At 45.3% G+C, this 121896-nt stretch overlaps 3 protein-coding genes and 3 long non-coding RNA genes across 6 annotated transcripts; 4 read left to right on the plus strand and 2 right to left on the minus strand.

The window, feature by feature from the left end:
• Positions 1-10342: 10342 nt before the first annotated feature.
• On the minus strand, positions 10343-15445 carry LOC126517422 (uncharacterized). The gene is made up of 3 exons (XR_007596197.3): positions 15040-15445; positions 12999-13073; positions 10343-10833 (listed from the first exon to the last, which is right to left on the minus strand). It is a non-coding gene; the product is annotated as an uncharacterized lncRNA (long non-coding RNA).
• A 3279-nt stretch (positions 15446-18724) lies between these two features.
• LOC126517419 (uncharacterized) lies at positions 18725-23710 on the plus strand. Its single transcript, XR_007596193.2, has 3 exons — positions 18725-18922; positions 21719-21806; positions 23616-23710. It is a non-coding gene; the product is annotated as an uncharacterized lncRNA (long non-coding RNA).
• A 12124-nt stretch (positions 23711-35834) lies between these two features.
• Positions 35835-45336, plus strand: LOC126517418 (uncharacterized). The gene is made up of 4 exons (XR_007596192.3): positions 35835-36077; positions 41621-41706; positions 44306-44417; positions 45217-45336. It is a non-coding gene; the product is annotated as an uncharacterized lncRNA (long non-coding RNA).
• A 14858-nt stretch (positions 45337-60194) lies between these two features.
• Positions 60195-75403, plus strand: LOC126517415 (membrane metallo-endopeptidase-like 1). Its single transcript, XM_050167134.2, has 10 exons — positions 60195-60298; positions 61494-61597; positions 62869-62930; positions 64514-64565; positions 64949-65016; positions 65758-65888; positions 66803-66868; positions 70630-70725; positions 73593-73669; positions 75103-75403. The coding sequence occupies exons 1-10, from the start codon at positions 60278-60280 to the stop codon at positions 75206-75208; spliced, it is 783 nt and encodes a 260-aa protein (XP_050023091.2). The 5' UTR covers positions 60195-60277; the 3' UTR covers positions 75209-75403.
• Positions 75404-75924: 521 nt separating this feature from the next.
• LOC126517417 (prolyl 3-hydroxylase 1-like) lies at positions 75925-93906 on the minus strand. Its single transcript, XM_050167137.2, has 7 exons — positions 93697-93906; positions 92015-92158; positions 88033-88128; positions 87248-87398; positions 85908-86028; positions 80436-80511; positions 75925-76952 (listed from the first exon to the last, which is right to left on the minus strand). The coding sequence occupies exons 1-7, from the start codon at positions 93904-93906 to the stop codon at positions 76710-76712; spliced, it is 1041 nt and encodes a 346-aa protein (XP_050023094.2). The 3' UTR covers positions 75925-76709.
• A 2852-nt stretch (positions 93907-96758) lies between these two features.
• On the plus strand, positions 96759-118059 carry LOC126517411 (sodium-dependent proline transporter-like). The gene is made up of 14 exons (XM_050167118.3): positions 96759-97365; positions 100807-100938; positions 102305-102509; positions 105140-105283; positions 106977-107109; positions 108058-108192; positions 108700-108803; positions 109618-109742; positions 111238-111350; positions 112857-112985; positions 113376-113475; positions 114247-114347; positions 115815-115970; positions 117506-118059. The coding sequence occupies exons 1-14, from the start codon at positions 96759-96761 to the stop codon at positions 117911-117913; spliced, it is 2592 nt and encodes an 863-aa protein (XP_050023075.1). The 3' UTR covers positions 117914-118059.
• The last annotated feature ends 3837 nt before the right edge of the window (positions 118060-121896 follow it).

Consider the following 121896-nt stretch of genomic DNA (forward strand, 5'->3'; position numbering starts at 1 on the left):
TGCTGAGGTTTCGACAGAATCAAACGCTTTCTCGTAATCAATGAAAGCTATATATAAGGGCTGGTTATATTCCGCCATTGATAGTATCTTTTTATTTTTCTGTTGGCATGTTGCAAATTTAGGTGTGTATTATGGAGCGACCAATTATGGGGATAGTTTCACTTTCGCGAGACTCACACCCCCGACTCATTGATGTATACAGCCGACAGCACTCTTGACACCTCGCGAAGATAGCCAGCTTTGCAGAGCGCCATAACCGCCCTCGGTCGTGTGCAGGAAACAGGCGAAACCGATCGAAGCACGCAAGGACAGTACCAGCTATCAACAAATGAATCAATATGAAAAGTCACAAATACATACTTTGTCTCATTAAAGCAAAAAAGCAAAACGCACAAACAAAGCGCAGTATGGCAGGTTATGAAGAAGGGCCTAAGCCCCAATTCCGCAAAGGCCACGATACCACAACTCCTGGCAGGAGGCAACCGAATCCCTGCAATGCTAACGCATCACAAACCGAAGCGCCGCAGTTTACCTCAAATACATCTCTCTCATTTTATTTTATTATTATGAATATGCAAGATTCGTGCGAGTCTCTAATTTCGACGATGACTGCGGCTGGAAGCTGGACGGCAACATATTCGTCTGACATATTGCTTACGCTCATTCGACCTTGCTTAACGCACTTCGCAGATTTTCTTACGTGATCCCCGATTGTCGAATATCAGAGTTCACCTTCCACCTATTCCACATTAAGGACTGCAGTGCTTGTGATAAAATTCGCTAAAAGGATCGAGTCGGGGCTATAATCCCACGAGATTATTGGTGCCAAAATTATAACGTGCATATCATTACGCTATGCAATTCTTTTTCGATTATGGGAATTCGTAAGTAACGTAATGCATGACCGCTATGGTGTAGCTCAGCCGACAGATTAAGACGAAGGTTGAATATGAATGGGCATTAAGGAAATGGGATAGCCTAACTGACTTTGATCATGGCAAGTAAATTTACAGCAAAGTAAAATCAGTTGGATCCCATACGGTACGCGTTGCGAAATCATAACAGCTTACCGCTATCCTTGAAAAGGGTATGGGCACCAATATAAGGAGCACACTTGGGGATTAACAAACTTGTGAGGAAAAATATTAGGAAAATTGTTCAGAGACAAGAAGAATGAGATGTGGATTAGTTAGCAAACATCGGGCAGCCAATATATGCGTAAACATTAAGAGGAAAATGTGGAGCTGGGCGGTCCACGTAATGCGTAGGGGAGATAACGGGAGGTGCATTAAAGTTTACAGACTGGGTGCCAAGGGAAGAGAAGTGCAGTCGAGAACCGCAGGAGATTAGGTGGTGTGATAAAAAATGAAAGTTGGGGGGCAGACTTCAGATGCAATCAGCTGGCGCAAGTCAAAGGTTATGAAAATCTCTGGGAGAGTACATAAATAGGCTGATGGTGATGACTGCTATATTTTTTTCCTTGGGTATGGCTGCGGTCATGAAGCATTTTTTATGTTGCAGTACAGCTTCGTAAATATTGTTACTCTGCATTTGGATCCGTTTGCTTGCTTATTTTATCATGTTAAACTTAGTCGTTGCTCCATACAGAAGCCTGTAAGGTATGATGGATAAATAAATATATAAATAAATAAATAAACAAATAAATAAATAAAGATCGTAATATTCACAAGCTATGCTGCAATTCAAACACTAAATCAAGTAGCTGCACAGCGTCAAACATCAACGGAGCGATGTTACACGGTCAAAAATTTTCTTATGCTTCTCGAGGGAAATATGGCGATAAAATATGTATGCACAAAGAGGTATTACGCATGTCTAGTTATATTAAGGATCGGCCGAGAATTGACACGCCTAGTGGCGCATACACAGTGTCATATAATCAATCAAGTTCCCTAAGTGATCACTAAAAAATAATGTGCCAATCATATCGACGTCTGTGAACTTCAAAGATACTTGAGTGCGTGTATTAGATGTTAAGGTGTTATGTAGGAATTTAATCACTACTATCTTACTACTACAGAACAGGTATTCGGCTTTAACTCAGGAAGAAGACCTTAGTGTTGAAGCAATGAACGACAATCTCATGGGCATCATTAAGGAGTGCGCAATAGAAGTCGGTGGTAACGCCGTTAGACAGGAAACCAGTAAGCTATCGCAGGAGACGAAAGATCTGATCAAGAAACGTCAATGTATGAAAGCCTCTAACCCTACAGCTAGAATAGAACTGGCAGAACTTTCTAAGTTAATCAACAAGCGTAAGACAGCGGACATCAGGAACTATAATATGGATAGAATTGAACAGGCTCTCAGGAACGGAGGAAGCCTAAAAACAGTGAAGAAGAAACTAGGAATAGGCAAGAATCAGATGTGTGCGTTAAGACACAAAGCCGGCAATATCGTTACTAATATGGATGAGATAGTTCAAGTGGCTGAGGAGTTCTATAGAGATTTATACAGTACCAGTGGCACCCACGATGATAGTGGAAGAGAGAATAGCCTAGAGGAATTCGAAATCCCACAGGTAACGCCAGAAGAAGTAAAGAAAGCCTTAGGAGCTATGCAAAGGGGGAAGGCTGCTGGGGAGGATCAGGTAACAGCAGATTTGTTGAAGGATGGTGGCCAGATTGTTCAAGAGAAACTGGCCACCCTGTATACGCAATGCCTCATAACCTCGAGCGTACCGGAATCTTGGAAGAACGCTAACATAATCCTAATCCATAAGAAAGGTGACGCCAAAGACTTGAAAAATTATAGACCGATCAGCTTACTGTCCGTTGCCTACAAAGTATTTACTAAGGTCATCGCAAATAGCATCAGGAACACCTTAGACTTCTGTCAAGCAAAGGACCAGGCAGGATTCCGTAAAGGCTACTCAACAATAGACCATATTCACACTATCAATCAGGTGATAGAGAAATGTGCAGAATATAACCAACCCTTATATATAGCTTTCATTGATTACGAGAAAGCGTTTGATTCAGTCGAAACCTCAGCAGTCATGGAGGCATTACGGAATCAGGGTGTAGATGAGCCATAGGTAAAAATACTGGAAGATATCTATAGCGGCTCCACAGCACACCGTAGTCCTCCACAAAGAAAGCAACAAAATCCCTATAAAGAAAGGTGTCAGACAGGGAGATACGATCTCTCCAATGCTATTCACACCATGTTTACAGGAGATATTCAGAGGCCTGGAGTGGGAAGAATTGGGGATAAAAGTTGATGGAGAATACCTTAGCAACTTGCGATTCGCTGATGATATTGCCTTGCTTAGTAACTCAGGAGACCAATTGCAATACATGCTCACTGACCTGGAGAGGCAAAGCAGAAGGGTGGGTCTGAAAATTAATCTGCAGAAAACTAAAGTAATGTTTAACAGTCTCGGAAGAGAACAGCAGTTTACGATAGGTAGCGAAGCACTGGAAGTGGTAAGGGAATACATCTACTTAGGGCAGGTAGTGACCACGGATCCGGATCATGAGACTGAAATAACCAGAAGAATAAGAATCGGCTGGGGTGCGTTTGGCAGGCATTCTCAAATCATGAACAGCAGGTTGCCACTATCCCTCAAAAGGAAAGTGTATAACAGCTGTGTGTTACCAGTACTCACATATGGGGCAGAAACCTGGAGGCTTACGAAAAGGGTTCTGCTGAAATTGAGGACGACGCAACGAGCTATGGAAAGAAGAATTATGGGTGTAACGTTAATGGATAAGAAAAGAGCAGATTGGGTGAGGCAACAAACGCGGGTAAACGACATCTTAGTTGAAATCAAGAAAAAGAAATGGGCATGGGCCGGACATGTAAGGAGGAGGGAAGATAACCGATGGTCATTAAGGGTTACGGACTGGATTCCAAGGGAAGGGAAGCGTAGCAGGGGGCGGCAGAAAGTTAGGTGGGCGGATGACATTAAGACGTTTGCAGGGACAACATGGCCACAATTAGTACATGACCGGGGTAGTTGGAGAAGTATGGGAGAGGCCTTTGCCCTGCAGTGGGCGTAACTAGGCTGATGATGATGATGATCTTACTACTACCTTATTGGTCAGCATACAGAGGTTATATAAGCCTGTTTGATGGTGCCTGCACTCGACACACATACGGGGTGATCATTCGTACGTTTTACAGAATTTCTAAAAAACTCTTGTGGTAGATAGCGTAACTTTATTCCGCCATCTGAAGTATTTCAAGAAGCTGACAATAATTTCACAAAGAACCAACATACAATCAACTAATCGGCGAAAGTTCACGAAGATCAGTTTATGGCACATGTTGTGATTAGGTTGCAAGGCATATCCACTAGGAACCAATCTTGAGGATGGCATGGGTTTCACCATCTGCCGCGGACGATGCTTAAAAAGTTCTGTAAAATATAAAAATGATCACTCGATATTAGTTTTCTTTACATATATCCACAAATATGTCCGCCCTACCGACCGACTCAGCAGCAGCAGCCACGTTAAACCCGGGCGAGTGGGCAGTGGAAGGTTCGCTTTAACATGCATATCTAAATAATTCCGAAAGCTTAGAAATGTGAATATCAAAGCTGCTCCTATTACACTGTTTAAGTACTTAAGGTTATCTGCTCGGCGGGTTGCCGCCTGCCTGCCTGCCTGCCTAGTTCTCTCGAAACCTAATTAATAACAGTGTGCGAGTGTGTGTGCACATGAGTGTGCGCGCATCTGGCCTGTGTGCGAGAGAGAGAGAATACGAAGGTAATGGTACGACGACGTCCACACAACCTCAGGAATGAAAACGGCGTTGAAGCCGGACAAAAATGACGGCAACGCCGTGGTGACAGCGACAGCACAAACACTGCGATGATGCCACAAGGACGAACACTGCAAAACAACCGCGCGGCCCACTCGGTCATGACGATAGCGACAAAGCTTGACTATGACGTCAACATGACGGCGATGACAACTACTTCAGGGGCTTAAAGAATACAGCACCGTAAAGGCTACACAATGAGATACGAAAACGATGACACGATGACGATGACGGCATGACGACAATGACAAAGATGACGATGACACCAACATGCTGAGCATGACAGCCAATTACAAAGTCACGACGACATGATGACGATGTGATTGTGACTGTGACGTCGGTCGCTGAAGTGCTTAACTGCAATAGCAGGGAGAAAATGCAGAAATCATCGGCGACGATTATCAGCGTGTAAATAGCCCAAACTAAGAACGTAACGAATGACTGAAGGAGCAAACTAACAAAAGAGTGAACGAATGAACGAACGAAAGACTGCAGGAGCGAACTAACGAACGAACCATCGACTGAATGAATGATTGAAAAAAACGAACGAACGAACTAAGAACGAACGTTTTCTTTGCCGAATCCGAAAACCAATCATCGACCACCGAACAACGACGAAAACGGTCGAAAGGGAAGGAAAGCTATTCGTATAAAAGTTGCAACCAGACGTTCTATAGTGCACAAGGCCGTTGTCGCCCCCTACCACTGTTAAGCATCATCCTCAATGACGACGCATGCGCTATTCATGCCCAACCCAAAGTGGCCATTTTCTCCTCCCACAGATGTTTAGTTATGCCACCGACGACATAGTCATCACCCCGTCATCATGTCATCGTCGTTGTGTGGCAATCTTGTTGTCGTCCTCAGAATGTCGCTGACGCCTATTAGTAGTGGTAATCGTATTTTACTAATATTACTATTGTTATATTATTATAGGTTGTTAACAGATTGTAAGAAAATAACTGAGTATGAAACGACAAAGAAGTGAAAATAGAGTTTCCGGAAGCTACAAACAGACGTGAACACAGGACAGAAAGTCAGTATTGAACACAATTGTTTCAAAATTTGTCCACAAAGAAATGAATAGAAAAGAAAGAAATGGCCACGTAACCTCGATCGTTCTAAATTTTTTTCTATTGCTTTGACCTACGGCGAAGAATCTCTTCCTTCCCATAATGATACGATCGCTTTTCAGATATTCAGAGGCCTGAGGACGTAGCTTATACAGCAGAGGATACATGGTCCTCTGGGACCACCTTCGCAAGCAAAACCACGCTATCTCAGGATTACGAGTGTCTCTAATACGACCCGAGTACATATGAATACGAATGTGTCGTACTTTTCACTGCATACCCCTGTCGTTACCGTTCTACTCGAAAAGCAACGCACATCACACTTGTCCTCGTCGCATCGATACACGGACAATAACACTGTGCACCCATCTGGTTTGGTGTTTGCATTTCGGAATAGCTTGCGAGCGCTGCGACGCAACAATATACATATCGTACGAGATGAAGCCTATGCATAAATATTGCACGAATTTACTCATTGTATGAATAAAATTCAACGTCGCCGTTAGTTGTATAGCGTTTAATGAAGAAAGCGTTGCTTCAAACAGATTTCAATATGAGTCTTGAAGATTATTATTATTATTGTTTTGGATGACTCACGTTTTTCGGCGTATTACGGATTCGAAATTTTTTCCCACCGATGGTGCCACGAAAGCAATCAGTAAGAAGGCGAAAGCTCGGCAGATGTATAGCTGCCCACAGTACTCCTTGAATGCACTATCAGTTTGGAATAGCGTTTCGTAATACGGAAGGAACAGGTTACTTCTTCTACGCGTCAACATCAAATTAAGCGACGTGCTGCACTGAACAAGAAGCTGTAGTGCATTTGACTATCCATTGATACACGTACTTCACAGGCACCAAAAATAAAACGCTTACAGCACAAAGCAGCGTAATAGAACTTCGCATATAGTGGCTACACAAAAGGTTGATTGAGCGTAATTACGTCAAAGTAGTTGCAAGCATTGTGCTCACCTCATCAACTGGGACACGAAAGTTGACTCGGCTACGAGTTCCCGAGCCGCCTGAACCAAGCCCAAAATTCCAATTCCAATTTACGTGCAAAATCCAAGATATAATTATGAGGCACGGCGTAGTGTCAGGCTCCGGTTTAATTTCGACCACCTGGGGGTTTTCTAACGAGCACTCAATGCTCACTACGGAGGCATTCGAGTATGTTGACCTACCAACTCGTCCAACTTGCCGTTTTTGTAAAGAAATTATGATAGAAATAAACAGACTTTTGCCCCATGTGAATCCTGAACGCACGTGCATTCTTATGATAAGCGGTAGATCAGGCCGCTAGAACAGCTGATCACTAAGCCGGTAGGGTGGATCGAGAGATACCAGGTCTTTACAACAGCTGGCCATTAGGCCCGTAGAATTGACAGCAAGATACCACTTCGCAAGAACGGGTGGCACAAGGCTGACGGCAAGACACCAGGCTGATAGAAGAGTTGGCCTCTAAGTCTGCTGTATGGGCAGCAATACACAAGTAGGCAAGAACTGCTCGTCACCAGGTCTGCAGGGCGGGAACCAAGACACCAGGCAACTTGAGCACCCCAGTCGCCCTAGTTGACGTAAAAAAAACATTAAAGAAGCGGCGCATACCTAAAGGAATATGCACACTGACTCAAGATAACATCAAACAAGTTCATTTAGGAGCGGCGCGTACCGTTAAAACTCAGTGACACAAGTCGGTCTGCAGGCTGATAACGAACCCTGTTCCCTAAGCAGAGCAATCCCATCCTCTACGCACCGCACCTTGGACTGCCCCGTGCCCTAAGCTGGCGTAAAACAGATCAGATAAGGATTAACAGACCAGCAGACAGGCAAACATACCGTGAGCTGTGTGAAGTTCCTAATTAGCTAGCCCGGAGGAAGGGAAGTTACGGATGTAATATGCCACTAGGGCGCACATAACTGATCGCCTCGTTGTTTTCGCTCCTAATCTTTCTGTATCTTTATTACTTCGATCGCACTTTACTCCCTTTACGCCTTTCCACAACACAGGGTAGCCAGCCGGTACTTTTACTGGCTAACCTCCCTATCTTTCGATGCTTGTCGATGCAAAATTGGTGATGACAGTTGTATGCACAGAGAAGTATGACATGTTTATAACATTTGGGATTGTGTATCTCTCGTGTCCCAGTCGCACACGTATTTGAACGTGCCGAATAGCTATTTCAAAGAAAATCAAGTGCACTAAAGAATCAATTTGTTGAAATTTGCTAATTCATCAACACGTATGTGTGCTTCAGAGATACTAATATCCAGATATTATATGCTAAGATATTACGTAGGAATTTACTCTTTATTACATTGAACAGAAGTGCACATTGGCACTACATTGCCGGTTCGTATACTGGGGTTATGTATATGCCATTTGCTGGCACTGCCACGCGAAGCACGTGTGACACTCGCGCATGCATATATATGACGTATTCATGAAGGCGAGGCCCCGTCCAAAACGTCAATAACGTCCTGTTATTTTCCTACGTGCTTCTATTTAAACCATTTGTGTGCCGGATGCTGTGATTCTACGCTCTATCGATATATATATATATATATATATATATATATATCTTCACACGCGCACACACACTCCTAGTTGCCGAACGACCAACCAGCAGCAGCCACGTAAACACATGAGGTTAGACAAATAAAGCTTTGGTATAAAGTATACACATCTGAACAAATACGCAACCTGTGGAAAGCACATATTAAAGCTGCTCCTACTACACTGTTTAAGGTGTTTAGGTGGTGGTTACGTTATCCTCCGCTATGTCGGTCTGTATGCCTACCTATCTACCTATCTCGCTACCTAAAAGGAACCTTCGTGCCGTGTTCCAAGATAATTCCTCTTCTCGTAAGGTGTGTGTGTGTGTGTGTGTGTGTGCGTGTGTGTGCGCGCGTGCGTGTGCGTGTGTGTGAGAGACAGAGAGAGAGAATGAAAAGTCGAGGTCGCAACGAACGCCAGACAATGCTAGGGATGACAACGGCGTTCAAGTATATACAACAATAACTACGAGGGTGCCAATAGCCAATACAACAGCTGTGGCGTTGACATTGCGACAATGTTACGATGGCGACTATGGCAAGACGGCAACACGGCGGCAGTGCCAGTGACAATCGCGACGAAACTCGGCTATGAAGCCAACATGGCGGCGTTGACAAAGCCACCACAGTCGTGCGACGAAGGCATCACAATAACGACAGCGATGGCATAGGGACAGTGAAACGTTTCGACGACGACACTGACATTCTGAGCTTGACAACCACAGGATTATAAAACGACGGCGACATGACGAGAATGTGATGACAATGACGTCGGTGGCATGACTACTTCAGTGTTGTGGGAAAAATAAACTGTTCAGAAACTATCTACGATGATCGCCAATGTAAACTTATAACCTGAGCGAACCAACGAACCTAAGTGACCTAACGAACTAACGAGACTTTCTTGATCAGTCCGACCATCGACTACAGTCCACTGACCATCTATAATCGAGGTAAACGGGCCAAAGAGGCAAATAAAGCTAAAAACTGCATGCATAAAACTTGGACAGCGCGCGCTGTAAATTTTTCCTGCCGCAGCCCTTAAGTCATGCCACCGACGACACAGCCATCACCTCGTCATGCCATCATTGTTCCGTAATCATGTAACGCTAGGCATTTAACTGATTATTATTGTCGTTAGTATAGTATTACAGGTTGCTAACAGAATGTAACAGTTCCCTGGGGTCCACAAGTAATTCAGAGAGAATGTAGTCAAGAGAATTAAAAACAGTGCCCGAAAGGCACAAAAAGTGAACGTAAGACGGAATCTCCACATTGCCCACAAATTTTATGCGATAACACTGGTCTCGCCGAGGAGGCAGCATGGGCCACGTAAACACGATTGTTCTAAATTTTAACATAGTGCATCGACGAACGTTGAAGATACTGGTATTTACCCAGCTGATAAGATTACTTTTCAAAGATACCAACGTAAGCACAGAGTACACCCTTGCAATTTTCGAACATCGCGGGAGCGCCAATCAGCGCCGTGCTAAGGAGTGCATCAGCGAAATGTGAGAGTATATGCGCGTGCGTGCAAAGCGCAGTACACTGGAAGTTTCCTCGACTGCGCTAATCTGCTAGACGAAATCTTCCCGTGCTTTCTGCTGCGTTATCGATTCCTTTTATTTTTAAGTTCTTATGAACGCCTTGAACAAGTAATTGCTTAAAGCAACGAGGAGCAGCGACCCAACACAGCAACGACGCACGCCCACAGCTAGGCGTGCTTGCCTCTAATCTGTTTTAAAGGCTTGTCAATTTGCACGGTTTTCATTTTAATTATGCATGCTTTCGCGGAGAAGAAAATATGCACGTATTGGGACACCTCAATTCATTTGCGGACTCGCGTATATTAGGATTTTGCTTTATCCAATGTCTTCGCATGCCTGCGGCCACGATGACATTAATGGAGACACGTTGGAGTCAGGACAAACAACTTTATTTTGCTGTTTATTCAACTTAAAAAATGGAGAGAATGCTTCATTCCGTGCATTTGTATGATCTGTCAATACGAAGAAAGGTCACCGGCAGAGTAGACGAGCTCGGCAACACGACGCGGCAGCGAGTCGTAGAGTGCTGGAACGGTGTCGGGGTTCCGTTTTCAGGGCCTCCCACTGTTCATTCGCAGCCCACAATTCGTCACAACTTGCGTGATGGGCCTACATCCTTGACAGGTTGAGTTTCCTTATGCCCCAAATGTTTTGAATAGTATTCGTATGTGCTGCTAACGGCCGCCAACCTACAGTGTCATGACGCCGAGATCTTGCAGTTTCACTCGCAGAGAGCGCGACGTGTGGGCGGGTGACAAGTCTTGCCGATGCCAGCAGTGTCCGGCTGGAAAATGACCACCTAGAACACAGGGAAGCAGGCCTTGATTTCTATACAGGCCTCAATGCACATTCGTCCTTGAGTCCTGCGTAGAGATTGAAGGCCATCCTTGGTTATTCCCCAAACGTTGACACTCTCTCGCCCACTGGCCCTGATTTGCTGAACGTAGACTACTACCTTCTCTGCATCTTCTGCCGATCATCAACCGACTGGAAAGGCCTGGCCCGTCACATAGCCGAAACCACCTGTTCATTGACGTTTGCGGATAAACTTAATATTAATATTATTCATTGAACTCATGTGGCCACCAATTAGAATAAACATTTGTGAACCCCACCCCTTATGTAATCCACTCAGTGAGGGGTCCTTAAGTAAATTAAAGGGAAGTGGAGGGGGTCCTGAATATTATCGATTACTTAGATGCAAAATTACAGCGCTTTTCGACGCATGTGTCTGTGGGCATGATGTCGTAAAGACGGATCACTATACAATTACAGTAAGCAGGATGCATGGAAACGGGCGGAATTAAACTTAATAAAACTCCGAAATAATATGCACCTCCCGAGGTCTGGTCGACTGACCTGTTTTTGGCTGCACTGGGTACAAAACGTGGACTAGTCAAGGAAAGCAAAGTTTCGTCAGTCATCTGCAATCCAGTGAAGATGGGCTGGAGCGAACGCGGACCTGTCTGCCCTCGCCTCATCGGAAACTGCGATTTCTTGGCAGCACTTCGGTTCCTGAAACATACTTCGAAGAGGCCGTTGTCGAACCATCTCTGCGGTGACGTCGAAGCCGACCGAATCTCTGACCTGACCAGCTGTCGTGGAAGGACTAGCATCAGCAACGGCAGCCTAGGCAGCGTCCTCTTGTTCAGTAGTATGATGGACAGATTTCTTGCAGCATCACCAATGCACCTGTATCTCTGAACGCCTGCACGATTAACAGTGGGTTGCGTTATATCTACTGTGCTTGCAATCTCCCTGGGATGCACTGTGCAGCGACATACATACCGCAGCCTCTCAGATTTCTTTTGGCACTCGTGGAGGCATTTTAAACCCAGCGCGAAAGTTACTGCTGAGACAGGCTGTATATATATGCGTTATGTATTGTCCGATGCTGCGATCACAACAGCTCTTTACTGTGCCAGATGGCGCGATACAGTTCCATTTCGTATCTAGTCCAAAAACAACATCTGTGGGCATGTCTCGTCTTCCTCGATGCTCCCACTCTCCACGTGATTGTGTTAGGCGTTCACAAAAAAAGCAACAGATAATGCAGCAGAAAGCACAAGGGTTGATTGAGCCTACTAGAACAGCTAGCCGAGGAGACTTTCACTCGGCTTTGCTTATCAGTCATGCGCATACACTTGATCATTTCGCCGATACGCCTCGTGGTACGGCGCTGATCGGCTTTCCGGTCACGCGATATTTTAAAAATTGCAAGGGTTTATGCACATGACCGTCTCTAGGCAGAGCTGCTGAACCGCGCTTTCTTGCAAGATTACAACTGTCTCGAATACGCCCATAATAGCCATGTTTCGAGGCAACAACGAAGCGTCATTGCAAATGTCTCCCAGAACTCTGAGCACTACTTGTAAACAGCATTCTTCCCTTGTCATGCATCACACATCGTCCTCGTGACATTGCTAGGAAAACGTCTCACAAAGTGCATCCATGTCAATTGCTGTTCGCGTCTCGGAATAGCTTCCCAACGGTGTAGTGCAAGACTAAAAATCGTACGAGGCAAATGTTCTGCATAAATATAGCATCGATTTACTCATTGCATAGGATCAAATTAACTGTACGCAACGCCACGAGTCGACAAGACAAATATAAGGGTTCGCTTCAAATACATTCAAACATGTGCCTTGAATCTGCATAATCTTTCTTTCTTGGCGTATCCCTGACTCGGCATGTTTTCTGCCGACGGGGCCACGACAGAAACCTGCAAAACCACGGCAAAATGCCGGCAAACGTAAAGCTGCCTGCAATAGCAACTGAACGCGCTTTTTTCACGTATTGATTTACGTTTCGGAATGTGGAACGAACAGGTTTTTTTTCATTAAATTCATTGGCGCGCTGCACTGAACTGTCGGCTGTAGTTCACTGGTCTAACGATTGGCACGCGTACTTCTCGAGCCGGAAAAAATCGTTTTCGTGCAGAAATGAGCGGAAGACACTTTGCATAGCTGCTACGCTGAATGTCGACTGTGCGTAATTACGTCAATACAGTTGCATGAAGTGGTCTCACCTCGTCTGCTGGAAAACGCAGCTTGACCCGGCTGTTCATCCCTGCTTTGTTCGAACCACGAGCCACCGGAATGTCCTACATAAATGGGGAGCCAGCATCCTTTCAGTCATTCTGTGGTCCTTTAGAAGAAGCGGCGCTAGTTGCGGCCTCAGCGAAAAGGCTTATGCTATTCATGAAAACAGGTGGGCACTCTTGCACGTAACTACACGCACGAACACATAGCAAAATGGCAGCCAATGTCAAGGCAAGCCGCGATAACAGCGCAGGCTACAGCGCCTTCTACTGCGGCGAAGGTAACGTCCAAACGAAGAAATCAAACAGTGCGACAGAATGACGACAAAAACGTCGATTTGGACGGTGCTAGCCTATCAATTCACGCAATTTGCCGTTTTGATAAAGAAATCGCGACAGAGAGAGCGAAACAGCCTCTTGCCACCTTTGATTCTATAGCATGCGCGTGACTGTGATGACCAGCAGAACGACCGGCAGAGAGGCCTTATCTGTATTTTGTGGTACGTACTATCGTCATCTTTAGGAAAGGGAACTGCTTCGTCGTTTCTCGACTAGCTGCCGGAACGAGATGAAAGCGCCTTCATTGAACTTCGCAAAACCGCCGCAATATTCCTATCGGCAGAGCAGTTCGTTCAAATAACGTTTTCCTTCTACAAGGTACAAGGAAAACAATACCGTTCCTGGAATTCCGTTCCTAGAACCCCTTCACAAACCAATTTCAAAATAATTTTATTTCATCAAGAACGGTGCCACTAATTTGAGATACGGGAATAGACACGCACAATTACCTCGTCAGTTCATATTGCAAAAAAAAAAAAAAAAAATACTCATCCGCAAGGCGAAGCATCCATTCTGATAGTTTTATCGGCCGTGCAAACTTTTAAACACTCTTACACGCATAGAACCACGCGCGCACAGGCAAACACTAACACGTCTCACTCGACGTCCGCTGACACTGGCTGTCAAAACGCTGGCGTTTGAAATAGTGGCAGCTGCAGCAGAGTGAATTGACCCGCGTGCCGCCTATCGCTTCAACGCGAACTACGCGGCGAGAACGCAGGGAGCGCAAAGTTATCTGCCCTTAGCAGGCCTCGACTGTTCCCATTACAGATCGCTTTCGAGATGGGGCCCGCGCTCAGCTGCGACTTATGCAGCCGCCGCCAAGGTAGAACGCAACCTTGCCCGTCCCTGTGCCTAGCGCGTGACTGAATATGGCGCGCTTTATATCCGCCTTCCTCGCACGCGCCAAATCGAGCCGCCATCCTTGGCTCATTCTCGCACGCATTCACTCGCCCCCGCAGCACGCGGCGCGCGGCCACGATGTTATCAGACTTGGACTTCATTCGGAACATCACGGCAACGACGACTGAAGTGCGCCTGGAATGTCCATGCAACTGCTGTCGCAATAAGAGAAAACGTGATGTAGAGAGCAAAGACCATATTCCAAATTGAAGCGCGCACACTCCCACACAACTCGTCGGCTTTGCCCCAGTAAGGTTCAGTACCTTATCGCTAAGCTTTTCCCAGTAAGATTCAGTACTAGCCAAACTATCCGCGCCATGGCGGCCAACCTATCTTTTGCTAACTGCGTCACATGGCGGCCGGCATGCGCTAAGAAGTCCCAAAATAAGTTGGATATTGTTGCGGGCCATAGAAAACGACAAAAAGACTTGTCCCAGCAAGAGTTATGAACTGGGCTAGTTGGTGTGTATTCCTTTTTCTCGCGCTAAGTACTGTACGACGCAAGGGGAATGAAATGGACACTGGGCATGAAGCGGACACGAGGTGACACAGGGGAGCGGTCCTCTGCGTCACTTCGTGCCCGCTTCATATCCAGTGTCCTTTTCACTCCCGTTGCGTCTTACGGTACTTAGCGCTAGAAAAACATTACTTGTCCCGCTAACATTCAGCAAACGCCGAACTAACTTTGCGACAGCGGCCGACCTGTCCTTCGCCAACTGCGTCTCAGCCGTGCCCTAAGCCTCAATTGCTCGAAAGGCAGAGTACACTGCCAAGCAAAATTCCTCACCTTGCCGTCGTCACATACCGCAGGAGCGCCGCGCCGAAGAGCTGCAGGGACCCACAAAGACGTCGCAGAGTTTGCGCGATTTACGCGAAAAAAAAAAAATACAGCACGTCTAACGCGCGTGCGGCCGCGCACGCTTCCGTCGTGCGTCTGTCGCATGTCTGGCCTGCCATTGGCTCGCCGCTGGGTGACGCAAGAAAGCCGAGTCATATGGCCGAGTCACAAAGTATAACTTCTTTTACACGCAAAACTTTTTTTGCTTTAGTGAAAAGGAATAGAAAATAACATAGTGTGTCTTAACTTTATTTCAAATTACTTCTCTTTCGTTTTGATACTCGCGTCAGCTAACCATACCTACGAATTAGATAAATTTCGTTTGGTTTCCTCTGTTCGCCACCATGTGGCGCATTCACCTTAAAGAATTTGAAATTCGCGCCTTGACGTATGTCGTGACGCACAACTAAAGAAAACACAATAAAAAGAAGCACACCCTGAGACTGTCGCATCACCTCGGTATCTGGAATCGAGTGCGCTCATGCGTATGCCTTATCTCGAAGACGGCTACCTATTTGCTCGGCTGGCAATGACTCGACAATTTTGCTAGACAACTGGCCACACCGCTCTCCGGCATTCCGGATGAGATGTCTGGCCGAGATAACTGCCACACGAGGCTCCCGGTGAATACTTCTTTTTTAGGCTTTCTTTTTTTATGCTTTTACGCGTATACCTCAGCGTTCTCTTTACGGTAGCGCATGCGCTTAGTCACGTGGTTTCATTACATATTTCGCGGACTCTCTTTAAACGCCGGAAAAAAATCACCCCCCAATATGCACGTTGCCACAAAAAATTGGATCGGTCGTTTTGGAATGCCCTCTACAGTGTAGCAAAACGCACTCGGCGCTAAAGTGTATGTAATTTCTTTGCGTAATAGACCTTAGTTAATTACCTAATTAAGCGCAATATAAGAAATATTCTAAGGAGCACCACATGACGGCAAACCATACGTCACTGGTTTCATTCAGTCGCGGTTAACCACTATTTTTTTAATGTGGTCCGTATATCTTGACCAACACTGCGCCACAATAACGGTCGTTTACCGTGTATTGGGTGCACTTTAATGAAACTGACCCGGAGTCACTCACTACCCGGCGGGCTTCTCATTCAGATCGTACATTTCGCAAGTATAACTCGGTAATTTCTCTTTATTCTCCTAGTTGCGCTATTGGTAAAGCGGTCACTAGTACCCCGGTCACACTAGGCACTTCCGATCGCGATTGAGCCCGACCGGGATCGAATTTGTCTGTCACGCTTGGCCCTATTTCGCAAACTGCGGAAGTGCGCAAATCACAGCCGACCGAGAAATTTGATCCCGATTTGGTTCAATGGTCCTCGAAAGTGCTCCGTGTGACTGGCACATTTAGTTGCAAGGGAGCCCGCTCTTCCACAGTTAACAAGAAACTTTTAACAAGAAACAGTTAACAAGAAACTAACAAGTTCAGCCTGACACAAGGATCCCAGCGCCAAGAATTGCTTGCCATGGTGAGAAGAGTGGCTAGAGCCGCGGAAAGAACCAAGAAGAAAAAGAAAGAATCGTAAGTGACGGTGTTTCTTGCCTGATGGCGAGTGGTACATCCATTCCAGCGAGAAAGCCTCACCTCCAGAGGATTTCGCAGGTTCTGAAGGATAACGACCTTGTGGTGCTACAGGGCGATATGGAGGGCCTCTTTGCTGTTATGCCGACTGGTGTTTTTCGTGAAAAGGCCTTGGTTGCTATAAAGGGATAAAAAAGGCGCCGGTCCTCTCTTTTGTGTCCTTCTTCAATCCTGGTCTTTTGCGACTTGCCTTTACTCATTCAAGAAACTTTAGTTGGGGGCTCCTATCTAAATACAAGCGAACGGAGAAATCGTTTTACTCGGTGTTGAAGCGGTTTATTGTACTTAAAAAAAAACTTGATACATAATGACTTTAGAAAACAGTTTTTTTTTTATTTAAGCAGCCAGTTTCCTTACGAAAAAGAAATTTAAGGTTACGAGTTTCAAAATGTGTAACTCAGTAATACTAGGATATTATAACTATATCTTCTGCATTTATTAAGAGATATAAAGCGGAAGAAATTGATGTGTTATAGGCCACTTTCATGTATAGCACGAAGTTGTGAGTAGGACTTCTTGCAAAGCGCTCAAGAGCATTATAACTACCTTCACGTAAGCTGTAAATTCATATATCAAATGTTTTCGGCTTATACGCTCTGACTTGTTTAGTTTACAGTGCTGCGATATCTGTTTCTCGCGCGCACTCAGGGATTCTGAAAAGTTTTAAAGAAATTCAGGCGCTGTACGTGCGAAAAGCTCGATCATGCCTTAGTGGGGAACTCCGAATTAATTTTTACCACCTGGAGTTCTTTGCCGAGCGTTTATGCATTTCTGTCCCTGAAAATGCGGCCACCGCGAACGGGATTCGATCCCACCACCTCGTAGTTAACAGCGCGACGCCATATCCGCTAATCCACCAAGCACGTGATTCTTAAACATTGTACTAGTAATTTTACTTGTACTTGCAATGCAGTACTGGGTTAATACATGCCCCTAAAAGCACGTAATTAGGAAGTTAATTAGTAAGCCTCAGTTATTTACGACCGTATTTACGATCGCGCTAATTCGCATGTCCACCGGCAAATCTTGCCCAGTAAAAATTACCATTTTGTTTCGAATCTCCTACCCTAATAATCTGAATCAGGCGCCGAAAAATATACGGTATAGAAAGGTCCTAACATGTGCAGCTGTGCTGCCCTTTACTTTTTTCAGTTTTTTTTTTCGCTTACACCACCGCAGCTGACACGTAATGGCCTCTGTACAGCAGGCGCAGATAGGGTCTGTTTTTCGCTTATTTCTCTCTTTCTTTCCCTTTTCTTTTTTTGCGTCGAGCTGGATACATGCACAATGGAATCAACCTCATAGCGAGAGATTTTTTTTTTCAGTTTTATTATTCCGTACTATGCATGTACGTTAGTTCATTATTAGCGTGCTGTCAGGAATTATGGAAGTAATAACTCTCAGAGAGTCCGACTAACAATTAGTAGGCGAATATAATACAACATTCAGTAGGTACTGACAGGTTGCATATAAGGAACATACACTAATATTACAGCGTCGAAATAGCCGCAAATAAAGACAGTTGGTGCTGAGAAAACGTGCAAACAGTTCAAATCCACTAAAGGGACCAAGAATTTTCCTGTTATTTTCTGCGTTTCTTAAATGGGCAACGATTCCACAGCGTCATTTCTTAATGGTATTGCACGTTTCTACTAAAGTGCGGAAAGGCTTTACCACATGTAATCTAGCTGGCTACGTTTATAACGCAGCGCACGCCGCTTACATCACAAAAATGAAAATACATGACACCAGGAAATTGTGAAAAACGAAAGGTATAAATAGTCCATCTTGAACGCGGTCCTCCCGATCGCTTCTTTGTTACATCAACTTCTCGCATTCTAGAGGAGGCTATTGTTCAGGCGCAGCTGCGGGTAAAATATTTTTTCCCGACCTCCGCAAGCTACATTAAAGCTGCATATTTCTTTTCCTGTCCCCTACGCATTGTTATTTTTAGCAGGTTCCGCTACTCTGCTATGGCAGTCACTGCATTCTTTTTTTTTTTTCATATCAAAGGCCGCGGAACAATCGACTTAAGACTGTTTTCCGCAGTACGAAAACAGCCTTGCATACGTGGTAGCTGACGCCATTAGGGTGACGTCACTGCTTTTACGGTGGCTGGTTGGCGCTCGGTTGCTGACGTTATCGATTCCGGTTTTGGGAACTTGGGGCATCTGATCGACGAGGGCGCACAGAAAGGCAGCCTATACACTGACGCGTTCAACGTTTCGTCACAGGTGAGATGCGGAACGCGTCACAGAGCTCCTGATGAAACGTGGGGCAATGATTTATTGAGTCCTGTTATGGCGGAGCAGTGCTTCTCTCGCGAGCGAAGCCTAGTCGCCATATTTGCACCATATTTGCGCCATATTCGCGCCATATTCGCGCCATATTCGTGCCATATTGGTGCCATATTCGCACCATACGTTTCTGGTGACTTACAGGAAGTATTTGAAGGTTCTTTGAAGGTTCATTCAGCTGGCGTTGAAGTTTCAGCACTTGAGCGCCCATTGTGCAGGATTTCTCTTGGGTAGCAAATTTTTAGCTACATTCCGTTTTTTTTATTGCTGTTGCTCATGCGCTTGTTTGTACTCGGCATCGCTCGTATAGTGCCTATCTTTTTTTCTTTTTTTTACCTACGGACCCCTCACACAACTCCTAGAGGAGCACTCGTAATGCACATTGTAATGCATTCGTAGAACACTTTGTAATGAACAGCTGTTTAATTGGTTCGCCATCTTTTATAGCAAGTAAATCTTTTACGGTGGGCGCAACAACACAGACAGCATTATAGCTATGTCCGCCGTTGTGTGCATAATGTTACGTGCAAATATGACTGCAGCTGCCATTAGATGTTCCAGCTTCTGCAGCAGTAAGGAAACAAGTTTAAGTCGAAGCTGTCATGTTACCTTGAAACAGGGTAAAAAATGTAGCTCTCTTAATTAAACATTGAAATACTAGAAATAGCCGACTCAGATCCAAGTCATATAAGTCGTAAAAATGTTTGACGATTCCTCTTGGCATGCAGTTTGATATGGTGCGGCGAAAAATAGTCATCTAGCCAGCTTGAGCTAATATGACTTTCCTAAATCTGTTTAATGGCTAGTATGAACTAGCCCATCTAGTGGGTACGCGTGAAAACGGTTGTTGAAATGCCGTTTTTGCGAATGTGTTGATATTGTTCTTTCTTTCTTTTTCTTTTTTTCTTGCGTGAGTTGCCGATAGTTACCGAGGAAGGAAATGATATCGAAGCATGGACGGGGTAAGGAGGTGGAAGAGGGGGGAAGGGAGGAGGCACTTCATGCAGGTACTGCGAGCACATATAACACAGACATGAATCACGAATGTGGTTGAGAGCGTGAATGTTACCGCCTACGTTTAATAGAAGATAATAGAAGAGCGACAGCAGTTTAATAGAAAGCTGTAGCTCAACAATTCCTTTCTAAATGCCTGGGAACGGAGCAACTCTTCACGACAACGACTGCACAGATCTTGATGAGGTCTCTGGCATTTACGTCCAAATGGCATTTATAAATCAATTCATGCCCCTCAATTTTTTAGAAAGCTCTCCTAAAATTTCAAATTAAAAATAAGAACCTTACGTTGGAGTATTCTGTCTCGGAGCAATAAAAGAGCGATATTCCAGTTATGTAAACGGCACCTAATAAAGCGTCTAAAGCTGACAAAGTTATTGTATTGGACATCGTTGTTAAATGCACCACTATTTCGTGGGTAGCGCTTTTGTAAAACTGCACTAAACAGTGTAATAATTCCAATAAGCTGTGAACTCACATATAAAAGTTGTCCGTTTGAAGTGTTCTTACAGGTGCAGTTTACAGAACGGCGACATCTGTTTTTCTGACAGATTTAAACAGTTGTAGTCTTTGTACATGCTTTTTCGTTTAAACTTTTTTTGTAAAGTTTTTGTAAAAAAAAAAACATCGTATGTCCTGAATCCAAATTTCCTGGAGTTGCTATAAGTTACCTTTGCCTCTCACAACAAAACTAAACTCAAACCAGTCCGGCAGTTGCCTAAAGAGAGCATTGCTGTATTTTGCATACGTTTGAATAAAAAAAACTTCGAGTTGGCTTCAAGCGAAAGCTTGCTTTTAAAGTATAATTTGAACACAAATGCGAGCGAAGTTCGAGCTATTGCACTCCGTGGAGATCAATGAATTTCGTGCTGAACTGAACGTTAGTAGATATGAACGTGTATTTAATGATGTTTAAGCGGCGAACCTGAATGAAATGTCCAGATTATCTCACTAATTTGAGATATTCACTTTATCTTAGTTGATGCACATCATTTCTACCAATCTTTTCTACTGTCTTTGAAAACAAGAGTGTTCAGCACACGACCACACCCACGCCCATTGAATTCATACCTTTAACCACCTTCATACCTTTCTTCATTCATACCTTTAACCACCCAAAGAAGGCCATTTAAAAAATGGCACCCTAGAAAAGTAACATTATTTTTGTATTATGCGTTTAAAAATAAGATTAACTTGGTCCGAACACTGATATTGTTTAGGCGACGAAATCAGGCAATTTTTTTTTACCGTGTCTCTTGACCACTTTATACCTTTTATCAAATATTTACCAAACTTTTTTTACCTTCTACAGCAGTGCTCCGTCCACAGGCTGTGATAGAAACATCACAACAGCTTACGTTTATCAGAATACGGCTTCAACACGATCAGATCATCTAATTTCTTAGAAGAGGGTAAGCCACCAGTAAATTTCGACAAATAAAATTTGTCGGGTTAAATGTTAGGCAAACATGCACAAGAAAGCCCAAGGCAAGCGTGAAGATGTCGGACAAGTACTATTTTTACTAACATTAAACATTATGCCCCGCTCTACTACACGTAACCTAATCAACGATCAAATTGTTTAGCTTTTGAGCGTTGTCATGAAAACCAGCGAACTCTGAGATGACATTGTTCAGATTGAAGGCTTCGGTAAGATTAGAGATTAATATGGCGGGCGCTGTACGCACCAACTTGTTTTTTTTTTTTTTTTTTTTTCAGGCACACGGGAGAAATCGAAGTGACAGAGGCGTAATCATGCTTTGTGCTTACATTGCCGCTACATTCCTTTGGGGATGGTTTTGCGGAAGTGAGTTTTTATTTCGTTTTTTTTTTCGTAAACAATTCCTTCCGGTCCGATGAGTTGCTGCTCAAGCGTATCGCAAGTCCAGTATGACAGCCATACACATAATAAAACATGACCGAGTGTGACTGCATTCGAAGCAAGGCACTCATATTTGTGTTTAGCTTGTTGAAGTCACTAAAGTGTGCATGTAGAGATGCCGGTATGCTGACTGCTCATAGTTACATAAAAATGACTAGATAGCAATTCTTTTTCTTGATATTGCATGAATAGTGTAAAAGGAGCAATGAAGTAAAACTAAAAATTAAATTAGGAATTATTCATCTTCTCAAATAGTATAATCAGAGCAAACTTGTAATTAAGAATATTTTAGGCTATCATGAGACATTCCCTACCCATATTTCCGGCGCTCTATAAGTACTTCATAAATGTCTTTTTTAGAAGCCTAAAAGAAGCCTGCAAAAGCACGCGAAAACTGCCAGGCAACGAGTCGCACGGCCCTTTTTAGTGCGTGCGTGCGTGCGTGCGTGCGTGTGTGTGTGTGTGTGCGTGTGCGTGTGCGTGTGTGTGTGTGTGTGTGTGTGTGTGTGTGTGTGTGTGTGTGTGTGTGTGTGTGTGTGTGTTTTGCGGGCTTTCTTTAACGCTTCTTAGTTTGCTAATTATGTAATTAGACGAAATACAGCAAAACTAATCTGACTTGCTCTAAGCGGCGCCAAATAAAATTGCCTTGGTTCTATCTAGCTACAGGCCACTCGCATGCTTTTAAACTTACGGCACAGGTTAGGTTACGGTTAAAACATATAAGAGCGTGTTCACTCGTGTTATCGTGTGTTAGGTCTTTATTGTACACGTTTCTTTATATAGATGCATGAAAATCAGATTCCCTTTTGTAACTAAGGCGACTTTTACTTCTCAATGAAATACTGCCTGGGAAAAGTAAGATGAATATAAGACCACGCATAATGCACGTTGTACATCCTATTGCATCGCGACGCATTTACGTCACTTCACAGATACACAGAAATTAATTCCTCAAGTAGACACAGACTTGGACATCATTGGTCAAGGGAAGCGCAGGCGTTTGTAGTTCGGATTTCAGTACAGTAGCCATTCACAGTTCTCACAAACAGAGGCCTATGCGGTCTTTGACGTTACTCGAAAAATTATTGACGTGCCGCCGTCGTCGTCTTTTTGACGCTGACGTCGTCGTTACGCAACTATTGTCGGTACCGTGCCATCGTTGTCTGATGCCGCCATCTGCGTCGCGGTGATAGTCATTACAGCAGTTGCCCCCATCCTGGGCGTTCTGTAGTTGTCCTGGTGTTAGCACCTTACTGAGTCAATGATTTGTGGATGTGAAGTAGGTCTAACTCTCTTGTGTTTTATTTTTCTTCTTGTCCTTCTTTTTTTTTACCAATTAACGACTCCGGTTCTGCCAGTTATGCTGACGAATGAAAAAAAAATAGCAATAATAAATAAATAAATATTACTTTTATCTAAAGCCGCCGCGGGAGAAATTGGAACAATGAATTAGAGGAAGGTTGCTGTTATTTAAGAAATTCATGTAAATATTGGCGTCAAATTGTAAAGTTGAAAGTCTATTTCCGAACACACCCAGTCCGTTCTCGATCATCGTCCCGAATGGATGTTTCGGCGAAAACCTTTTGCTGGTGTCCGTTTCAAGCAGAGATACGGATGCCAGACGTAATAATCGTTTGTTTTTTTTTTTGTTGAAAATGTTGTGTAGTTTTTGTGCGATCAAATCCGCACATCCCGCATGTGATAACTTCTGACTGGCGTCATTTTACCATGTAGATCATTGTAAGCTGCCGCTACCAAACAAAGTTATTATCAAGGACGGAACGACTTACAATTCTACTGATCCCTGTGTGCAGTACCGATGCCACAAAGGAGCCTTCACGACAACAGAGTGAGTATAGAGAAGCATAAGCGTAATTTAAGCATAACTTAAGTATAACAAAGGCGCACTGCTTGACTTCCACCCTATATAAAGTCATCCAAACATTCAGTTGAAATTTCGCTCGTATCGTACACAAGACGGACCACATCGAGAAAAATTGTCAGCCATCCAACGACCAATTTTTCCTTTCTTGAAACTTCCTCGACCTTGCGCATTTCGGCAAAACTTATACGCCACAAAATATACATGTTGAGAGGCGATTGTACCGCCCAATAAATTCAAAGCCTATTTTCATATAATTTGTCAGTGTATGTGCTTTAGACATAGCCTAACTTCTTTCCAATACTTGATCTTTGCTTGGAATGTGAGCATGCGTATTTTTTGGGGCAAGGCAAATATATAACATATAAATCAATTGTGTTTCCATGGCGTATTTCACCACTTAGAGAACTTACAATCAGTCACGCATTGAATGCCTAAAAGTTCATGAACCCCTACCCAGCTCACACAGAGTGCAGTATAGTGATGAGCAGGGTCCGTTAGGAATTACCGGGATTCCCATTACTACCGGTAATCCTAACTGTATGATAGGCGTCTGAGCCATTAATCCTACATGAATACATATACTGGAAACGCCAATACTCGGCGATGGCCTTTGTACGTCGCCAAATTTGTGTGCGCCTTAAAAAAGAGTTCTCTGTCTTCATCAAGGGGATACGAAATAGATAAAAATTAGGACACCAATCACAAAAAAAACCTGTAATAGTTGTGCTCCTAAAGGCCATGCTTTCCGCCGAATAGCCAGTGAGACAAGTCATGTATGATTGAGTTATATAAACGCCTTATAAAGAAGTTGTTTTTTTTTTTTGTAGAGCATATCATATGAACAGTGGTGCTAGTGGAGGATTGTCGTTGATCGTATTGTTGATAACGTGAACATGCGTACATGTAAGAAATGTTTGATGATGGAAGGTGCTCTTCAGTTATACATAGGTGACATTAGCCCCCAACCAGGAGTTCGACCAGGTCAATCATCAGAGAAGGTTCGGGCATTTACGTGAAGCGGGGTAGAAGAACGGGATGTTAATTTACATTGTTTGCACAAATGTGCGGTCCGCACCAAAGAAGCTCTTCGAGAGCGAGAAGCTAGCGAACGCGAAGGTTCTGAGCAAAATTACGCGTTGGACTTTTGTGCCCTCACAGTAAAGCCCTCGTCCACGTGAAGAGGAAGAACCGTGGACCTAAGCATGGCGCGCTTGGTCATCGCGTCTTGGCTCGCACCAGTTTCTCCACCACACTGGTGCATTAATTGCACCCTGCGTAGAGCATGGCTCGCTGGAGGCCGGCCTCGATACCTTAGCCCGCGTGAAGCTCTCTCACTCTCACGAGCAGCGCGCGATGGAAAGAACGGGAAGATGTTTTGCACTGGCATGAATACAGGCGCACACAAATTCGCGCACGGTGGTACCCGTTTACTCGAGCCGCCTGAAACAAGGGGATATTTTGTGTGTTTTGAAGCGTTCCAAACCTCTTTGTTATGTGAGCAATAGTTCAAGACACTTGACATTGCGATCTCCCTGGTTCTGCTGTAAAGGTTTGCTTGTTAATTAAAGAAAGCTCTGTGGCCAATTTCATCTACCGTTGAAGGGGAATTGCGCCATTTTAGCATAGAAGCGTAACCATTGCAATCACTGAGGTTTTTCTCCACCACGCTGGTGCCTTAATTGCACCCTGCGTAGAGCATGGCTCGCCGGAGGGTGGCAATAGCCCCCAACCAATTGCAATCATGCATGCAAAAACTACCATGCTAATAGTACCCGACGCACTTTTTATGTGTATCTATGACACGTAGTTCCTTTTTTTTTGTAATGCAACCGTCCTTACTTGCGAATGTTTCACATACCGTGCTCGTCGAGCAGTAATGACGATGTTATGAAGAAATTTATACAATGTACTTCCTCATAACTTAAATATATCGTGTCCTAAGCAGAAAGTTGAATGTTTCAAGTGTTCGATTATTCAGTCAGTGAATTATCACTATGACTTTAATTAAAGCGGATATATAAAATGGGCTACGGCATCAGATGATTCTCTCAGACTCGAAGTGAAGCTTCAGAGGTCATCCATGCTACATACGGGGGCTGCTACTCTGGATCGTAAGAACTGAGGAGAAATGAATCAAGGTGTGCGAGAAAACTTAAAATAGGGGAAACATGGAGCTTAAAGCGTAAAATAGGGGAAACATGGAGCTTAAAGCGTAAAATAGGGGAAACATGCAGCTTAAAGCGTAAAATAGGGGAAACATGCAGCTTGAAACGCACATAAAGTGCACCGCCTACAAGATCGAAGCATTCCCTAATACTCAGGACTTCTATCACACTTGGATGGTGATGAAATTTCAGCTGTTATCTGAAGGCCTTTATCGTGTTCATACACATGATAAACGCCATTAGTTAAAAATTGTGATTAGTAAATTCAACGAGCCAGCCCTCTTGAAAGTTCATGTCGAAGTAATTACTAATCTTGCTTAATTTCTGAATAAGGTGTCAAAATCAAATTATGTGTGCCGTGAGAGAATACGCAGTTATTTTTTTTAACAACAGCTTTAGCGTACAGGTAAACCTAATGCCTGGTGTCTTCGCAACACCTCTTCATCAGAATCCAGCAGCTGTGGCTAAAAACTGAACCTACAAATCCCCCCCCCCCCCCGTGCTATAGACGGGCATGACGGGATCCTTCGGTATGTTTAATAAGCACTGAGTGTGCTCCTGTAGCACTTATTGAGATGAAGTCACTCGGTATACATATTTCACACGCGGAACTTGCAACCGTCTACTTCTACTCACGAAATTTCGAGGCAGCACAATGATCAAGGAATCCAGGACGACGAGATTGCTCGGAATGAGTTGTAATCGTGGTACACAGTTGAAGGAGCACCAGTATTTGTTGGTAGCTTGTTGGCAGAATGTGTTCAGTTCTTACGTCAGCCTCGTTTCTTTTTTTTTTCATATCGAGCTTCTCACAACGCGGAGTTGACACGCAGATCTTTCGGGCCTACCGAACGTTATGTCGAGTACCTTGGCCTTTGCGACCGTGTTCGAGCTTCAATCCGAAAGGCACGCAAGGCTGCAAACACAATTTCAGACGATTTCACATAGCACAATGCCATGGTCATTAAGCAACAGCAGTCGCTCACGTCAAAATTTAGTTTAACCAATAACTAATGCGCATGAGAGTAGTGTAAGTGAGCACGCTGAGATGACCACGCAATTTTTCGCTCTTGAAAGCTGGCTGTCATTTTTTACTGCATTTTCGTATTGCCGGAGACAGAGACAGATGACGCGGGAGTCAACATCTTGCGATCGTTTGCTCAGCCAAAGAACACAGAAAAAGAAAAAGAATTCGACGCGCTTACACTTCTCATTTTTCAATGCCACTTTCTCTCTCAACAGGTGCCTAGGAGCGAAAATCGGCAATTGCAAAATACCGGCAACAGTCATAAGGCTTCCTTATCCATCTTGCTGCGGTCAGATGATTTGTACGTGACAATAATTAAATCAAGATTGAAACTTGCCTTATTTCTTCTCTCTGCTGAACAAATGAAGGAGGAGCCGTGGGACCCGCTTTTTCTCAGTCACAATCTTATGAAGCCAACAGACAACGAAACCAAGAAGAACCTAGGGTTAATTGACATTTTTAATTTAAATGTCCGAATAATAAAGTAAAGGGACGAAAGAACAACTGGCTGCAGGTAAGATCACGTTCAGATCTCACCTGCGACAAGTTGGGGTTTTTTTCGTCCACTTTAACTTTCCTTTACCTTATTATTTCTACATTTAAGCTCTAAGAAAAATACAATTTATCGTAGGCTATGATTGGTTTCATTGTCTCTTAGCCTCACAAGTTTCTTCTCTGTGCGTGCTTTACCGATACCACTGCCATCTATAAAAGATGTGACCAACAACACGAATACTAACATGCATTTTTAAACATATTGCTACGGCACAATATGCGCGATCACGAAAGGCCAGCAGTGTGAAGACGACGACGACGATTAGAAGCTAGCGCGGGCTGTTGCCTCTTGGCCAAGCGCAGCGTATTTTCCTTGTAAATATATTTGTACATAGCTTTTCGTCTGCGTCTTCCTACGTAACATATCTGGTGGAGGTGGACGTTCCCTGTACCTCGTCACGGAGCTTCGCAGTGGACGGTACGTCGAGCCTTCCTTCATGGCTCCCGGCGACGACAACCCGACTCCGCCGGCTCCGACACCTGCTGCCACTTCGACGACCTACATCACTCTCCCCGCTCCCCGTGATCCTGGCGTATTCTCGGGCCAAGATGGGGAAGACGTCGATGACTGGATCAGCCTGTATGAACACGTCAGCCGCAATAACCGGTGGGACCCTACTATTATGCTCGCCAACGTAGTCTTTTATCTCGGTGGCACACCTCGAGTTTGGTATCGCACGCACGAAGATGAGCTCACCAGTTGGGATTCACTTAAGACAGAGCTTCGAGACTTGTTCGGCAACCCCTACGGTCAACAACTTGCCGCGCAGAAGGCGCTTTCCGGCCGTGTGCAGACGTCAACAGAGCCCTATGTCACGTACATTCAGGACGTCTTGGCTCTGTGCCGCAAAGTTGACACCCACATGACTGAGTCAGACAAGGTTTCCCACATCCTCAAAGGCATTGCCGATGACGCCTTCAACTTGCTCGTTTGCAACAACGTAGCGACGGTGGATGCTGTTATAAGAGAGTGCCGCCGCCTGGAACTCGCCAAAAGCCGACGTATTGACCAGCAGTTTGCCCGTCTGCCCAACACCCCAGCGACATCTTCCTGTGCCGACGCTCCTCGTCCCAACAACACTGCCGATGTTACCAGGATCGTCCGGCGTGAGATCGAGGCCGCCTATCCGGCTGCCTTCGACTCCAGTCCCACCAACACATCTGCAGTCACGGTCTCACTGATCCAGGCAGTTGTCCGCCAGGAGTTTGAGAACATGGGTCTTCACACCATCTGCTCGGCCCATCGCCCTAATACCCGCCCGGCTTCTTCGATTTCGCCCCGTCCCGCATCTTCTTACCCACCACGTTTCCGCAACCCATCTGAATGGCGCACTGCTGACGACAAGCCTATTTGTTTCCACTGCCATCGAATCGGGCACATTTCTCGGCACTGTCGTAGTCGCTGGAGTTCCCCGAGCCGGCCTACTTATACTGCCTACTCTCGCCCCTCAGGTGGCCCTTCTCGTCCCTATGCCGCACGCTCCGATAATGCCGCCACTGATTCTCCTGCAACGAACCGCCCCTATTCTCGTTCGCCTTCGCCCCAACGACGACAATCTCGCTCTCCCCAGCCCCGTCGCTCCTATTCGCCGACTCCCTTCGGACGCCGCTCCCAGCCGGAAAACTAGACGATGCAGCGCCTCGAGGTGACGCTGCATTGCTCCCTACGCCGCCAAATCCTCTACTGACTTTGCCCACTCATCTGAACCTTCTTGACGTGCAAGTCGACGGTGTTTCTGTGTCTGCTCTCATAGACACTGGGGCGCATTTGTCCGTAATGAGCGCTGACCTTCGTAACCGGCTCAAGAAAATTATCACGCCCGCCACGACGCCTGTTGTCCGTGTCGCCGATGGCGGAACAGCGCCCGTAATTGGTATGTGTACCGCCCGCGTCTCCTTCGCCGATCGCTCAACAATCGTGCTATTCACAGTCATCGCCCACTGTCCCCACGACATCATCCTCGGCTTAGACTTCCTTTCCGCACATTCTGCTCTCATCGATTGTTCCGCCAGTACTCTCCGCCTTGACCTGCCTGTTCTGGATCCTGCTGAACCACACCCCAGTCTTCCTACGTAACAATATTAAAGAATACGAAGTACAAATGTCTAGAAATAGACAGAAAAGAGGAGGCCTGGAGAGCCTAGGATCCAGACCTAGAATCAATGATTGTCGTAAACTCCAGCAGTGCTTGAGTGGCATGAAATTCAAAACTTCACAGCCTCTGCATCTTTTCTGACTGTCCAAATTGCGACCCGTGTGTATTAATTTTGAGTTAACGATTTTATTGAGGAGAGATATGGCGAACTAACAGCTGAAAATAAAATGTCACGTCCTATAGCGTTAGTATAGGATTTGAAAGAAGGCTGAATAGGGCAGCGTCAGAAGTAATATCAGACAAGGAGCTTACTAGTTATGGTCGATTTAAACTTTCTTTTAATCAATGCGTAAATCAAGCTGAAATGTCCTGCAGTTAGGAGAGCGTATCCCTCTTGAAACTGCCCGAAAACGCTGCTGTGCAATTTAACGAGTTTCACAAGGTACACTGCAGTAAAATAACACCTGCATATAATTATCAATGCAATTATTAAGGTTGAACAAAACGGGGTTGCCGATACCAGTACATAACCAGACACACCAGCTGCTAACTACACTGCTTAAAAAATGCGATGACACAGAAGCGCTTCTTAAGAGTCATTCGAGTTATGAACACCTCGCGGGCAAGCGAGCGTGTCGAAACGATTGGCCAACGCCTCCTAGATAGCATAAGGCCGGTGCACTTCGATCCGTGACGTCATGCCACCTTGCTCGACTGATGTAGAATCTAATGGGGACGTTCCCCTGAAAGTCGCGGAGGCTTTGACTTCACGGCTTTCGTCACGCCGGGCTTGGCAACGACAATTTCGGCCCAAGTAACTTGATGTCGTGAAGCAGAGTGCACAGCCCTGCCATCTAGGAGGCGCTGCTTTAGCCAAGTGGGTGTCCCCCAGGGCTCCGTGACCTTTCCCGTTTTATTTCTATGCTTAAAGAGAGGGAAAACACGTGACTTCAGAGGGGACGGGACGGGACGAAGGCAGTGAACAGGACGAGCTGTCCACTCTTTCGTCACGTCCCATCTGAAGTCGCGGTTCTTTTCCTCTTGAAACATGTCGGACCAACTGCTCCCAAAGTTCCTCCCTCTTGAACCTGATTTCTATGCCATATCACTTACAGTGCAGATACAGCTTCCTCGGATGTTACGGTTCGGTTATTCGGGGATGATTAGCTAATTTACTCCCACATAACACGCAAAGAAGATCAAGTTACGTTAAATATGGCGTTAAGTACAGTGTTCACGACCGGCGCCCGAAATGAAAGATGAGAATATATCGTAGTAAAATGTCACTTATAAGAATAACAACAAAATTAGAGATATGCTTCCGTTTCACTACGAAATTGAAGGACATAACCTAAGGAAGGCAGGCCACTTCAGATATCTAGGTGTAGCGATAGCTGAAAACCTGAATTAGAATAGACACATTCAGAGTTTATGTGTTGCAGCCGAGAAGAAATTCCTGACTTTACGCCGAAAACTGAAGCAGGCAACCACGACAGCGAAACTAACCGCCTATTTAACACTTGTAAGACCCACTTTGGAATATGGCAGTATGGTGTGGGACCCCCTTACGAGAAACCAGATAGAAAGAATTGAAGTACAAAAAAGGCAGCTAGATTGATTCTATCTAGACACAAGTCCACAGATTCAGTCTTGCGCGTGTTATCAGAACTCAAGTTACCTTAATTGACAGAGCGGAGAAGAGCTGCTAGATTGAAGTTTCTCCACCTTTTGCACAGTAGCTTCTTTAACTTGGGCACTAGACTGTACGTAAAGCAGCACTCCACCTGAACATTGAGAAGCAGTCATAATCAACAACCTACACATCTTCAACTCAGATAAACACATTCATATGCTCATTCTTCCCGCGAACAATCGAAGAATGGATCTCACTGCCCCAACACATAATACAAACACACTGGCCCAGTTACTTTGAAAATTGCATACATCTTTGCCTTGAACTTCCAAATTAACTACGACCGTTCTTTGTAACGACGGTCCACTACTCAGTCATAAGGGTGTTGCTGTGTGTGCGCCTACTGCCTTCTTTGTTTGCCGTTTTGTGCCTCGGGTTGTGCACATATGTTTAAAGCGAAGCGTTATTTGCCTCCAGTCCCGACTCTCCGGGTGCTGCTGCTGTGGTCTTGCTGGCGCGTGCCGCTGGGTTTCAACTGAGATCCATACGGACGCTAGCGGTGTCGGGCTCAGCGCTGTTCTTGCATAACGCAAGGATGGCTTCGAAGAATACGTCGTCGCGTATGCCAGCCGCACCTTTATCAAAGCCGAGGCGAACTATTCGGTTACTGAGAAGGAATGTCTGGCCATCATTTGGGCTATCGGAAAATTTCGTCCTTATGTGTACGGGCGTCCATTTGACATCGCGACCGACCATCATTCTCTATGCTGGTTATCTTCACTAAAAGATCCAACTGGTCGGCTTGCCCGTTGGGCATTGCGCCTACAAGAGTACGACATCCGCGTTGTTTATCGCTCAGGCCGAAAGCATTCAGACGCAGACGCTCTATCCCGGTCACCCCTGCCCTCTGGTCCTGCCCACACGTCTATTTCCACCTGCGGTGCCTTCGCCCTCAATATTTCCGACATGCCATCAGAGCAGCGCAAGGACCCATCGATCTCTTCACTTATTGACTTCCTGTCTAGACAGTCATCAGCGCCGATCTCTCGGACGCTCCATCGTCAAGCCGCGCACTTCATCATTCGGGATAACTTGCTGTACCGCCGCAACTACAATTCGAGCGGCCGCAAGTGGTTGCTTGTTATACCGAGCACCTTCACCAAATACAACGGGGGTGTTTGCCCAACAGCACTAGTTCTAGGTTGCAGCGGCAGGCTTAAACAGGTCGGTACTATGGTGAAACGGGGAAGCAAGCAATTCTCGTCGTCTTCTCTTTCACAAGCACTATGCCCACTGCCCAGTGCCTTCAGTACAATATATACAATGTACGCATACAATTCTAAAATTTATTGGTTTACGTAAAGCCCCAAAATTCAATTAAAGTTTGACACTTCTGCCACGTCAGTCAAAGCAAACAGCATACGAAACTTGGCTTAGATCGATTGGCACGGTGCGCGGGATCCGCAGATTTTTCTTTTGTGTGTGCGTGCCTAGGGGCTTCTTTACTGATGTTCTTTTTTTTCTTGCTCTTATTGACGCTCTATTTCCATATCCGTAACAAATCTTTACGACCCTGTAACGGCCCGAATAGGCTAACAGCAGGGTGCAGAAATTCCCTATATCTTTCTTTGGAGACTCGGTCCCATGCCGATAGGCGGCGGCAGCGCCACTTCCACTACTCGCGGTTGCCGGATATCCAACTGGAGATAATTCACAAACTAAACAATGCTTCCATGACGTCACCGATGAGGTCAGAAGGTAGCGAAAATTAATCATCACGGGCTGGTCACGCGGAACTTAACTATCACGACAGTTATGGACGGCGACACATTTTTTTGTGGCGTACAGAAAGAAGGTAGAGTTCAATACGTGTATTTCATTGACGGTATGAGAAGCAAAGACCCACAGAATGTTAAACTGGCATCATGCATCTGCATGAACAGGAAGTAGCCTATAATTGCTCTCATTATTTGAACTACATGCCGAATGAGGGAGCATATTTCTATAGCTCTTGCGCATATCATCTGCCTGTTCTCATACTTTGCGTCATATTCATATATAAAGAAAAGCACGGTGAGTACTGGGACGCTATTTTGACACAACAGCAACGCAAAAGAACCAACCAATCATAAGAAGACTCAATAGCACTTTCCATCGCAACGGGGATTACCAGTTCGTACCTAATTAGCATTAAATACTCTATGATTGCATTACTGGTATTGTTAAGTACATTTTGCCTACAAAACAAATAACGTTGCGCCTCGTCTATAATACAGGTGCTCAAAAACTTGCACACACCGAAGCTGAGCCTAAAGTAAGGTATCTGAGCCTACGGTACCGTCTACACTCCGAAATTCATATAAAATAGAGAGCTTTAACCTTCTTCAGTACGATATCTTAGTAATGGTGCATCAAAACGCAACAAGCCGTTACATGCGTGCATCCTATTGCCGTCATTGCTCTTGAAATTTGATAATACATTCCGGCTGTATCTTTCTTTCTTCACTTCAACCTTGACTGTATGCGTCGACAAAGAGTGCACAAAATGTAGAGCCCAACAAACACGCACTCAAGCCCTTCAGTACAAGTATTTCACCGACAGCAGATGGGCTACCGTCATGACGAATCGGTCGAGCGACGCTGCTCCTATGTCAGTCGACTCAGGCTTGCGCAGAACTGGTTTACTCATGCAAAATTAATACCTGCTCAGAAAGTAAAGTGAAACACTTGTGCTTACCTGCTGTTATTAGGAAACCTAAAAAACTTCCCAGAAGTGGAATTCCCGGTGTTATAACACCACAGAGACGCGCAGCACATGTGATGCTCCGTTTTAGCCATCTTCGTCTAACGCTTGGTTCACCTGGTTTCCTGCGTCTACCGCTCATTGCACGCCTGATCAAGCTTCTCTGTCTTATCTTTCCCATCTTCATACTTGGGACGGCAACCTAAGTGGATGACCAAGCGCGATCAGGCTTGTGATATCGCTGAGCGAGTGACAAGGGTGGATGGAGGTAAGCTCGACGGATGAACGAAGACATAGTGTTTCTCACTATAACACCTAGGGGAAAATCTGGCGCCACCGTCTATGGAAGTTTCTTAAGGGGGCACCGTGCCGTCATGGGAATGACGGTATATATGTCTGCGAGGCTCGTGTTGGCTGATGTTGTAAGAAGCTTCGTCTAAAACGTGGATATGGCTACACAAATAACGCGTTCTTAAAGTAAAATCTTCATAAAATGTTTCCAGTCACGCATATTACATCTGTACTCACCCACAATGCATGACCAAGCGAAGGAAAGCAAGAACAGACGACAAACTGTTTCAAAGCGAGCGCGAATCTTGTCGTCTGTTCTCCAACTTTAGCGGCCCGCTGATACTTTTTACGTATCATATAATTGTACATGCCATAACAAGCTCTCATTGTTAAACAAAACATGTTTTTGTGTAAGAATAAAGCTAAAACAGCTTTTTACGTGCTGTTTCAGTAGAAAATGAATCATTGTGACAGAAAGAATGGTGCTTGCCTGGCTCTCCGAGAACGACGCCAATCCGAAGTCATAATATACCGGCATTCCCATGCATACCACAGCGCAGCAGTGCCATATTTCCCTCTAGATAGTATAGTGAGAAACTCTATGCACGAAGACAACCACTTCCCGTGCTTCGGTCGATCTAAATTTCACCCCCCCCCCCCCCCCCCCAGTAAGTGAAATTAAAAAAAAAAAAGTTAGGCTGTCCGACAACCATTTGGAGCGCGCATGTTCCCTGAAACCGAAACTAGCACTCACATTCCGGGGGTTGCTAACAGTATTAATAAATGAAATGAATTAAGACACTGGGCATCTGACCGTGGGGTCGTAGGCTCGAAACTCACTACCGGCAGTGTTTCTTTCCTTTCGAATTTATCCTGTTTTTCTTATACAATAATTTATTTAGAGCGATTGCCGAGGCGGAAGTTAGAATGCAGGCGAGAACTTGCGCGGACGAGGATCGCGCGAATAACACAGGATTCTGAAAGCGACGGTGACGTGGCGTCGCGGCAATGGCACGTCACCTCCTCTCTCCCCTCACGCAACACCTGGCGCGCCAGCTAAGTAGTAGGTGTATCCTTCCGCCAGCTCGAGGCGCGCACGTGAGGCGAATGGGAATTTATATGCCGTTTCCCCGCTACAGGCGACAGACACCGCCTTTTTCACTTAATGAGCCATTTGATGCGTTCGCATCAACACACAGCATATAGAGCTTACCGGACTTCGTTCGCATTTTTTTCATTATTTTTCAGCTCAGCTTCCGCAACTAACCAGTCTATCGTGACTATTGAAGCCAGAGCAGAGAAATGTATATATTTTTACGCCCATCTATGTAACGACGCCTTCACAGGTGAAAATAATGTACATTCAACGCAGTCGACCATCAGGCAAAGTACTTTTTTTTTAAATTTATTGAGCTGAGAAGCCCATGTTTGTTTGTCTTTTCTTGCGTTACGAACAAGCCTCTTTTGTTTTCACTTCGACTTCCCGCAGGGAAAGTATGTGCTTTCTGAAAACACTGCTCATTGTTTGCAAGAGCAGCGACGGTTCGCTGGTAGCGCCCGCATCTTCTGGAGTAGAATCGATCAGTCGACGCGCAGAACAATCGACAAAGACCGTTACGCAGTAAGGAAAAAAGTGAGCGTTCATAGCAAACCGACGCCCTTCGCGCAACGGTAACGTTAAGACCGACATTGGCGCTGGACGATCGACGTTGCCTCTTACGGTTTTCTAAAACTGCTGCTTCAGCTTCACAACAGAACGCTGGACTGATCCTGTGCTGGTACAATCTTCGTTCTCTCTCAGGTGAGACGCGTTGCCTAGCTTGCGAAGCATGTTGAGAAGATTTGTACGAAAGAAGTGGCACGTTAGCTAAGACTTGTTATTCTCCAAAATAGCCTGTTGAGTCCTGCGTGGTACCTGTCGCATCGCAGCATGGTAGCATCTTCTAGTTGCTGTATTGAGCCGGCATAGATGTGGAACGATAGAAGCGTGAGAATTGATGGAAGCATTGGATACCTGGCTAGTGGCGGTCTAAGTGAGATTGCCACTACGCAGAACAACGTAATTGAGAGATTAAGCTAGGAGAAAATGAAAAAGCGAGCCCCAGAACTGCCAGTAAAACTACCAAGCATGGCGTCAGCAAGGATGCTTGAAATTCTGCACAACCTAATATCACTAGTTGAATATACATTTTTTACTTACCTTACTAACATTTATTCATTCTCATTATTTTAGGCGACGCTCACAAAAACACAACTGCAAGTTACGTTAAAAGATTCTGCATTTTCAAAATGTCACTGAGTAAAAAGAAATGTTATGTATTATACTAAGTTGCTGGCATACCATTACTGTCGAATAATCTTATTTTTAGGTGCCATAAATATCAGAAAGTAAACAATGGAGGAGCGAGACATAATTTTTGCTATCAGCGTGCCCCATTTGACCATGAAGTGCTCTTTTTTTACGTGACTTGCAGTCATAATGAAGAGATTGCAGGTTCTTCACGTAAGATCTGATGCGTTGTTTCTTTTTCTTTATTTTTCTTCTTTTTTTACAACTAAGGTGTTTATGGTTAAGGTTCCGTGGATTTTTCGTGTCCGCCAACAAATCTGCGCGTGCAAAAACTCGCCTCCTAAATTTGATGCAAAATCGCTTCATTCTATGCAAAAGCTTATACGTCTCATCCCTCGGATATGCATTTTCAGTAGATTAATACAGGTAGACACCATTTTCAAGATCAGTAGACTCTAGGGTAGATATTTTCTCTTCTTTTTTTTTTCTTTTTCTTTTCCTTTTCTTATCTTGTTTACGGTTGTGGGACGTGTCACAAACGCGAGCAGCGAATTCCCGAAGATACATTAGCCGACGCTAAGCAAGGCAAAACAATCGCTTTTGTCCCGTTGCAGCCACGGTACACAATATTGTATGACAACGCGTTCCAAAAGCTTCTTCCCGTGCCTAACAGCCACAGCGGGCGTAGCGAAAGAAAGCGCTTTGTACGGTCGCATAACGGGGCACACAAATAGAAATCGATGCCAAGCGGGAATGAGCAATTGCCTAAAGGGCATGAGTCATTCATTGTATTACGTTACCGACAAGCTCCTCGTTGGGTAGGCATAGAAGTGCTTACGAATTTAATAACAGAGGTGATACGAGAATGCGTGTGCGTACCTATCGTCGCGATGACCACCGATCTGGACAATAAATGTGTTCGTATCTTTGTTCAAGATTCCGTGTCACCTCTGTGCAGTGTGCTAAACGGCTTCACTGGTCATCGACCTTGACAGAGTGGATTGGCTCATGATTTTTATATTAGTCTTTTATTGTGATATAAAAAAAAATATGGGGTTTTACGTACCAAAGCCACTTTCTGATTATGAGGCACGCCGTAGTGGAGGACTCCGGAAATTTCGACCGCCTGGGGTTCTTTAACGTGCACCTAAATCTAAGTACACGGGTGTTTTCGCCCCCATCGAAATGCGGCCGCCGTGGCCGGGATTCGATCCCGCGACCTCGTGCTCAGCAGCCTAAAACCGTAGCCACTGAGCAACCGCGGCGGGTCCAGTATTGTAAACTGATTACGATGCTAAGGAGACTACTATCCTTAATGCGGATACGAGAATGGCTTGTGTAGGAGTGATGTCTGTTTTAGACAGAGTGGATGCCCAATAGCGCGTGTGGCACTATAAAAGTCATTTTTTTTAGGTGCCAGAATAGGCTTGATATTCGGGAACTATACACATTTTGCATAATGCCTACAACCCCGTGTGCTCGTCCTGTTTCCGCCGCCATCGAGAGGGATAGACGGGATAGACGGGCGTATGAAGTTTGTGGGTCGCACAGGATCTGCTACATACTACACATACCATTAAGTTTGCACGCTTATTTTAACTAAAACGCTAAAACGGGATGTGTACAGCACGCACACGGCTTGTCATCCGTTTTTCACGCTCATAACCTACAGCGCCGTCGCGAGCTGCGCATCAGTAGCCCAAAGCCGTGTATAGGCGACAGCTGTAACGTTTCTTGACCCACTGATGATATGAAGGGCAGTGCTGGCTGAGACAAGCTGACTCGTCTTCACTCGACTCGACTCGACTTGACTCGATCGTGTGAGCGAATACAGCGTAGCGCTCGCGAGGTTACTTCGGCCGTGCTAGACGTCGGCGCTGCATTGCTACGCCAGTGCACAGACTATCGCAGAATGCCACGCTTCCTTTTTCGCGCAATTCGCTCGAACCGCATTAAGAAAGACGTAAGACTGGACGAAAGTTGCAGCTCCTGCAGTCAAAGCCTCTTCGCGTAGCTGCATTTTTTTTTTTTTTTTTTGCGTTGCAGTATTGTCAACGACGCCTTCGTGGCGCAAGCACGGCGACCAGCCAGCGAAAACGAAACTCCACAAATTTCAACAAAGATTTGACCCCGTTTCATCGTCCCGTATATAGGGTGACCAAACATTTGAAGCACTGCACTATGGTAAATTAAATCTCAGGGTAAAAAAATAAGCTGCAGTTAATACTTAAACCGTAAAATATGGCGTCACTTAAAAGAATTATTTAAGGTTTTTATCTCAACTGCTTAATTTTGTCTGTTTTATAGACTCGTTCTTAACTAAAAACATTGCGTAGCCTTTAAATATTGAAAAAGCGTGGCGCATTAACTAACCTAGCCCGATCGCAGAAACACACCACCCCTTGTAACGTACGTTATTTGGAAGCCTGGTAAGTCACCTAATGCCGAACAAACTACGGGATACAAATGTTCAAATATTCATTGCTGACGGTTCTAAATCATATTTTTATGGAAACACCACATATCCACAATTTCATCAATGATATTGCGTGCCATGTTTGTATAATATTGTTCATTTTTGTTCTTTTTTCGCCTGCCCTGGCTTTCTTTTATTTTTTTGCTTGCTTTTTCATTGCAAATGAGCCAGCTTCTGTTCAAATGTGTTTAAATGTGCGAAGAACGCGAACTATTTACGTTAGCAGTTGATCAGAGCTTACCTGAACGAAAACATAGACACCCCCACGAAAACATAGACACGTAATGTGGCACTAATTCGGCTGAAACTGTAGCCCTGAATGTAACTTCGGTGCTCCTACCTAGGGATATAGTGGGCCAAACGAGGTTACGGGGCACGAAATTTGCGAAAATCGGAAATTCCCGCCAAGCCTGAATACATAGCCTCAAGTTCAAAATTTTCATCTGTGCTAGATTTTGTGACCTACATAATGCATGATCTATTAAATTGTCACGCTTTAACAGCGCTAATTCGCGTTTTCTGTGGAATGAATGTCTCGTACATTTTAGTGGCCGACTATACGTTCCTGTTGCTCATTATCACCACCGACGTAGTCTGATGTTTGCTAAAGCACGTTTGTCCCGGTTCGAACGTTTACCGAGGCAAATTAGCTTTTGTCCCATAGGTAACCCAGGTGTCTTATAGGGCCTGGTGTAACGTCAGCCACCTTTCAATGCAATTAGAATCACGAAAATGAAATTCGACAAAGTTCAACAACGATTTTAGCCAATGTCATCATCACGTATATAAGGTGACCAAACATTTGAAACGCTACACTATGGTAAATAAAATCACCGTGTAAAATAAAGCAGCAGTAAAATATGTCACTTAGAATTATTTAAGGCTTTTATCTTAAGTGCTTAATTTTATGTCTGTTTTCCAGATTCGTTCTTGCACCTAAAAAACTTTGCATAGCCTTTACATTCTGTTGAACAAACCAGTATTTCATGATGTACTCTTCTTATTATCCCAATATCCCGAGAAATTGCTTCTGCGGAATAAGTCATTACTCCCAATTGGTTGGCGAAATCCAGAAATGCTCGGCAGTACTGCGGTAAAGGCTGTAAAGTTTCGACAATCTCGGAATATTACAGCCGAAATATAAAGAATTCAATATTGCCGTTTCCGATATATGTGTGTTTATGGTAACGTTTGAAGTGAATCGCACGTCATGACATCAATCCACACTTGCTGATAGTAAAGTCTGATATTGAAGAAAGGAACTTAGGAGGTTTCATCTCTCTCTCTCTCTCTCTCTCTGTATATATATATATATATATATATATATATATATATATATATATATATATATATATATATATATATAATATCCACTTTAATTTTCATTATTTATCACTTCTTGAATTCATTTAGAAAATACAATTTCCGCTATGTTGTCGTCCTTGGTGCCATTGTTTGTTGTCTTATGCGCTATATATATATATATATATATATATATATATATATATATATATATATATATATATATATATATATATATACGTGGAACACACTTATGAAACTTCCGAAACACTAATATAATTTATACTGATGTGGCCTCACAAAGTCGTCTCGTCTCGCAGGCTAGGTATGTTGACGCTGTTGTCAAAAAAATAAAAGAGTCCTGTGTGCATTTCTTCAGACCGTGTGCATATGTGGGTAGCTGCAGCCCCAAGCTATTTGCCAGAATTTTGAAGAAAATCTTGGCAGCAAATATTTGTGAACGTTAGTGAACGCTTTTAGTAGGTTTTTGGAACGAAAGTGCCCGGACTGAACGAAATGTGTAGCTAATTGTGCAGTTTATTTCTTTTTTTTCTGGCTATCAGGCGTTACACACTCACGAATGTTTATTAAATCACCTGTAAGACTCGAACAATCAGGAAAGGCGTCCGGCAAAGTGATACCATCTCTCCCATGCTATTCACTGCATGTTTAAAAGTATTCAAGCTGTTAGGCTGGGAAGGATTAAGTGTGAGGGCCAACGGCGAATATCTAAGCAACCTGCGGTTTGTAAATGGCGCGGTTCTGTTCAGGAACGCTGATTGCAACAAATGACTGAGGATCATAGCACACAAAACGTATCGTTGAACATTAATATGAAGAAGACAGAGGTGATATGCAATAGCCTGGCAAGAGAACTAGAAATAAATATTCAGGATTCGACGCAACAGGTGTGATTCGGGCGTTGTAACGCGCGGGGAGAGTGCAAATGGGGAATTCTGTGAGGGACAGTCAAGAGCGCCACCTAGAATCTTCCCAACAGTTTCAGAGAAATCGGGGGACGGAGGTTTCCTTAGATAATGCTCCGTGACTATATGCAACAAGGAGCGCGTTGAATGCCATGGCTTTTTTTCTACAACTCTGATTCGCTCAAGTGCGCATAATGGTTCTACAATATCACACGAGTTTGCCAGGCATCATCTAGATTATGTGGCGTCGATTTGCTGCCTTCCCGCTCTCACTCTCTGTTCCTCTCACTCTCTCTTCCTCTCAGTGTTGTCTTTTCTTTTTCTTGTCTGATTTTGGTTTTTCATTGCAGTTGAAGGTTTAAACAAGACCGAAGAAGTTGCAATATGTTCTGCGCATACCTTGTGAAGACTTTCCTGTTCGGACTTTTTTGTTCAAGTAAGAAAGCGGTAACAACCACTTTTCTTTGCGCCTTAAGATACAGTCTGTTGGCGCAACTTACGGTTCTTGTGAAACAGCTATAGGCAGCGTGCGCGTCTGCTATGTAAAGACCCCGGGAGCTACCACGGCACAGAGTTTCTAGCTTTGAGATACGCAGCACGTCTATTGAGGAATCCGTCGTTTCACCGCCTGAAAAATTTGGCTGGATACGAGACGTTAAGAGCTTGGTTCCCATCGCGAAGCTTACCGTTTCCTTCACACACCCCGACTTTTCTTCCGGGGTGATATTCTCATGTATTTTCCCTTGGTGCTCGAGATTCTGTCTCAACTGCTGTAAAAAGCAGAAAGCCAACTGTATATCAGCGCACACGCTGGAATATATTCTATTCTACAAAAGAAAAATAATAAACACGTGTTAATAGCACGCACGTGATTTCTCAAATAGTATTAATGCTGAACTTGACTCGAAAGCCGAGGCAATAGGACACATGCGTTTGCCATTCACACTCCAGCTCATGTTGCAGAGGAACTTGAGGAGGAGGAGGAACACCCGTGCTCTACTAGAAATGTAATGTGATGGTGTGGGGCGGATGGCGCACAGTCTGTTCGGGCCCGGTTTGAATCTGACCTCGCCACTAATTTTCCCTCGTGTTACCAGATGCCCTTAGATTACTTACGAGATTACTTGTGTTACCGCGTTTGATGCGTGGCGTTCGGGAGATCTAAGCAGTTGCCGGCAGCCTCTGTGAGGCTAAGCCCACCTCCAGCTACAGCAACACTCCTTCACCTCCTCAGGTACAAGTAGGATATGAAGCAGCCGGATGTTATGCCGTGCAATGACGTTACCACAATCAAAAATGAAAGTAGCCTGTACATCGCTGCGATATTCCCTAGGATGCGCTGTTTGTGAAGGCCGGATTCGCTAACTCAATCAGCCGATCTGTAGCCAATTGCCAAAAAAAAAAAAAGAACGCAGTTAGCGGTTGGTGGGGAAACCAAAGCGGCTTTATTCAGCTTTTTTGACTGAACGCCGTCATGTGGGACACATGAGAACGTACAAACCGGATGACATTGTTGCTTTAGCAAGAAAAGGTAACAGCTTTATGAAAGATAAGATTTAAAAACATCAGCAGACTTAACTTAAGGGACACTAAAGGAAAATAATAAGCTGAGCTTGTTCAACAGATTATCTGCCTAGAAGTTCATCACCGTTTTTTGTGCGCGAATAGCGAGATTGTGGCGCAGCAAATTGTCATTGAATGTCCCTCTGCCAATGCTCAATTTGAATCGCCCGCGTAAAAACTGAGGAGTTGACGTAATCTCCACATCACCTTCTCCTCTGCCGCTTTCAGTGAATCCGCCACTGCTCCCTGAACTCGCATCAGTGGTGCTCCACGAACCACCCACCTCGTCAGGATGTCTTAGAAGTAATTTCTAGTGTACTCTGTGAATATGTATGTGTGTGGGGGGGGGGGGGGAGGGGAGGAGGTGCTAGTCTCACTTTCCACCACATTTTTAAAAAATTAAATATACTTAAGGGGAGGTTGGTGCCTATGTGTGGCGCTGGCTACTCTTCTTCTCTTATGTGATAGCTATCGTCGGAAAGTTGTCAACAATCACCAAATTGGACAAATAAACACATGCTTGGGCCATGCAATGGCCTGCAGTATTCTGAAATAAATAAATGAACGAACATTCACATGCTAAGTCTGAGTACTGTAGTATAACTAAACGCTCGCGCAACAGAAGAGTTCACATACGATAAATACTCACAAAACCAAAGTGTTCACACGCAACACCGGAGTTCACACAGTGTAAATGTTCACAAAACTAAGATATTCACACAAATGTTGGGCACTTGAATGCCGCTCTCTAAGTGCAACAAATACAAATGCTACATGAACACGAAGACACAATGAACATGTCATTAAGAGTACCTGTTAATAATGACAATGCGCACTCTTCCATCGAGCTCCAGACGAGCATTCAGCCTCCCGCTTACCTGGCCAGAGCCACTCTCAAGTAGCGAGTGTTCGGCGCGAAGAATAAACAGGAACGAAACAATTTACGAGGACAAGAGTTGTCTCGCTGCGTTCCTCTCTCACTGCGAGCACAGGGGGCGCTCTTGGTGGGCGGCGCGATGGGCTGCGTGATCCTCGTCGTCGCAGCTCGGTGACGTAAGCAGAACGTCGCCTCGAGGGGCGCGGCTTTGCGCTTCCTGCAGCTTTCCAGTTTCGGTTGCGCGTGCTCTCACACATGAATTTCGTCATGCTACAATTCCGCGGGTAATTGCATTTTTTTTCTCTAAACGCAAATGTGGCTTGTACAGCGAGCTGGCTTCAATTTTCCAATTACGATGAGCCGCTGAAACTGTGAGCTTTAAACTTAATTGATGAATTTTTGTTAATTTGCGACTAATAATCGTGTATCACCCGTGACATCATGGCCACCAACACAGATGGCATGTCTTAGTAGGCACCCTCCTCTTATTTCAAGAGAGCTATTTTTAAATATTAGTTTAATGTCTTCGTAGAAACGCCGTGCATACGTGCGATTGCAAAGGCTGACGTAACACTGATCTTCTCTTACCGTCTAGACTACTGCAAGCTACCGGACAACACGACTGTTCTCTCAAGTGGACAGACAACGAATATGGCGATTCCTTGTGTTCAGTACAGTTGCAACAAGGGAAACTTGACAACGAAGGAGTAAGTAACCTAAGTTGCAACAATCAAGCGCGTGTTATGGTCGCTGCTATTGAAACACTAATGCGAGAGATACATGACACTGTGAGAGACATACGAGCACAAGCTCAGGCAATTATTTCTCTATTTCGTGACAAGAAGTTGTGTGTCGTGGTTCCCGCATAGTCATGTGACAGTCACATGTGGTACGGGATAGTAGCTGTTGCAACGTAATGCGCGAGTGCGAGGTGAAAAATTTCAGATGTTGCCACGATCTCCGATATAGCACACTCGTTGCCTCGTGCGAGCTCTTCCGGTCCCCGTCCTCGCTATGTTCCGGATGAACAAAATGTCACCCTTATACTGTTATATTAATATTTTGTATACTGAGTGGAAAGGTGGATACAGCCATTTGCCTACGCATTCATAAGCATGCATTCCGAAAAGACACCAGCTATACACTTGCAAACCTAAGTTTTGCAAGCATTTGACAATCAGTAAGTTACGTGATTGCACGCGTTAAACGGCCGGCAGGTGGTGCCACTTGACGCGTGGTACTGAATTTCGGGGTCGTTCTGTAATGGCATGGACAAGGAAAGGTGGGTAGGGGCGAGCGGGGAGGGGGTTAACTATACCAAAACACAGTGCATAACCTAAAACGCAGGTGTCCTAATAGCTAACGCAATAGGTCTAATGCGGCCACACATAATTGACTAAGCCTAAAAGATATCCGACGAGCTTTTTGGTTGCGTTAAGCGTCACTGTTCTGGCTACGGAGTTGCGCTGGTTATTCTATGTATCTTACTTTTTTTTTTCGGGACAGATGCCGCAAAGGAGGATACCCAGACTGCTTGACACCTCTGGCAGCAGAGAGCCCATATCCTGACTGTTGTCCTCCAATGATGTGTTCGTAACATCAATAAATATGCGACGCACAGACCAACGCTTTCTTTTTATTTCACTATGCCTCCTACCCATTGCTTGCAATACCGCTCCGCGCGAATTGCAGGAAGTTAGAGGAGGTTTCAGTTTACAGCAGAGCACGTTGAACGTGAAAACAACAAGCGTGATGAACATGCACGAGGACACTCGCAGCACACACTGGCCATGCCCCCCCCCACACACACACACACACGCAGCTGCCGAGCAGAGCGGTTACAACGGTAACTGATGGACCTTGGGAAAGCTAGACCATGATAAAGGGCTTTGTAAATTGCTTCTCAGGAATTCCAAATATATCTCATGACTGTGCTGCCTTCTTACTTAACGCTTGCCGCATCGCATTTCGTCCCTGTGTTCAAGGTGTCGCTTAAAAAACACTTAAACCGCTTAAACCTGCAGGCACTCGAAAGAAAAACGTCATAAAAAACAGTCAGAGGAAGATCCGGCATTTTTTTTATTGCAGGATGTGTCAGTTTACAGCGGTTACAGAACAAACTAGAATACCACACTGTATCGTGTGTGTCGACTATAGTCCATTTTACTAGAATGCTTCACTCCACGTTGAGGGCTCACACAAGTCGCATTCTTCGGCGATTTTCTTTTATTTAGTTGTTGTCGTTGACGTCGTGCCACGTTAAGATACGCACACTAAAAAAAAATCCTTTAAACACAACATAGTAACTTTCTTTCACTGAAACTCAGTGCGCGTAGGAGGAGAGCTAAGCTTTTTTGTTATTTTCTACATCGCTGTCCTTGCAACTGAATCTTCCGCATCGCCGAAATTTTCCGCTGTAATTGAACCAGGTTTTATTAGAGTTTGGTTAGGCATTACGTCATCGGCAAGCAGTATATCACTTCTATGGGAACAATACTCGCGAAGCTCAAGGGGGCAACGCAAAATCCAAAGCTGTATAACATATCCAAAAAATAAGCGCACTGCAACACGACATACATCTGCGCGAAATACAAGCGCACCAAGTAAATAGTATTCGTCTGTAGGCTCATGGGCGCTAGGTAAGATTATGGGTTTTCAGTGTCATAAATGTCTTGTTTGCAAAGCGTAAGGATAATTTGATTTTACAGTATTAAGGCGCTGGTGCTAACGTAAACATAACTAAATACGAGCTTTGTATATTATTACACGACTGGCTATGTGTATCTTTGTTATTTTTTCTCTTGCAGACTAATGCGCTAACTTTTACGTAACAAATCATTGTTGATGTCACATATGATCAAGCACTCACACGTGATCGAAAGTAACGAGTCATAGCCTGAAACAACATGAAGAAATTTGGGGGTATATTAAATTGCAAATTCCTAAAAACTAAACCAGGCTAAAGTCAGCCTATTAAAGCTGTTATCCTTTTAGATCTATTTGCTATATACCATTTACCAGAAGTTATGTACATTGAAGACAGTCAATTAAAAAAATTGTTTTGCACCAGTTTTCGCCGAATGTCATCAATGAAACCAGTGAGTGCATTACTATGTAGAAAATATCCGTTTTCATTCCACAATTACGTCGAAGCACGCTGTAAGGCGTAGTGTAACCATCCGTCATTGTGCAAGGCGCAAGGACTGCTTACAGAATTGCGCAAGAAACAAACGTCTCGCATTTCTCCTGCATTGCGTTAGTCTTGCGGGCACGTTCTCACGGAATACGACACCACCAACCGTTGCCTCTGACAAGAAGTAAGCCTCCTATATCGCGTTCGCGCCACGTGACCATGAAGTTTTCATCAACTTCAACAGAAATCAACACCCCTGAGACGTGCAAACAAAAAAAAGGAAATGGTCGTCCTGTTGCTTTGCCGGCGCAGCGGGAAAAGCGCTCGCATGGCCAGATCAGCTTCAATCTTTCGACCAAGGTAAGGTACTTATTGCTATACCTAGAGGAAGCCAACCGGCAATGAATAAAGCCAAGAAAAGCACAGGGGAAGTTAACGGTAGCTGTAATGGAAATGTGCAAATACGTAAAAGCAAAAATGAAAGTATACGAAATGACTACTTGCCACGAGTGGGAGAACCGCATCACGCTAGCGATGCTCTACCAATTTAGCTGTGGCGATGGATGTCATTTCGGCAACTTTCGCGTACATCTGTGTATGCGTACTAGGCCTGGTTCTAGTAGTGTTAGCAAGCGCCACACGTGGTCAAGTTTGTATTTTCGTCCACTTTCGATTCTCTTTTGCTTACTATTCGTACATTCAATTTCAACCACCGTTAATTTCCCCTATTATTTCCTTGGCTTCAAATTGCCTGTTTGCTTCATGTGATTGCGACTAGCAGAAAATGGAGCCCCGGTTATTGCCTTCTCGCTGATTGCTAAACAAGAAGCTCTAGGATTTTGAGACGTAGCCATACTGACAAATTATTAGCAATGATTCCATTTGTATCAAAAGCCAGTGTCGAGAACGCACGGCCTTAAGTGGCGTGATTGTCGTGGCTTGTATTCTCAAAGTCATGGTAACATTTCTGTAAAGGTTACTGCGTTTGGCAAGCTTATTTCGTAATTATCTGTTCTTGTGTTCAGAAATTTTCAAAACAGATGTAAAGCTTGATGCATCAGTGCTTAGTTTTCGTGCACCAAGTTCTCTATTAGCTATTCAGGTGCAAAGTAGACAAAGTTACCATTTCAAGGGCTGGATATTTAAAAATGTTAGCGAAAGAAAACACACACGGAGAGAAAAAGAAAAGTAGGAAACAACAAAACGGCAAAACAATGTCAAAACAAGTGTATAAGCTGAAAAGAAAGTAGAGAAACGGAAAGAAAAGTAAAGTGCTCGCACATATATGCAAGGAGCTCAAGTTCAAATGGTGCTCTATTAGTGAACCTATGAGTGGTTATTCAATCGTGTTGAAAGGTTAAATGGGTACAAAACTACAAAAGGCATGTATTAATTGCTACTAATTGTACTAGTGTACTAATTTCTCATGCACTCACTACTCTCCGATAAATATTTATTCGTTGTTTTTTGCTATTTCCAATAAACACAAATTCTAATTTCGTCGCAATGGAAGCACTCAGTTATATTGCGTGTGGTCGGAAAGTTTGTAAATGCACCTAAAGTAAAGCAATGTTATTTACTTCCTGAGTAAGCACACTGACAATGACAGTATTCATTTGTGGAGTAACCGGTCGTCGGGCACATATGTTAGGCTTCGCTTTGCTTTGCTTGCCCCTCATTATACAGTAAGTTCGCAGTCACTTAAGGAGCCCTGCTAATTATCTGAAAAAAAAAACATCCATGCACATAATAATCTAACGCAGTAGGCCACTGAAAGTTCACTCTATTTACAGATGACGGTGCTGTACTTCACCATTTTGATTGTTATCTCAGCAGCCGTCATTCCAGCAATTTCGCAGGATGAAGGATTTCTTGGACGTCGTGAGTCGTTGCAGATTTTCCAAAATACACACACGGTATTCATCTAAAGGAAGAAAAAGGTTCACATGAAAATGGAGGCTTGAAGTTATTAGCAGCGGTCAAACAAGGAACGTCACTGAAGCCAGCGTTTCGACAAGCGGACCCGTATTCAGCCTGACGAAGACAAATCCGCTTGTCGAAACATTGGCTTTAGCAACGCTCCATGTTCTACCACTGTTAACCATATACAGTATTGAGCTAAGCAGCTTCGCTGGTCATTCACCTTCACAGAATGGAATGGCCCATGAATTTTTGTATTTGTCCGTTATAACTGCATTGTGTTAACGTTAAGGCTATCTCTCCTGCCAAACTGCTGCATATTCTTGGCCGATATCGACATCTCCCACCACATCCGCGCATGGGGCACGTACGCACGAGGAGTGACTGACTAATGTTTATCATGTAATAACCAACAATGACTGTTTCATAACCTCCTTAGGTAGTCCAAATGTAAGCAGATTGTATTTCAAAAACTAATTGGTCATTCTGTTGCAGCTGTATTAATAAAATAACAACTAAATGGCGGCAATACTTTGTAATTTATTTCATTATTGTCCTATTTCTTAAGAGCAGTCTCTCTCAATTCATATCCGGCGGTAAAGTCCTGCTTTTCTCCCCTCTTTGCTTTTGGCCCTAAGCTCTTTGAAATTAAGTTTTGGAATACTCAATATGCCTCGGACTTGACAACGTAAATATTCCCCTTATCCTTGGCAGCTTTTGATGCCTGCTGATTTCTCGACGAATTCTGTCGAGATAAATTGTCACTGCTAGCGTTAGTGATTTAATGTTTATTTTGTTTTCTAGCATCGCTCCATGTAACTTTCGTGTCCGTGTTTGGACATTGGTGCACTCAATATTCTTTTCGAACATTTGCCTTTAATTACGCTTAATGAATTTTCTAGATGAAATCAGACGTGTTCTCTGCGACACCAAAGCGTGTCATGAGAGAGGTAAGTCAAGCAAGTCGGTGTTTGTTTCATTCCACTTCATTGCGAAGCATCTGAAATAGTAACCGATATAAGGCAAAAAAATGAATGATAATTTTTGTGTTTGTGTGTGTGTGTGTGTGTGTGTCATGAAGGCTTAGCTGCTATATTTCAATGCTTGCTGCAGTCAGCACGTAGACCTAGCTCCGTCCGAGCTTCATCTGCCAAGCTAGCATCGATATGCCTCCAACCACAGCAACAGTTGTTCATCTGCCTACGATAATGAAAGCAATAGCACTTATGGGTTTATTGACTCGCTTGAATGAGTTCGAAGTCATCATCAGCGTGTGTCACAGCACGCGTAATACGTATAAGTTCTGAACAGTATATACGGAGTGTATATTGTTTTTTTTTTGTAATTCTTGAGAAATGAAAATATAATTTGTGACTGATTGTATTACTTGAGAAAAGAGGAACTCAGCAGGTTGGCTGTTAAGATATTTGATGGTAAACTACAATTGCTTTCTACGGAAAAAGAAAACAAAGACAGAAGGCAAGCGCCCATTGTGTTGGGTGCCACGTTTTAATACAAAAAATAATCGTGGAGGCAGTAGCGGATGTGGAAACATAAAAAGTAAGCAGAAGAAGAAAGGGACAGCACACATACAAGCGCGCAAGTGTCACAAGTCACTTAACCGAGCGCTTTTAAACAAATTTCTCGTTACGTCTTTTGTGTCTGCGTCAGCACAAATCATCCTGGATTCTATCAACCAAAGCGCGGATCCATGCGAGGATTTCTACGACTATGTATGCGCGCGCTGGGCCGACGCGCATCCTATTCCCGATGGACTCCAGAACTACGGCGTGTTCCATATTATTGAAGAAAGTGTGCAGAGGGACATCAAAGGTACCTAACCTTCAATTATATTGTCTTGTAGTGAATGTGTGCACGAACGTGCAGCACTCGCTGTAGCGAACACACTGCGGGAATGGCTGCTTCCGGAAACAATATTTGAAAGATTAGTGGTGAGGTCGACAGGTGGAAAAGGCTCACAAGGTGCACCGTGAAATTACTGGGAATAATTCGTTCAAATGAAGAACTTGTGCTTGAGTGAGAACGATACGAATAATCAAACGGATTGACGGCAACCACAGGTGTCGTGTTGAATAACGCAGTGAAGAATAAGTTTCCATACAAAGTAGATGACATTGTTGCTCTTCGAGAGTTTACCAAATATTAAAAACTAGTAGGACCTACTCGTTTCGGGAACACGTTTCTGGTGCAGTTGAAGTTTTCGAAAACCACAGCTATTGCAAACGCAACACACGCACGCAACGAATTTCCAGCAAGCAACACAAATTCCTCAGACAAAACAAAGAGGAAGACTTGCGCACCTATTTTCCTTGCGCTTCGTTTAAGCACTGGTTTTCCAAAATCTGAACTATGCTAGATTAGCTGTTCCCACTTACACCCTTATTGAATTGTGTACGATGAAACTCGAATGATAACGCCATAGACAGAAAGCTTTGTTATGCACTAGAGATGAAACCACTATGAAAATTGCAAGCAATTCTGTGAAGTGGGCAATTTGGTTGCTGAATTCTTTATTCATGCTACCAGAGCAATATAAGCGAGACGGAAACATGCAGTGCACGGTGTCTGCCTCTTCCCTTCGCTTTCAGTTTCTAAGGCACTGGTAATATGAAACACAACAAAAAATAATACATTTACAAAAATTTCCAATAGAATATTTCTTTTGTTTTGTTCTTGTTGTCAGTTCCATAGCATACAATATTGTTGCCACTCAGTAGAGTCACTCAGTAGATACCACTCAGTAGAGTCGTATCTTGCCAAATGTTTTATCAAATGATAGGAGCGTCAATAAAATTAGTTGTTGACCTAATTGCAACTAAATAGAAAGCAAAAAGAAGCTGTCAAATATTTATGCATTTAGCGCGAAGAGCGCGATCACAGAGAGAGGAGGACATAATGACAGGACGAACAACAAAAAAGAGCACGCCCTGTCTTTATGTCCTACCCTCGCTATTATCGTCTTTCTGGCGCTAAATATATAATTATTCGACACGTACAGCTACTCCAATAACAAGTACTACCAGAAAGAGTAGCGCATCATGGACAGCTCTTCCGGCAATATTGGAATGTTGGACCTTTCGCACGCAATTAATCGCTAGACTTAAATTCTTGTTCTCCGACGGTAGGAAATAAAAGAGCAGCGATAAGGTGAACCAGGCCCTGACCATTATGTGCTTTTCACAAATGCGAATGTTTTTTTACTGCTAAGTTGACGTTAAAGCAACGTTTGTACACTTGAACTCTGCGAAAGTGCAGACGTATAATTTCGCGAACACGATTTTGCAATATGACGCAGCCGGCGTGCAATGCGTTTCTCCCTTTTCCTCTTCTGGAAAGATCGGTCGAAGTGTTTACCGTAACGCAGTCGGGATGATTATGCTTGTCTCACGCGACGCAGATTTGCTGGAGACGATGAAGAACGTCACGCACGCACGGAACCTGACTGAAAAACTTGGCGTTGCTTACCACACCTGCATGAGAGACAGTAAGTATCTCGAAGAGCGCAGTTGTGGTTCTAAAGAGGCGACGAGCACGCGAACAAGTTCCACCTGCTGCGTGACTAAGAATTAAGCGAAATAAATGCGACAAAGCAAACAGCATATACTCCCTGTTTCTTCAGAAAATCGTGGTCTAAGATGCACGATCCCACATTAAGCTGCCGAAGAGACATAAAGACAATTTTTTTAATGGAAGGAAATGCTGTGGAGGGGGGGGGGGGGGGGGGGGGTCAGCAAGAGACACGTCCGCTTTGCCGTCATAAGCGTGTTAAGGGCTCGCCAGAAAGCACAAGTGCTTTTAGGACAATACGGCCTGCGTCAAGTACGCTGCAACGTAGTAGATATTGGCGAATGGGTCATGAAAACTGCTAGCACCTGTTGGGTCAGCGCGATACGATTTTCTATGCAGTACGCGGTCACTGCTGCAGTGTCTAGCGAAAGCTTGTCAAAGCACTCCACGCATATAGATTGATATATCCGAAGAAAAAAACTGTGCAAACAAGAAAGTGGAGGTGGTGTCCAATGCCCATGTTTGTGTGGATATCAAAATAAAACAGGACATCGGCGACAATTTTTTAAAGATATGGTCATAAACAGAACTTAATCGCACTCTGTACTCTGCACTCTGAACTTAATACCCTCTGTTGCCACCCTTATACCAAGCCACTCAAACACTTTGAATGAGGCTATCGGGCATCTTCCCACTGAAGATTATAAGCCAACTATCAAAATATAGCAGCGATTAGCATTTGGACGCTTACACTGGAAGCATAGCGCGCAAAGGACTATCCACAAAGACTAGACAGGACAAACGCTAAAGTGTAACTATGTTATACCAACCAGCCCGAGCCTATACTCTTTTCGACGCTTCCAACCTGGATCCCGTCGACCTGTCCCATCGAAGCACGACATAATATACTGATCTTCTGGAAGCGTCAAATTGCTCGATAAGCTTTCTGCTTGCTGTGCACACGTCTGCTTGGAGATCTCCCAGCTTGCGTTCTGCGTTTTTGCAGCATCCGAAATGAGCAAGGAAAAAGGAAGCAGGATCCTCAGGAAGCGTTTAGATGAAGAGGGTCTAGGCTTGTGGCCTTTGGTCGGCAACGCAACGCAGAGCCCGTTCAAGGACTTCGCGGGCGTTCTTCGGATGACCAGTTTGACGTCACTTTTCTCGGTGCACGTGGTAAAGGATAATGACAACCAGTCAGCGAAAATAGTCCAGGTATTTGTTGTTTTTCCTCACTTGCAATGACATCGCCCCGTACAGCGGGTCAGAATTCCGTTTTGTTCTTATAAGAAGCCTCGCCTAAAGCGTTCAGTTCTGATGTTTCTTAGTTGTTTTTTTCAGCACCACGACAAATATGGATTTTAATGTTTTCTGCAGTAAAGACAAAATGGTTTTGTTGTTTTGCTTACATACCATTGATAGATTTCTGGATCTTAGCTGCCTTGTTTCATCGTCTGATGATTATCACACTCGCAAATCCATGCCACATCGATGCCGCACCAGAGGCGTGGAAAGGAAGGCACGCTCCACATACATGTTTTACTATGGGGCTACGTGACAGAGAGTCAAATTTTTGCTTATCGCAGCTTTTCTGCATAACCTAAAGCCTCTATTGGCAACTGTGCCATTCACGTAGGAGAAGCCCACACACCAGTCATATTGCGGCTTTTTGTGAAATTTCAACTGAATTTCAACTGAATAAGGCAGCGATTCAGGGCTCGTTCTGTTTCGAATTGCAGTTACAACAATCGACTGCTCCGCTGGATGGGCCTGAAGACGTGAGGAATCCCAGTGACATATTGCCCTGGGGTTCAAAACGTGTCATGCAGTTGGCATCGATGTTCCGGCCCGACGCAACCGACGGTGATCTGCAGTCTTTCGCGCGAAGCGTCTTAAAATTCAAGAGGGGATTAAAGAATGTAAGTGCGTCTTCCATACTGCAGCTAACTTTTTCTTGCAGTTAAATGTGTAATGCTCAACGTGTCATGTGCGCAACGCTTAGTTCGATACGTCACCTATCTCATTTATTTACAAGGAAACTTAAAGCATAGTCTATAGTAGAGTTCTTGAACCTCTGGAACGAGCTTTGCCTGTAAGTGGTCCAGCAATCTGAGACATTTCCAGTGCTTCAGGGGGAAAACAAATATAGAAAAGAGACAATAGTACTCTAGGGTTGCGATTCTGGACATTGCTAAGCTCCGTCGTACTGTCGAGTTTGCCATCTTTCCAACTCCGATTGGATGACAGGACTGGTACGGCCTGTTTTATCGGCTCAAAACGCCGTCAGCACAAAATTCGACAATATGGCGTAATTTGGCAATGTGCAGGAGAGTACCCCAGGACAGGATAAACACTGTCGAACTCAAATGCTCAAGAACCTGACCGTATGCGCTATGCCTCGGTGTGTTTGAGCAGGCCGCTTGACTTTCTTAGGTTATATTTTTCTACGCAGTAAAATTAGTTCTATAGCCTCCTTCCTGCTTTCTCTCTTTCTTCCTCTCTTTTTTATCGCTGTTTTAGTGTTTCTCATAAAGCGCTGGAAATGTCTCAGATTTCCAAGTTTCAACTAGCTCAGCTTTTTACGTTCAGCTCAGCCTTTTAAGTATAGTTCAGCAAATCAAGTAATAATTGCTCGCTTATACTAATTTAAAAAATAAAATAAATAAAATATTGTTGTTTTCTTGGTGGGCCAAGTGCGCTCTCTATTGCGTGAGATCGCGTGAGCAAGTGGCTCACTTGTTCTTTCTTTTTTTTTTTTCAAATGTGACTGTCAGACTATGTCTGGGCATCACGTGGTTAAGCGCGCTCACCAAGCACGCCCTAACGATGCCATCATTCGAAAGTGACACCATTTGAAATTTCTAGCTTCCTACTTGAGTAACTTGGAAATTTGTCGTATATGTGTGGCCTGGTCAAGTTAATATTTTAGCTATATTTATTGGTACAGAGAATAGTTGATGGTGGTGAGAATAACTGATTGAAAGGCTACCCTACCGTAAAAGTGCGTGGCTCGATCAGAGTGGAGATGCGGGCTTGTTGGTATACCTGTCTGTCCATTGCGCCTTCCTTTGTCCCTGTATTTCTCCGCGCTCAACCACCTTTACTCAGGTTCGATCAGGTTCTGACAACGGACGTTGGTAACACGCATTAAAGGTGCAGTAAGGATCTGTGAGAATGGCAGTCTTTCGCACGAAGATATACCATGAGCGTGCCACTTCTCAATAGGTCCTCGTTCGTAAGCCTGAGAGCTATTCGTAGGACAGCGTAGAATGTCTCCCCTGGCCGCGTGTATTCGCCGTGCGAACGCAGCGCCGTGTCTGTGTGCTTCTTTTACTAGTGTTCCGTCTTTCACGCTGTTTTAAATTCCAAGAATATGAACTGTGATGCAATGCGGAACTTTACGGAAGTCGTTAATTTACACTGTGGCGTAACCTTGCGAGACATTTGGCAGTAATTTGACGTAGACCATCGCGAAAAGTGGTCGTCGAAGGCGTTTTGAATGACGCGAGATGGAATAGAATACAATAGGAGTTTATTTACCGCATACGTGCATTGATGTACATAATATGACACGATAATCTAAATTTTAGCGTCAACACGGTGACATGCCACACGCTGTTACATCATCAACTCTCTGTTTAGGCTAAGATTCTTCTTTTTTATTTTGCAAGAAGCACGAGGAGACTGCTAATTTCTCCATGTGCATTGATGTTCTGCCTTTAGCTACTAATCCTTGTGTTTAAGCCCAAAAAAGAGTTTTTCATGTTGGTAACATACCTTTGGTACTAAAGAGACACTAAAGAGAAAAATTATTTCTTCTGTATCAGTAAATTACCCTTCCACAATTTCAAGAACACCACTCTTAGCCCGTTAACACGCTTAGTAAGCCGGAAAGGCGTAATCACAAAATACGGGTGGCGACAACTCCTTGAAATTCCAGCACCAGCATGCATCGGCGTCATGGATTTTGACAGCGTCGTCTAGGACCCACTTAATTCTTTTAGCGTTAAATACCGACTGCATTGTGTTTTAAAGGAGTAAAAAATCTAACATGGCAAGTTTCAGGAACTTTCGCTGAACTAATGCGGCCAGAATACACTTTGGCGAAGCGTCTGCAATGCTCAAGTGGCACCATACATTCTATAGTTACGGGGATAAACTTGCACTTTCCTCGAGCGTTGCTGTTAGCGTGAAGCACGTCTTCATATGATGAAAATTCATTTGGGGACCCATACAAGACTCACTGTTTCTGAATCAAGCGTCATTCGATGGTAAAGCCTGCTGCATTCGTCACTTCCAGCCCAGGATGGAGTGAACATTGAACAAAGAGGAAGGAGGCTTACTCGGTGAAACAGTCTTATCTTCACCAACTGGCCCAACAGTCAACGATTCTGACTTATCTTACTTTTCCTTTAATTTAGTCAACATTTTTCGTTATTTTGTTTATTTTACTAATTATTTCGGGCTAAGCCAACCGATTCGTGACCAATCCGCACAAGTCGGAATCAGTTATAAATACAAACCAACCAACCAACCTATCAAGTAATCTAGCATCTCAGTCTTTACGATTGGGACGTGTGTAGGTTACCTTACGGATTTAGCTACACAGTCCACCAGCAGTTAATAAGCTGGACCTACTCCTACCAACTTAAATTGCGAGCTGTATTTATGCCCTCTTTTGAAGCGATGCTGGCGTAGCCACATTTGCACAATCAATCCGACAGCTAGTTAAGTGGCCTAAAGATCAAATACGGTGTCGCCTTCGCACGCCACTCAAGCTAGTTGCTTGTGACGCAGTGTCTTTCCTTATTTCTTTCTTCTTTTTTGCACTTCCCTTCTCGTTCTTTTTGCAGCTTGTGCAGCCGCTTGAAGAGAGAAGAAATGTTACACAGAACATCGCCAAGGGAGCCATCAAAGGCGCGGAGGCTCGCCTTCCTGGGGTAAAGTGAAAATATTTTACGTCTTCTTTTTTTTCTGTGTTTGTGCGTGTTCGTACTACGTGTATGTTCCTCACGAATTTTAAGCATCCCATTTCTATGATGGAAGAGCAAGTCGATTTTGTTTCTCCTCCACCTCAAAGCTTCCTCTTCTAGAACTGCTGAACCAAGAGATGCGGCCAGCCAACGTCACACTGCGCGACACCGACAAGATTGCGGTCATCGCTCTGAGCTACATCGTCCGTACCCTCGAGTTCATCAAGCGCTTTAAACCGTGAGCATCCGAAGGCCGGTTTTCTCGCGCTGTGCAAATGTCACGTCAGAAGCAAGGAAATCAATAGCAATTTAAAATAGGAAGCCCACTGGATTAACAACTCTTGCTTACGCAACAAAGTTCTTTTTTCATATTTTGTCACGCACACTTCTTGAACGAGCCTGCAGAATTGTGCAATGAAACAGCGAACGCTGCCTAAGTATCCTCACTGCAAGAAATATATACCTGAAAGCGCGTCGTTCCTTTTGTAAATGGAATAATTTTGTAGAAGCGCCCGGCTATTCGCTTACATTAACAATATTCGCCATTGGTTTGTGCAGTTCTTTTCTTAAAATACGTGCTCTTTATGCGAAGTGTAATTTCTTCCAGCAAAGCAAGCTGTTGTTTTTCAGTTAGCATCGTCATTCTTGCTTTTTCTTGGCCCCACTGTAGCGCAGTCTACTCATACACAGTTCTGAAGACAGTAGGATCTAATTTTGTTCCACCTGCGCAGAGTGTACATCAAACTTCTGTTGTAAAAGCGTGCGTCCGTTCTGTGATGTGAACACAGAAATGCAACGTAATCCATATTGTAGTTGCTGTCGTTGTTTCCCAGCAATGTCTTCTTTTAAATATCGTATGACAAGCGCTATTCCGAGCAATCGAACCTTCTCTCTTTCTTTCTTTTCTGCTCCAGTGTGGTCCTCTACAATTTCATCGGCGTCGTAAAGGCGCTAGAAATCAGCAAATATGTCTGGATTCCGCACGGCGGGCCGCTTGACGATCCTCCGCCCACAAATAAATCGCGCAGCGCCGGCGACGGCGACGACCAGGCTTCCGGTACCTGCATTACACTGTTGCGAGAGGCCATGAAGGAGCTCATTGGCCGTCTCTACATGGAACACAAGTTTCCGTTCGAGGCAAAGGTGGAGGTGAGGATCCCTAGCCCTAAGAACGATATCAACCATCTGTGTTACTATGCTTCAATTTCACAGCGCGCAGACGAGACCGTTGACGCGCGAACAAAATCGAAGGCGAGCGCCAGGCCACGGACTCCGAGACCCGGCGGCACGCGACGGTTCTGCAGTACATTTCCTGTAACTTAATTACGAAACTTCCACTTAAGTGTTATTACTTGCTCGTTCTTATGCAGCTACGGAGTTCACTTGCACATTCACGTTCACCTTCACCCAAACAAATATCCTTTCTCTTTATTCGGGCTTGCGTTCCTTTCTTTTTCTTTTATTTTCATTATACTTCGCTTGGCGGAACGGGGAGTGGGGAGGTAAGCCTCGATAGGCTATATGCGAACGTATTGTTTAACGCATCCGACTACTCGAGTGCGAACATTTATTTACAACAGCAACTTGCTGGTCCATAAAGGTATGGTAAGTACAGTAAACACTTTTTTTAAATATTGTTTCTCGCGCTCTTAAATAACCTCGAAAATGAGCTGCAGTCTCTTTTTATTGACGTTGTATTTTGGATATTATGCCAATGTCTTACTTGCCCTTAGAATTTCCGCCCATTCACGTTTAACAAACGTCTACTAATACGCTGTTTAGATATTTGCTGTGCGCAAGCATATCACACACCTAGTAAGTAAAGTCATCAGCAACGCTAAGCTATGCGCTCTAATGGGGTCATCTCCATGTATATACGCTCTAAACAGAGCGAGCGACACTTGAGCGTATGCGATTGATTATAACGTTTCCACTAGAAAACATGTTCAGTGTCTCCATTTACGTGCGTGCAAACGAATGAAGAACAAACCAACATGGCTGACACGATCCTTTTCGGGGACTGGCTTCACTGTGTGACCCAGGCTAGAAACCTGCTCTCCAACATCGGAAAAGCCTACCACAGGCGCCTTCGGACGACGCCCTGGATGGACCTAGTAACTAGAAGAAGGGCCTTGCACAAAGTACGTTGCGCCCTGTTCGCTACCCTTCCACAATATATATAGGAAACTCAATAAATGAGAACCACATTTGCAGAACAATTCCGCTAAAGCATCAGTGGATGACTCGAAGTTGGAAAGAAGATAATGGGAAAATAGTTATCCGAGGACATTTTTCTCCAACCCCAGAATAAACGAATAAAAAAAAATTGGAGAACTTCCCGCAATTTTCAGCGGCTATTACAAACAATGAACTAGCAGTTATTGCCCAACAGGAATAAGGTGGTCCTAAAGAGGAGGGACTCGTTAAGTTTTCCCGTTAGCACAGTACGGAATGACTTCATCTTCCCGATGACTTTATAGTAAAGATAACGAAGATATAAAAGCACAGAGCAACTGAAAAGCGTTGCCTGCCTACCTACGTGCCCACTTGTATCAAAAGCACGCATATCTGCGCATTAACAGGCCTCCTACCAGCATTTATGTTTAGAAAGCACTCCGGGAAAGGACAAGAACATCCATTTATTTAACCTTATTTGTCGGGAATATAAAAAAAAAATTAATCGATAATGGTCAGATCTCCATCCATCTGATTTTATCCCAAACAAATAGGTTGCTGTGCTACATTTCATCTTGCAACATTCGTAAAACAATTCGAGAAGGTTTACTGACCACGAATAATCCACTTATAATACATTAATATTAATATATGCTTGCGCATGATGCGATGAATAACTTCTGCGATAAATGTATTTTCTAAGTTTATGCAGAAACTTCCGAGGTCATTTTTTTTTCTTTTAAAAGCTCCTCATTTATTCATGCTCATATGGTAATCTTCACAGCTGTGGACGCTAAAGCCGTACATTGGGTACTCTGGTTTTAACCTGGAGGAAGCTGCAATGAATAAGCATTTTGATCAAGTAAGTTATCATTTCGCATAATAGTGGGTATGTACGTCGTACATCCCTTGCAAGCCCTTTTTCTCTCGCCCTTTGTCATGCAATCGCATATTGCCCTTTTGTTAATATCCAAACTACACTGCAAAAGCAGCACATCTGGAGATACTTAGCCATCGGAATGACAGTGATCCAGGGTTCTAACACTGTTTAGCATTTTGCTAAACACTCGTCATGCATATACTGTTTTCTCAAACAAAACTGGCGAAACGTGCTACGTACTTTAAGCAATACGCAGCGTCAAACTCAGAAACATGAAACATAGTAAACGACTCGGCGATGCCTGAGGCGTAAGTATTCGCCCCTTGCGATATCTTTAGTTGCGTGACATCCTTTTTTACTTTGCCATCATACATATTTGGCTGCGCAACACCGAGGGCTTTATTCGAAATTTTTCTTGACAGTATTATTGTATGACAAGGGTTCACTTAAATATTACCGACTTGTTAGTAAAAAGCATATGTGCACATTCCTTGTCTGTGTCTTTGTTACATGTGCAGCACAGCTAGCTCCCAAATCAAGACGTTATGAACAAAGCATAGCGCCTTAGAATGGAATTTGAAGTTGTTATTCAATACAAATATATTCATTTTTTGAACGACCTAAGATGAAACGTAAAAACGGTGAATGAAGCTTGGAAAAGTCATTTAGTCCTTGCTTTCGTTTTTTTTTTTTTTTTTTTTGCCGTTAATTGCTCAGCATATAAGAGAACAAGATAATACGGGAAGCCAAAAACGCTTTTCTTTTGGTGTCGCCGACCAAATATGCATCACACAAGGCTTCGCGCTCCAAAAATAAACTGTATTTAGACTCTCCCATCGAAGAATCTGTCGAATCAGTTCGAGAAAAAAACCGAAGTCAACGTTATCTGTCAACACCCGCGATTACAGCCTCCGCTTAAGTGCGCAAAAGATAATTTCGAGGATAAAATAAATAAATTGCTGACTTTCGGAAGCCCGACGATAGTTTTTTCACACTGCACAGGTGTCCTACCTCAAATAACTGCTCTTCAGAATTCCAGGCGCACATAATATGTATAAGGAACTGTGGTGAAAAAGTGTGCATACGTTCACGGCATATTACTCTGCTTTTTTCTTACTTTGGTTTTCCTGTTGTTGTCGTAACTGCGTATATATAAGTCTACCTTGATATATTTCAGGTTGGAGACATTGGTTATAAAGACTCATTCGCGGAGATTTTCGCGAAGTTCCAGAAGAACTCAATTATAAAATCCTATGCATCCCTTCGCGAGGAAGGTCCGCTGTAAGTTAGCGTCTTTATTCCTCGCCTCCTTCAAGGCGACGTCTAATCATGACGATGCATGTTTACCGGAAGTGTGACCTTGTAATCGCAGAGATAGAATGGTATGATGATCTGTGTTTTTGGAGGAAAATTATGTAAAAGCACTCATTTGCTCTATGTCGAAGCATCGTAAAACCCACAAAAGATGGCCCACCCGTGAGATAGTCTATCTTGATTTTTGGCATAACTTTCTTTATTGGCCATTTTTTTTTGCTAATACCGAGACGTGAACGTGCAAGAAGCCCAGGTGATTCTGTCAAACAAAAAAAGAGCACGTGGGCAACTGAACGATGGGTGAGTCACTTCCCCCCCTCCAAAAAAAACTGAGTTTTACGCATATTTTGATGACAACTTCTGATGATATTGATGATTGCGGGCAGAATGTCTTCAGACAGTTGGATGACACGAACGTCTCGAATTCCGCCCATGCCCAGCTAAAAAAACATTTTTGTCCCCAGTCCCTCGTCCCCGTTTCCTCACCCTAAATGCCAGTAGCCGATGCCTTCAATCAATGAAGCGTGAATAACTGTCCCGATTTATTGACTCGAAAATAAATCGTCAAAGAAAGCTTCATATTCATATAGGCTATATGTCTATATTGTCTTCTATGTTTTCTTGGGAATATCCGAAACAAAATTTTAAAAAGTCTTCGTTGCGGCGTTGGTTAAAACGTGACGACTCATTTCCTAACTAACGAACAGCGGGACCAATATGAGGCGCAGTTTTTTTTTTTTTTTTTGAATAATGTGATCACTAGTAAAAATGTTTCACCTTAATTCACGTGTATAGTGCTTCCATGCTAGAAACTGCCGTAGCAAGCGTAATATAAAGGCTTCTTTTTTTATCTATTTTTCACAAAGCAAGCGCTAGCCCTAATACTTAAAAAAACTAATATAAATGATAGGAAGACACGGGAAAGGCGGGACATGGAAATTCAAGACGATGACCAAAACTAGAACAAGGTGAAAGCGTAGGAGGCAACGTTTCGACAAGTGGACTTGTCTTGTCATATGTCGCCTTGAAGAAGACAAGTCCACTTGTCGAAACGTTCGCTCCTGCTTTCACCTTGTTCTCGTTTTGCTCATCGTCTAATATAAATGATAGAGCATGAAGTATCTCCATGTGATGCTCTTCGCGTGCATTTGCTTTTTGAACATGCCTTTTATGGGTATATTCTACGAAACTTCCTTAACATTTAGCTAATCCCTATGTTGCTGTGTTTCTTTTTTCAGGTGGATACCATACGGTGGCGACGATGTTAATGCTTTCAACATTCCCTCGACTAATGAAATTAGTATGCCTGCAAATTTCTTTTTCAGTGACGCGCGAGAATGTAGCTGACGTGTGTAATCAATTATATTGCACACTGAAGAATTCGGAGTGTACCGAATATTCAACGCTCGCCAAATTTGAAATCGACTCAGTTGGGGAGCTGAATTTTTGTTAGCATAGTTTGCTCCGTATGGCGGCTACTTTTTTTCCGCAATATCATCACTGTCTCTAAATTCCCGTGCTTGTGGGCTCTTGCTATGGCAAGGTGCTATTGAACAAACCTAAGTCTCCGTAAGTATTTGCCAGGACTGTCAGTATGAGCATGAAGATCACACATCGTTCATTTCTGGAGACAGAGTAACTGGTAAATACTTAACTTCTGACAGCATGACATTTTTTATTGTCTTGCGAAGAAAATTAGAAATACCTTTGTTTAGGACAAACCGCAATTTCCTAAAGAATTGAGTACGTGGCAACGATTTCACAAACAAAAATATTTGAGTGTCATGTATCATATACCACGCAATTAAGGACATATTTTATGACAATACAGAAATACGCTTGAATAGCAGAAAATCTGGAAATATCTCAGCCATTGAAGGAACTTGAAAATCTGGTTGAAGAAATGGAGCGCATTTCTCTCTCTTCTACCTAGTACAAGGCTTTTTTTAAAGGTAATGTATCCTTTATTCACTCAAATTTCCAGTATCAAGGCCGAATCATAGCAGCTCTTCCTTTCACGTATAATCTTGCTTTGTGAAGCCTTTTCGAGCTTGATGCAAGCAGAAAGAATACCTTCGTTTCCTGCCGATATTGTCATTATATCTTGAAACACGGCAGGCCGCGCGCTATTTTATCGTAAACACTGCTATGATTTTCACTTCTTCACAAGAACATCACAATAATAGCGCTAAGAAACAGCGTAGCGTACAAGAACATTATATTTTACTGCCAAATTTGTTCCTTCGCAAGGGAACAGTTACCTGCTCTGCTTCGTAAAACTATTCATGACTGCATGCATACTGTGACATTTTTATACGATACAGCAATTAATGTGGTCTTTCAGAACGATCCAAATATATTTCTAGTGAAAAACATTACATTGGGTAGACAAACAGCAAATAAACGCCCTGGTGTTTATTGTGCACTGGGTTTACGTGCTAGAATTCCTCAAATGATGTGTCGATTTACGAGAGAGACGGAGAGAAAGAAAGACGAACGTTTTTCCGTGATATGTGATAAGCAGCCTCTATACATTTTTAAAGAAAGATATGTCAAAAATTATTGGCAAAGTTTCAGCGGTTATGTATTTTATCGCCAAACATGACATCGATTCAGGGTAAATATGTAATATTTTCTTTGCTTTTGATTGTATTAGCTTTGAAGCTGCCGTGCGATGTGTACATATGTGTATTATACACCATGCGGTAAAGGGTTAATATGAACACGTAGCTTACTTATACAAGAAAATTTGCATCCTTTCTGACACCAACTGCGGTACAATCTTTGAAATGTTACCCAGCACTCAAGGAACGAATGCATGCGAAATCTTTTAGTGCTTGAGGATTCATATTTGATCTACAAGCACTGTCTCCAACTTTTCAGCAATATCCGCCGGTCTATTACAAAGCGTATTGTTCCAGCCGGGCTTGCCGTCGTAAGTTGACCGTTTCGTTGTTGCTCAGGCGAAAACTTCTTCTGCACTGCTTCCCTATAAAAACGAATATTCCATATCGTATGATCCCATATGAACTATGGGAGACCTTCATATAATATACAAACATCCCACGTATGACATATGGGAACATACGGAGTTTTTTTAATGGGATTCTGTTGTGTTATATAATCATATTAGGCATGCTTCATACGGTGTATGGTAACGTACGAGTTTTTATACAGGATCCTCATATGTTTACATGAATATTATTGGATAACGGACATGTTTTTATATATTGTAGTTAACTGGTACTCAAGTTAACTGATACCCCAAGTAGAGGTGTCGTTATCAAAGAGGTATAGGCCACATATTTTTGTCAACAGGTACGTCAACCTAGGCGCTATAGGATCGGTCATGGGTCACGAGATCACACATGGTTACGATGACAAAGGTGAGAAACACACGTTACGAACATAAGAAAGGAACATAGTTGTGCTCACTTTTGAGACCAGCATATACTGGAAAACCGCCTTGGCTTTGTTCTGTTGCCTTAGCGATTGACTCGGGCTCAAAAGCGTCGAGGCACTTGTGAAACGTAACCTTGAAGAAAACAAAGTATAGAAAAGATAATTTGAAGATCGCAGAACTTGAAGAAAAAATTTCTCGTATTTCGCTGATAGTAAGCGTCATAAGGCGCGTATGTTTGCCATGTGTTGCTTTCATTTACTACAACCGATTTCTTTTTAGAATCAAAGAATTCGGCAGCAATGGCACGATATCATGGGCACAGACAAAACATTGCGAGACGAGGTTTGACGGAGGTCTTTTTTCTCTAACATGGCAACCGTGTTCACTCATACATCGAAGTTGACCTTTATTGCCTTCTCTAATCCCGCTTTTCACCAAAGATACGAGTAAGCTGTCGGGTGAATGCCTATCTACACCGATGTAAGCTTTTTCTATGCTCTGCCTTCAAACAATAGGTCCTTTTGCCTAGGTACTTGCCTTTTGTTTGATGTTTCGCTTTCTGGTTCTTTGGTCTGTTCGAGACCCAGTGATTCATTCGGGAAACGTATCTCTAGGTGCTCGCAATAACACCTTGGTTCGGCGGTAGTTTGGCCCGCATCACCACGTCCCCTATCATTTGCTCTATAACCAATGGCGCAACGTTTTCATAGTACTGCGTTTACAGGATCCGAATACGACGCTCGCGGGCATGTCGTCGACTGGTGGACAGAGCACACACGAATAGAGTTTTTCCAGAAGCTAGAATGCTTCAGAATACAGTACGGGAGCATCGTTGACCCAGCCACCAATCTGAAGGTAAGTTACTCCAGAGGCCGACATGCTTAGTAGTTTGAAGAACGCTGTAAGCGCTCCAGACGCACGATTGTAAATCCATAGCGTCATAAAAAATCAAGTCACGTACTATACTTCCATGAGCTGGACAAAAAACAATGCAGAAACCTTCGATGGATGATTGTTAAAGTCAAGCGACAGCCTCCCGCTAGATCTGCTGAAGTAGGCTGCTAGGAGGCTCATTTATAAGCTCTGTTGGTTAATATTTTGAAGCATGTCGGTTCTGTGACGTAGGGAATCGTCAGACTGCACACGAAAGGTACCCTTCAGTCTTACCATGCCAGAGACATGCTCATGTGTATTTCTTTTTTTCTGCACCAATGGTCATGCTGTGGCCAGCGTATCGTAAGGCGTTGCCCGTCATACAAAGTGCATATGTTTAGATACTGCGTTGTCGCAGGATACAAAAGGATTCAGTGTGCGCCAACATATGGCATCGTGTTCGACAGAGGAACGCTGTTGGTGGTGTACGCATTAAGGATGGGAAAATTGGGCAGAAACCATAGATGGTGATTGTCGATGTAAGCGAGCAACCGAACGCTTCTATACATTGCTATTTGGTCTGTTGAAGGAATGAGGCGTTTGAACGCCCATGTTCGTTGCCGTGAGGGTATGCAGGTAGCCTTTGTTGTTTCATTGCGTAATTCCACAGAGGACACAGCCATTAACCAACACAGCTGTATCAGTATGGTATAGGTGGCTGTACATATCCCGACACAATAAAACAGATATGCATATATACGAGTGAAGGTCACATAAAGGATAATGATCAAACATTTAATTGTCCCATGCGTTGCGTTCACAAACACTTCGCATCAACACAGATTCACACGTTGCGTGAGATCTGCGTAATGTCTTTTTTTTTTCTGCATTGGCAGTTAAATGCCGACACCACCATGGGAGAAAATATCGCCGACAACGCTGGCGTTCGCGTCGCCTACGCCGTGAGTATCTGCTCACATTAAATATTCCCGCTATAGTTATTTACACTAATATATCATTTAAATTTAAAGTTTGTCCTTTTGAGTAGAGACAAAGCAAATGCGAGGAACTACCCGTGTCATCTAGTCTTTAGCTGGCACGGTATAAATTGCTACTGAAAAGAATTTGATTACTTTCTTAGTTGCTCATTCACCGCGGAATAAACACCAGACAATACAGAGTAAACTAGTGGCGTGAGTAGAGAGAGAGCGTAAGCTTATAGTTTATGGTCAGACATGTCACAGATCAGTGCTGATTTAGCTTCATCTACCCAAAGGTAGTCACTCGAAAATGTCAAGTCAATGATGTTAGAACTGCTTTCATGGACATGTGTAGGTTCTTTCATAATTTGACAGAGGTTAAATGCGAGCGTCATGTCTATAAGCATATCGGAGCATGCGCTTCTGCTTCCCATAATGTGCAAACTTATATCCGGTAGGTTGAAGTCGCCAACGAAGGTTAGCTTAGCTCCAAAAACGTGTCTGTGCATTTGATGACTGCATGACCTGGATTGCGTAAGAAGAGCTTCGATAGACGCAGCCGACACCAATTCGGTGAGGGCTGAAAAGTATAGTCTGCAGAAAATGACTTCCCCGCCTTCTATGTTTCAGAGAGTAGTAAAGGGAATTTTCTTGTTTATAAGAATCGCTAAGCCGCCACCTCGAGATATTTAGTCTTTACTTATGATAGCATAATTTGGTGCCGTTATTTCGAAATCTTTAGCATAGTTTCTTTTTTTTTTAGTTTCGGTTTCAGTTTATTATTCGTTCATGACAATTGGTTACAAGAAATGATATACAGACCAGGGTCCCATAATCACAGACTGCACCGGGACCCTTGAATTGTTAGCCACGTTTCATTCACTGCTACGAAATCAGGTGATGAAATCAGGTTAGATGCTGAGAAGCAGGGATTCAAGTTAATTTTGTTAGTATGCTGCGTGAATTTAGGTCAGCAAAGCTTATTTCTCGGTCAGATGCGTTTTCAATTAGGGCTACCTGTTGCTTTGAGCGTCCCATAGGTAAGTGTTGCTACTTATGCGAAATTTATCGAATGCAAGAGAGGCTTTAGCTCCCTTTGATTTTTTTTTTTCGCTGAGACCTATGGCTTTTTTCTGATGTCACGCACACGGAGTGCAAAAATCCTCTCCAATCGAACAGTTCGTCCATTTTAGTTTGCAACACTTTTTGAAGGCCTTGCTTTTATCACAGAAATAAAATAATTTTATTATAATGGGCCTAGTTTTCCCAGCTGCTGGCTTTCCAAGTCTGTGGAGTTACTCTATTGGTTGAAGTTTTAGAGTGTCTTTTACTATTCTGTCATTAATAATTTCTTCAAGTGAGTGGTCGTTTCGCTAAATTCTTCTGCGACGCCGTAAATAATTAGGTTAGATCGTCTTGTCCTATTTTCTAGGTGGTATATCTTTAGCTATAGTGAACATACTAGAATCTGTAAATGTGCGGCCTGGTGAACATAGGACGAAATCTTGCTGTCAAAAGACATTCATTTTTTTCTAGTTTGGCATCGATAGAATTTGAACAGTTTTGTTTACTATCTTTAAAGCCATCAGCAACTTGCTCTAACTGCTTGGTTAGCTGTGCCGCATGCGGACCGCGGTTCGCATCGAACATCTCCAGTCAAAAACATTTGTTTCAAATACAGCGACAAGTCACACAGAGCCTGGCATAGCAACCTACGGCACGACAGCACAACCAAGCAAAAGATGGTTCGAGCTGAAGCATTTATCGAAACGTCTGCTCATCTGCGCGAGGTAAAGGAAAGGGTTACTGCGCATACCTGCCGTGTCACCGTGCCCTATGACGTGCCCAGGCCAGCTTCCGGGCATTCTAGTGCTCCAAGGCGACCGCAACACCGCCGATGCACCATCAGGTGCGGTGTTCGTGCACAGAGACGTCGGAGCACCATGCTCTAGCAGCAACTCGCATCCCGCGAAGATAGGCTGCGCAGTCGGGTCGTGGTGGATGGTACAGTTGGGCAGACGGGTGATGCCGTTGTCCGATGTCGAGCGACTGTCGACTGTCGGCAACTGTTACGGTGTATCCACACGACAGACGGCTCCGCGAAAATCAGTTCCGCGGACGATTAATGTGCCGCTCGTCTGGCTGCACAGCGCATCCAGACGACGGACGGGGTGAGCAGACGACCACGCCGGAAAAATAAACATGGCAGCACTGCCCGAAGCGGCTGTCGTCCGCCTCGAACCTATCAACTCGTCGTCGTTCACTGTGTGGCGCGTAAGTTTCAAACTGATGCTTGTATTTGCTTTACATTTGTGCCCAGAAGCTTCGACAGCAAAGTATTCGTCATGTTTGGGCACCGTTTCCGAAAGCCATGCTCAGATTCTCGGCGTGTGGGCTTAGAGTGGCTGTATTGGTTGAACATGGCCTCGAAGATCTTGCAGCCGCCCGAACAGATCTCAGTGGCCGTAAGTTACAAATGTTTGCTTGTTTCTACTTTCTCTAAATAGTACCATCGGTGTAATGAAGACTGGGTCATATTTCTTTTTCGCTCTGAATGAACATGTAGATCGAAAGGAAATGACGGTTGGCCGCAATGGCTGTTGTTTTGTCCGAATTGGATGACGACGAGTACTTGTTTAATCGAAAGAGGCATTGATGACATAAAGACTATATCGCCAAGAAGCATCTGGGTATGCAAAACCACTTGTACCGAGAGATGTTGGCCAGTGACGTTGAGGAATACCGGAGGCTGCTTCGAGTGACAAGCGAGCAGCTTCTTCAGTTGCTGTCAGGTGTCATCGTATAGGAAGGCAGGACACCGTGATGCGGCGAGCAGTACCAGCGAAACAACGCCGCTTCAGGCAAGGGCCTCACGTCTGTGCATTGTTGGCAGACTTATAGAGCATCCTAAGCTAAATCCACAGCCCGAATCCCAGAATCCGGATGCGAAAAATACCTCATTTTCCGTCCGTGGGGGTCGCGGACGACGAGCGGACGGCATGAATCCGTGACGTGTAGTCACATGATGCGCCGTCCGTCGCAGGAAAGACGGATTTAGTCCGTCGTGTGGATCCACCCTTATCGGCAACTGTCCTGTGTGCATTCTTTCTGTGTCCTGTCCTCAAACACGCGCAGTTATAGACATGTTTCATCAAGTCGAGCCGCCGTTGCATGCTGTTGGTATCAGCACGAGTGCGCCGATAAGCTGCACGAGGTAAAGAAGAAGGGCTACTCCGCATGACTGCCGTGACACCGTGCCCTATCTTATGCCCCGTACTACAATAAGAGCATATCGGTTTATATGGGAGCATACGGGTTTCCATACAGGAGACTATGGAGTCATATAGGATTATAGATGCAGGGCGAATGAGGCATACGGCATTTTTCAATGTCCAAATGGTTAATCGTCATCGTCGTCACACGTGGCATTAAACGGGACTAGTAATCATATCCTATTCATGTTTCTTGCTTAGATTAACGGATGTGTTACTGATGCATTCTGTACATTCTCCTATTCATGAACGGATGTATCAGCACGCCCGAGAACTTGCTTTGCTAACCAACAAACACGTCTATTCACTCATGCGTTCGTCCAGTGCTTCTGCCTATTGGAAATAATTGGTTGTCCTGTAGACTCAAATAGTTATGAGCTTCATTTGATAAATTGTCGTGAATCAGAGCACCATTCAACCTTAGTTAAATAAGCAGCTTGTTTTTTTATTCTTCTGTTTTTTCGACGGCAGGCTCATCAAGACGCATCTTTGGACTTCCAAGAGGTCACCCTTCCCGGCCTGGAAAACTTCACTAGCGATCAGCTTTTCTTCGTATCTTACGCTCTGGTAAGAGCGCGCTTGGCGACGATGCAACCTCTCTTACGTGAGGAAAGGGAGAGCGCTGAGTGCAGTTATGAATCAACAGTATCATAGCTTGAACTTTCGTAACAGGGTCGTTCGTGCTAAGAAACCTTCATACACAAACGTATACGCCCTGTAATACACTTACCAGGCCTTCGAAGGTGACGTCATTAAGTGTCTAGGACGTTAAGTTTCTTAATGCCATTGCACGATGTTGCTGCTACATGCACGCTTTTATTTACAATAAACGTCGCGGTGACAACAGCTCCAGTGAATGCAGTATGCTTGACAATCCTAATACCAAGGAAAGTATTTAGCTTGTAAAAGTTTTAGAAATAACACTGACACATTATTAGACATGTTAGACATAACAGACATATAGTGTGTTCTTTATTTGAAATCTTAGGGGCTAACGTTGGGAGAGAAAGCACGCATTTGACGGCTCAATATTAGCTGTGAGAACACACTATATGCCTCAAATAGCAATAAAGTTTAATATCATGGGTGTATCCGCGTGTCAGCGCGTGAATGGCAATAAGCTTTAATTAATTAGACAATTCATGCCAGTTTTCGTGCCCGCGTGGCACAGGTGTAAGCTTATTCGGCGTTGAGGTGGATAGAATCACCATCGCTTCTCTCGTCAGTCAATCAATCAATCAATCAATCAATCAATCGATCAATAAAGCTTTATTAACATAACAAATATTTGAACAAACACGTTAAAAGGTACATACAGAAGAGAGAAGAGCAGCTTTCAGTAATGAGCGTTTCTCTTCACCGGCGGCTCATGAAGGTCCCTACACCTGCCGTGCCACGTGCAATGAAAGTCATCGACGACAGCAGTTTAACGGTGGTCGGAATGTGCACAGCTCACGTGAGCATTCCTGGTCACTACACACCACCGCTTTATTGGCGTTGTCCGTTGGTGAACGTGTGTTTGTATGAAGGTTCGTATCCGTCACTGGTGTCGACTTGCGCCCCTTTCAAAGTCACTTGGGCGTGACCTCGGATTTAGATATGTTTATAAAACTGACAGATGACAATGCACAGAAAAAAAAAGGATTGTGTCAGTTAGATTAACACTTGCTAATGCTCCGTGTAACGCGCGGGTAACCATTCTGTCGTTGGACACCGCGCCAGCCGGCTTAATCCTGAAATACGCGACGTTATCACTTATGCTATATTGTGTTTGGTACCTTAAAATTGTGATCTAAGCGCGAGAACTTTCATGCATAGCTTATGGTGACATTTTTGTAGGCTGTCGCGAGTTTCCACTTGTGGATAGTTCAGCAAACCAATTGCATAGCTAATTACTATGCAGATTCAAATTTTTAACATAGACCATTTCCTTGTAGACTTTTTGTTCAAATATACATTCCATTACCAGAAATACAGGCAAACAACTGTTTCCTTTTTTTTGACGAGGGATTGTGTTTGGGCATTACATAATTAAAAGAGCAAATGCAAGGTTTTTATTGTAATTTGACCTAAATTAATAATGCCAGTTGCGTAGCTTGAAATCTTTTCCGGGGGGGGGGGGGGGGGGAGTGTCGCAGGCCGCATAATAAGGCAGGAATTGTAGGGGGTGGGAGGAGAGCACGTTCACGGTGTGCTACCGTGGCTACCCTACTGAATCATGTGCGTCATGTTTCTTGTTGTGACTCGTTCTACTACTACTTTCGACGTCACTGAACATGCGCACTTGTAGCTTTGCGTCATTACTATTTTGGTACCCGTTCGTGAGAGTATCTAGTTACACTAGGTTGCTTTGAAATGACCAATGTTAGAAACACAACATGGTGGCGGAGTTCTGAAAGGCAATTGCACCGAGTTATAGCAGCGACGCTGCAATGAGCATCCTCCCTGGTAACTAAAGAATATGCCATAATTAACACGCTTGAAATCAGATTACCATAATCCACACCATTTATTAAACGCGTCACGTAAGCCTGTTATGAAGTACGTGTTTTAGGATGCAGCTTTACCTCAGGAACTCCTACACTGCACGTAAAATGATTTACAGCCTTATGGGTCCTAAGGGTGCAAATGGTATTTAACTCGCATCCTTACAAGGTGTAAAGCTGTGAGTAATAGACAGAAAGCATGCTTAAGGGTGCAAATCGGTTACAGTGTATTGGAATACATAAGAACTGGGAAATTGTTTTACTTGACATCCACTTTTCAAATTTAGATTATTTTTATTGCATTTGATGGTACGAATTTGATTTCTCTTTTTTTAAGGGAACAATTTTTTACAGGAATTGTTTAAAATTGTGAAACTTAAGAAATTTAAAGCATCACGTTTAAAATCCAACTAAAGGATAAAAATAATATCTCTGCACCTTTTGAGATATGCAAAGCGTACAAGAGTGATTTATTACACACCCTTTTGAAATAAACACTCACTTTTTCCAGTACGAGTTTTGCAAAAAAAAACGTGTCCACTGTAACCATGTTATGCAAGTTTTACCCCATATAACACATTTGTCGCTTTAAACGCTCTACCATATGCAGCTTACAAAAATGGCGATATCTATCTTGGGTGCCGAGTTCCGAAATTTGCAACCTTGTGCTTGAGTTTGTTTTGAAGTCATCAAGTTCTCGCAAGAAGGAACTTAGGCCTCAATTCAAAAATTTTGGTTGCTTGAGTCAGTAGAAATGAGTTTTCTTCCCTGCGTGATACAAGTTTCCTTCAAATCGGTTTAGTGATTGTTTAATGAAAACCCATCTCGGACTTTCACGAGTATTTGAATATTGAATTCGGAGTTCACCCGGAGTTGAAGCTTTTTTTCAAAAGCACTGGTGCAACGTTAGTACTGCGAGAGTACAGCACGTTGACGGAAACTCCGCAGGTGTGGTGCGAGAACGCTCTGCCATCGTGGAACGCGCAGAAGATCAAGACGCAAGTACATCCTCCTAACAAATACAGGTAAGCATCTAGTCGTACCAAACGCGTTTATAATTATATCCCTTTTCCGTTTCGGTCTTACCGATATGCTTGCGCAGTGATTAGCACCTATCTTACCCATTGCACGTTGGTATTCTGACCATTCATTTTACACAGCGCCAAAAAAAAATAATAAACACGGACAAGGAAGGCAAGCTCGCTTCGGCAGCACCCTAATAAAAACTTTTTTTTTATATGGCGGAATGCTTGAAGTCTCTCGCGGAAGCTTCGTGTCATCCATTGCGTTACATATGCTACTGACTTCAAAGCTTTTCACAGTAATGTCTGGAGATACCTCCCATCCCGCGCGGTGTCCTGTGACAATTTTGTTTCTTTTGAACTTTTGGCCTGCCAAGTTGGGGGTGCGGCCCTCACACGAGTATGGGCCTCACTAAAGTGTATAGAGTACTTATGCGAGCACATCAACCACCCATGCGCAAGTATATAAGCTACATGTTTTCTAAAATTTTTTTATTACCTTCCCGTCGACATTACAAAGCAGATTTCGTTGTCAGGCCATGATGAGACGTACGGTGAGAACACTGTTCAAAATCCCAAATTGCTTTTTGTAGCTTCAATACACCGATTGGCCATTGAGTGACACGCTGTGACACGTGACCAGTGACCCATCTGAATGCAGGGCTAATGGACTTAAACGATACCTGCAGGTTGGATGTGACGCACCAAAAGCACCGCCATCGAAATAAGTGCAGTGAATGCGCTAAGTGTCCCTTGTATCTCCAGTGGGGGTGGCGCATTCAATGTACAGCAAACATCCAAAGCTTGAATTGTGAAAAGAGGGTTGTCGTAATCACGTATCAACTTCTACTCTATCAACCTTAATGGCCCCGCTTTATGGAAACTTTCCTGCTTTTCTATGCTCTGTCTGATGACACTGTGCAACTAATGCACCGATGGTAGCTAGTGAGCTCGTATACTTTTATACGAATGAGGTATCCAACATAAGCACGTGAAAGCTAAAGTCGAACATGGTGCTTGCCCAGTACATTTAGTAACAACCTATAAGAGGACGTCATACGCCAGCAGGATATATTTGTCGCAGCAGAGAGAACAAAGCGTTCGTTTGTTAAAATCGGGACGTCTGAAAAATATTTCGAAGCATAAAGCTAGTTGGGAATCTAAATATGCAGTACGATCAAATCTACGTTACAAGCTAAATGTGAATATGACGTGCACGGCTCCCCATTAAGGCATATAGAAATGCGTCGGTAACGAGAGAGCACAAACCTCTATCGCATGTGAAATTTACGGCATACTCTCTTCTGTCCCAACAATGCTGAACGTCCGACACTTCGATTTGATTACGCGATAACGCTTTTCGCGCTTTCGTTTTGTCTGTCTTCTTTATATGTGGAGAAAGAAATTCTTGAATAAGTATTCTGATCCGGTTTCAGAGTGAACGTGCCGCTCAAGAACTTGGAACAGTTTACCGCTGCCTTCATGTGCAAGAAGGGGAGCGCAATGAGCTTACCCGATGGCGAAAGATGTGTCCTGTGGTAAAAGACTACGGTTTTCTGGTTTGTGAACGGGTGCTGGCTTTAATTATCGGGAAATATATGTAATAAAACAGCGGATGGAGCTTCTTTTTGAAGACTCAGTAGCTCGTCGTCGTCATTCCACGCTCGCTGTACATCCCAACTTGTAACATTAAAATTTGATGAAGGCAGTTTGTTGAGTTGACTCTATTAAATTTTACCCGCGTAAAGCGCCCACAAGAGAAAATCCACGCAGTGGAGATACACGTGCGCTCGGGCTGTGTTCCGAGAGAAGGAGAAGTGTAATGATAACTAAAGAGGTTAACCTATGTAGTTAGAGATTTGACATTCTACTGGGTGTGACGTATAATAAGTAATGAGAGAGAGACTGGGGTGAGAAAACTGAAAAGTCAAAACGTACACCTAGAAACACTCTAACCGCACTATAGTAGTGTTTTCTACTGTATTCTGTTATCGCGTAAGTTTTAGTTTGTCCGGTATTCTGGAAAGCGCAAGCGGACTGGGCGTTTTGCCGGATCAGCGGACGCGCAAGCGTGGACGGCCTGCACGGTGCAGCCATCTGGTGGCGCAGAGCTCGACAAGACAATTACAGATAATATTGCAGTATTCAAGTGTATTTTACTTTGCTTCTGGCGTAAATTCTCGGCAGCAGCACGATTACGATTACGTTGGGTAGTAAACTTATAAATAAATAAATTAAATAATTAATTATTTTGCAGGCTGGTTGCTCTAGAGTACGAGCTCTAGAGCAGGTTGCTCTAGAGAACGTAGATTTCGTATGCATGCGTACGTTTCGACTTTTCTTTTTCGCGGGCATAGTCTCCTTCGTGAGAGAAAAGAATGCTCTAATTAGCACAAGGGTACAACCGCAACTTATTTATCCATCTTTTACAAGCGTGCAGTGCTGTGTTTGTTGCTAGTGCTTTATCTGACTAGCCCCTACCATCAGAGCGAGAGAACTTTAATTATAGTTATAGATTTGCATGGCTAAGCAAGCTTCGTTAAGTAATCCGACTTCGCGCTCAAAGCTCTCATACCCCTCAATGTGTCCCTTCTCCCAGTGGCAACAACACACATTAAAGACTTGAGAGTGCTGGCAGCCGACACCACGTGTTCCGTGTACCCAATGTCCAGTTCGTTTTGAGAGATTTATTTACACCAATATAGGTCAGTAAATTCCCCATGTTCGATATCGAAACTATTTCAGTTTATCCGGGTCCATTTAAAAAAGAAAGCTCGTGTGCAACTGTATCTTAAAAAAATGATAATCGCAAACAAACTTCTAGGACAGTTTAAAATATCCTGAAACGTAAGTGACGTGGAATGCCGGAAGAGCGTAACAAAGACGTTTTCTTCTGACTCGTGTTTCGATACGCAAAACGGCGACGCGTCGCCGCGGACATGCGGGCGCGCAGAAGAGCCCCTTCACCTACTGTCACGACCTGTCTTAAATATCGGGCAGTCTACAGAAGCATGGCCGTTCCGACGACGTTTCGGCCAAGTAGTCAGTCCCTTTCCATTTGCCAGAGAAGATCCCAGCGGTCGTCGCGCTCCGAGACGTTCCGCACGCGGCCGTCGATGTCCCTCAGCACGCTGTCGAGCTCGGCTCTGTGTTCTTCTTCCTTCCGGCGGGTGTGCGTCATCCAGACGAGCAAGGCGCATCGCTTGCCGGTGAACACCGGCAGCACACCGTGCGCCGTCTGGCTCGCGAACGACACCATGCGGCCGCACTTGGGTCTCACGATGGCCTGTAGGGTGGCGTAACAAACCGTTCGCGTTAGAGTAACTGTCGTCGTCGTCGTCGTCATCACCCTCGTCAGCAACAGGAGCACTCTATTAATAAAAACCATAGTGTTTCCTACAATATACTTGAGGGAAGTCTGGCACTGCTGCAGTCGCCGACCCACCATGGGAATGAAGCGAAGTATACATGTATTTGTGTGATCTTCGTGCTTGCGGATTCAGTATTTCTTGTGACTTTGTTTATTACTCTTGATATTCCTTCGTTGTCGTAAATTTCAGAGCAGTGTATACTAAATGCAGAAGACGCTGCGAACACGCACAATCGCTACTAACTGTGACGGTTCAGCTTGTCGAGGTGGCCAAATCGAAACGCGCCAAGCGTCTCAAGGCACTTGCATGACCGCGACAAATTCATAAATGCGCTTCGCATCGCTTGTCGATGCGTGCGTCCGTGGCTTAATGGCCTCAATATCAGGCTTCTGTGCAAGAGGTCCTGTGTTCGAATCCTGCCGTCGGACAATTTTAATAATGTTTATTTCGAAGTCAAGCACGCAAAACGCTACGTGAAAAAGTGCCCCGCTGCTGTGGTTTTACCAGATACCACTAAGTTGCGGGGGAAAATCTGCGTCGGGGAGACCGGCCGCTGTGTGAACGACCGAAATGAAGGAACACGCAAGCGATTAAAAAAGAACGGGATATGAGCGCCCATTTTCCTGCGCATTGCACATCGTGCTGTTGTAAGCCACGCTCGTCTGAGGTGACAATTCTAGGTAGTAGTAGAGATAAAAACCACGTGGGAACTGCTACAGGCTTATCACCTTCGTATCAGTGGTCAACTTTGTGTTAATCGAACATTAAAAGTTATATTATGGGGTTTTACCCGCCAAAACCACTTTCTGATTATGAGGCACGCCGTAGTGGAGGACTCCGGAAATGTCGACCACCTGAGGTTCTTTAACGTGCACCTAAATCTAAGTACACGGCTGTTTTCGCCTCCATCGAAGTGCGGCCGCCGTGGCCGGGATTCGATCGCGCGACCTCGTGCTCAGCAGCCCAACACCATAGCCACTGAGCAACCACGGCGGGTAGTTGAACATCGGTTTCCTTATGTGATCCGGAAATGAAATTGTTCGGTTTCACGCCAACAAGATGGACCTGTCGCTTGCTGGTTGCTGCCCCCTGATGTCGAGAGTGTGCGCGGTATATATGTAGGAAGCTTTGCGCCTAATAAACAGTTGCAAGTGTAGCACCGCCCTTCTTTTTCTATGCTGTCTGTCACTTAGAGTCTTCCTTTTCCGGTTTTTCGTGCTACATTACCATGTGTCCAGCAAACGCCAACTCGCCAGAGAAAAGGTTATTGTGCTGAGTTCTAGTGGGTCTCTCTTTTTTTTTTTCTGCTTACTCTCATAAAAAGTCTTGTCTAAATGTGCCACGCCTGACACCGATTTTCTACTTGCGCAAGTTCGCAATTTTAGTGTTACTTTATTATTAAAATTCCTAATCTGCCAATATATAATGTGATAACCTGCAAACGCACGCACTGTTGAATTCATGTAATCTGGCGTGTTACTGATGTATAATAAAAAGATAATTGGTGCTAAGATTGTCCTTTGTGGTGCTCTGGAAGACAGCTCTGCCCAATTCAATTGCTGACTTTCCATTTCAACGAATTGCTGTCTACATGAAAGATAAGCTTTTATCCAGTTTATAATACTGACAGATCCGATAATGTGCTGTAGTTCGCTTAAGAGCTTAAGATGTGACACCCGGTCGAAGGTCCTTGATAGATCTAAAGAGATTACATCAGCTTGCCCACAGTCATCACTTGTTAGAGCGAGATCACGCACAGTTTATATCAACTGCGTAACCATAGACAGTCCTTTTTGAATCCATGTTGGTTGTTGTTAAGCAAAGGTCACGATGTGTTTATTATCTATTCGAGAATTTTGAAACATTCGCAAGTTAGCGAAATTGGTCGGCAATTTGATGGGCTTATCGGGTCACCTAAATTTATAACCGCTACAATATTTGCTATTTTCCAGTATTTACGCACGTCATACGATTCTGTCATCGTGCAAAAAAAAAAGCGGGGAGGAGATGGGACTGGCTTCATTACGGGCGTAGGTAATTTTACAAGATAATGAAGAGACAGGCAAAATGCTATGCTGCAATAGATAAAAAAAACTGATTAGCTTGCGCAGGCTTTGTGACTATCCCCCCCTTTTTTTACCCTCCATTTGAATACCCTGTCCCGAACGTGTCATCGGCTACTGTCTGCTAAGGGATGCCTACTGCCTACTAAGTGGTGGTAATGGTAAATCTAGGGGGAAGAAATACTGGTTCGAAATGTTTTTATTGATCTACTCTTTTTTCGTACTTATTCACTGAGAGAGTGGCGCTGTATAATTCGTTTTCTTTCTGACTCCCAAAATCCAGAACCCCCGCCTCCCTTCAATTGGGAAATGACCCATATAATCCCCATATCCAAGATATGAACATATGCAGATACCATAAAAACCTCCATGTTCCCCATATATCATACGGGGAAAGGTTTATATGAGTATATGAACATATTGGAGACCATGTTGAAACCTGTATGCTCTCATATACCATCATAATGAGTATCTAAGGCCTAACCTTTTCTCACAACCATCTTGCATATCATCGCGTACAGATCATCAGCATAAATTTCACGTTCCTTTTTCCAGAACCAATCACTTTTTTCTGTCATTCATTCTAATGACCAGAGAGGAATGGAACGCTTACCCACTTTCATTGTCAGTATTTCTGATCCATCCTTACTTTAAAGTGCACTGGAAAACTACATTCGACGATTTATTCCCTCTACTAGTCATTCTATTGCCTTTTGCTGATCTGTTCTAGATATTGCTGTTTATTATACGCGGTTTATAATTCTTCACTGTCATTTCTATTTTTATTAGTTTACTTCATCGCTGTCGGTCAGCCCTACGCATTAATATGTCTGTTAAATTATGGGGTTTTACGTGCCAAAACCACTTTCTGATTATGAGGCACGCCGTTGTGGAGTACTCCGGAAATTTCGACCACCTGGGGTTCTTTAACGTGCACCTAAATCTAAGTACACGGGTGTTTTCATTTCGCCCCCATCGAAATGCGGCCGCCGTGGCCGGGATTCGATCCCGCGACCTCGTGCTCAGCAGTCCAAGCATTATTATGTCTGTATGAATTACTCCTGCCACCTTCTGTAACGCCATATTGGCCTTGAAGGTATGAAACTAAATTAATTAATTAATTAATTAATAATTTAATTAATTAATTATAAATTATTTATTAAAATATGGGGCGTACCGCGTATAATGTACGGTACAACATATCAGTCTTTATATGAGAACTGCGCATCTGCGATACACAAGCCGAACTCTTGATTTCGTGTTTATACGCTTGTTCCGAGGCCAGCATATCACACCTTTGTACAAAGCCGTCCGAAGACAAACTTTTCGACTCACCCGAATGCTCGTGCGAGGCGTCTTGGTGAACACGGTTTGGCCTCCGTGAAAGTCGCTGTTCAAGTAGATCACTGCGCTGCACAGTTTGCAGGAGAGAAGGAACGTGACCGTCACTATAGAGCTAATGGCAAAGCACCTTCTTTAACAACAACGGTGGTGGAACAAGGGATGTGTCACACTAGAGACGACGTTTCGGCGAGGGAACTTGTCTTCATTAGGACCTGACGAAGACAATCCCGCTCTCGTCGAAACGTTGGCTAGCGCGACTTTCCTCGTTCGACCACTGGTAACCACTTCAAGCCTCAATCTTCTTGCGAACCCCTGTCTTGTCTTGGATTTCTCAAATGTCGATTGCTAAGCGCACTTAGTCACCAGTTATGACCCGCCGTGGTGGTGCAATAACTATGGCGCTCGACTTCTAAGCACAAGGCCACGGCTTCGATTGCCACAGAAGGCGGCCGCATTTCGATAGGGGCGGCAAAATAGAAAAAGACGTTCATGCACTATCAGCGTCGAATGAAACGTGAACAGCGGAGCGCGTGGCCCAAGCGTAAGTTAAGGTATCGTGCGCGCCGTCCAGTCATCACGTGATCATCGACAGGCACGCACATCCGGTTTGGCCGCACCGCGCGGTCCACCTATAGTGGGATATTTTCGCTTTTGTTCGGGTTCTCGCATATGAAAGGAAGAAAATAAAAGAGAACAGAAGCTGAAAATATTGCAGTTTACGGCGAGCATTATCGCACAGTTCGCCGAAGCCATAAGTGCTATCGGCGCGAACTGCGATGCCCGTGGTGCACTTTCCACCGTCATCGTGAGAGACCGATTCGCTCGTGCAGTTTGGCACTTGTGCGCCGCGTTCAATCTTTCAGTCGGCAAACTTTTGCAGTGCGGTATCGCTGGCAGCCGCGACGGTGGCCGGCGTGGGCGTGCCGAGCACGTTCGGCCGTTTGACTCCCAAATGAGCGCAGTGCGGTCAAACCGTGGATGTGCGCGCCTGTCATTGGTGGTGGCTGGACGGTGCGCACTACACTTTCAGTTATGCCTGGGCCACGCGCTCCGCTGTTCAAGTTTCATTTGACGCTGATAGTACTTTCACATTTTGATGCAGGCTAAAGAACCCCAGTTGCTCAAGCTTGACACGTAACCTCCACTCAACGGGCTCTCTAGCAGCCCGAGTACTGCTTTGGAACTTTAAACCCGCGAATCGATCACTGATTTTGAACGATTGTCGATACATCTACGTGGCGTAGCGCCGTACCAGCGCAAAGAAACGCGCGTACTGGGCCACAGGCTGCAGAAAGTGCGTCGCGAAAAGAGGCGAATGGCAAGATATTTTTTTTTTTCTGCCGCAATGCGAACGTAGTTGTCGGAGATATATTTGCGCGCCGCATGTAGCCCATCCAGAAGACCGTCGAATATCGGCCGATTATTCTAGGAGCTGGATCACCGCTGAAAACTAGCGCACTCTCTCGGCATCCCTGACCGCGACCACAGTGGCTCCAGCTGGGAGTGAATCACCAGATTTCCGAGGTGGCAAAGACGAATGAGGCGTGGCCGTACCAACGCTGGATGCGTTTTGTCGCGAGCGGCTTTCCGAGCTTTCCGCTATAGTGTGGCCATGTATCTTTATTGTTATATACATTTCTTAGAATAAAGCCTGTACAGGGTGTCCCAGCCTTCATTCACGAAGCTTGAAGAAGGACCACTCTACGCGAATGTAACCAAGTTCACGTTGTTCGAAGTTAGGAAACCGCTTGTAAAGTTCCTGACATTTATTGAGCTAATTAAAAGTAATTAGATATTTTTTTTATTGTTGTTGTTCTAATTGTCACAGTGTCAAATAGGGAGTCATATACGATCGGAAGAGAAGTCAAAATGAGATTTTCTAGGAGCATGCACATCGCCTGTTTATTTTTTCCTGCAAAGAGAGAAAGCCCGCGCAGTATGAAAACTACGATGTAATTAGCCATATTCATACCTGCCAACTCTCACGATTTGTTCGGGAGACTTCCGAATTCCAGCCGATCTCCCCGTTTGTACGGACACGGCCATAAATCTCTCGAAAAACTGCCCTAACCTCACAGCCACACAGCGAAAAAAAAAGAGTGCATCATGCAGCACAGCCGCATCGTAACCGACATCATGTGACAGGTAGATAGCCAAAGTCAGATTTAAATCCAATCAATTTGTGTGTAGTCAGTTTAGGCTTAACTCAGCTTGCTTCTGGTGGAGACATGCGTTGAGGAGCGCGCGTGAGACAAATCTCCGATTTGCGTTCCAGAATTACCGGTATTTTTTGGGTCGGCTTCGCCGCTTACATTTTGGTGAGGCAGTGAAGTATACAAAGAATGCAAAGGGGCACTGTGTTCAAGCACGTGTTCCCGAGTTATATATATGCGCGCATGCGCCGTCTCCGGTCACATTACGAGCGCTGAAACGTCTGATAACTGTACTGGCTGCCATTCAGAGCTGTTCCTGACGTTTCTGTAGTGAACGCAAAAGAAACAAATTGACCGCCCTTCTCCTACTGTGAAGAGCGGTGCAAAGCGAAGCTCGGTATCCGCGGCTTTTCGTTGTCCTAACGCCTCGGCTACGCGCTCCCTCAATGCGAGGTCGGCACGTCGACGACGAGCCCTTTCTCGAGCGAGTTCCCGGCCGCGTTTATCAAACGCTGCCTGTTCTTCGACTGAAAGCGCGACGCGCGGCGCGCTCCCGCTGCGGTTCCTTCAACGCAGCCTATTCTTCGGCAGAATGAACCAAACGCGGCCTCCCCATCTGGCCTGAGGGCCTGAACTGGCGGGAAACGGCGGGCGCGAGGCGATCGAACACGCGATAACACCCTTTTCCTCCACCGGAGGGAGGGGACACCTGCGATTGGCGCGCTCTTGGTGCTGCATCTACTTCTTCATGCACATAAAACCCCGCTTTAAAGGTGTGGTATAATGAACCTACAGTGGCTGAATCGGTTAGCGTGGGGTTCCCGGAAGCCGGTGGTACGAATCCGAACCCCGACAAGCATTTCTTTTCGCGCGGCTTGGTTTCTTTTTCTAACGGCAACACAAACACCGATGCCGACACGAGTGAAGCAATACAAGCTTCGCGTATAAAGAAAAAGCAACCGAGTAGCACACATCGCCTGGAAAGGCCGAAGATGCGCAAGGCAGTGAAAATTCACGAAGGACTGAGGCAAGGGTGTGTCGTATATACCAATTTTTGTTTACGCCTTACGTTAAGGGCATATAAAATGCGGCTGAAAATATTCAATTAGGTTTTCATTTGTCTTAAAACCGTAACGGGAAACTCGGGCAACGGCGGGTCCCTGGGCTAGTGCATGCGAACTACGTAGTTCCACTAAATGACAATGCTGGGAACTTACACAGGCCCGTGGATACGGGTGGCAATGAAGAAACATATCTCGGTGTGAATTTTAGAGCCGAGAAATCGGAAATCGTGGTCCTTAATGAAGACGCAAGTAGTGAATCGGTATCCACTGCACATCAAGTTATACTCATTTTCAAGTTATATAGATACCTGGATGCGTCGTCGTGGCCAAAACATCTACGTCACCACATAAGAGCACACGCACCACAGAATGCAAAAAGAAGACCGCGCGGTTTGTTTGGACGCAGCGTCACCAGGGTGCTAAGCGCGAGGTCGCGGAATCAAATCCGGGCCACGGCGGCCGCATCTCGATGGGGGGTGAAATGCAAGACGCCCGTGTGTTGTCCACTGGCGGCCCGTTAAAGATTGCCTGGTGGTCAAAATTAATTCGGAGAGCCTCACTACGGTGTTGCTGCTTATCAAATTGTGGTTTTCGCACGCAAAACCCCGAAATTCGGTTCGTCGTCACCGGGGCCGCTGTACACGTGTTTGGCCCGGTATCCTGAATGTCAAAACGCGTATGTACCATCTAAACTCTGCAAGTGCTTTAGAATATTTGCTCACTGACGTGGCGCAAGATCGAAACACCATTCGCGTATACTCCTAATATTATTCTATACAAAGGTCCCATATAGTAAGTGGAACATCTTGGCAAATATGTTCGACTCGCTCAGTGTAACCTATGCGGAACAAAGTTAAGAGGATACATGGTAGCGCACACCGCGGTAGCACAGTGGGTATGGCGTTGTGTCGCTGATCACGAGCTCGCGAATTCGATCCCGCCCGCATACCGATGGAGGCGGAAGCAAAAATGCTCGTGTACCGTGCACATGGGGAAAGAACCCCACGTGGGAAACACCCCCCCACCACTACGGCATGCCTCATAATCAGATCCTCGTTTCCACGCGTAACACCCCAGAATTTAAATTGAATAATTAATACACAGTAGCAGACAAGAATATCTACCGAAGAAGCATTCCTAATTTAGTTTCGCTAAAATTGCACTAAGTAAACGGAACATATCTGCATATATGGTCCGCTTAACTGGTGGAATCCCTGCAAAACGAGATATAGGACGTCCCGCTCACTGAAACTTATGTGGAACGAGATTAAGAATGCACTAACCATTACTTTACGGCTGGCCATGCCAACACGTTTATCGAAGCTGTAATCAGCTTCCAACAATCTAAGCAGCCGTGTTTCCGAATTGTCGTAATAATGGTCGGGTCTGCCTCGACGCTTATAATAATTATTTTCTGAACTTCTGAAAGGACACGTGTTGTTTGGCGCGGTGTCCGATTCGACGAGGGAAGTGCATGAAAGTTGGCAACTCCGACTGTTGGAGCCCTGGTGGAACTTGTTGGAAGCTAGTCGGAATGTAGTTAATCATGTGACAGGCCACACTTACACTGCACATGTAGTCTTAGCATGCGTGCACCGACATAAGCAAGAAGCAACACTTTGCACGCTTTCCAGTGGGCCTCCGTTGTATACTTACAATCACCGCTCCCCGAAAATGTTTTTGTCACTGCGCAGCAGGCTCGAAGGACCGTATAGCACATATCTTTCGCACCCGTCACATGTCGTGCATCCTGCTCTACGAAATGCATGACCCAAACGCAAGGCACATCACCGAACTGCGGTAAGGTAAAAAGTGTGTGCTTGGAGAAAATCGGTACAAACACACCGCCTGCGTTTGCACCTCTTTCCTATAAACACACAGCTTACTCGTTCCCTCACTTTGGTGCTTTGAGCTACGTACACGTCATGAATTTTCACTTTATGATGGGACAACCCTATAGGAAGGTGTGATTGTATTCGTGCGGTTGCGACTAACAAAATACCGGGCCCCTCGGTTCCCCTACTTCTCGTACTTTGCGATGGGCACACATTTAGCTAGCAGATGGTGTCGGCTGCATATCCCGTGCTACGTCGCTTCCTTGCCCTTGCGGCAACAGGCCAACACAAGCGGTAATAAGCGTGGCCTCCAAGATTGCTGCGGAGTGCCGTTGCGACCTTGGAAACCCCCAATAAGTTGCGTGTTCACATTGAAGCTGGGTGACCGTAAGACGATAATAAATTGCATACCTGTAGTCGCGCCAGGACAGAGATTCCTTGTGATCGGGGATGTTGCAGGTGGCATTGTCGGCAAAGTCGCAGGTGTCCGAGTGGATGGTGTGACTCATGTCTCTCCGGCGCGCCGTGGAGTCTGCAAATTTGGCCGTTGTTTCGTTTTTGGGTAAGTTCACGCGGCGTCACAGGTTTACAGCGGGAAACGCTTGTGCTTAAATATGATTCTTCTTTATCGCGTGCGTAATATCCCAGTGTAATAAATTTTGCCTACCCGCTGCAATAGTAGCCATATATTAGAAGGAGTTAGACAGTGTGTCACGCTACACTTACAAAATATAATGCATAATATTAGAGCGCAGCTCTTAGGCGCCAGTTGCTGCGGCGAGCGTCGTCATGCCTCGGCGTCGTAGCTCGGCGTAACCTAAAGCTCCTTAAGCTTCATAAAGTAGTGCCACGCTTTGAAGAATGCCGCCTCCTTCTCGGTGCTCTGGCCGAGGCCGACGACGCGTCGCTATTGGCCTAATAGCATCACGTGGGCCCTCGCGCCGTGCATCAGCGCCATTTTTTCTCGAGAAGCGTCTACGGAGTGGCGAGGAGCGCATGTTGGCGCCGTTGCTACGCTCGAGCAGTGTAGGCGGCGCCACGGTCGAGGAGGGAGCGTGAAAGAGAGGAGAAAAGAGGAGGAGTGAAGGCGGAGGAGGAGAGTGTCGCTACTTTAAGAAGTTTAAGGGGCTTTAGCGTAACCGAGAGAACGAGCACAGCGAAGGATGAAAGCGAATGCGGAGCGCGGGGGGGGGGGAGGGGATGAAAATAGCGGCGAGAGAGAAGAGGCGCGAGGCGGAAAGCGGAGAGGAGGGTACAGTGGAACCGTGAGGCGGAAAGCGGACGAGAGTATGACAAAAGCGTGAGAAGAAAAGCGTAGTGGCGGCGACAGTGGCTACGAGACGGTGCCAGAGTAGCGCGCGTGGTCTGGGAGGTCTGTTGGCGGCGGCTGCTGTGAATCGCGCCCACGCGTCACCCACGCGTTGACTGTCGCGATATCCAGATTAGCTATAGGCAGTCCATTTGCAACGCGGCGCACGAGACAAGATTGTCCGCGTCAGCCAATATATGGCGAAATGAAAACACGTATAGAACTGCGCTCAACCTTCCCGATAGGGAGTATTGCCCTTTTTTGCATTTTTAGCTGGTGTTGCTTCGTAAAACTCAGTTGCTAGCAACACTTTTGACGTCATTTCTTCTGCACCTCGGTTTGCATCTTTTTTTCGCGCTGCATTGATCACTCCCGCCATAAGAACCTACGTTGCAACTTGCCCGACTTTCAATGCTTTTTGAAATAGAGGCGCTTTGCTCACTCGGCATCGCGATCCGGCACTGAAGGTGAACAAGGTGCATGTAAAGCCTCCTCTTAAGCCGGAAGTACGCTTCCGTGATAAGACGAGTCTTACGGGAAGCCAAGAACAGGAGTCTGCTCGCCGTGGCATTCTCCAGGGACAGGCGTAAGCGCTGAAATAAAAAATAAAAACAAGAACGTGTGAGTGGAGTAAAAGAAAACACGTCAAGTGAATCCCATGCCGTTGTTGCTGCTGAGGTCGCGGTTTGAAACCTCACCGCGGCGGCCCAATTACGACTGGCACGGGAATGGGGCAACGCTCCCGTGTACAGCGCGTTTGGTGCACATAAAGAACCTCAGGCGCTCAAAATTCGCTCAAGGTCCTCCACTATGGTGTCTCTCATAGCACCGGCGTCGACAGGGGACGTAAGCGATATCAAGCAATCGTTATTTTTTGTATCTGATTGATTGATTGATTGATTGATTGATTGATTGATTGATTGATTGATTGATTGATTGATTGATTGATTGATTGATTGATTGATTCCAGACGAACAGCGCGGCGTAATGAAATGCGCCATAGTGGAAGTATTCAAAACAGTTTCGACCACCTCGATTTCATTACTGCTCATTCAAATTTCGCTTTCCGGCGGCCGTGGTAGTGCGGCAGCACACCCACGACCTCGTTCTTCTCGTGCTAAGCAGTTATTCGTTGTACAGTCGTGCCTCTGACTTGTAAAAGTGGTGAGTATAGTGCGACGATATATACGCTGATGGTGCCGATTGCTGGTTCTATATAATACTCACATCTATCAGTTGAAGCGCGCTGATACCGACGAACAGTTCATTCTTTGTGAGAGGATGTGGCCCCGACCCGTAGCCGTAGCCGACGACTGCCGAATCCTGCACGCAAGCACGGAACTTAGCCCCTCTCTCTCTCTTTCTCTCTCTGTCTATCTATCTATCTATCTATCTATCTATCTATCTATCTATCTATCTATCTATCTATCTATCTATCTATCTATCTATCTATCTATCTATCTATCTATCTATCTATCTATCTATCTATCTGTCTATCTATCTATCTGTCTGTCTGTCTGTCTGTCTGTCTGTCTGTCTGTCTGTCTGTCTGTCTGTCTGTCTGTCTGTCTGTCTGTCTGTCTGTCTGTCTGTCTGTCTATCTATCTATCTATCTATCTATCTATCTATCTATCTATCTATCTATCTATCTATCTATCTATCTATCTATCTTTTCTTAATAAAGCAAGCTGTTAAGGAACAGTTACATATCTACACGAGGGTGGCCGAAGAAGGGCAGATGACATGTCCTTTTGTCGAAACGTTGGCTCCGGGCTCAGGCTTCGTTTGTTAACCCACCCCTGATCCCTTGGAGGTTCCATCTAGCGTAAATCTGGCGCCACATTAGGACAAACGGAACAGCGACGACAAGTTTGACGTTGATGAGGGGAACACAAAAAGCATCACGTTAGGTATTTTGCCTAGAGACCATTAGTGCCTAGAGACGTCAAGCAACAGCGTTTATTTTATTTTCAGTCTCTTCCTTTACAGCCAGCCGTCGCTGACAACGACTACACGTGACGTCACCCTAATGACCTGTTAAATCTAACCTGCCAAGGATAACCAGGCCGCCTTTGACGAGAATATATTTTCACCTATCAAAACGTAGCGCAATCTTTCTGGAGCACCTTATTCCTGTTTGCAACCTTAGTGATACAGCGGTATCTGTGAATTCTGAATATTCTATATAATATTTTTTTAACATTATGACAACTAGGTCTACGTAACCTGAATTTTTATCCTACAGGGCTCGAAATTTGCTCGGAAAAGTTCGCGGCGTGTCTTCAGAAAATTATATAAACTTCGAAACCTGAAGAACTCTCAGTAATAATGCGTCAGTGGAGCAGTTAAGCCCAACCGCTTCGTGGCGCAAAGTTCTCGTGAAAACTGTATCGCTATGGAACGGCATATCAAGGCCTAAATAGGTCACTGAATTAATATTTGATGCTCGAAAAGTGCAAACGTAGCCACCTTTAAAAATTTGTTCAACATATGAGGCCTGGTCTGGAAGGAAGACATTGTCGTCCATTCGATTGTAGCACAAATCTACAAAGGAATCCCACACTGATATACCTTGTAGCTTCGTACTACAGACGGATGGTTCGTTGGTTGTTTCCTCTACGAGTCGGATGAAGGACCATTTTCTTTTTTTTTTAAAGCGACGTAGTATATGGCTAGGGTTTCCATGCATTTTTGTTATCCGTGAACAAAAACTATCATCATCAATGGCTCATGCCCCCGTAAGCATTCATGCTTCCGTAAGCAAGCAAAATATGCAAAGGCAGAGGCTACAAGCACTCAACAAAGTGAAGCTAGCAGTGCTTAAATTCTTTCTAATCACGCATACAGCGTACAGAACAGCATGTCGAAAACTGTCGTAATCAATGGCTCATACCCCCGTGAGCAAAGGCTCATTCCCTCGCAAGCAAGCAAAAATGCAATAATTCATAGTCCCGTAAGGTTCATATGGCTGCTCACTTTGCGTGAATTAGCTGCGATGACACTACCACTGTTATCGTTGTCGATTATTTCAATGTGGTTGTGTCGGTACCGAAAAAGGAGTGGTTTACGCGTTCCGTGTTGCACACATATCCCTTGCGATGCCACACCGATCCGGCCCAACCGACCACCCAGCGGCGTACGTGCATCGATTTGACATTATCAAAGAATGTGATTGCAGTTTCGAGTGAAATAATGGCCATCGATCAAGATAATAAGTGAGTGTGTGTACCTTTCCTCACGATGACCACCCATAAAGAGAATAAATTAGTTCGTACCTTTGTTCAAAAGTACCTCCGTGTCGTGTGCTAAACAGCTTCGCTGGTCAACCACCTTCACAGAGTGGAATCGCTCATGATTTGTGCAACGATTACATGAGTTACGTTCTTGACTTTGCCTTTTTTTTTTTTCGTGACCCTTTGCTTCCTCTTGGGCCCTTCAGCAGAACTGCTTTGCAGCATCGTGAGGTCTTGCTTGTGCCACTTGTTTGATGGAAATCACTTACGGTAGGACAAGCTTAGATACAATTTTTAGGTACTAGCCCCCGAACCGTACGCATTGGTCTTCTAAGGTATTTGCTTTTTTGCTTTAAAGAACAGATTCTAAATCCAAAACCATGATCTCGATGACCTCACTTCTTTCACATGCTTGTTTGTTTGCTATCAAGGCAGATTGATTACCATAGAGTCAAGTGAACGAAAATAGTTCAAACAAGCACAAACTGATTTAGTGGTGACAGAATAACAGCGCAAGCAAGAGAGGAAGGCAAGGCAAGGAAAACTACAGGACAAGCTCTGCCTACCAATTACATTTTTATTTCCAGACCGACAACATAGCCACAACACAAGAAAGAAAGACATTAAATGAGACAACATCATATAAATTAATATAAAATAATTAGGCGGTAGGAAGTTAGAGCTCATCCTGTCGTTCTCTTTGTTTTTAGGCTTTCACTCGCTTTGTGCGTGTTATCTGTTACCGTGAGTTACCAACTAGCCTAAACACGCACTAGAAAGTTTCAGCTTGTCCTCCTTTTGCGGATATACCAGGTTACAGTAAACATGCACGTCAGGAACAGAGGTGGTAGTGACACCTCGTGACGAATTGTCCGAAAACACGTGAGAGGCTGCGGTGTTACATATGTGTTCTCATCGAAGTGATACAAACCAAAAGGGACAGCACGTTGATGATTGCATTGCTGCCGGCGCTTTACACCCATAGATAAGCAGCATCTGACCAGTGATCGCCATAACAACTCTGTGTCCTCTCTGGTTGCACTTTGCGCCGCAAGATGACGCCACCAACCCGGCTGAATCAAAACGAAAGTAAGAAAAACTCTGGAGGCGGTGAACTGGATACAAAGAGCAGAAACAATAAGACCATGGAAGTTTACGAGAATGAGAAGAAAGAAATTAGGAGGAAAAATTTGTACGATACCACAAAGGGAGTGCCTTGCTATTTGAGGCTCGAACTGGTTGCCTAGGGACAAAGACATACCGGAACAAATACTCGCAACAAGATGAGGCATGTATGTGCTGCGGCGAAAATCTGGAGACCACTCAGCACATCCCAATGGAATGCGAAGGAATTCACACAGTGAGACCCGTAGGTAACGTACACCTTCCAGAAACACTTGGATTTAAAGTGGAGAGAACTATTAACTGGTCAGCAGTCGAGATAAGCAAGAGACGTTTAGAGTATTGGTGGAAAATGAGCAGGGAAGAGATTGATAAGACCGGATTTGTTACATGCAGGCAGGCATAGGTAGCGGTGCAAGGTAGATAGAGGCGTTTTGAGGAAGGGAAAAAAGATTAAGGAGATCTACACAAAAATGGTAGAATTAACAGCATGTACAGCATACCTGATTACCTCAGGCAGGCTAGGTGATTATTTGTCATCGCCCCGTTTCAAATAAGATGTCAATAGATCATCATCACCATCTCACGTTTATGCCCTCAGTAATCAAACATAACAAGATTTGTTGTTGGGCGATTTGGTTCAGGATGCGGACAGAATATATATTGCGCTCTTTTAATTTTATTCCGTAATCTAGCATTCACTGAACGGTAATTACGTATGCGTGTGGGCTTCTTGATCTAGTGGCGCTTATTAGTGTCCCTTAGCGATCAAGTACCGGTATCACTTTACGCGTGACACCGGTACTCCAGAATGTTTTCCAATGTCGACATCACTTGAGGGTCGGACAACTTACGCTCAGCTTAAGCAGAAGGTCGCACTCCTCCTGGTTGAGCAGCCCATCGACGACCACCCTACCACGTCCATTGAGGCACACCTCGTCCAAGGCGACTCTTGTTCCGGTGCGCACGAAATAGTCGTCGCAGTGAGGAAGCTGGTCCTGCCATTACGTTTCCACAGAAAGGTTCGTGTATCAGCCACAAGCGAAAAATGTGCTGCTCTGATAGTGGTTCGGATAAAAAGCTGCACAAGCGCATGGCTTCTCGTTGACAGTAGAACTAATATTAGTAGCCCGTGGATAAAGCGATTCGTTCTCTACATTTGAACACCAGAAACCACTATTCTGGAAACGGGAGAAACGCGAGTGCTTAGGCTTCACATCCACTAGCCTCGAACTAGCGCCTCATGCCTTCGAAAGGTGCGTAGATTGACGTCGGCAACAACTGTGCACTTGGTGCGCGTGATTACGCCAAGGAGTGAGAGGGCGATAACTGCGCTGGATCGCCGTCTACCGCTCGCTCAGTCCTCCAACCTCTGACTTATTGGCCGGCAGTGGACAAATGTGAAAAAGAAGACGCGATAAGAACTATCACAACGGCTGCGTAGTCTTACGCCCGTTCCAAATTTGCAAGAGCGCGCTCGGCTCAACACTATCTCGGAGCTGGAAGCTCAGCGAGAGAAAGCTGGAATTGATTTTTTTTAAAGCTATGCATTTCACACGACCGTCGCTCTTACCTATCATATGAATACAGTCTATGACACAGAAAAAGGCTTTCTTCTCTCAACAAATCAACGCATCTTCGCCGACTTCAACGGCCCGCTCACGCAGTTGAAAATATTGAGCCTCGGGGCCATTGTGTATTACGTACACATCCCAGTATTACGTGTACTAGCTCATGTACAATCAGAAAGCCAGATTTATTGTTACTCGAACTGCATGGCATACATGATGCCATCGAGTACGCTACGCTACGTTATGGAAGTTTTCGTCGACGGTAACTCACTTGGTGTGAAAGAATTGAACTTACTAATACACTCCAACGCTCCAACAAAGACATGGAGTACGCCAAGTGGTCGAAGCTTAGCGCTACAGAACATGCGACTCAGGGTCATGTTCGGAGTCCAATGAACAAGTTGGCTGACCAAATGCCTTGTTCACCCTCCTTATCTGAGGCTACAACCGCCTAGCAACTTTCCGCCCTCTTAGTTGTCTTACGATAGCCCAGAAGTCTATTCTCATATTGGAGTGGCGTGCTCTTCTATCCCAGTGTGTTTAATTCCTTAGGGCATCTCCCTAGTGGAGACAATTGTATTCGGAAGCCTCGAACAAAAGTGGCCTCCACTGCTTCTGTCACTTGGGCCTCGAAATCAACAACTTGAGAACATGGTACGTGTGCTAAGTGCGCAGCTGCTGCGCCTACGGGGGATACTCATCATTTGCTGCGGCTGTGTCGTGGGACTCTGGGAATATCAGGTACAGGATGCTCTGCGAGGCCAAACGCAAGCCTAGTGAGCCAGAAGACTATCCCCGTCAGTTAATTGACAATGAATTAGTAAAGATAACGTTCCGCTATCTGTATCACACGAAGTTACCTGCGTTTAGTGTACTTTTTAACTTTAATCGTTAGATATATATGCCTTGCGGCAAATCCCCCGAGAGTGAATTAAACCAGCATGTGGCCCCGTGTATGCGCTTGCCTTGGGGCACGTCTGTAAGTCCGGGCTCCGGGCTGGGTCCACGCGATCGCCAAATGGACCGGCAGCGGAGCCATTTGTCCCTACAGCTCCGACGAATTCGGCGGGGCACTGGGTCACGTGGCTCGCCAGTGTGGCGTCGTCGCGACTCCCGGCAACAGCCCGTAGGGCCAGCCGCTCTCGAACGCAGAACTTGTCCTCGCGACCTCGCATATCACACGGGTTGTCCTCCGCTCCTAGGTGATTGTGGGCTGAGAGACGGACGACTTCGGTTTGCCGGAACAAAGGGGCGGGTCGTGGATCTCCGGATTTGAGCCACGAAAGAAGCCCGTGCGCGAGTAACTGAACGAAGGGTAACGCGAACATCGTTTCGTTTCGTTCCGTTCCGTTTTCCATTTAGGGTGGCGCATACCCACTGCGTGGTATTGGCAAAGATTCCGATGCTATTAAGAAATTGCAGTTATTACTCAAATCAGTAAAAAATTCCAGGAAAGAGGATGAAACAAATATAACTTATGAATAACATAAGAAAAGTCGTCGTTGTTTTGCACTGCTCTTTCTTATGGTCCTCTGAACACGTAGCCCATACCCATTGGCCAAGACCAGCCAAGACTTAGGCGCATGAGGCTTAATGAACATAGAAATTAGGTTCACTTGCGAATTTGCGAATACTGGTAAATTCAGTGCGGCATATGGAGGTAGGTGATTGACGTAGCCTCAATTGAAATGCAAAAAAAATGGTAATACAATTTCAAAAACGTTGATTTCCTCTTTCCCATCTTTTTCGATCACGGCAAGATTATGTATTATTACCGTTGTTATTCTAAGAGGTGGTTTCGCCTTTCGATACTCTTTATTCTGCGTCAGTCCTGCAAATTTATTTCTTTACGATAGTTCGGAATTATCCATCAATTTCTCGGCCAATCCCCAGCAGTGGGTATGAGCCACATTTTCGCTGAATAACAACGCAACGACGTCTGCGCTGAAATTGGCAGCAGACGAAGTCATGAAATTCGATGAAAATTGACGCTGGTTCGTGTCTTGATTACAAACTTGTATCACGCATTCTGTTGTTTAATTAAAGCTCATCTTGATTAAAAACTTACGCTACAAATGACGATGCTTGGTAACAAACTTAACACACTTAAACGACGAGCACCTCAGGCAATGCGGTGTTCGCTGCCATAGCTGTCTTTGTTTAGCTGGGCCACAGTGGTGGCTTTTCCGCGTGGCTGTTACTGTTCAAGCCTGTGGGCTATAATGCCTGTCTAGACCACATGGCCGTGCATGACAAATGCAAGAGTGAAGGGCGCACGAGAAAAAAAAAACAATTGCGCAACTCTGCTTATATGGGAAAAAATAAGAAATATGCATACCCTGGAGCGTCACATGCTACGGATATATGCCGAGGGGAAGTTTAGCTGTGAGGCTGTCATGTTTTGCGAAAACGCTGTCTAAGGAAGTTCGATCTGTGCTGTCGCTGGTACCTCAGCAATGTTTCTCTCTATTTGGTCACCTTAGCATCGCAATCTTTATCTAAAGGTTCCACGTTACGACATCGCGTAATGTGCAATCTGCGCCTTCGCTTCGCTAATTGCCACACTCATAAAGGGCGCCAAATATTGATCATGATACATGAGTTCCTTGTATCGCAATGATACGCGAACGTTTTTGATCACGTCACGAACTTGTGACTGGGGGGGGGGGGGGGAGGGGTGATACCCAGGGTCGACGTTATTCGGGTCCTCGGCATGTTTGTCGAATTCAACGGCGGGAACGGAACGGCTCTCCGGAAGATCATCGCAAAGACGGACAACGCTTTCCGCCTCGTTCGCAGAATTGCAAACCGGCACCGAGGCATGAAGGAAAACAGTCTCCTCAGGCTGATCAATGCCTTCGTACTATGCCACTTCACGTACACGATTTCTATGCACGACTGGCTCAGAGCGGAGCGAGGCAAGCTCAACGCTCTCATCCGCAAGTAGTCAAGAGGGCTCTCGCGCTAGCCATCAGGACCCATACCGAGGATCTCCTCAAGTTGGGGGTGCATAACACCGCCAAGGAGATTGCCGAAGCCCACAAACGCGCGCAACTCACTCGCCTGACCACCACAACGGCAGGTAAACGCATCCTCGAAGAACTGGGTTACCACCCTGCGGGATTCCCGATGGTCAGTACCCCGATCCCTAAGTGCATTCGAGACAAGTTCGAAGTGGCCCCTGTGCCCCGAAACGTCCATCCCGTCCACAACGAGGGCAGACGCAAGGCCAGAGCAGCAGCCATCCTCAAACGATCAAGCAACGAGACATTAGAGCAAGCTTCGTCGACGCCGCGGAGTACAGCGATGGGAAGACCTATGCCGTCGTTGTGGTCGACTCCAGCGGCAAGATTTCCAATATCGCCTCCATTCGCACTTCAGACCCTGCAGTCGCCGAGCAAGCCGCGATCGCCCTCGCCCTGCTAGACGGTCGTGGGTCCGAGATCTATAGCGATTCGAAAACGGCAGTTAGGGCTCGTTAGCCTCCTCAGCGATGGATCCTGAAGCGAAAGCCCTGACCGTCGATCTCGAATCAGTGAAGATTTGTAATCTGCTGTTGTCTAGGAGTGCTATAGCAACTGCGACCTGCTCCGTTCTGGTTGGTACAGGTTTCCTTATTTTATCTGCTTGTCAAAGGTTGTTTGCTGTAGTAATCATAATCATGTGCTTTCTTCATTCTCAGCTTCTTCACTTCAAAATTCATTTCTGCAACTGTAATTGGTACGCAGAGGCCCGTTGCAATATGTCATTGGACAAGATTGCTTACTTCATTGATAATCATCATTTACTTTCTTCATTCTTTTCTTCTCCCTTCCAGAGTTATCTTCTTAAACCTCGTTAAGTGGTAGAATCCAGCTACGTCGCCTCAGTGGGTTACACTGCATGCTGCGTTGATCAGATCATGATCGTCATCTACCTTCATTCGCCTCGTCTCTCCACTCCGAAATATTCTTGAGCAACATCAGTGGGAATAATCGCCTGGTACGTCCTTCATCATCATGATCTGCCTTCCCCGGTTTTGGCGCCAATGCTTCACATAGCGGCGCGTGCAGTGAAAGAAAACGAAGAAGAACGCAGCGCGGTTCGCGGAGTCGAGCTCCGCGAGACAGAAGAGGCATTCGACTGCGGCAGCGGCAGAGCGTACGGGCAGCGGCTGCGGGCCACCGGGGTCTCCGGTCAAGGCGGAGGTCAAGGCACGGTACGTCGAGACCGGGGCCCAGAGAACATCATGGCGGAGCCAGCGGAGCCGGTGGTGCCAGTGGAGCCGGTGGTGCCGGTGGAGCCGGTGGAGTCGGCGACACCAGCGGAGCCAGTGGAGACAGCGAAGCCAGTGGCAGCAGCGGAGCCGGCAGTGCCAACGAAGCCAGCGGCGGCAGCGGAACCGGCGGCAGCAGCAAAGCCTGCGGTAGCAGTGGAGTCAACGACGACCGCGAAACCAGTGGCAGCAGCGGCAGCAGTGGTACCGGCGGAGGCGGCGCCGGTTGCGTTACCACCCGACGATGACGCCGCCAGCGGCACGCCAGAGCGCCAGAAGTGGGGCAACAAGGTGGAGTTCATCCTCTCCTGCATCGGCATGTCTGTGGGCCTGGGCAACATCTGGCGGTTCCCGTACATGGCCTACGCCAACGGTGGAGGTGAGAAAAACTGACGCAAGTTTCTTGTCTTCGCTTAGCCCATATCCATGCTGCTTGTGAATCTTGTGCGCGTTCAAGTGGGTAAAAAAATGCATGGAATTGTCATACTCTGCCAGAAATCCTTACTGATTTCAGCTGTGAATTACAAACCCCAGAAAAATTGAGCAATTAGGGAAAAATAAAGGGGTGTTGTTATTCTGCCAGCTGCCGGCGAGATCACATGAGAAAAATTTTGCCGGCAGTTCGCGGAAATTAGCAATGCTTGTGCGCGCCGACTCTGACGGTGAAAGCTTGTGCAAATACTGAGCGCAAACAACGCGTTATTATATCGTATTCTTTGGCGGCGCCTCCAGGACGGGGATGTTATATCCTCAGTTGCAGCATCGGTTTGTTTTGACCGCTAGCGCCACACCGCACCCAACCTTGTAAGCGTACTGTGCTGTGTTCCCTTTCCTCTCTTTGGAAATAAACGCCAGTTTTTGTTTGGTTCCCGAAGAAAGAAGTCGCACCTCGCACTTCTTTTCTGTGGAGCTTTGCGCCCCGGCCGTTAGGCCTAACGCCGTAGGTCCCACGTCCGGCCGCCCCGTCGAGGCAACAGGGAACATCAAGGTCGGAACCCAAACTGGTCCGTGGGTTGGGTTGGAGGCTCACCTAGGCCTCCGCGAGCCGGGGGTGTGCATGATCGACTGTCTGCGATAGCGGTTCGCCGATCTTAAATGCGAACCCCAACCCCGGGCACACTCAAGCCTCGGCGGGCCCTAACCTACGAGCCGCCCATGTTCCAGTCCAGCTTTGATACCCCCGCTGCCCCTTTCGTGCTCTGGAGATCCTGTGCCACTCACTTTATTATAATCTCAGGCCCCTTTCTGAGGCCTCCGTCTGCCGGTATTTCCGCACGCTAAAAGATCTCGTAGCACCAAATAACACTAGGTGCAAAGCAGGTCGGTTCCACCTAAGGACACTACAGGGACAAGCTGGCGGTACACCTTCGCAGCTCTGCCCTATTGCCGACGAAACAGCCACTTTCTCATCCTTTAATAATTATATCTGTTGGAGCTTCACAGCTTAACACAAGCATTATCAGATCAGTTTATCTTTGCGTTGCTTACGATCGTTGACGCGCAGTTTTATCAGTTATTTTTCGCACGGGATCTTCCGAATTTCAGCAAAGGGAAAGTTGGAAACACGTCACTATATCCTACTTTTCTTTATAGCAACACTATTTTCTTTTACGTACCTAAAGCCAGCTTGCTTATATCTGTTTAACTCACAAGACTAATTTTCCAGCTTTCCGTGATAGGACATGAGCAACGCCGTTTGATTCGCTCGACACACGCGCTAGCCTCGCGTTCAGCGGGACCTTGTCCTCACGAGGCGATTTCGAAAGTGCTATTCTTTATGGAGTTTGCAACTTAACTCTTCTTTTATACCCCGAGACACATGATCGCAAGAAGAAATGACATTAGTCCCCCAGTGTCGTATACATTGATAACATTCGCACGATGCAATGGCTTTAAATCTTATTCCGACTTGGTGCACAGTGCGTTCACACAATCCATACGGTCGTCGAATGCGCACGTTAAGCTCCAACCATACGTACGCGTTGTAATGCGTCCGCACGCGCCGCGCTCAGTCGACGTTGCGTCTCGCCCTACGGAAGAAGAGGGCGCGCACCCAAACGACGCACTCGTTGCCGCGCGTTTCGTAGCGGCTGCGCAGTGTTGCTAGGTTGCCATGTTCGAGGCAGGCTAGCTTTCGCGTAACGGTCACGTTAAGCAATGTTTTAAAGATGGTAATAAAACACAATAAGCGTTAACTTAAAATTAGGTTTCCTACTTAAAAAAAGACAGTGCAGGACTCCTAATGGTTCAGTGAGCTCAAGTGCGACTTAATACGAGTATTGTGAACCCGGTGAAACCTGATCACTCGCGTGCTACGTGCCCTACACGTGCTGCATCCTGTGCCAGGTCTCGGACTTCGGCATATTTCATTATTAATACAGCCGTTACGGTTGAAGACTTCAGCGGCTGCCATCATCAACTACTAAAAGGCGCACGGAACGCCGATCACAACGCACGCAGCTTGCTCGGTCCGGAGTCGATGCAGAGTCGTTCCGTGGTCACGTGAAGCGTGTCGGGCGGGTGATGCGGGCGGCAGCTTTTGGCGCTGGCGCAAAAAAATCCTAGCAGTGCTAGGTCTCGACGCCGCCACGCGTCGACACGCGATGCAGCGTCTGCGCCTGACGCCGTACGCGCCCAGACGCGGTACGGAGCGTGCGGCCGCGTTCCAACGCGTACGTCTGGTTGGGGCTTTAGCTCCCAGTGTTTGTTATCTTTATAACGCCGATACTTTTCACCGAACGGTTGCAGACGGCGATCTCAAAACTGTTACTGGTCTCGCCGTTGATACTTGTATATTTCTTATCACCATGCCACGCTTTGGGTGCACCTTGAACCCTAGATCGTCAAAATTATCCCGAAGTCCCTCAAGACAGCGTTCCTCGTAACCCACTGACAGGCTTCAGTATAGATATTTGCGCTAAAGTAGTTCATAACGAGTTCCTTGGAGAAAAACATTATTTAATACTTATGCTGGCATTATGGCACAAAAGCCTAATGTCCGTCACTGCTATGCATCTTGGTAATGAAAAATTATTCTTTCATCTCAAGTGATTTGTTCTTAACACGTGAAGGCACTTGTTGAAATAACCTGTTCCTTTATCATTCGGTTTTCGTAGTGCGAAGGTATCGTCTCTCAAGGCTGGATGGAGTTTTATGCTTTGACCTGTGATGTTACACCTCGGGTATAACACGAGCTACAAAGATATAGAACCGCGCTGTTCAACCGACGCGACTGATACTACAACACGCAACTACCGCACGAATGCAACACTTTCAAAAATAACAGCCAAATAAAAGTGCCTTCAGCATATAGTTCGCCTCCCACTTTAGGCCAACGACCTGATCACTTTTCTTGTATTTATACGATGTTTATCGCATTTCAGCGACATACTTGTAATAAGCAGTTTTTAACAAAGCATGCTACCTTACGGCAAGTGACCGTCAGGGCACCCTGACGAAAACACTGGCTCCAGCGACATTACTTGTTCAAACACTGTTGATCAATCAAAGCCTCCATGTTCCTGTGTACTTCTGTCTTCTACAACAATACATAGTTGCTTCAGCGGTTTGCATATTGTTTGAATTCCCATATCGTTTATGCTAAACAGCACGATCTCGGTAAAACGTTTCCCAGCCAAATTGAGCTTGTGTCAACCCGTCGCCAAGCCATGAATTAGAACCTATCTTAAAGCTCATGTGTGTAGACGCCCCAGATATTAAACAGCACTGTCAATTCTGCACAGAGCCGCTATAAAGAAAGCAAAAGTAAATCAGATTTCCACTGGCCAAGTATTCTTTATCAGCCCATTGTCGTTGGCAGCCGCATTCCTGATCCCCTACACCATCCTGATGATCACCGTCGGAAAGCCCATGTACTACCTCGAGCTCGTGCTGGGACAGTTTCAGAGCCTGGGACAGACGCACGCCTTCAACTGCTTCCCGCTCAGCAAAGGTGGGTGGGTCGAAAGTAGCTGACAGCGACGCCTTGGCTTCCTTGCGCTGAGAATCATGGGCTGTCAGTCTAGGTGCGCCCTCAAGCGATTGGCATTACCGATGCTAAGTGCCTAAGAACAAGCCGTCAGATCGCCTTGATGTGTTAATGTTAACAGACAGCTAAATTTTATGGACTCTGCGACTGTTGGCTCTTCTTCTTCATCGTCATCATTATAAGACTATTCAATCTATTAAGCCTATCCAGCCTGCAGGATGAAGGCCTCTCACAGCGATCTCCAATTGCATGTCTTGCGCCAACCAATTCCCTGATTACGCCTGCAAATTTCCTAATCTTTTCTCACCCCTTAATTCTCTGCCGTTCTTGACTGCGCTTCCCTTCCCTTGACGACCTTTCTGTAACTGCAACAGACCACCGGTTATCTGCCCTACGCATTACATGGCCTGCCCAGCTTCATTTTTCTTTTTTTTGATGACACCTAGAACACCGACTACCCCTGTTTCCTCTCCAATACATGCCGCTGTTTTGCTGGCTCTCTGCGCTAAGCCTAAAATTTTTCGTTCCATCGCTCATTGCGCAGTGCTTAACTATGATAAAATTTAAGTTAGTGTTTCTATGTTAGCCCTTAGTTTGAGTTTAGTTGTTGAATGGTCGTAGTCCGGTATAGTGCGGACACACTACCGGCTCAATAGTTTTGCCGTGTATAAATCATGCTCGTTAATGACTGGCCCATTTATTGCTTCACACAGTGAGAACCGTGACCGCACAGCAGTGCTTCTTCATCACATCCCATTTCTTGAATTCTTATTAGCGAGCACGTAAATTCGGAAAATTGCAGGAAATAACTTCATGATGGCTGCCGTTGAAGCAGCTGGTAATAAGCCCCGATGAAGGAGGAAGGGCTCGCGTACTGGTGGCTTTTTGTACAATGACAGTTTAGCAGTATGTCGCACTATTTCGTCGCAAACATTGTTGTTCTTATCAACGTGTTCCAATATCCTTGTTGACATTTTTACCGGTGAGTCATATACCCTGCTGTAAATCTGCCCTAAATCCTGAACCATTCGAAATCGAATTTATCATGGCGTTTACGGTATGCTAAGTCTACTCTACATGGGTGGTCTACTAAACGTAATTGCTATTTATCGATGCTAACGATTATTTGGTAGATAGCTATGCTATGCAGCAGTGCTGCACTGCTAAATTTACGTGTTATTATACATAGAATCATGCTATACGACTACCCCATCATGCTATGGGGCTATCCCATCACACTATGGGGGCTATCTATCACATCACGCTATTGTGCTATACCATCACGCTATAGGGCTATCCCTGTTTGTCGTCGTCGTTCGTCCAATCGCAGGCGTGGGCGTGTGCATGACGTACGCATGCTTCTTCATCTGCCTGTACTTCAACATCCTGCTCGCGTACGCCATGGTGTACATGGTGCACTCATTCAAGTCGCCGCTTCCGTGGAGCAAGTGCGAGCCCGAATGGGCCGACAGCAACTGCTTTGTCCGGGACACCGACATCAGCTGCCGAACGATAGAACATGACCTCTACAGAGTGTGAGCATACCCTACGCATACATATAGTGCAGTTGCAATAGCTGGAGGTTTGGCAAAGATAAAGGGCGCGTATAGTGAAAGGAAGGTTCCTGGTTTGCTGTTACTACTTGGTGCACGTTAAACGCACATTACGGCATCATTTACCCAACCAAAAGTATGACCTAAAGCTGTGAGCGCCTGTTCTGCGTCATAACAGAGTTAAGGTAATTGGGGGTCTAACGTGCCGAAACTTGTTCGTGTAATCTGTGAAGGACTGCGCTGCTGATGGTTTCGGATAACATTTGAAAACATGGGAGTCCTTAACTGGTAAGGGTGTTATATGTGACGAGAAACAACGGCGACAAGAAAACACACATTGCGGCAGGACAGGCTCTATGTGTATTATTTTAATCTCGTTTCTTGTTTTTTTTCGCGGCAGAATACTTTATAGTATGTCTGGCGAATTAGCTCATACAAAAGCTTTGCTACTTCGTAAAGGACCACTAAACAAAAAAAAATTTTGCCCGTTTTGGTAAATTACCTTTCTACAATACCAAAACCGTCACTATCACCGCCAGAAGGCGCTTGGTAAGCACAAAAAGGTAGCTTGGGGGCGCGACCCACCACCCTGCTTCAAAGGATACGCTCGTAGCATCCATCCATTCATCCAAGGCGCGAAAGCGATAGGTGGGCGGCGACGCCGCCTTGAAGTTCCCGCGCCGCCTGGCAGTGACGTCGTGAATTTCGATGGCATCTGCTAGGCCCTAGTTAACTCTTGAATGGCAAGAAATAGGCTATATTGCACTATGCGGGAACCAATGACGGAACACGGCAGCTTTCTGGAACCTTTGCTGAACCAAATCAATCCAAATACGAAAAATCTGCGCTGAAATGGATGCCCAACGATGTATACAGGCGTAGAGATTCGGGCGCGAAATTGAACTTTGATCCTTATTTTCTCTTCTAATAATCAACCTATTATCGCAAAATAAATGTCAATAGAGTTTTCAAACAATACTTTATCAGTCCAAACTGATTTACTGTTTTGATTTGGTGTCCCATTGAAGTACATCTTAATCCAAGTGTACACGAACGTTTTTGCCCACCAGCTTCCTCGAAGTACGGCCTCCGCGGCGGTGATTTGATCCTGCGACCATTTTATCAGAATTGAAACGCCACACCACCATGGCGCCTAGTGGCGCAGGCTAACACTCCCAGGGCTAGTTCCAGTGCACATAAGTACACCAGATAATGGTCGAATCGATGGCTGTCGCAGTATCGCAATCGATAGTACAACGAACGCGTACTGAGGAGGCTGTGGGTTCAGCACCCACCGGTGACAAGTTATTTTTTCGGCCACTTCCATTTTTTCCTATTTTCCCATTATTTTCTACATTTCAATTTGAACCGCAGCTAATGACTCCTAAGCTATCCTTGGCTTCATTTCCTTCTGGCCTTATACATATTGAGGTCAGATGAATATCCCAGAAATTAGTCAAAATATGTGAACACCGCTGGAACTAGCATCTTTAGGATACTATGACTCAAAAACTTAAAGTGAGAACGTTGCCACCTTATAGACCACAGGGGTGATAGACATGCACGGTCCCGTATATGGAACAAGTGGTCCTTTTGTATCCGCACAGGGGATCACGCCAGTCCGACTGGTCAACGACAGGGAAATTCTGAATTCTGAACGAGAGAGGCCGGGTTTGAACCCCGGCTGCCGCGACTGAGTTTTGAATGGCGGTCGACTGCAGAAAGACTCGTGTATATTTACATTTCGGTGGGCGCTCAACGAGATGAAAAAAAAATTATGCAGAGCACTCTACAAGTGCAACCCTCACAGCCCACCTGTAGAACGTCGTCATCTTCGTCCCGTTCAAATTCAAGTTTATTTTACATCAACGTTAGAGAGAAGTGCACACTTTACTGGTAACTGACGTCCCCTTCATCTGTTAGGAGTCCGCTTACTGACGTCCTTTAGTTATGTGGATTTCTTTCACAACGATCAGCACTGCATAAGTCGTTCACTAGCATTATTGTTAAGAGCCCTGATGAAGTCGTTAATTTGCGTCAGTATTGCACGTGCACATTCAAGGGTTACTATAACCGGGTTACTATAACCGGGAACATGTGTGTCGTGGGTTTCTAGGGATCACGTGGGGCCCAGTGCGGCGTTCTTCTGCTGAGGATGTTTGTAGGTTCAATTTTTGGCCGCGGCAGCCGCATTCCGAGAGGAACAGTGCGTTATTCTTGGGTGCTCGCGAAAGAGGGGTTGAAATTGCTCCTGACCCCTTCCCTAGGGGGCGCCTCTTCCCGCCCCACTTTTCTTCAATCACTCAATTAGTCAGTCAGCCCAGTCGCCTAGACTGGTCTATTCTCGTCTAGTCTAGTCTTTTCAGTCAGTCTGTCTGCCAGTTCACGCAGTCAGTTCATGCAGTCACTCAGTAAGTCTAGTCGAATCAGTCAGTGAAACATTTCGCTGATTTCAGCGAAAGCGCACGTGTGGCACAGGCTTTAACTTTGTTACGAGTTTACATCTAATACAAGAAATAATTTATTCATTTAGGAGCACGCAGCATGCTTACGCGGCTAATTGCCGTGCTAGTGTTGCGCAACCAATAACCAATCCTGCTTTCCCCCTGCAGGTTCGGCCCCGTGAATGAGCAGACAAACACCTCGGTGGTATTGCACCACAAAGGCATCGAGTTCTACGTGCCCCGCGATGTCTACTTGAACCTGACGCGGGGCTGCACCAACGCCACGCAGACGGCGGCCGAGCAGTTTTTTTAGTGAGTTGCCACTGTTGCTGCCAATAGTAATGTATTTCCATCAAATCGAAACTATACTAGTTAAGTCAATATCTATCAGTCGGTGCTCATTATTCAAAAAATGAAAGCTTTGTATTCGCGTATACGCAGGCTGATGCTCTAAGCTTATATGACAGTTGCGTGGGGACATGTTGAAAAAATAATTGGCCGTCACTGTAAAATCGTGAGCAGAACGATGTTTCAAACTTTGTATAGGTTTATTTGTCAGTAGGGTGGAGAAACGAAAGTAAAAATAAAAAAAAGCATTTGATACCACAAGGTGACGCAATGAACGCTAGTATGATTGCCCGGTTACGAGTCGGTGTCTTGTATCATCAACGGCCACATGAATTATTGGTTGATGTTTGTGTTTTCTCGTTCTCATTTAATTAACGTTCATAGTTCACACTTGCACGAAAGTACGAGCGAAAACTTTCCAAAAATAGCTTCCGGCTCAACTAAGTACGGAAATATTTGAATGTTATTCGGTGTTTCTTGCTAAAAAACCGAGAAAATTTTAAGAGTGTAATTAAGCACAATGTGTAAGAGGATTACGCCGGTTTCCCTTCTATACCAACATTGATTTTTCACCCGTGGCTATAAGCAGGCGCACAGCACGTCAGGTGCGATACAAAAAACGTTGAAGTTCGGCAGTGAGCAGCATTCAAAATTTCTACACATACAAACTCTAGTTCTGCTTTAAAAAAGAAGAAACCATATTTCTCATCGAGACGCTTATTGGCGACTATGTATCATCAATAGTGCTTCTTTCATCATTAAAGAAACATCGCAGAATCAACAAAAGGGCGTGAAATTATATTTGAAAACAAAAGCAAACAGCCGAACATTTTTTGTAGTTCTATTTGCAACACGGGACATGCTGTTGTGTTTCCGTCAGAAATTTTCCTAGTGCTGTTTCACTCCGTGCCCTAACAACGAACTCGCTTTTGTCTTAGTAACAGTGGTGGTCCTTTCCTCAGTATGACCAGTTCTCTCATGACGTGTTGAAAAATTTCGCAGTCGTCAGAAGTAATATCCCTCTCTTCTTTTATTGTTGTCATAGTCTGTTGGCTTTATGTGGTTGTGATTTACGAAAAAGCGGGTCCCTCTGTTCTCGTTGCTCTTGTCGTTCATTACATAACGAGGGTCTCGTACCCGGCAGCATTGTTGATGCCTACAGGTAGCGCACGAGAGTTCATTGGCCAATTTCCCTCATCCAAGTTCACGTAGCACATGACGCCTTGCGGCAGAAAGGATGTTCTACATCCGCCGTCAAGGCCGTGCGTGGTGGTGCTGGCTAACCCACCCGGGTTTACAAGTGCATCAACACCCAAAGAAATGGACTGGAAAATGGCGCCGTGGTAGCTCTATTGGTAAAAGCATCGCACGCGTACTGTGAAGACATGTGTTCGTAACCCACCCACGGGGAGTTGTACTTTCGTCCATTTGCATTTTCACTTATTTACAATTTCTACATTTGAAATAAATAAACAACTGATTCCCCCTATGTTTTCCTTGTTGTCATAGTCTGTTGGCTGTATGTCGTTGGGATTTACGAAGGAGCGGATCCCTCGGTTTACTCTTTCTCATGTCGTTAATTACTGTAGTTATGAGGTAACAAAACTGCTTGTCCAGTAGCATGTAAGTTCTGTTTTGTCTTTATTGTATCCTGCAGCAAGAGCGTGCTGAACATCAGCAGCGGCATTGGCGAGCCAGGAAAGATAAAACTTGACCTCACTATCAGCCTCTTCTTCGCCTGGGTCTTCGTCTGCATAGCCCTGCTCAAAGGCATCAAGACATCGGGAAAGGTGCGCGCGGCAGATCTAAAGGCATCCATTTTTTTCAATGTTGGTGCTTGTACTACGTGTGCATTGAACTCCCGGTTGTGCAAGTTGAACGGCACGTATGGCCGGACGTACGCTAGAAGTGTTCAGACAGTTAAATAAACCTGATGCCGAGTGTATTTGAGAGCGTTCCATGTGAAAACGAATAGCAAACGATGCCCTTAATGCCGCAGAAATCCCGGTCGCAAACGTTATTTTTCGCGCTGAAGAAATTCTCCTGTCGTATCGACAGAACGTGGCCCCGCCTTCAAGACAAGATGTCAGGCTTACGACTGAGAATCTTAGCGACAGAACCTGCTTTGCCATGTAAGGTTGTGCTGCTGAAGTCCCTGTAGCTGCAACAAGATTTCTTTCCCCGTATAGCGGAAGAAACGCACGCCAACATGCTGCAAGAAATTATACCTCTACGACAGAAAATGTGTACATGCGTGTTTGTGTGAAGGGGGTTGCGGGGAGGGCCTGAACATGACGGCAGTACTTCTTGTACCCGAAGAACTGAGTGACAAATATTTACTCAGGTGATTGCAAGGCATCCTTCCATCCCCTTCTGCAAAGGAATCACTAGAGAAGGAATTTGGTGCACGACAGCAAATTTCAAAAGAAAATGAGGAACGCAGAAGTGTCATGAACTGTTTTTTTTTTCTTCAGTTCGGTACTCAGCATGCCAATGAACCGCACCCTTGTTTGTGTTCTCCGCGCTCGACTCCTCCTCTACAGCTGGCTACAAAATGCGGTCGCCTGCGTGCGCTGCTGTGATCTGGCGCAGGGGCTTTTTTCATTTCCTCTGGAGGATTAGTACTTTCGAAATTGAAGTGTTTTCTGTGCGTTTGTCGGATCGTTCAAGCAGCTTCTCCAGAACGACCACTGAAATTATCCAATGGCTGCAATTTCCTTCATTCTCGCTTCGCGCAGATCGTATACTTCACCGCCCCGGCCCCGTACTTCATTTTAACCGTGCTCCTGATCCGAGGCCTCACCCTCCCTGGAGCAGGCACGGGCATCGCCTATCTGTTCATCCCAGACTGGGAGAAGGTGTTATCCGGCTTCGTAAGTAGCTCCGTTAAATGTAGGCAGTCTAAGGCGCACAGGGGCGGTTTTATATGAGTGGGAGCACCCAATTTGTAATTTGCAGCACCACTTGACCGAACATGACAAACAGTGCACTTGACCGAACTCGAAGGTACTGACTGTTTTTTGTTGTTGTTTTTCCCCACACGCATCCGATACCACGATGAGGCAAAATAACGGCAAAAGAAACCTTGCGCGTGATTTGCCGAGTAGCGCAGGCTTATCATATTCTGGGCCAGGTCTTGATCTAAGGTGTCTGAAATGACGAAATGACATAGATAACAACCGAAATGAGGGGAGACACTGCGTTGACGAGAGCTCTTGTCAAACCCTTTTTGTGGGCTCAGCGGTGAGAAATTTGCACCGAGAGACGAATTTTCATAACCTCCGTGGTCCGTAGAGCAGGCTGGCACGGCAGGAAACGCTCGCCTTGATGTTGTTTCACCTTTGCTCAAGCGACTGCCCAATCTGCACGGCGTCTCGCAGGTATGGCAGCAGGCGTGCCAGCAGATTTTCTACTCGCTTGGTGCCTCGATGGGCACCATCATATGCCTGGGTAGCTTCAACGACTTCCGCAATGACCTCCGCCGGTGAGCAACGCCGCATCTTTGAACTACACTGGCTTGCTGATGAAAATGTGCACATGGGTAATATACGTTCACAAAAGGTACCAGAATTGCGATATAAGCCTTGTAATTGTGCGAGCTAAGACCGAATTCCAACTCCGTGAAATGCTCCTTTTTATTTTTTAGAGCACTCACAAATGTCAGGGGCGTGGACATTTTGCAGTAACATCTTTTAAGGTGATCTATTTCTGTTTTTGTGAGGTCTGTAACATGTGAACCTTATGTCGCCATCGTGACAATGATTCCTTGGTAGGTGGCAGCTTGTTAAAGTGCTTAGTTTCTGTGCACATGCCCCCAGCCGCTTCTGGTTCTTTAGCTTGAGAGCAGTTGCACCAAGCTTACACACATCCTACGCTGTGTCGATACCGATTGCCCATAAACGATAACTGCGTAGTGTGGAATATGTCCTCTTCACGAGCTTGTGTAACGTGACATATGTTATCTATAGAGACCACATGACAGCCACTAGAAGGAACATGCCAGTAGCGTCTTTCACCCAACTAACATTGGAGACTGGTGCTCATTTTTCTGTCAATCCCAATAAAACAACTTTCAGAACAAGATAGTCCCCTTGCCGAAAGGTTGGCTCCAGTAAGTCTTCCTTTGTTCGCCCACTTTTTAACGTCTCACTGTTTAGCGATGCTAGCTCTGCTGAGCTTCGGAACGCCAGGTACTTAAGCTGCGACAGAAACCGGCTACAAATGTCTTGTCATTCGTGAACTGGCTTAGCAACATTTGACATATAATGTGCCCGCTGGCTTCCCCTATGCCCCCCCAGAGACATCATGATCATCACGATGGCCGACTTCTTCACGAGCTTATCGGGCGCCCTGGTTGTGTTCGCCGTGCTGGGCAACATGGCCCACAACCTGGACCTGCCTATAGCCAGCGTCGCCGAGAAGGGTTAGTCAGTGTTGTCGAACGTATTTGGAAAGGGATCAACTACATTTGAGATGCGAAAATGCGGAAATGTTTCCAAATCTTTTGAACCTTCGCTAGCTGAAGAACATATAATATATTGTGGGGTTTTATGTGCCAAAACTACGGTCAGATTATGAGGCGCGTCGTAGTGAGGGACTCCGGAATAATTTCGACCCCCTGTGGTTCTTTAACGTGCATCTAAATCTAAATACGCAGGTGTTTTCGCATATCGCCCCCGTCTGAACGCCACCGCCATGGCCGGGATTTGATCCCGCGACCTCTTGCTTAGCAGCCCAACACCACGGCGGGTACTAGATGAGCAATACTGAAGGGAATCGATCGGTGGAGCTCTAACGTGCAAGTCACTTTCAAAAAAAGCGGCTGTAAAGATCTCCAAACGCTTTGCAGTTAGAACGCTACTAAAACAGGGCCGTGAATTTAAGGGCGCCACTTTCCTGGATGCCCGTCACAAATTATGTGCCATGACCAGATAATTTGTCGTGCTTTCTAGACTTTCTAGAAGATTAAGATGTCCGGTAAGGTGGCGCTGGCGGCACAGGGCCATGCCTGCCGCGCATTCTGACTCCGAAGACGCAGGCACTAAAATATAAAGACGGTAGTGACGTACGTAGCTTATCAAAAGCTTGAAGTCGAAGAAAGACTCATACTGTGCTAACAAAAAACACCTTGTGTTGTCGCGCTAAACATACATATCTATCATTTCAGTGCTGCTGAATTCAGCAAGCCACGCTAGCTAGCCCGAATAAGCCTTGGTCAAGAACCAACAAACCAAATAGCCTAAACAACTAACTTAACTTAACCGAATGGCCTTGGTTTGAGATCAGGCAACGCGTTGACGTTGTTTGAGGCCGTGTGTTGTCGCTCGATGTAGGTCCTCGTCATTGGATCGGTAATATACTTCTCAGCATTACGGACCAACTAGCCCTAACTATCCTCGGTTTAGGTCCAACTAAGTTTACCAATTAACATAACCAGCTAGCCCTGGTCTGAGATCGGGCGATGCGTGCTTTCTATATTAAAGACCTTTAGCTTGTCCGCTATTCCGGGGTGGTGCAGCTGCCTGGTGGTGTAGAGATCTACCAGACAAACACAGAGCTAAACTTGCAGTAACCTACTATATTCTGCTTCGTTGCTGGTGCAAATTTTCGCCAGCGGCGTAATTGTGAACACGATTACGCCACTGTCGAAAATTTACGCCCCAGCTAAGAATAATATAGTAATTGGCTCTGTTTATCCGGTTGAGCTGTGCACCACCACCTGGTGCCACCAATCTGGCCACTCGCGTTTACGCCCCCACTCATCCGGCAAACCGTCCGCGCTTGCCGGATTACCGGATGCGCTAAAATTCTCTGTTATAGGCCATGGCGGGAATCGTAATTCCGGCGTTGATCTGCTACTACAGCTTGAGCAACAGGGCGTTAAGCTAACCGCGTCCGTGTGCTGTAACTGCCTCCAGGACACGGCCTGGCCTTCGTGGCGTACCCCGAGGCAGCCAGCCTGATCCCAGGCTCCAACCTGTGGGCCTTCGCCTTCTTCCTCATGCTACTTCTGCTCGCAGTTGACAGCCAGGTAACTTATTCTCGAGGCGTCGCAAGTGACCATCTCGGTCGTCTTTGCAAGAATGGCGCGCAAGGCGAGAAACGTGGACGACGCGTCTTCGTGAAGGCTTCAGCAATAATCTTATTGTGCGCTTTAACCCGATAACGTTCAGGGCTCCATGTTGCAGAAAATCCGGTGCCGGCGTCCCTATTATGCATACGCCGTGCCTTGCTATATGACATGCGCTATATGCAGGTTATATTGCCACACCATTCTACCACCAGAGTTGCTCATACCTTGTCTTACATTCTTGACAAAGCTTTTCTTCGGAATTTTGAGAATGACAGCCCCAAAAATAAATGTCATGAAACAAAACACCGACAGCGCATGCATTTTATGTTAAATCTTCTCAAACTGAAATTTTGCAAGTGCGAAACAGTAACCGAAACCTGAAAATAATGTAATTTTCTGGAGCGGCTGGCTTTGCACTACCTCCGGGATCGGCCCACGCTGGAGGCCGCGTTTCTACCAGAAAGCTCGCCTTCGTGCATAGCGTTCGCCGCCAGCGTTTCCCGGTAAACATTACGGCTGCATGAGCTGCTGTTGCCGGGAAGCGCTAGAAGCAGCCAGGGTTCTTTGAATGCTATCGCGTTCCACTCTTAAAGGCGAAGCTTAAGCATCCTAAAAGCTTTTTCTACGCTCTCTACGATACCCCGAGTAATGGGCCCTCAGACATTGCGGCTCAATGGGTCTAGTCTGGTGGATGAGAAAGACTAGCGCAGGTGCAAAAGCGAAATACTGTGCTGTGTGTGTTGTTCAATGATGGAAGTTATGGTACTGCTTGGTCTGGTTCTTGATCGTCGCAACACGACATCTACTTATAATCATGATGAATGATAATCGTGATGACTACGCGTGGACCACCTGCATTTATTACCGGTCACGACCTTTCAGGATAACTGCCTTTGTCACGAAATTTTCTGCCATTTTTCAATGTTGGACTATTGTTCTTTCCTGTCACATTTTTTTCACTGCTTTTCTAACGTGAAAGATACAAACAGGAAGCACTGGATAAACTTGGTTAGAATCCCGATTGCCGCCAGTGACCTTGAAACATAGTTTCTTCCAACGCATTGCAGGATTAAGCTTTACTGTTTTCAAAATATATTGTGTCCTTATAAACGTACAGGTCCACATATCATTTCAATCTTTCTTTTTGTCGCCTAGTTTAGATAGGCCTGCGATCGCCGTCGCCTACACATATACGAAAAATATCGTCCCAGTGCTCGAAAATTCAACAGTATCTATGCGACAAGCGCCGAGAATGAATACTGCTTGAGCAGCGTGAAGTCAGCTGTGCAGAATTCAACCAACCAAAGCCATGAAAGCTAAAGCGGGTACATGATCTCTGGACACAAACGCTTGTTCTTTTCTTTGTGCTGTAAAAGTCGAAGTTGTTTTCGTGCGTTTATCTTTCTGTTGACAGAAGATGGTGAGAATTCAACTCCTTTTTTTTTTTGTCTAACATGATTCAAGTTCGCCATGTTCGAGTCGTTCTTGGTGCCCCTCAAGGACGAGTTCAAATTTCTCAGGAAGTACCCGGGCACAATTTCCGTCGTGTCCTCAGGCATCAGCTTCCTTCTGGGCATATCCATGACGACGCAGGTAAGCTAACGATGCAGCGCTCCTTTTTAAGAGACGCTTTACCGAGCGGCTACTTCTAATGTAGAACTTGCCACGCACTTCACATGCTACCTACGGGTACTCCCATACTCGCAGACCTCGCGCAACAAGACAAAAAAAACTGAGTTTGCTTCTCGCTATATCGTACTATTTAGCTTACCACAACGCCAACTACGCTGAAAGTGTGCTATTTTGCATGGCGTTTACCTTCGGCGCATCTCTCCCTACTTAGCATTAAACTCTGGCCCACCAATATCGCTTGTCACGCGTGCCCTAACACACGTCCAACGCCTTCAGCATGCCTCGACACAGATACGAAAGTATTGTTACGAAAGTGTCCAAAGTATTAACCGCAACTATACTTCCTCCAAGGGTGGTTTGTACGTGCTCAACCTAATCGACACGTACATCGGTGGCATGATCCTGCCCATTATCGCCGTCATGGAGCTGTACACCGTGTGCTGGTTCTACGGTGAGTGTTACTTTTGCGCGGCCTCAGTAACCTTATGATGGCAGAGAGAACTTGTTGACAAGCGCCTTTTATTAGACACGCCCTCCACAATTATTTCTCAATCATGCAAAAAAAAAAAAGAAAGGCACGTGAAGTGCTTTTTTGTTTCGTGCTTTCTAGATTTACGTCAAGTGTCCGCGGAAAATTTGTTCGCTGATGTTAGCTTTTAAGCATTTCTGAGCATAAGGAGTAATGACGCGAGAAATTCTGATCGCTTCTCCAACGAGTAAGTTTGCCCACTCATGTAATGCCACAGGTACAAAACTCTTAAAGTTTTGTCTTTCTTCCTACAGCGGGCGTGGTATTATATAATCAAATTTGCCTTTCTTTCTTTTATATGTATGTGGCTGTGGTGTCGGCTACCTGAGTGAGTTAACATTTCTATTAATTATCATTATTGTAGTTCTAATAACAATGCATATTTGAGGCACGTAAATGTCATTAGAATACTTTAAGCAGGAGGCCGGAGGGAAGGGGGAGGTTAATAAGCGATGCAGGCAATGGTGGTGATGACAGTGGCACCAACGTTGATGATGATGATGTTGTTGATAATAATGTTTGTCAATCCGCATCTACATCACCGCTTCTTTATAACCAAATCTTGGTAGCAAACTTCGCGCCTGTTTTTAGCTTGCAGGTGTATGTCGCGGGGGCGTGTCGCCGAACGCTGGGCGCCTAAACGTTCGAAATCAAAAAAAAATCAAATCAATCTCATTCTTTGAATAACCGCAGGCCCACGAAGGATCTCCTTAGACGTTGAGTACATGCTGGGCTCTCCTCCGGGTTTCTTCCTGAAAACGTGCTGGGTGGCTATCTGCCCATTCGCGCTAACGGTAAGAACAAACCGACACATCACCGTGCTCTTCTGTGCCCTTGACGTGTCTCGTTTTCTTCTTCACAGCGGAGCTAAAAACGACTGTGAGGAATAACGTGAGGTTAACCTATATTAGTACGTTAGACTTCTACAATAGCAAAAATTACACTCTTACCTTGAAAAGAGGCTTGGTAATGCTGGCCATATGCTCAATTTCAAGTCTCGAGTTTTTGCAACGGAGCTGTATATCCTCCCATAAATTTGTCAGTGTCCGTGCCTCAAAACTACCGCGCCCTCTATGAAGAAGCAAAGCAAACCAGTAAGTAATGTGCTGACACCTCAAGTAGCAAGAGGAAAGCTCAGAAACCACCCACTACTAGGGTGCTTCGATGCGCGCGCTCCCCTCCGCCGCCGAGAGGGCGCGCGCATCGAGGCACCCTACCCAGTACTACATAGCGCCGCCCTCTGAGGAGGTGGAGCAAACCAGCAAGGCATGTGCTGACACGTGGTGTAACAAGAGGAAAGGTAGGAAGCAGGTGGCGAGTAGCAGCCAACATCTTGCCCGAGAGTCTGCCCGTAAGCGGCGGACTCGATAGGAAGACGAGTGCCGCGAAGCGGAGAATACGGCGAAGCCACGCAGGTACCACGCCTGTAAAGTGGACGAGCGCAAGGGCACGTATGCGAAATTTTGGAGAGCCTTTCCGGACACACATGGATTCATTCGTGCGGTGTGCGAGATAGTGTGATTCGAGAACGATTTGACGGTGATTGGTAACTTTCGAAATGCCAGGAAGACGAGGCCCCTTGACGAAACATTGGCTCCCAGCTGTTGCCCTGGCTATGGCAGTCGCCACTGTCGAAACTATGTTTCCAGGCTGAGCTAGGCTTCTCTTCTTTATTCCTTATTCAGTGATTTATGCAACGCCACAGTATCTAAGAGCGTTGCAGCGGGAGATAATGGGCAACGAATAGAATGCATGTTCATTAGCACAGTTCATTTGCTCTTCGGTCGACCTGCCGTTTACAGTTCAAACGAAAAAGGAGTTAACTACATGTACGTCTTGGTTTCGTACACTAGGATATTGCAGTCATGATCATTACGTCTTGAGATATGGTGAGGTTCCTTTAGAAAAAGTTCCTTTGGTAATTGCAGCATGGCAAATTAAATATGGAAGCTTCAGTCTGTTTTCTGCGTCGGACGGAAGGCGATTGTTTCCCAACAAATCTCACCTTTCAATGACGAGCAGCTCTCTCTCTCTCTCCTTTCCTACCGCCACACAAGATTGACCTGACAGCTCGGTTTTGCATTTGATCTGGAGCGGTAATGGTGGCAACTTCGGCAGTAAATTCAAGGCCTTGGCACGACGTTGCTTTCCCACTGCTAATTCACCTCCTTATCGTGACTCGCTTGTCTCGTTCTAAATATACCAAGCGCGATCGTTGCAAAGAAACTAAAGTTACGCACCTTTCTGCGCTACGCTTTCAGATCATCGTGGCCCGCTCCATCATGACGCACGGCCGTACTTCAGACAGGGGCGTCCTCTACCCTCTATGGGCTGACATCGTTGGCGGCCTCTTCGTGTTGTTTGGCCTGGCGCAAGTTCCCATTTTCGCCTACATCTACGCCAAGAAGATGAACTTTGTACGTGAAGCGACAATGAGCGCTTTTTTTTGTTTGTTTTGATAAACGGCAGCTGTGCATTGGATGAAATAAATGTGTACCCTAGATCAAACACGCCAAATTTCAATAGCTGACTTAGTGTTCTGCGAATGGCCTGTTTTGCTCTTAGCTTTTCATTAGAGAACCACGATATCGTCCATTGAAGCCCGAGAAGTCTAGTAGAATGAACTTACCATCTGAAAGGCGCCTACTCCAGTCGCAATCACGCCCTAGAACATACAGGATACTTATTATAGTACTCATAGAGAACTGCCGTATTGTCCGATGAAGTACGAGAAGTCTAGTAGATGGAGCTGAACATGCGACAGGCGGGTATGCACCCCCCCCCCCCCCAAAAAAAAAGAGGTGTCGCTAGGACGCACTTTCTTCTTAAGGTGGACAGAAGAGAGAGGCTACAAAGATCTAACGCTACGCTCAGAAGCATGAGCATAGTTTAAAAAGTGTCTAGCAGGTGCATTCAATGAGAGCACGTCCGACGACGGAAGATTGTGGAGCACGAAATGCCATAAAACTTTTTGTCAAGATGTAACCCAAACTCCTTAGCCTTCATGGGCAAAGTGGGGTGGTCACGCGGGTAAGAAAACACTCGCATATTTTACTTATTCAGCGGTTGTGTGTTGGCTACGAAGAAATTTCCCCGCTGCCGCTGGTATACTCTGAAAGCCTTGGCGGCCGGAATCGCAAAATGCTCAAGGTCAAAATGCCGCAGTAAATGCAGCATGAAATCTTTCTGAGGGAATAATGGTGTGAGTAGTTGGTTGAACATTATTGTTGTAAAGGCAGTGCACTTGTGTTGACATGGAGAAACACCGAAGGAAAACCAGAGCTCGTGTTTTTCTCGTGCGGTACTCGTCCATGTATCCACAAGAGCGCAGTCTTCACAACATCTAAACATATCTGATTATTCAAGTGCCCACAAAAAGCAAAGCATTGATAAAGAATAGAGGACGAAGAAAAAAGATTTGTTTGTTGCATAGCTAACACGTATTACATTTGATTGGTTGAAGCGTATACATGCAAACGGTCAAACTGACGGGAAACTACATTTACTGCGAAGCACTGAGGCTCTGGGAAACAAGTGTGTAAATATGTTTGCGTATTGGAGAACGAGCAAGCTGACAAGTTTAAATTGCCTTTCCATCTAGTACAGAGTGCCGCCGCAGAATTTCCGGACACTGTATTTAACTAACTACCAACATCTGTGATGATGATTCGACAGAATCGTCATTGATTAATTGAAGGAAAGAAAATGAACTGTCTAATAGCATCCCTAAAGTTTAATGTGCTTCAACCCGGTCATTCCTGGGCACTAGAGTGCTGCGGTGTTTCTAGAAGGATAGCCAACATTCTAGAGCGCTTTCAACGTCCGACTTTGGAATCCCCTTAGACGAGTATATGGGACCAGGAATGGGACGGATCGAGTGCACTTGGCAAACTGATTTACGCTTTCTTCCCCTCACGGCTTGATTGCTCGCACGCGTCTATTACCGGTCCAGGACTGGGCGAAGTGCCTGAAGCCAGCGCACGACTGGGGTCCCCAAGACCCGGACTTGTACGTCAACTACATCCGTTTCGTTCGGCGACGAGGCATCGACAGGAGCGTCTCCGAGGCACACGTCACCCGCGTCGAAGCCGAGGAAGACGTCCCGATAGCCTCCACCCAGGTCTTGATCAGCCCGTCGGCCGTCTCGCCCAGGGCGGCTTCCCACGAGTCCCTCCTGCCGTTCTCGTCCGGAACCAGGTCGGAACCGCTGCTGCCGCCGTCGGTCTTCCGGAACGTGTTTATCATGGGCATGCCCTCGAAGCCCGAGGTTCCCACCGAGGACGAGGTCAGCGTTGTCACCGCCATGGCCACGCCCAATGTCGACCACGGCAAGACAGAGAACCAAAACCCCAAGGCGTAGAGATTGGACACGTGACTCTTCGTGTCGAGGACGTCACCAGCTCGACGTGAGCGTTGTCACTCTCGCGGCCACGTCGTCGCGGACTCAAAGTGGGACTTTGAAATCCATTAATAAATACCCGCGAGGCTCAGCGAGCCCACGGCTCCGTTCTAGGATGCCACCCTTGATTTTTCACTTTCGGGTTGTCCTAGCTTTCACTGCGTCAGGGGTTTAAGAGCTGCCTGTGAACGGCCGGGCCTTGTTGTCGAATTCTGCTATGTTGGCGGTTTGAGCCTATCGGAGAGGGTGTAGCCGCCGTGCGAGCCAATCAAGGATGACAAAATTATCAAATTAGCCAACAATATGGCGGAATTCGACGAGTGTCCAGAATCGCATCGTAGGTCTGTAAACCCAGCAGAGCCCACGATTCTCCGTAGTGCATCTACATCGGCCACGGAGTTAACTTTCAGAAACGCTGCTGGGGGCAGTGAGGCTCCTGGCTGTCTTGACGGACGCGCTCGTGACCCTCGCAGGTGGTCGCTTCACCTTCCCCAGCTATGAAACGCTGAGCTTAGACAAAGCAAGTGCCACTACGTGTTTCCTTGCAATGCTACACGAATTACGCTGCCCTACACGTGTGCCGAGCGGCGCCGCGAAACGCGTTCGTCGCCGAGACGCGCGTGGCGTAAAATGTGAGAAAAAAAGTTTACAGTCCCTTAAGTATCCTTACGTCATTTGAATGAGAAAGCATGAGGTCCAATTTATCACCTCAATCTAAAAGTCCACCTTAATCTACCCTAAGCCACCGTGATCCACCTTAATCCAACTTAATATTAATCCACCTTAATCCATTCCATGCACCTCAACCTAATTTTGGGAGTGGGCCAGGTTTGTTCGTTTTAGGTGTGGACGACGGCGTCCGACGCCGCGGCCGTTCACCGTGGGATTTTGCAGTGCGAGCTGCAGCACGTCCAGCGCCGGGAACGTGACGTCATCACTTGGCCACGTGGGTTTTCTTGCCATCGGATATTAATAACGCCGGACGCCGGATTTCTTTTTTTTTTCGATTCATGGAGCTTATAAGGCTTCTGCATCATTACCGCGCCGCATCTGGTACCTTGGGCGGCGTCTGACCTTGCTACTGAACACGCGTTTTCGGTTGACAGGCACGCCGTTGACAGGCGCGTCGGCGTTGGACGTCGCTTCGACGAAATTACGCATACCCAACCACTTTTCTACCACCAAAGTTGCCCATACCTTGTTTTTCATTCTTTACAATGTTATTCCTCGGAATTTTTGGAATGGCAGCCCACAAACAAATGTAATGTAAAAAAACAGCAACAGCGCATGTCCTTTAAGTTAGCTCTTCTCAGACTGAAATATCAAAAGTACGAATAACAGAAGATACACCTACGCAAGAGACCGCGTTTCTGTCAATAAGCTCGCCTTCGTGCATAGTGTTCGCAGCCAACGTGTCCAGGTAAACTTTACGGTTACATACTTGGCAGTTGCAGGGCTCGAAGCATGAAAAGCAGTAAGGGGTCTTTGAACGCTATCGAGTTCCACTCCTAAAGGCGAAGCTTAAGCGTCCTCCAATTTTTTTTTTTCGCAAGTCTGTTCTCCATTATCAATTTCTTTGTTAGGAACTTAAAAACGCGAATTTTCGCGGAAGCGCCATAGTTATAAATACGCACAACAACATACCCATCCGCGCATGCACTGGTGGATCAAAAATAAATTCGAATGATGCGGTCTGAGAGCATTGCCACGTTCTCTACAAATATGTTTTGAAATCTGCGCGTGTGGACAGTATCTCTCCTAAGGACTTAGCGCCTAACCTTTCGGAACCGTCCGTTAGAGCGCGTGGCAATGCTCTCAAACCACATGCTCCGGCGTTCGGGTTGAGAGCAATACGGTTTAAGAGCATTGCCGCGTTCTCTACAAATGTTTTGAAATGTGCGCGTGTGGACAGCATCTCTCCTAAGGACTTAGCGCCTAACCTTTCGGAACCGTCCGTTAGAGCGCGTGGCAATGCTCTCAAACCACATGTTCCGGCGTTCGGGTTGAGAGCAATACGGTTTAAGAGCATTGCCGCGTTCTCTACAAATGTTTTGAAATGTGCGCGTGTGGACAGCATCTCTCCTAAGGACTTAGCGCCTAACATTTCGGAACCGTCAGTTAGAGCGCGCGGCAATGCTCTCAAACCGCATGCTCCGGCATTCGCAATCCCCCTGTACGGGAACAACATGAGTATCCTAAAGTTTCTTCGGGTGAAAACTGGCATCGCGACGCCTCGCAGCATATAAGATGTCGCTATGACCGGAATCGACTCCGTTGCTAATTGCGACGGACTGTCATCACCGTTCGCGCAATGGGAACCGCAGCTGAGGAGCGAAATATGTGCACGCTGTATAAGTACCTCGCTATCTATTTAAAACCGCATGCTCTTTACTGTGTATCTTTGCCGCACAACAATTATCGCCTTTAATCACTTTCACACCTCGTTTCGTCTTCAACGCTGCGCACCTCATATATTCATGTCGAGAATTATATGGAACGCTGAGACACACATAACCTTAGTCGAAAAGTGCCAGGAGCGCAATGCGTTAGCATAATGTGCAAGACAAAAAGAGAGAGAGAACTTTATTTAACATAAACCCCAGTCCGGTTAAAGAAAGAATACCAAGAAGCGAGACGTTCAGAGACGGATCTGTTTGTTCAGTGTGCATGCCAGGCCACAAAGGTCTAGCCTTAAACAAATATGCAGATGCACTTGCAGTAGCCTCCTACGATGCATGGTCCCATAATCCCCATTTTACCTACATCAGCTTTCATTACTGCGGCGCGATTCAGAAAATGTACTACTGCAAAAAACTCTGCGCAATAATTGTAGTGAATATCTGATTTCTCGCGTCTCAATTTTCTTTGGAACAACAAATGGTGCTCCACTAGAAAAAAAAATTGAAGTAACAATTACGAGACTATACGGTCCTCCCCCCCCACACTGAACTTTTACCTCCACAAGTTTGGTCTGGCTGTATCACCTTTGTGTATTTTATGCAATGAGCGTGAATCTCTGCAAAACTTTTTTGACACGCCGCCTTTTCATTACACAAAGAAAATTATTTTTAGAAGAACCCTTCCAGAAGCTTGGTTTGAATTTGAATCTTCCTGTAACTCTTTCCTTTGGGGCTACCGTTCTGGCTTACAGCGACGGGAACGTTTCTGAAGCCTTGTGCATCTTTCTGCGTGAGACAAAAAGAATTGAACGTTAGAGTTCTTTTTAATACTTATTATGCTCACACAGTTTTTTTCATGTAATACTTAGATAACTGATCATTCATATCTGTAATAGTAGGTACTTCAAATCCCATTTGCAAGATATTTATTTCAACTTAATTTATTCAAAAAAATTGATAACAGTTTTTTCACCACCCGATTCATTGCCGATCTCCCAGAGTGGGTTGCTCCATTTCGCTAGAGAACAAGAACAAGAAGTATTCAACGTTCCAAGGGTCGTAAGCCGACGAAGACGAATATGGTTCCAGAAGCTTACTCTGCTAGCGGTAACAAGATTTCGAAGGCGAAAACAAGCCCTAGGTAGCAAAATTGAGTCCTTTCTTGCCTCACCGGATTACGAACAATTAGCCTTCCCCTGGAATGCCCGGTCTTGTCCCTCTTGGCAATGCGAAGTTTCCATTACACTATTACGATGTCGAATACCGCAACTAAATTTGTACATGAGTAGGTGTGGGTTCGCACCATAGAATCTTTGTACATCATGTGGGGATATATAATCACTTGACCATGTCCTCCTATTTTGCCTAAAATACAATTCCGCAAGAAAGACCTACTTAGAGCAGCCCCTATCGCGCACGGGCCTTCCTCTCTCGGTGATTACCATTTTATCTTTCGGGGCAAGTACCCTTGGCCGAGCCCGAAAGGAAGTGTGTCAGATAGTACATGACTACGTCATTGCGACTGGGAGACTCTCGTGTTAAGCA

Source organism: Dermacentor andersoni, chromosome 11 (genome assembly GCF_023375885.2).
Source record: "Dermacentor andersoni chromosome 11, qqDerAnde1_hic_scaffold, whole genome shotgun sequence".
NCBI classification, from domain to species: domain Eukaryota; kingdom Metazoa; phylum Arthropoda; class Arachnida; order Ixodida; family Ixodidae; genus Dermacentor; species Dermacentor andersoni.

Bases quoted from the DNA above. Each gene is read 5' to 3' on its own strand.
- LOC126517415 (XM_050167134.2), top strand. From the start codon at position 60,278: ATGAATAAGCATTTTGATCAA. The intron at 62,931-64,513 runs GTATGCCTGCAA...CCAACTTTTCAG, and splicing joins TCCCTCGACTAATGAAATTA to CAATATCCGCCGGTCTATTA. The intron at 73,670-75,102 runs GTAAGCATCTAG...ATCCGGTTTCAG, and splicing joins CATCCTCCTAACAAATACAG to AGTGAACGTGCCGCTCAAGA.
- LOC126517417 (XM_050167137.2), bottom strand. From the start codon at position 93,906: ATGCGAGGTCGCGAGGACAAGTTCTGCGTTCGAGAGCGGCTGGCCCTA. The intron at 92,159-93,696 runs GCAAGCGCATAC...ACGTAATGGCAG, and splicing joins ACTTACAGACGTGCCCCAAG to GACCAGCTTCCTCACTGCGA. The intron at 88,129-92,014 runs GTAAGTTGTCCG...GCTTGCGTGCAG, and splicing joins ACCTTCTGCTTAAGCTGAGC to GATTCGGCAGTCGTCGGCTA.
- LOC126517411 (XM_050167118.3), top strand. From the start codon at position 96,759: ATGCTTCACATAGCGGCGCGTGCAGTGAAAGAAAACGAAGAAGAACGC. The intron at 105,284-106,976 runs GTGAGTTGCCAC...TGTATCCTGCAG, and splicing joins GCGGCCGAGCAGTTTTTTTA to CAAGAGCGTGCTGAACATCA. The intron at 108,804-109,617 runs GTGAGCAACGCC...ATGCCCCCCCAG, and splicing joins TTCCGCAATGACCTCCGCCG to AGACATCATGATCATCACGA.